The sequence below is a fragment of the Urocitellus parryii genome, chromosome 3 (genome assembly GCF_045843805.1).
Source record: "Urocitellus parryii isolate mUroPar1 chromosome 3, mUroPar1.hap1, whole genome shotgun sequence".
NCBI classification, from domain to species: Eukaryota; Metazoa; Chordata; class Mammalia; order Rodentia; family Sciuridae; genus Urocitellus; species Urocitellus parryii.
The window spans coordinates 181190310-181334488 of NC_135533.1; positions in this window are offsets into that span (position 1 = coordinate 181190310).

A 144179-nucleotide genomic window follows, 5' to 3' on the forward strand; every position below is an offset into this window, starting at 1 on the left:
GTAAACACACTGAACAAAACAGACAGAGAAAAAGATAAATGTAGTAACAGCAAAGAAGATAAAGCTTTACGTTTTTCTCCCTAAATATGTCTTTGTTTCTAGGAATCTAAAAATAGAGTCGTTGCCACTTAAAATTACAATAACAATACTCTCATCACAGACAGGTGAAAACTCAGGATTCTAAGAAGTCTAACTTAAAAAAAAAATTTTTTTTAACTGGGATCCTCTGTTTTCAACAGGGAAACTTTCTAAAGCAAGGTTGAGCATCAAGTGGCAACTACCAGGAGTAATTCCTCGACATGTTGGAAATTACTAAAAGAGAAAGAAATTACTCAAATCACTTAACGACTTTCAAAAGTTATTAGGAGACATAAATTGGATAAGGCCTTATCTAGGCATACCAACAGGAGAGTTGGGACCTTTATTTGATATCCTAAAATGTCCAACAGATCCAAATTCACCCCGAATTTTAACGCCTGAAGCAAGAAAGGCATTAAAAATCATTAAAACATATATGGAAAATATGCATTTGGATAGAATTGATATAAGTTTGCCTTTATTATTTCTTGTACTACCAACAAAAATATTCCTACAGGAGTATTTTGGCAAGAAGTTCCATTATTATGGATAAATTTATCTTATTCTCCTAACACTATTCTTACTAGGTATCCTGAGGCTGTAGGACAATTAATACTCAAAGGAATAAAAGCAGCAAAGGGAGTGTTTGGAATTTCTTCCAATAAAATTATTACCCCATATACTATGGATCAAATTGATGAGTTAGCTAATGAGTTAAATACTTGGGCAATAATCATGTGCAAATCTAATGTTTAATTTGATAACCACTTACCATCTAATCCTTTATTGTCTTTTTGGTCATTGCATCCTGTAATTTTTCCAAAAATGACAAGAAAAACACCTATCATGAATGCTCCAAATATATTCACTAATGGATCAAATAATGATACAGCAGCAATAGTTACACCTGATCAATTGTTTGGGTACTAAAAATGTATTTGTCACATTTTTAGTACCCAAACAATCAGCTCAAAAGGCAGAGCTTAATGAAGTATTACAAGCGTTTGTGTTGTTTAAAGATTCTGTATTTAATTTATTTTCCGATAGTCAGTATGTAGTTAATGCTATAGTATCCCTTGAAGATGCTGGTAGGATTTTCCCTTCCTCTACTGTTTTCTCTTTGCTTTCCACTATACAAAGTCTAATCTGGGACAGAAAAGATCCATTCTTTATAGGTCATATCAGGGCACATACAGGATTGCCTGGAGCCCTTAGTTTGGGCAATAATTTAGCAGATAAAACTACACATGACATACATATTTTCTCTACACTAGAAGAAGCTACAAATTTTCATAAAAAGTTCCATGTCAATGCTAATACATTACAAAAGCATTTTAAAATCACAAAGGAACAAGCTAGACAAATAATAAAACAATGTCAAAATTGTATGACCTTTTACCACAAGTTAATCTTGGAATCAATCCTAGAGGACTGATACCTAACCATATTTGGCAGATGGATGTCACACACTTGCCAGAATTTGGAAAATTAAAATATTTGCATGTACAGTTGATACTTCTTCTGGATTTATGATGGGCTCCCTTCATGCTGGAGAAAAACTAAAAATATTACAGCTCATTGCTTACAAAATTTTGCTACTGTGGGCGTTCCAAAACAGTTAAAAACAGATAATGGTCCTAGTTATACTTCTACCCCTTAAAAACAGATAATGCCCCTGGTTATACTTCTACCTCTTTTAAACAATTTTGCTCATCATTTGGCATTACTCATATAACAGGAATCCCATACAATCCACAGGGATAAGGCATAGTTGAAAGAGCTCATCAAACTATTAAAATGAACTTATAAAAGCAAAAAGAGGGAATTGGGAAGGGGTATATATTCCCCAAAGATAAACTTAGAATAACCCTTTTTACTCTAAACTTTTAAAATTTCGATTTATCAGGACTTAGTGCTACGGAAAGGCATATGTGTCCAAAAAATTTACATAAGCCCAAGGTACTTTGGAAGGATATTCTAACAGGACAATGGAAAGGTCCTGACCCAGTAATTGTCTGGAGTCGGGGGTCTGTTTTGTGTTTCCACAGGGAGAACAGCAGACTATTTGGATTCCAGAGAGTTTAACTAAAGCGATTTCTACAGACCAAAAAGAAGATGATTTGTCTCAAATCCATAACAGCTGATATCCAAAACTCCAGTTTGGCTATCCTTACATCTGCAACAGAACCAGGATGCTTTTCTCAATATCTATTTTATTATTACCCTTTCCCACATCATGAAGTTCTATTTTGTTTTTTGAGCTCATACAGACCGAGGTTCACATTTTGCTGATCAGTTCTATTTTTTGACTATAGAATTTTTAAACATTGCAATGGAGATTTCACCTGTAAAAAGTTATAAGGCCTTTACTATTATGTTATGTGTTGTATGTATTATATTATGTGTGTACACTTGTGTTTTATGTTGTATGTTTGTATATACGTATGTCCATATATCATATGTGATGAGCGCTCATGAAAAAATGGATCCCAATATTTTTTTTTCAAGTGATTTCAATGGTTTAATTTAAATTGGGTAAATAGCTGTTGAGGATTGTTTTAATATGTGAACAAAAAAGGAGGTTAACAGATCTGTTTGTTTACTTTCACCTTTCCTTTACATTATATTTAATAATTCTGTTCAAGATAATGTAAATTGTTCAGAAAATTGTTTATTTTTTTATTTTTTATTTTTTTATTGGTTGTTCAAAACATTACAAAGCTCATGATATATCATCTTTCATACATTTGATTCAAGTGGGTTATGAACTCCCATTTTTACCCCAAATACAGATTGCAGAATCACGTCGGTTACACATCCACATTTTTACATAATGCCATATTAGTAACTGTTGTATTCTGCTACCTTTCCTATCCTCTACTATCCCTCCTCCCCTTCCCTCACATCTTCTCTCTCTACCCCATCTACTGTAATTCATTTCTCTCCTTGTTTATTTTCCCATTCCCCTCTCAACCTCTTATATGTAATTTTGTATAACAATGAGGGTCTCCTTCCATTTCCATGCAATTTCCCTTTTCTCTCCCTTTCCCTCCCACCTCATGTATTTGTTTAATGTTAATCTTTTCCTCCTGCTCTTCCTCCCTGCTCTGTTCTTAGATGCTCTCCTTATATCAAAGAAGACATTTGGCATTTGTGTTTTAGGGATTGGCTAGCTTCACTAAGCATAATCTGCTCTAATGCCATCCATTTCCCTGCAAATGCCATGATTTTGTCATTTTTTACTGCTGAGTAATACTCCATTGTGTATAAATGCCACATATTTTTATCCATTCATCTATTGAAGGGCATCTGGGTTGGTTCCACAATCTAGCTATTGTGAATTGTGCTGCTAAGAACATCAATGTGGCAGTATCCCTGTAGTACGCTCTTATAGGTCTTTAGGGAATAGTCTGAGAAGGGCAATAGTTGGGTCAAATGGTGGTTCCATTCCCAGCTTTCCCAGGAATCTCCATACTGCTTTCCAAATTGGTCGCACCAATTTGCAGTCCCACCAGCAATGTACAAGTGTACCCTTTTCCCCACATCCTTGCCAGCACTTGTTGTTGTTTGACTTCATAATGGATGCCAATCTTACTGGAGTGAGATGGTATCTTAGGGTGGTTTTGATTTGCATTTCTCTGACTGCTAGAGATGGTGAGCATTTTTTCATGTACTTGTTGATTGATTGTATGTCCTCCTCTGAGAAGTGTCTGTTCAGGTCTTTGGCCCATTTGTTGATTGGGTTATTTGTTATCTTATTTTTTAATTTTTTTACTTCTTTGTATACTCTGGATATTAGGGCTCTATCTGAAGTGTGAGGAGTAAAAATTTGTTCCCAGGATATAGGCTCCCTATTTACCTCTCTTATTGTTTCTCTTGCTGAGAAAAAACTTTTTAGTTTGAGTAAGTCCCATTTGTTGATTCTAGTTATTAACTCTTGTGCTATGGGCATCCTATTAAGGAATTTGGAGCCCGACCCCACAATATGTAGATCGGAGTCAACTTTTTCTTCTATCAGGCGCACAGTCTCTGATTTGATATCAAGCTCTTTAATCCATTTTGAGTTAACTTTTGTGCATGGCAAGAGAAAGGGATTCAGTTTCATTTTGTTGCATATGGATTTCCAGTTTTCCCAGCACCATTTGTTGAAGATAATATCCTCCCTCCATTGCATGCTTTTAGCCCCTTTATCAAATATAAGAAAGTTGTAATTTTGTGGATTGGTCTCTGTGTCCTCTATTCAGTACCATTGGTCCACCTGCCTGTTTTGGTACCAGTACCATGCTGTTTTTGTTACTATTGCTCTGTAGTATAGTTCAAAATCTGGTATTGCTATACTGCCTGACTCACACTTCCTGCTTAGAATTGCTTTTGCTATTCTGGTTCTTTTGTTTTTCAATATGAATTTAATGATTGCTTTATCTATTTGTACAAGAAATGCCCTTGAGATTTTGATTGGCATTGCATTAAACCTATAGAGAACTTTGGGTAATATAGCCATTTTGATGATGTTAGTTCTTACTATCAATGAACAGGGTATATTTTTCCATCTTCTAAGGTCTTCTTCTATTTCTCTCTTTAGGGTTCTGTAGTTTTCATTGTATAAACCTTTCACCTCTTGTGTTAGGCTGATTCCCAAGTATTTTATTTTTTTAAAGGATATTGTGAATGGGGTGATTTTCCTCATTTCCAGTTCAGAAGATTTGTTGCTGATATACAGGAATGCCTTTGATTTATGCGTGTTGATTTTATATCCTGCCACTTTGCTGAATTCATTTATTAACTCTAGTAGTTTCTTTGTAGACCTTTTTTGGTCTCCTACGTATAGAATCATGTCATCTGCAAATAGTGATAATTTAAGTTCTTCTTTTCCTATTTTTATGCCTTTAATTTCTTTTGTCTGTCTAATTGCTCTGGCTAGTATTTCAAGAACTATATTGAATAGAAGTGGTGAAAGAGGGCATGTCTGTCTTGTTCCAGATTTTAGATGGAATGCCTTCAGTTTTTATCCATTTAGAATGATGCTAGCCTGAGGCTTAGCATATATAGCTTTTAGAATGTTGAGGTAAGTTCCTGTGATCCCTAGTTTTTCTACTGTTTTGAACATAAAGGGATGCTGTACTTTGTCAAATGCTTTTTCTGCATTTATTGAGATGATCATATGATTCTTATCTTTAAGTCTATTGATGTGGTGAATAACATTTATTGATTTCCGTATATTGAACCATCCTTGCATCCCAGGGATGAATCATACTTGAGCATGGTGCACATTTTTTTGATATGCTTTTGTATTCGATTCGCCAGGATTTTATTGAGGATGTTTGCATCTAAGTTCATTAGAGATATTGGTCTGTAGTTTTCTTTCTTTAAAGTGTCTTTGTCTGGTTTCGGAATCAGGGTGATGTTGGCCTCATAGAATGAATTTGAAAGAGCTCCTTCTTTTTCTATTTCTTGAAATAGCTTGAAAAGTATTGGTATTAATTCTTCTTTGAAGCTTTTGTAAAACTCTGCTGTATATCCATCCAGTCCAGGGCTTTTCTTGGTTGGTCGTCTTTTGATGGCTTCTTCTATTTTTTCCTTTCTTATTGGTCTGTTTAAATTGTGTGTGTCTTCCTGACTCCATCTGGGCAGATCATATGACTTAAGAAATTTATCGAAATCTTCACTATCTTCTATTTTATTGGAATATAGGTTTCAAAATACTTTCTAATTATCTTCTGTATTTCTGTAGTGTCCGTTGTGTTATTGCCTTCTTCATCCCGTATGTTAGTAATTTGAATTCTCTCTCTTCTTCTCTTCGTTAGCATGGCTAAGGTTCTGTCGATCTTATTTATTTTTTCGAATAACCAACTTTTAGTTTTATCAATTTTTTCAATGTTTTTTTTTTGTTTCAGTTTCGTTGATTTCTGCTCTAATTTTAATTATTTCTTGTCTTCTACTGCATTTGCTGTTGTTTTGCTCTTCCTTTTCTAGGATTTTGAGATGAAGTGTGAGTTCATTTATTTGTTGTTTTTTTTTTCTTTTTTTGAGGAATGAACTCCAGGCAATGAATTTCCCTCTTAAAACTGCTTTCATTGTGTCTCATAGATTCCGATATGTTGTGTCTGTATTTTCATTTATCTCTAAGAATTTTTTGATTTCCTCCTTGATGTCTTCTGTAACCCATTGATCATTCAGTAACATATTGTTCATTTTCCAGGTGATGCAGGATTTTTCCTTCCTTCTTTTATCATTGATTTCCAGTTTCATTCCATTATGATCAGATAAGAGGCATGGTATTATCTCCACACCTTTATATTTACTAAGAGCTACCCTATGGCATAATATATGGTCTATCTTTGAGAAGGATCTATGTGCTGCTGAGAAGAACGTGTATCCACTTGATGATGGTTGATATATTCTATATATGTCGGTTAAGTCTAGCTTATCGATTGTGTTATTGAGTTCTATAGTTTCTTTATTCAGCTTTTGTCTGGTGGAACTGTCCAATGGAGAGATCAGTGTGTTGAAGTCACCCATAATTATTGTGTTGTGGTCTATTTGACTCTTGAACTTGAGGAGAGTTTGTTTTATGAACATTGCAGCACCATTGTTTGCTGCATACATATTGATAATTGTTATGTCTTGTTGGTGGATGGTTCCTTTTAACAGTATATAGTGTCCTTCTTTATCCCTTTTGATTAACTTAGGTTTGAAGTTGATTTTATTCGATATGAGTATGGCCACTCCTGCTTGCTTCTGAGGGCCATGTGAGTGGTATGATTTTTCCCAACCTTTCACCTTCAACCTGTGTATGTCTTTTCCTATCATAGGAGTCTCCGGAAGGCAGCATATTGTTGGATTTGTGTTTTTAATCCAGGTTACTAGCCATTGTCTCTTGATTGGTGAATTTAAGCCATTAACATTTAGGGTTACTATTGATATATGGTTTGTATTTCCAGTCATGCTTATTTATTTATTTATTTATTTATTTATTTATTTATTTATTTTAATATGGCTCCTTTTTCCTTTTTGGTTATTTTTTTTCTTCCCTTTACTGAGTTACCTCCCACTGTTAGTTTTGGCTGTTTTTCAGTTCCTCTTCTTGTAGTGTTTTTCTCAAAATGGCTTGCAGTGCTGGTTTTCTGGCTGCAAATTCTTTTTAACTTTTGTTTATCATGAAATATTTTAATTTCATTGTCAAATCTGAAGCTTAATTTTGCTGGATACAGTATTCTTGCTTGGAATCCATTATTTTTCAGTTGTTTGAAATACGTTGTTACAGGATCTTCTTGCTTTCAATGTCTGTGATGAAAACTCAGCCTTTAACCTAATTGGTTTACCCCTGAATATAATCTGCCTCCGTTCTCTCGTAGCTTTTAATATTCTCTCCTTGTTCTGTATGTTGGATATCTTCATAATTATGTGTCTTGTAGTTGGTCTATTATGGTTTTGTATGTTTGGGATCCTGTAGGCTTCCAGGATTTGGCAATCCATTCCATCTTTCATATCTGGGAAGTTTTCTAGGATTATTTCATTCAATAGATTGTTCATTCCTTTGGTTTGAACCTCTATACCTTCTTCTATCCCGATGACTCTCAAGTTTGGTTTTTTTTTTTATGACATCCCATATCTCTTGGATAGATTGCTGGTGATTTCTTAGCATCCTTTCTGTGTTGACTATATTCTTTTCATGTTGATAAACTTTGTCTTCATTATCTGATGTTCTGACTTCTATTTGATCTAGTTTATTTGTAATATTCTCTTTTTAGCTTTTAATTTGGTTTATGGTTTCCTGCATTTCTAGGATTACGGTTTGATTTTTTTAAAATCTCTATCTCCTGGTAGAGCTTGTTCTTTGCCATTTGAATTTGCCTATGTAATTCGTTTTCAAAGTATACTTTCATTGTTTGGCCTTGCTGTCTAATGTCTTCTCTAAGATTCCTTTCCATCTGATTTAGGTATGCCTTCAGTTCCTTCTCTGTCCATTTTTCTGATGCCTCTAGGTTCTCCTGTGAATTTAAGTTGTCCTGCATTATTTGTAATCCTTTTTTCCCTTGTTTTTTCATGGTGCTCACATTACTTTCCAACTCTGTTTGACTGCTGTGTTTCTGTTTTCTTCTTTAAATTTGTTTATAGTTCCAATATCTCTTCTTTGTGTTGGGAGACAATGTTTAGAGATGTTGGATTTAATTGTCATTTAAGGTAAATTGATTAGTTTCATTAAAGGCCTACAGATTTTGATGGCATGTATAGAATTGAGGTTTGAACTTAGGATTTTATGTTGAAGTCAGGTGATTTGATGGTATGGAAGTTAGTATATGTTAGCTTCTTTGGGGGTTGCTCAAATGCAGGTGGATATTAACCAGAGAATAGACAGGAGTACTTGGGGGTAGTTAAGGGCTTACGCGGACTATGGACCAATTCGTAGTATACATCTATTTGCATTTAATAAGTTGTACGTATTCTGGGTGGCCATGCTTAAGAGGAAAGATGGGGAAAAGGTAAGGAAGCAACCCAAGAAAGAGAGAGGGAGAGAGGAAAGAAAGAGAAAAGAATAGAAAAGAAAAAGAAATAATAATTAAAAATCCTAATAAAATGCAGTAAAATAAAAATTACACTTAAAAATAATAATATAATTATAAAAAAGAAAAAAATTAAAATTGAAAAATTTTTTAAAAGTGGGGGGGCACTGTTAGGCTTCTATTTTCTTCACTCCCAGTAGGTGGTTCTGTGCCTTCCAGGCCAAGATTTTGCCCTCCGGCTGTAGGAAACAATCTGTGTGAGGCCGCTCCCTCCCCCCCCCCCCCCCCCCCCCCGTGTCTCTCAAAACCTGTTAGCTTAGGTTTATTCCTGGTTTCTAGTCCCCTGGATTCTCCTGCCAGCCAGGCCTTTCCCAGTGTGATACCTCTCAGCAGTTCAAGCTACACTCTGGGCCTGCAGTTTCCTGGACGTGGAGTGCGGCTTTTGGGAATCAGCACCTTATTGTTTTGATTCCCTCTGCTAGCCCCTCCTCCGAGAGCTGGTGAGACAGGTTTCGTTTTCACCACTGGTGGGAGGGGGGAGTTGGAGGTCAGGTGCCTTTCCCTTTCCCCACGCCTCTATTCACGCTCACTCTGTTAATCACGCCCCTGGAAAGCCAGGGAGAGATTTTATGCAATTTCCCCGCTGTATGGGAGATGGTCTAAATGACACAGACCTGTTCTATCACCAAATGAGCTGTAATCTGTGGAAAACTGGCGATGGTGACATCAGCTCTCCAAGATGGTGGCCGCTGGTTTCCTCGGTGGGTTGACTGTTGTGGAGGACAGAACTGGACCACTTCCTTCCCCCATCTCAAACCCAGAACTCAGCCCGGAGCACAGTGAGGGCACAGCCGGCAGGAGCCCACAGAATCTGCAGCACCATTTCTCTGCCTTGCTAGCACACCGTTTCCCAGTGCGCCACAGTCTCTAGCAGCGGGCCACTGCACAAACAGCTTGAATCTCTAGGCGGACAGTTCACTCGCGGTTGAGCCCCAGTAACCGATCCTCAGGCGATGAAAATCCTTCCTCTAGGTTTTGGTGCACCCTAATTTTGCTGGAAATTCCTAACAAGATAGCTTTTGGCCTTTCTAACTAGTCATTTACCCTCGCAGTGACGAGGTACATGGGGGTGATGCACTCCATTCACTGCCATCTTCCTAACCAAAATTGTTTTCTTTTAGTGCCTTCTGGAATGTTACATAATTTTTTCTTTAGCCATTATTGCCAGAATTCCTATCTTCATCCCAATGCTGGTAAAGACAAAGATAAAACCAATCTACAGCTTCTGCAATAGCTATCACTGAACTGCTTGCAGAACTTGCCTGGACTATGTATCACTTGTATGCATTGTGAACTCACTTGTATGCATAGTGAACTATCTGTTGGTGCAGCGACTTGTGGTAGTGTTGGGGTATTTTTGCTGATGCTGTCATCCATGGTACAATTTTTCCAAAAGGAGCCGTCAATTGGCCTGGTGTATCTTCCTCCCTTCTGCTTGTGATGGTCGTTCAGCTAAAATTTGGGGGCCAACAGAGGTGAGGCAAAGAACCTCACCATCCCCCCCCCCGCTGGTACAAAGACCTATCTATAGGTGTGGCAGTATGCTGAACCGGTAGTCAATGAGGGGTAAGATCCAATTGCAATGGTACCAACCTAAGACAGGAGGCTGACACCTTGAGGTCAGCTCATCCGATGAGGGGTAAGAACCATATGTAGTATTGGACAACCTAAGGCAGGCACGGTCCCTAAGCCACATGCGTGTTGTTTAAACAGAGAGGGGAAGATGTTGAGAGCCACAGCCAAAGGGGCCCCAGCAAACTTCCAGCTACCAGCAAACTTCCAGCTGCCAGCAAACTTCCAGCTGCCAGCTGATTATTGGCTCACAGCAGCCCCAGCAAACTTCTAGCTGCCAACTGATTGGCTCCTCTGCGGTGATGCTCACTGGGATGTTTCCCCGCCCTTTCAGACTACGGAGCTGCTCATTGGGGGACTTTTTTTTGGCTCTGCCCATGCGACCCAGCCAATCAGCCTCAAGAGCAGGAGGAGTGGGGGAGGTTGAGAGGCTTGTGGGAAGCTGGTAGTGGCAGTTGGGCTCTGAGGGTTTTCCAGAGGAGCTGTGTGGTGTGGTGTGTGTGTTCTAAAAATAAAGTTCGTTTCTTTTGACAAGTGGCTCCTGAATTGTGCCCAGCCAGACTGTGGCAGGCTCCCACCCCAGACTTAGTGAATTAGAAACTATCAGGTTAGGAGAAGAGGGCCAGGGAGGAGGGAGAAGAGAGGGCAGAGGGAAAGAGGATAAAATGTATGCATAGATGGAAATATCACAGTAAAACCCACCAATTCATACAATTAGTGTGCATTAATCATTATAATTTCTAAATGTTTGAAAAAAAGAAACTATTCCATAATCAATTGAGAACTCCTGGTGTGGAAGAATCAGATAAGGCTTCAGGTGTGGATATCATTTAAAAATAAGCTGAACAACTATGACTAAAATATGACAAGAAGGAGAGATTCATGCACGTGAAAGCCCTTTTTTGCCTCTATGTGTATTCCGAGCTTTTATATCTCCCATCTGATTGCTTATAAAGATGATTTTATTATAATTCTTAAATTTACAGTGATGTTTAATAACTCTCTAATCTGGGATAACATGTTTCTGATAAGGGTTCTTATTCTTTCATTTGTTTTCCTCTTTCTGTCTTGAAGAATCTCTGCATAGACTCTGCACTAATTATTTTTGTTATTATTCACCTCTGATGAAGTGACTCCCTTCTGCATCACTGAACGGAGGTTCTGCTCATGGTGGACCCATGGTCAAAATTCCCTCCTTTCAACCATTTTTCTTATGACAAAAGTCTAGCTGTGAGGCTCTTATGATTTGCTTCTTGCAGCCAATAGAAATGAAGACTGCAGAACTGACCACAGGGTTGACCCTCCTTCCCTCCACCTCACTGATGGTTTGCTGCAAAATGACTTGTTATTTGTATTCTTTGTTAACCCTGCCTTTCCTGCCTCTTCCACTTCAAAACTGAATCCAGCAAAGGTCTTGGATTATCCCTCCCCCTTACCTTCCACTTAATAAACTTGGAATTACTTATTTTTAAAAAATTTTATTTTGTTTTAATTAGTTATACATGACAGTAGAATGGATTTATGCACTTTGATATGTCATACATATATGGGATATAATTTCTCACTTTTCTGAGTGTACATGTTGCAGAATCATATTGGTCATGTAGATACATATATATGTGTGTGTGTGTGTGTGTGTGTGTGTGTGTATATATATATATATATATATATATATATATATATTCCTTTGGATATTAACCAAGGAGTGAGATAGTAGCTGGGTCAAATGGTGATTCTGACAAAACCCACATAACTCTGTTTATCTCATACTAGACAAGGGTGCCAAAAAACATTCGCTGGTGTAAAGATAGCCTATTCAACAAATGGTGCTGGCAAAACTGGAAATCCATATGTAGCAAAATAAAATTAAACCTCCATCTCTCACCCTGCACAAAAATTAACTCAAAGTGTATCAAAGACTTAGGCACTAGAATAGAGACCCTGCACCTAATAGAAGAAAAAATATGCCCAAATATTCACCACGTCAGCCTAGGATCTAACGTCCTTAACAAGGCTCTGAAAGCGCAAGAAGTAAAATCAAGAATCAATGAATGGGATGGAATTTCTGATTTTGAAGCTCATATTGTGCCACTACTTAGAAGAACAGATATATGCCAGTGTTATCTAAGGCCTACATCCATTCCTTCTAGAACATTCTGTAATCTTCTTTCTCCTTTTATTTTATACCACTTGGCAGTCCTTGTTCCTATGTTATGGTTTGGGGTTACCAACACTCTTAGTTTCATCAGATATGTATTGCCATGTTCATCCTTCACCTCTTTGTTGCTTTATAATGATTTCTGAAAAGAGGTGAGGAATCTAGACCACCACACAAACAGGAAAGCAGAGTGTGAATTTTATCTCTTCTCTGTGTCATCTCCTCCCTATTCCCACATCCATAATCCAAATTTATCCCTTCTTACCTGGAATTTATAGTAGCCACCTAACCCATCTCCCCAAATACATTTAGGTCTTTTACCAACCATTCCTTCAATAATGTCAAACCAAGCTGGACATAGTGGCACATACCAGAATTCTCAGCTACTTAAGAGGTGGAGGCAGGAGGATTGCAAATTCAAGGCCAGTCTGGGCAACTTAGTGAGATCCTATCTCAAAATTAAAAAAAAAAAATACAGGGGCATATAGTGCCACTGGGTTCAATCCCCAGTAACCCCCATACCCAGATCCAAAGTCATCTTAGGAAAGTTCTGAATTACCACATTAACTTATCGTTTAAAAATCCTCCAAAGATCCACCTCAGATTCCAAGACAAAGTTCAAATTATACTCATCAGCTCCAGAAACCTCTCATAATAAATTGTTTAAGACTGGGCTGCATGGGACCCAGGCTCACAGTAGGATCAGGTCCATCCTGCTACCAGCAGATACCCACTAGAGCCCAGCCTCTGGCACAGGACTGCCCCTTCTGACCAGCAGACTACAGTGGGAGGTCAGGCCCAGACCAGATCTACCCTCAAAGACTTGTGTAGGACCCAGGTCCAGGGTAGGTACAAGTTCCTCCCCCTGGCCCCCACTAGAGAGCACAAGCCTAACCCACTTTCATCTTAGGACACTGCAGTCATCGCCATAGCATTCCCCAACACTAGCCCCTAACTTTTTGACAACAGACAGGGCCTAGAAGCAGCTGCATCTCAGAGTAGGTATCCCAAATAGAGCATAAGCCCCATCTCTATAAGACATTGCATCCATCTTGGGGCACCTCCACTATTATCTCAAGTTACCTCAGCTATTGTCGTCACTGCCTTTAGTTGCAGTAGCATACATTAAGGGACACCAGCAGGGACTGGAAGCCCAACATCAAGGTGAGATATATACAATCTGCATGGGTACTACAAGAATATGGGGAAGAAACTATAATATCTCAGATCCACACTGTAAGAAAGGAAGAAACACAGACAACATGAAAAAACAAGGGAGGAAAGTGCCCCAAACAAACCAGGACACTACAATAACAGAACCCATGGACAGCAAACTTGATGAAATGTCAGAGAAGGAGTTTAGAAGGTTCATAATTAAAATAACCTGTGAATTAAAGAATGACCTAAATGAGCAAATACAGGCAAAAAATTGAACACTCAAATAAAGTGATAAGAAGCAAATACAGGTAGGGAAAAATTACTTCAAGAAAGAGATGGAGACTGAAAAAAAAAACAGTCAGAAATCCTTGAAATGAAGGATACAATAAACCAAATAAAAAATTCAATAGAAAGCATCACCCACAGACTAGATCACTTGCAAGAAAGAATGTCAGATAATGAAGACAAAGTATATAATCTGGAAAATAAAGTTGATCACACAGTGAAGATAGTAAGAAACCATAAACAGAACATGCAAGAATTATGGGACAGCATGAAAAGACCAAATCTAAGAGTTATTGGGATGGAGGAAGGCACAGTTTCAATCCAAAAGAATGCACAATCTCTTCAATGAGATAATAGCAGAAAATTTCCCAAGCATGAAGAATTAATTGGAAAACCAAATACAAGAGGCTTACAGGACAGCATATGTACAAAAGTACAACAGATCCACACCAAGGTAATTATAATGAAAATGCCCAGCATACAGAATAAGGATAGAATCTTAAAAGCCGCAAGAGAGAGGAATCAGATCACATATGGGGGAGACCCATTCGTATCTCAGCAGATTTTTCCACCCAGACCCTCAAAGCCAGGAGATCATGGAACAACATATACCAAGCTCTGAAAGAAATGGATTCCAACCAAGAATCTTATATCCAGCAAAATTAAGCTTTAGATTTGATGATGAAATAAAAAACTTCCATGATAAACAAAAGTTAAAAGATTTACAACTAGAATGCCTATACTACAGAACATCCTCAGCAAAATATTCCATGAAGAGGAAATGAAAAACAATGATGAAAATCAGCAGAGGGAGGTATTATACTAAAGGAAAATCTAATCAGAGGAGAAACCAAGTCATGCCAAATACCAAAATAAACAAAAATGGCTGTGAATACAAATCATGTCTTAATAATAACCCTAAATGTTAATGGCCTAAACTCACCAAGACATAGACTAGCAGATTGGATTTTAAAAATCCAGCAATATGCATTGGAGAAATGATAGCCTCTTCAACAAATGGTTCTGGGAAAACTGGAAATTCATATGCAAAAATATGAAATCAAAGCCCTATCTCTCACCATACACAAAACTGAACTCAAAATGGATCAAAGACCTAGGAATGAAACCAGAGACTCTGAGTCTAATAGAAGAAAAAGTAGGCCCAAATCTCTATCATGTGGGATTAGGCCCCAACTTCTTTAATAAGTCTCCTGTGGAGCAAGAATTAAAATCAAGAATCAATAAATGAGATGGACTCAAACTAAAAAATTTCTTCTCAGCAAAAGAAACAATCTGTGAGGTGAATAGAGAGTCTACTTCTTGGGAGCAAATTTTCACCCCTCACACATCAGATAGAGCACAAATCTCTAGGGTATATAAAGAACTCAAAATGCTAAACACCAAAAAAAAAAAAAACCCAAATAACCCAATCAACAAATGGGCCAAGGACCTGAACAGACACTTCTCAGAAGAGGATATACAATCAATCAACAAATATATGAAAAAGTGTTCAATATCTCTAGCAATTAGAGAAATGCAAGTCAAAACTACTCTAAGATTTCATCTCACTCCAGTCAGAATGGCAGCTATTAAGAATACAAATAATAATAAGTGTTGGCGAGGATGTGGGGAAAAAGGTACACTCATACACTGCTGGTGGGACTGCAAATTGGTGTGGCCAATATGGAAAGCAATATGGAGATTTCTTGGAAAATTGGGAATGGAACCACTATTTGACCCAGCTATCCCTCTCCTTGGACTATACCCAAAGGACTTAAAAACGGCATACTACAGGGACACAGCCACATCAATGTTTATAGCAGCACAATTCACAATAGCTAAACCGTGGAATCAAACTAGATGCCCTTCAATAGATGAATAATTTTTTTTAAAAAAATGTGGCATATATACACAATGGAATATTACTCAGCAATAAAAAGAATAAAATCATGCCATTTGCAGGTAAATGGATGAAGCTGGAGACTATAATGCTAAGAGAAGTTAGCCAATCCCCGAAAAAACCAATGCCAAATGTTTTCTCTGATATAAGAAGGCTATTCATGGTGGGGTAGGGAGGGGGAGCATGGGAGGAATAGACGAGCTTTAGGTAGGGCAGGGTGGTGGGAGGGTAAGGGAGGAGGCATGGGGTTAGAAATGATGGTGGAATATGATGGACACCATTATCCAAAGTACATGTATTAAGACACAAATTAGTGTGAATATACTTTGTATACAACCAGAGATATAAAAAGTTTGTGCTCTATATGTGTGATATGATTTGTAATGTATTCTGCTGTCATCTATAAATTTTAAAAATTAATTAAAAAATAAATTGTTTTATACTGTACATGCATTCATTATTAAATATCTAATATATATCAAAACAAACACACACACACACACACAAACACAGTAGTAAACAAAGAATATGTGGCCTGATAGAGTTTATTATCTGGTGGAGAAGAGACATATGGAATAGATGCCTATATTTCTATGATTATAAATTATGATAAAAAGCATTAAATGGTTAAGTCTGGGTGCCATGAGCTAAAATACCCAAGTTGGGGATAAACATGGAACTTGAGGAGCGATCAGAGTTTGTCAGTCTTCAGAAGTGACATTTGAGCTAAGGCCTAAAGGATGACTGGGAGTTAACTAAGGCGAAGAGCTCCACTAGGGTCCTCCAAGAGGAGTTCCCCAATAAAAGCAGCACCCAGAAGGGACTGGCAGGGGAAGGATCTTGGCACCCCCCAAAATATCATTCCCACAGCCATGACCTCCTCCAATCAGACCGACCTCTTTGAAACTCCCTAAGCTAGAAATCGTTAAGGATTTACTATCTACATGTGTAGCATTTAGTATCTCCTTGAAATGTTCACAGGATTCCTGCTTATTTTTCAAATCTCAGTTGAGTTGCTATAGGTAATAGGTTGACAAGGTTGATGGCCCCCAATTCTTCACTCTTTTCAGAGTGGACAGCATGTTCAACTCAGACTGAAATTGATCCGAGATTTATCTAGGTGAGTTCATTTGGCTGACGGAATGTCAGCTAATATGAAGTAAACAATAACGCGAAGCACTCACTTGCACATTGGGTCCTGGTCTCCTGCTTATTCTTTTTGTTGTTGTTACTGGGGCTTGAACCCAGGGACACTTAACCACAACTTCCTCAGCCCTTTTCACATTTTATTTTAAGAGAGGGTCTTGCTAAGTTGCACAGACTGACCTCAGATTTGTGATCCTGCTGCCTCAGCTTCCAAGGAGTTGGGATAGAGGCATGTACCACCGTGCCCAGTTGTATTTTTCTCTTAATAATGTATTGATTAATTTTTAATGTACAACAATTAATAAGTGTTTATTAAATGCCAGGATAAATACTCTGCTGATTCTTAATGGGACAAAGGTAAATTAGATACCAGCTCTTACAAGGTAACCTCAAACGAGGAAAGCAATTATTTTAACACAATGAGGAAAGTGCAATAGCAGATCGATTCCAAGTGCTATCAGACTGAAGGCTAAGACAATTACTTCTGCTTGAGTAGATCGAAAAGTTTTTTAGAAGAGAGGAACAGTTCCCCATTATCAATCACAACTGATGCTCTGTAAGAAACGGCCCCCAGACTCAGGGTTTAAACAACTACCATTAATTATTACTCATGAATGTCAGGGTTGGCTGGGGCGTTATGCTGATTTTGGCTTACCTTACTCCTGTGTCGGCCATACATGAGGGTCATATACTTGGCTTGGCTGGGGTTGGCTGTGGGGTCTCACATATTTAGGGGTCACTTGGCTGTTAGCTGTTCTAGGGTGATCTTGATTTTCTGTTACCTTGTTTCTGTCCCATCCCTCCATCAAGTTGCCTGAACATGACCTAAATAGAATCAAATTTTGCGTATTAACTTTTTTTCCAAAGAGGCAGTTTAGGAGGATAAAGTACACTTGGCTAAATAAATGTGAAATTTGTCTTGTGAGTCAGAAAAATCAAGTGCAGAAGAAATTCTATTTTGTGACTTTCCTTGGAGACAAAAATCCCTACTCTTTGTTGATGGGTCTCTTAATAGTAGGAATATATCTTAATGTTTAATTGTATCTACACTTCTTTATTTATGGTGGTTGCTATAATGAGAAGAAGAAAATGGCCAGGACCATTATTTTCCTGCTACTCGGTGTGTTTAATTTTGGTGTCTTCTTTGGAGGTAAAGGTAATAAAAAGAAGTGGATGTTGCTAATTAAACAATGTCCCCTCCTTTAAATGAGTATATATATATCTCTCTTTCAGGAATAGTAAATGCAGTTAGACAATTTGTTTCTGATGAAATGAGGGTAAACACAGTCTTTTTAAAAAGGCAATTAGTGCTTCTTTTATTTAAGGAATATGGGGCTTTTGGTAAATCCAAACTCAGAAGATCAGGAATAGTCCTAGAATTTTGTCATAAATGCATGTATTCGTATATTCATAAGCAGCAAGAGACTTTAATTCATCTGTAATTGTAAGTAAAAATGAAAATATATATATATATTCAAAATAAAATATACATATATATATATATATGTATATATATATAACTTATTTTATTGGATTGAATGTAGGTCTGGAACCTAGGGAACATTGATTTTTTTAAAGGCTTACTTTAATTTCTCCTCCCCTGAAACATTGCCTTTATCATCATAAAAAATCAATAAATACGGCAAATGTGTATTTTTCTATTTATTTATTTATATTTATTTCTATTTGTTTCTTCCATTTATCATAAACTTATATCTCAGAGGTACTCACGTTAGTATACTGTAAATGGCCTTTTGTTGTTTTTCATCATGTCTCACTTCTATCATGACCAAGAAAGTGGCCCCTATTTCCTTGTCTGACAGTGAAGCCTCTGTGACCTCCAGAAAGAAGGGGATTGGATATAGGGAAATAAAATGTGAGACAGTGAGCACACACCTGTGGCTGTTCAGCTAACTCCGTGGGACTTTGTAGATGAGTGGCGGTAGAGTCGGGTAAGCTCATATCAAGAGTCATCTCTTTATTCCTTCTTTTATCTATTGATGCATTTCAGCAAATACTTGAGTATTGCAATGTACCTGGCTCTATGCTAGGTGCTAAGTTTATGGTGCTCATCAAGATAGATACCATTTCTGTCTCTCTGCCATCCATGAGTTTACATTTCACTAGATTCTTGTGGGAAATCTTCCTGATCACTTTGGATTTTATTAAATTTTCTTTTTTTCTTCCCCTTCTCTTTGTACAGGGGATCGAACTCAAAGGTGTTCTACCACTGAGCTGCACAGCCTTACTTTTGAAGTGCTGGGATTCCCAACTACAATTTTTAAGAGGTCAAATCCAGAGATATCTGCTACAAGAAGTAACAACCACAAAGACAGTAAGTGCCGCCATCACGCAGATTGACTCTTACCACCAAACACTGTGCTAAGTACTTTACATGCATAAGCTTTGTTACTCCTTAAAGCAATCCAATGAGTTTAGTGCTATGGACCACAAATTATGCAGATAGGTTTTCTAGAATTCAATTTCAGATACCTAAAAATGTGCTAAAAACATAAAACTTAGGAGCTAAGGTTGTAGCTCAGTGGTAACACACTTGCCTAGCATGTGTGAAGCACTAGGTTTGATTCTCTATACCACATATAAATAAATAAAAGAAAGGTCCATCAACAACTAAAAAAAAAATACTTAAAAAAACCCATAAAGCTTCTACAAGTGCTATTTTGTAATTGTATAATTATTTTTCAATAATATTTATTTGTTTATTTAGGTACTGAGAACCAAATCCAGGAGTACTTTTACCACCGAGCCACATTCCCAGCCCATTTCATTTTTTATTTTGGAGACATGGTCTCACTGTGTTGCGCAGGTTAACCTGGAACTTGCAAACCTCTTGTCTCAGCCTCTCAAGTCTCTGAGATTGCAGGTATGAACCAGCATGCCGAGCCTGTTTTTCAGTAACATTAAAGGTATAATAATGCCACATATTTTTTATCCATTCATCCACTGAAGGACATCTAGGTTGGCTCCAAAGTTTAGCTATTGTGAAAAAAATGTGGCATTTATACACAATGGACTATTACTCCGCAATAAAAGAGAATAAAATCATGGCATTTGCAGGTAAATGGATGGCATTGGAGAAGATAATGCTAAGTCAGCCAATCCCAAAAAAACAAATGCCAAATGTTTTCTCTGATATAAGGGGGGTGACTCATAGTGGGGTAAGGAGAAAGAGCATGGGAGGATTAGATTAATTCTAGATAGGGAAGAGGGGTGGGAGGGAAAGGGGGTGGGAAGGGGATTAGCAAGGATGGTGGAATATGATGGCCATCATTATACAAAATACCTGTATGAAGACTTGAATTGGGTGTCAAAATACCTTATATACAAACAGAGATATGAAAAATTGTGGTATATATGTGTATTAAGAATTGTAATGCAAAAAAAAGAGTACATGTATAATGGCATAAATTGACGTGAACATATTTTATATACAGAGATACGAAAAATTATGCTCTATATTTGTAATAAAGATTGTAATGCATTCCACTGTTGTTGTGTATATAAAAACAATAAAATCAACAAAAAAGGTATAATAATGCAATAGTTCAGTGCAGATGGCTCTGAGAAAAATTGATATAACATGCTCCAAATAAGAAGGCTTCTAGTGGCCTAAAATTCTTAGGAATCGGGTTTAGAATATCCACAATAGCCCTTTCCTGCTTCCTATACGTAACTCAAGTGGTAACTTCACCTCAACATTTTCTACCTAATCCCTAGTGAGCATTAAAACACATCTCACACTGAAAAGGAAAAAGCCTTAAATATCAATAGTAGGGCATTTCCACTATGTCAGACTATACCACCCAAGCCAAAAAGGGGAGCCTAAAGCAAGCAAGGAAATACTGATACTTGCAAACACTGGCCATCAGTGAGGTCCACTCATTTGGCATTTGACAAGCTGTGCCCACTAACCAACAACTATCCATCATGTCAGCTCACTGAGTTATTCAGTCTTTATTTGTTCTTATTAGTTATACATGACAGTAGAATATATTTTTACATATTATACATATATCGATTATATCTTCTCATTCTTTTGGTTATACATGATGAAGAATTACATTGATTCTGTAACCATATATGAACATAGGAAAGTAATGTCCAATTCATTCTACTATCTTTCCTATTCTCATTCCCCGCTTCCCTTCTTTCCCCTCTGTCTAATCCAAAGTGCTTCTATTCTTCCCTACCCCCTTCCCCTTATTGTGAGTTAGCATCCACATCTCAGAGAGAACATATAGCCTTTGGTGTTTTAGGACTGACTTATTTCACTTAGCATGATAGTCTCTAGTTCTATCTATTTACTGGCAAATGCCATAATTTCATTTCTCTTTATGGCCAAGTAACATGCCATTGTGTATATATACCCCATTTTCCTTATCTCTTCATCTATTGAAGGGCACTCAGGCTGGTTGCAGAGTTTCGCTATTGTGAACTGAACTGCCATAAACATTGATGTGGCCAAGTCACTGTACTATGCTGATTTTAAGTCCTTTGGGTATAAACTGAGGAGTGGGATAACTGGGTCAAATGATGGTTCCAAATTATATGAGCAATCTCTATGATGCTTTCCATAGGGGCTGTACCAATTTGTAGTCCCACCAGCAACATATGAGTGTACCTATTTCCCCACATCCTCACCACATAACATCTACTGTTACTTGTGTTCATAATAGATTTCCAGCCCTCCCCTGTTTTACTGCCCTTCTTATGTTTCCTGGTTTCATATCCCAAATAAATGTCTTGCACTGGAATCCTTGTTTGGGGATGTACTTCCAAGAGAGACAAGGTCATTGTGGAAACTAAATGTGTAATGAAGTCAAAAATTCACTCCCAGTAAACTGAGGTTGGCCAAAAGCAAAATGAAACAAAATATGTAGTTGCTTTACATTTTGTAACTATTCTAATCTCACAAGCCTCTAGCTTGCTTGATACCGGTGGTGGAAAAATTAAAAAAATAAAAATCAGTCTTAATTAGAAAAATCAAGAGTCAGTCTGTATTGGCTGCTGAAAGAAATAGATTCCTTCCTTTGTGTCCCATTCCTCCAGTTTTGACTCACCAAGATGTCGTCAGGGTAGAGTGTGCTTACTGTGACTCTGTATCACATCTGGAGGATGACTTCTAAAAATTAGCAGATCCTTCTGTAAGGTGGCTGAATAGTTTTGCTTCTTGAATTGACGACACTGGGTGCACTAGCTGTATTTAAATCTTCGGGTTGCCTGATTACCTTCAGCTCAAATCCTTGTCCCAGCAATTTTCTTCTGCTCAGGAGGTTCCAACTCCCGCAGCCTCTCTAGACCTGATCCCTTTCAGGGCATGCACTGTACCTATGAATGTCTGTGTACCCTCCATAGCTCAGAGGAAGTCAGAAGGACCCCCTTATCTCTGTCAATGCCATTTCATCTAGCCTGTGCCACACTGGACATAAAGAAAGTGGGTCCCCTCTTTGGGCCTTACTGAGAAAACACACTATTGGACTCTTCTCCCAATTGTTTCCAAGTTCTCTACAGTTACCTGGCTATTCCTACCACCCGAGTTCTACTCTGAAAGGGATCCTATTTCTTGTATCTCCTCTATACCTCTCTGACTTTATATCCCTATGCCTCCCCAGCCATACAGGATGGGTTTTTCCTCTCTATATATCATTATTAAGGGGTCCCTCAAACCCTAGGACATAAATATGCTCTATGATTTAAAGATTGAGACAGAGCACTTGATTAGGTAAATGAGAACATTTGTAATGGAAAAATCCTCACAAACTTTGAATTAAATGACCACTGTCCTAGAACCCAGGTCAAGTGATACCTTTGAAGCTGACCAATACCTCTGTTCCTCAGCCCCAGGACCATAAACCTGATGGCTCAGCCTTGAAATAGAAAGCTACAAACCAACATGACTGGAGAAGGAAAATGAAAATTCACCCATCTAAAGTACTATCTTTGTCACATAAATAAAGTGACCAGAACACTATGCAGCTCATAGCAAGTGGACTCCTGAATCAGTGCTGAGGATGAAAGGAACCATGAGAGAAAGTCTGGCTTTTAAACTGATTCTAGAAGAGATAGATAAAATCTGGGCATGAAGAGACCGGCAAGAGCATTCCACACAGAGGGAACAGTCGCAGCAGAAACAGGGCATCAATTAGGAACCAAACCATTAAAGCATTTTAAATGTCAGGGTAAGGGTTTTGAACTTTATAGGCAATGAGGGATACTGAAAACAGATCTTTGAGCAAGGAAAGGACATGTTCAGAGTTTTAAAAGAAAAAATGGTAGGGCAACAACGATGAAATTAAATTATACCATTGCTGCATAATATATAGAAATATTAAGATTTCAACACCAAGATCCCAGAATAGAATGATGCCTAAGGAAGATATTTTTCCCCTTCCTCATTAATGCTTTGTACCAAACTGGTCAAAATGCCAGACTCAAGAATGACAGTCATCATAAAAAATGGTTATATACATAAGATGATAATTTATTAAAGAAAAATACATTATTCTCCATGCATTCACTTTTCAAAGTGAACAGCTCTCATGTTTTATAGTATTTTTCAATTATTTTAAATTATAACACTTTTATTAAGAAAACTTTTAGAAGCAACTAACAATAAGCTGAATGATTTCAAACATGTAGTCTATCATTTGCCTAAATTATTTCTAGTGCATGAATCTAGAAACCCTAATAATTACAATAAAAGCAGATATTTTCATGCCACTTGTAAGCAGACTTAAGTATGACTAACTAAATGAAGAGTTCACAGTACTGAAATGTCCTAACACGTGTACATAAGATACCCACTAGAGTGTACAGAGAAGTATTAGCATGAATATTTTACACGTAAGTGTCATTTGTTTAAAAAAAGAAAGCACACAAGTATCTTGGATGTCTGCGAGAGCTTTGCATAATTTCTTATTCCCAACTCTGATAATTGCCAGAATGTTTCCCAGTCAGTAGTGTAGAATAGCCAAGAACCCATAAAACATGTTCCAAGGAGGCTTTCAACTGCAGTGGCCACAGAGGTCAAACTTCTTTTGTTTTAGACTCATGCCAGCTCATTCTGAGCATCAAGCAAAAAGATTTCAATTGTTTTATTTTGGATCTGCTAAAAAGGAAATGATAATAACCAAAAAAACATCTTTCAGGGCACTAAATACCTCTATTATGCAGAATAGAACTAAACTTAGCTTTTAAAAGTTTTTGTTTTGCTTTGTTTTTTTAGCTTTCAAAGTGATTCTTAAAATGGAACAAACCAAACTCAAGTATATTATGAAAAAACTAGTGACTTCAATATGGAAATTTTTTTTTGTAATCTGTAAATAGGTTTAAAAGAACAGTGAATTTGGTCTTTGGGCTCATCCATGTTAGCTCTCTGGATGAAATCTGAGCTCTATCAACCATTATCAAAAAAAGTGGGGGGAGGACCATCTCAACTAGCTAACAACAAGAAATTTACCCAAACTTTATATTACCATGTTTAAAAATAACTGATATGTAAATTATAAATCAAATAATTATACATTTATGTGAAATATTTATGGACACTAAAAGCACACACACAATATGAACAGACACTCTGTATTTTAAAAGATTTTAACCATCCAACTCTATTGGCTCTGGAATAATGTGACAGTAAATGTCTTTTTTGCTGGCTCAAAAGAACATTGTATCAGAGGGACTAACAATATACAGTACTTACTCTACCAATATTATTATTTATTTTCCCTTTATAAGCCATACCTTAAATATTTGTGCTTCTTTAAATATAACACAGAAGTGTATATGTAATGATAAGATATAGCACAACTACCAAAACCAATGAATATTTCAAAGATACATTACCATCACTTTTCCCATAAAATACTTTTGAAGGAAAAAAAAGACACTCTTTATGATTAAAGAAAATACCAGTTGAAGAAATGTCTTAGAAGATCCAAATCATATTTCTAAGGGCATACAAATATGCTAAACAATTCCAGAAAGGAAATCAGGTGGAAATCTGGGAAGAGATATCAATTCAGCACCACAGAGAAGATCCTCAGAAAACAGAGGCATTGTTTTCAAAGGAAATTGGTTTCTGAAACTTGAAAGAGACAACTCTGGGAGTCAAAGTGGCCACAATGATACAGATCACACAAAAAAGCACTGAAGTAAAGCATCTCTACTCAACAGCAGACATGACCCCGACACCCGGGAAAAAGATGACAGGTCTCAAGTACACTGAGCAGAAGGCACACCTCTCCCCCGCTCCACCCCCTCCATCCCTGTCTGCCCCTCTCCTCTTTATCAAGAAGAATAAAAGTGGTGCATTAAAGGGGAAAAAATGTTAACTGATGATACTCACTTTGCTCAATTTGGATAAAAGGAGGAGGGAAGAGAAGGGCATGCTGGGAGCAAAATCTGGATGAAAGAGTCATTTAATCTATGAAGGCATTACATTCAAGCTTAGTTTCATTGAACTCAAAATATTTGGGAAAACATTTACAAGACATTATACTGGTTTGATCCAAAAATCTCACTGGTACAATTTGAAATAAGGTACACGGAGTCATGTGAGATCTGTGACTAGGAGAACCCACAGGAGGGAGGGTATTTAACATAGATCACATAATTTCTATCACTGACATGCAAGGGTATTCAGTGACAAATCTAATGCTAGGAACAGAAGACCATTTGGGATAATACTGATAAGAATAAAAGTTAGGGGATGTCAGACTTGAAAGAAAACCTAGGAACGATCAAATCTGACATAGGCAATTTGAGGAGATGGAACCCTCAGGAGACTTATCAAAAATCAGACATGGGGAGAAGCAGACTCCGCCCTCCTCTGCCCCTCAAAATGCTCCTCATCTTCAAGACTCCATTCAAAACAAATTCCTTCCACCCCTTCTCATCTTGGCCTGGCATTTTCTGAACCATGTGTCAATTAATTGCCCTGCCCAGTTTCATGTCTTCCTTTTCTCTTCTTTGAACTCTGGGAACACTTTGTAGTTGTTTTTGAATTGCTCCAACTAAAATATGATACTTCTGGGAAGCTGAAGCAAGGTTCTGGGTTCTCAGGATATTTAGGAGCTAGGAAAAAAAAAAAACACTCAAGAACTCTTATAAATACATTTAATGGGAACCTTATAGCCTTAATGGCAAGATCAGCCCTAACGTAATTACCCAGTAAGGCAATGAATTCTGATGACCAGGAGCCACTTACACAACTGTTTCCACATCTTCTCTGGCTATCCTTCTGATTACTCACTGGTGCCTGCCCTAAGCTGGCTGCCTCAAGGCCATTTGGTTTGCCCACTCGTCTATGATTTATCTTCATTCTTCTGCTCCTGCGTATCCACTTCCTGTCCATCCTCGTCATCCTGTGTATCCACTTCCTGTCCACCCTAGTCATCAGGTTATACAGATGTACGGGCAGAGTCTGACCATACAGAAACCTCCTAGTATCACCTCAAGGGTCTCATATCCTTCTCTCATCTGGCGATTGTTAACTCTCTTGAGGGTACAGGAAACAACTGTACCCTCATTTTTCAGCATCTAGTTGCTTAAACACATTTGAAGTTTAATGATCCAACCCCGTTTTAGACAGCTTTTCCACGACTGTGACCAAATGACCTGACAAGAATAATTTTAGAGGAGGAAAAGTTTGTTTGAGGCCCCACAGTTTCCAAGGTCTCAGTTCAGAAGTCAGTCAGTACCATTGCTTGGGAAGCAAGTAAGGCAGACCCTCCTAGTGGAAATATGGGATGCAGAAAGCAGCTAGGAACATGGCACTCAGGACACAGAGAGAGAGGACAAAATATAAACCCCTAAAAGCAAAAGAGATCCACCTTCTCCAGCCACACCCTACCTACCTACCGTTACTACCAACTTAATCCCTATCAGGGGATTAAGGTACTGATGAGGTTAAACCTCTTGTAACCCAGGAATTTCACCTCTAAACTTTCTTGCATTATCTCACACATGAGCTTTCAGGGGACACCTCATATGTAAACCATCATAAACCCCTAAATTGCACTGCAGTACACACACCCATTAGTTTTACTCCCACCCTCCCCTCAAAAAACAGTTCCCCAGCATGTTGCCTCGTCAACATTCTGCACCCAGAGCCCGTTCCTAGGGACCAGTCAGGATATAGTGCTGCACCACCCACCACCCTCTTCAGAACTGAAAGAATATTTTCAGCTGATGAAAGCACTGCAGACAAAAAGCCCTGTCTGGGAAATGCCCTTGGCAGAAGACAATGACCTTGTCCAATATCAAACTCCTTTGCTGGGGGCAGCTTGCACTCAGAATCAAAAATAGGAAGGCCTGCAACCTTCACTTAAACACAGTGCAATCCTGAAGGGCCAGCCTAGCAGCAGCACTGCCCCATGGGAATGCAGGAGGCTTTCACTGTAACTGGTGGCTGCATTCCAATGTCTCCCTCCACCCCGTCTTGCTTTCTCACCTCTGCACAGAGCCCCACCCAAAACCCAGCCTTAACATCAATTCCTTTTTAATTTTTCATACTAGACACCTGCTTTTTGTCCTCGGGTTCATTCACCATGAGCATCCACCAATGCACCAGGCATCATTTTTCTGGTGCTGGTTATTCAGCAATGGGAAGAATCTGACAAAAAGGAGCCGTGATTTCAGTTAGGAAAGAAGACAATAAATAAACAAACAAACATGTAATTGAGTGCCATCTAGGAGTACTGCTTAAAGGACAATTAACTGAATCAGAGGAACATACAGTTTCTAGGAGGAGGTATGTTATTTAAATACGCAAGACCCAGAGTGAGACCGAACTGATTCCCTATGAATTTTGGCAGAATGAATCTCTCAACCATCAAGAGCAATAGTTTTGAAGCCAGAAGAAAGAGCAAGTATAAAGTTTCCAGGATAAGAATAATAATCTTTGAAGAATGGTAAAGAAAGTGTGGCCAGAGTGAAAAAGAGAGGAACAGATAGGAGATAAACTCAAAGAAGCGGCAGGTAGGCAGCCACCCTCCAAGAAGGAGGGCAGATTTTAAGCTGAATGTGGTAAGAACCCACTGCAGGATCTTGAACAGGGGAGGACACAGTGCAATTGATGTTTTAAAAGAACACTCTGGCTGCTGTGTGGAAGAGAGACGGCGGGGTGTGAAGCAGAAGCTGAGAGACCCCTTCAGAGAATGATGAATGTTGCTAGGGAAACAGCCTCATTTGGGTTTCATATGGCATCAAAAATGAAACCAAAATATAAAGAAAACACATAATATGTTGAGTGTGTGGACTAAAATTATGTTGCTTTATGCTCTTTCTCTTTCTCCTCCTCCTTCCCTCTTCTCTTTCTCCATTTTTGATACAAAAGGCGGTATTTGAATGACCCAGTGAATGCTACCAGGGCAGGAAAGAAAAATTAATACCTAATTTCTAGAAGACCCCAGGAGGAAAGAAAAGTACCTGATAACTGTGGTTTCCAACACAGTCCCAAATAAATAGTTAAGAAACCAGTAAAAAGGAATAGCCAAAATCATTTATCAAGAAAAAAAGAAAATATGTCCTCAGACTTGAACGTGGGTCATAGAAAAAGTCTCAAGGAAAATTTTTAAATATTTTGACTCCATAAAATGGTGATTTATCAAAATTTTTGGCAACCAACGGACGCAATGGTTGGGGACGGCGCGGGGTGGCACTCTATGAGTTTATGAGAAAAGAAGAAAGACCTAAATTCAACCACTTGAGTTTTCTCCTAGAGAAACTAAAGAAAGAAAACTAAACCTAAAGGAAGAAGGAGGAATTAGTGAAAACTGAGCAGAAATTTAAAAAAAGAAAAATAGAAAAAAACGGTGAAAAAAATTGGTTTTATACATGATTAATAAAATTGGTAAGCCTCTAGCCAGGCTGAACAAGAAGAAAAAAAAAATATACAAATGTCTATCCCCATGAATAAAAGTGCAGACATTATTCCTGATATCAAGGACAGAAGAGGGATAAAGGGAATACTTGTGAGCCACTCTAGTCCACTCAATAACTTAAACAGACCCATTCCTTGAAGGACACAGACTATAAAAATTATCTAAAGAAGGAGAAAGAGACAATCTTAGGAGCTGTAAGTTTATTATAAATATTGAATCAATAGATAAAAATCTTCAAAACAAAAAGGTCCAGAGGATTTCACTTGTAAATTCTACCAAACACTTAAGGGAAGAAGGGGGCAATTCTGTATAATCCTGTCTTGAAAAGTGAATGTAGAATACTTCCTAACTAATTTTATAAGACTCACATTACTCTAACACTCAAACCAGATAAAGGCATTAAAAGAAGAAGAAAAAAAAAAACTACAGATGAAGAGCTCTTGTAAAGCACAGATGCAAATTCCTCAACAAAATATTAGCATATCTGATACAGCTATCTATGAAAAGGCATGGGTAAACACAATTAAATGCAGTTCAAATCAGGAATGCAAGTCTGATACAATATTCATAAATTAATCAATGTAACCTATTAGTAGACTAAGAAATTTATCATTACACTAATGGATGCCAAAAAGCACTCATAATAAAGGCTCACAAAACTAGAAATAGAAGGAACTTTTTAGCCTAATAAAGGTTATTTGTGGAAAAACCTATATAATATCATACTTCATAGTGAGAAGATGGATGCTTTCCCCTAATATAAAGAATGATGCAAAGATGTCCTTTCTCACTACTCTAGGTATGGAAAACAGATCACTGATTAACAGAAGCTTGGAAAGTACAGGGAATATTTTAGCATGGAAGAATTTATCTGTATGATAGGTAATACTATTGATTTGTCAAAACCCATAGAACTGTACAGCACCAAAAGCCAATAGTGCAAGCCATTTAAAAAAAAATAAAATAAAGTCAACCAGAAAATTGAACCATCTCAATTCACCTGTTCAAAATTTATGTTAAGTACTCATTGAAGCGGGTGAAGAAAAAAGGGTTGACTCAAATAATTTTGGAAGAATGGTTCTTTGACTAGACTCTATAAGACTAAAAAACAAAAGGGATTGCACATAAATGCTGCCTTTAATAAAATTGTTTCTCACAAAGTAGGAGTAAATGATTCTGATATAAATAAACAAGTAAAAAGATTGCAGAGAGTGGAAACCAAGTTTCTCACTAATTTTAAAAGACTGGTATGACTCTAACACTCAAACCAGACAAAGGCAATAAAAGAAGAAGAAAAAAAAATACAGATGAAGAGCTCTTGTAAAGCACAGATGCAAATTCCTCAACAAAATATTAGCATATCTGATACAGCTATTGTAAGGGTCCGGCGGAACGTCGGAGTAAGAGACCACAAGAGACTGTCTTATGCAAAAGCAGAAGGGTGGGTTTATTTGGAGATCAGCATGCTGGGGCCCGAGCTCTCTATAGCAAAGAGAGATAGAGCCCTGAGAACTGCTTGAGCAGAGCTTATATACTTTTCTTGGAGAGGGCAGGGAGGGAAGTTCATTGATGGGTCAGGGCTAGTGAGCAGTTTGCCTGCAACGGAGTGAGGGAGTGCATCCTGCAGTTTGGCAGTTGGGGACAGCACATCCTGGGAACAAGATTAGCAAACAGTTCACAGTTGGGGACAACACATCCTGGGAACAAGATTTCAACAGTGTTCTGTTAAACATATAGAAAAACAGAGTGACAAGTACCTATTTTATTAACCTTTCACTATCATGAGGAAAGAGGGAAGGGCAGAGAGAACCACGTGGGACTTACATTAGGGTTGGAAAAATCAGTACGTAGTCACATTTAGCTTAATGCTGTTGTGAGTGATATATATGCATACGTAATGATAAATAGATATCATAGATACCAAAGGGTAGAGATGGAAATAATTACATGTGAATGTGTCCATGGATTGGTATGCATATATATTCCCCAGTTGTCCACTGAGAACCTGGAAGCAATGATGTCATAATATCTCTGAGCAATCCAGGGCTCTGATCTTTGTTTTCAGTATTCTGATGAATATGTACGATCAAAGGAATCAGGGCTTTTTGGAGAAATGACTGATTCTAGAGCTGGAGCATGGGATATGGCAGATGAGCCTAGAGCATCTTGGAGTTCTAGAATGTAAGAATATGCTTTTTAAAAATAAGTTAAAAATTGATAGACATCAAAAGGTTGCCATAGCTCCCAAGGTCCAAACCCAGAACAATTTGATCAACAAAATAAATATCACAGTACTGGATTATAACCCCAGGTATTAAATAAATACTCATAATTCCATACTGATTAAACAAGTGATTGAATAAAAATGGAGAAGAGAAAAATCTCTTGAGATAAAGAATTCCAAATAATTTATATAGATACTCTGTCCTCAAGGGTGTGGAGCAGAATTTCTCACCCCTTACAGGCGTTCAACTTAGGGACTTACTTCCAATGTGTAGAGTATGGAAAAGAGAAGGGAACTTCACAGTGGAGACAAGCAAGGAACACTACCTCAGCTAGGTAGGTGATAGAGGTCAACACCATCCTTGGTGAGTCAGGTTCAACCCTTGATATGGTGTGATGTGAAGGGCATTGCACATCATGGTCCTCCTACTCAAAACCTAGAACCTCAACTTAAGCTTGAAAAAAAAAAAGACAAATGCCAACCTCAAAACTATAAATGTCGTCAAAACCTAAAAAAACAAAAAACTCAGATATTATCACAGAGTAGAGGAACCTAAGGGGACAGGAGAACTAAATACAATGTGACAGTGGGGTGTATGGGATCCTGGAGCAGAAAGAGTACATTAGGGGAAAACTAGTGATATCTGTAAATAAGGGAAGGCAGATAGCGGTGACATATTCGTTTCTTAGCTATAACAAATACTGCACAGCAGTGTACATTGGGGACAAGAGGAGACATGGATGAGGATTACATGAGAACCCTCTGCCTCATTTATACCTCTAAAAACACTCTAAAATAAAAGATTTATTTAAATTAAAAGGAAAAGATAAGGAGCTGACCTTGAAAGACTCTATAAAGAAAAAAAAAATTCTCTCAGGCTAGAACAGAACATAAAATCAACTTCTTTGGTCTAAGTCCCATTATTTTATGTCCTTGTCTTTTATCTTGTCCTCATTTGGATTATGGCCTTTCCTTATCAGGTCTCCTGCTGCAGATCAGGTTTCTCTTTTTCCCCTCTCCTTACACCTAAGGTACAGCAGTCTTTGAAGTTTTGTTCAAGACTTGTATTTAAAGCTGCAATAGACAGTCCCCAAGTACCCCTCTCAGTTTTCCTTCTGTCAAGTCTTCTTCTTCTCTTGGGATCCTGATCCCCAGTAGCAATGAAATGGCCAAAGAGGAAATACCCAGGTCACAGAAGCAGGGAAACGACTTATGCCTCAGGAAGTCTTTAGTACAAGATAACAAGCAACAGGCAGTGAAATTCATTAATAACCTAAAGCCCCACAGGACTGGCACTCCAAGTATAATATTGCTTATAAAACAATCTTGTAGAACAGAAAGAAGTTAATAATAACTTCCTAACCTGACAAGTTCAAAAATGGCTCCTTAGATACTACTAACTCTCGTTTCAATTGACGATTTTCTTCCGACTTTTTCCAGTTTTCCCATTTGCCTAGTGATTATCATGTGTTCTGTGCTTCAAATTATTTTATTTAATTCTCACGACAAAGAGTTTGCTCTTATCATCCCAAATTACAAACGACAAAACTAAATTCCAAGAGGCTAAATAAATTTGTAAATGGTGGAGTCAGGACTTGTTTTATTTTTGTATGTTCTTTTGTTTGAGACAGGGTCTCACTAAGTTGCCCAGGCTGGCCTCAAACTCACACTCCCCAAGTGGCTGGGATTAGAGGCGTGCACCACCCGGCTGGAGTACGACTGTACATAAAGCTCCAGAGTCCGTGATCTTACCCTCTAACATCTGCTTCTAATCTTTATGCTCTCTTTTGCCTAAATTACTTCTGTATGAGCTTCCACATGTGCTGTGGACACTCTGTCCATGGGGTTACGGTAACTAATTTTGTGAGTCCATGTTTTCTCAGGATGTCACTGAGGGATCCAAGCATCTTTGATCAGAGAGATAAAAAAAGACCTTAAACCAAACAAAATCTTACAGTTATGCTTCATTTCTTTCCACTCTGAATTTAATACTTACTTCCCTGGTTAAAAGACCCACTTACAATACTCATTGATATTAAAATCAGATCTAGCTTGAAATATGAATACTGGAAAATAGTAAAACAGTTTTTAAAAGACGAATGAAGCACAAAATTATAGAATAGTCATTCTTGAGCACACCTTAGCAAGTCACACTGTTGTGTGTACAAATACCTGAAACTACACATCAATCGGCTGGAGTCACTATTGTACACAATCACCACAGTATTCAAGATAGACACTCGACAATTTTAATCCCACAAAGCTAACTACCTTCCCCAAAAGTTCTTTCTTATTTAAAAGAAAATCAAGAAAATTAATCTGTTCAATTAAGAAAACATCTAACTAGAATAGTATTGATAAAAAATTATGTTCCCCATTTATTAATTAAATTTCCAAGTTATAAATTGATTATAATCTTAAGCACATCTATTTAAAAGGCATCCCCACTGAACACAATAACTTCCTAGAGAATAGTCTCTTCATTCTTTGGATTCCCCCTAGATCACAAAGTGCCTTGCTCATAGAAAAGCTCAAAGAATGTTTCATCAGTCAAAACATTCTTCTTTTTTTTTTCAGTGTGTACAGATAACTGTAAAGAAAAGCTCTGAGCTCAAATGTGAAGTGTTTAGAGCTTTTTCTAGTCACTAAACAATTTTAGAAGGGAAATAAATAATATCAATTAAAATGCATTGATTCCTCTTTTCTACATCTTCATAAACCACTCTTCAAGGATTTTAAACAAATGTGAGGCACACTTCATCAGAAATGCCAAAACATTCGGCACTATTCAAACATTAAAATGAAAAACATTGAATAATGTCTTAGCAATCGAGGGCAGAAAGCAAATCTTTAATATACCCATTCAGATATATCAATACCCACCACGTAGAAGGTATCTCCCAGTGGAATACACCAACTACAGAGAATGGAAGTCTCCCATGAATATAGATCTTCAAGACATGAACACCTGGTACATAATTTGCCTCCTCCCAGGCCTCATGATCAGGCACTTCTGACTTGAAATGAATGAGAGTACTGGGCACAGTGGCGCACACCTGTATTCCCAGCGGCTCAGGAGGCTGTCTCAGCACTTTAGCAAGACTTTAAGCAACTTAGCAAGACCCTGTCTCAAATTAAAAAAAAAAAAATAAAAAGGGCTAGGGATGTTGCTCAGTGGGTAAGCACCCCTGGGTTTAATCCAAAATAAAACAAAAATAAAATGAATGAGAGTATTTATGTACTCAAATGAAAAATCCATTCAAATATGCTTTAATAACCCAACACTAAATGGCCTAGCAAGTATTAAAACAAATTAGATGGCCAAAATTAACAGCCTACATCTCAGATATATTTTCTTTTAGATAAAATATAGGAGCATAGGTTAAATCATGTATCAAGCAGCTTTTTTATATCAAAGTTAATTTATTTTATGGAGATTAACATTATCCTCAATTGATTTGAAATACAAATGTTTTCCAAAATTTTGTTGATAGCCTATTCACTGATATTCAGAAAAGTAATATGAAACATACTACTTTCTAATACTCAGAAATCCAGCTGTTTTCTTTGACCTAAGCAACCAATCATGGAATAGAAGACCCTTAACAACTGCATCAGATAAAACCACTCAGAGAGAAAACTATCAGTGGGGAAGATGCCAGTATGATTATACACACACACACACACACACACACACACACACACACACACACACACACACCAATCTATCTATATATCTCTTGGGTATTATCTTATTTGTGAAGTAGTTTTGAAATCATTTTTCTTTTATTACAGGCTACACATGAGTATATATGTTATTTTTTATTTATATATGACAGCCGATTGCATTAAAATTCTTCTTACACCTATAGAGCACAATTTTTCATATCTCTGGTTGTATACACAGTATATTCACACCAATTCATGTCTTTAGACATGTACTTTGGATAATAATGATCATCACATTCCACCATCATTAATAACCCCATGCTCCCTCCCTTCCCTTCCAACCCCTCTGCCCTATCTAGAGTTTGTCTATTTCTCCCATGCTCCTTCTCCCTGTCCCACTATGAATCAGCCTCCTTCTATCAAAGAAAGCATTCAGCATTTGGGTTTTGGGGATTGGCTAACTTCACTTAGCATTATCTTCTCTAACTCTATCAATTTATATATCACATACACACACCTATACACATATTATTTTCTTTTTTCAATACCATGATTTTATTCTCTTTAAATGCTAATATCCCATTGTGTATATATGCCACATTTATTTTTTGTCCATTCATCTAATGAAGGGCATCTAGGTTGGTTCCATAGTTTAGCTATTGTGAATTGTGCTGCTACAAACATCATCGGTGTGACTGTGTCCCACTGTTTTTAAGACCTTTGGGTATAAAGTGAGAAGAGGGATAGCTGGGTCAAATGCTGGTTCCATTCCCAATTTTCCAAGAAATCTCCCTACTGTTTTCCATATTGGCTGCACCAATTTGCAGTCCCACCAGCAGTGTATAAGTGTGCCTTTTCACCCACATCCTCGCCAACACTCATTGTTGTTTGCATAATAGCTGCCATTCTGACTGGAGTGAGATGAAATCTTAGAGTGGTTTTGATTTGCATTTCTCTGATTGCTAGTGATGATGAACATTTTTTTCAAGTATTTGTTGATTGATTGTACATCATCTTCTGAGAAGTGTCTGTTCAGGTCCGTGGCCCATTTATTGATTGTGTTATTGGGTTTTTTGCTGTTTAGCTTTTTGAGTTCTTTATATACTCTAGATTAGTGCTGTATCTGATGTGTGAGGGGTAAAGATTTGCTCCCAAGATGTTGGCTCTCTATTCACCTCACAGATGGTTTCTTTTTCTGAGAAGAAACTTTTTAGTTTGAATCCATCCCATTTATTAATTCTTGATTTTAAGTCTTGCATCACAGGAGTCTTATTAAGGAAGTTGGGCCCTAATCCCACATGACGGAGATTCCAATTCCTTCAGCAAAGGAAATTTTTAGTTTCAGGGCATATTACTGCACAACATGCATACCAACTCACATACACACACCTATACACATATTATTTTCTTTTTTCAATTTGGAATTCATATATGATTACTGAATAAATAGTCCAATACTTTAATATAATTTCCTCCCAAATTTCCATTTGGTTTACTCTTTAATAAGTTAACTCAGAGATGGTGGTAGCTATTGCTGTACTGTCATAGTATTATTAAACACTGTCATTAAGTATTATTAAAAAGCTAGCTCTTGTTATTTAATACCCATCCCCATAAGCCTGGCCTTAGGCAGCAGGTAAAGGATTCTCATCATGTAAGTGAAGGGATTTCCATGTGGGCTCTGTGAACATTTACCACAGAGATTTTCAAAGATCAAGTATAGTATTAGTGCACTTGGGTTTTGTAGCTAAAGGAAGCCAAACACCACATGTAATTTGTTCACTGTCTCTTGGCATTTATTTTAAAGTGGTTCGAATGTTTACATATGTGAAGTCCCATATTTGGAAAGTCCCAGTCTCATTCCCACTACACATAACCCCTGCTTTCATATCACTTTATTTTTCTGTCCTGTCTTTATAAGTTGCATCTTGATGAGAAACCAAAAAAGACTCCCAAATAAGCCTCACGGTTCTGCACAGTGTAGGCCATGGTGTGAGAACTGCAGAACACACATAGGACTCATCACATTTATAGATCTCCATTCAGAAAAAGGCAGAGCTCCTCAAAACTCCAGGTAGGAGCATTTCTTGCTGAGGAATTTTAGAAGATCTAAATGAAGACAGTCTCTACTGTAAGAGGGACTTGTATATCAAAGGCTGGACTAAGCAAGGTGCCCAAAATACTCAAATCAGCTTTCCAAATGAACCTGAGTAAAAGTAAACCAAAGGCACATATGTTTTCCATAATGAAAAACAATAACAATCTTGTTGTTCCCTGAATGCAAATACAACAGAAAATGTCCATAGATCTCTCTGATCTTCAATGTCTTCAACCAGTCAAATGAGAGCAACAAAGATATGTAGTGGATAAATTCATCATGAAAATTAAATCATCTACATAAAATGTTTAGCATAGAGTCTTCAAAACAATAGCTAAAATGTATACTTATGACTGTTGTTATGATCACCTTGATTTTTCAGGAAGTCAATTGTTAAAGCATATATTAGAATGAGCCCAAATGCTAGAATAATGAATCTTTTTTCCTTCCTGACACTTAAATCTTTCAATATGTTCTCTGCCATCTGCCCAGCACTTGGAACAGCAACTGGCAAAAGGAATAATCAAATGAATATGTTTCAGAACCAATGCAGTTTACATTATTTCCCATCCTATAAATTTCACAGTCTTGCATCCTTTGTTGTAAATCAATGATCTGTTCTCCATTTCTTCCCAGCCTAGACCAGAACACTCTGGTAATCACATACAGTGATAGCTTTAACAACATTTGCAATTTTAAGTGAGCTATTTTCCCTGTACTTCCTCTTCCTATTAAGACCATTTATCAGCCCTATGATGAATGCAAAGACTACTGGGGAAAAGAGCAATAAAAGCTGATCTATCTCAAATTCTCTAAAATTACTTCTTGCACTGTGCTTTGCTTCCACATGGGAGATTATGGGGTAACGGAACCAGTTCAAAAAATCTGGGAAAGCCTTTTGCTTTCACAAGTGTAGCCAACTGAGTCTGCAGTGCAACTTTGCATAAGCCTACTCTAATCAATTACGTATTTGCTTCAGGTCCACATCCTTGAAAATAGAGTTGTTTGTTAATCTGATTAGGTTATGATCATTATTTCTATCCATCTAACACTTTAAATTAAGAAAAAAATTTTTATATAAGCAAACAGCATCGCTCTTAAAGTAGACCCCCCCACACAAAGAAAAGAAATCCTACCACTCTCTTTTAATTTCAAGCTCTTTTGCTTAGAATGAATTAGAATCAAATTGAAAAAGGTTGTAATTCAAGGACACAGCATTCTGAATTCTCGCCTCTCTTCCAAAATAACTCAAAAGAAAACAATGTATCAAGCCAGGGCCACAAAGCATTTTCACATGTGCTATTAAAAAGAACTCTTTGCCCCAAAAGAGCTTAATCTCCCATGCCCTCTAATTATTTCTGTTAAGAAACTTTTTTATATTTAAGAATGTTTGCCACTGCCAGGATCCTGTTGTGATGAAACATGAACAACAAAAAATATACAAGAGACAGGGAAAGAGAAGGTTGAAGACTTCTCTGAGAAATGGTGCTTTTCCTACCTAGCAGGATAATGGTGTTGAAAGCAGTTAAGAGAATAGAAAGGGGCAGCTGACTCCTCCGGGGATGTGAATTTATACTGTGCTTTTCCCTTATTACTTGTGAAGCAAGGCAAACATCAGGCAATGTCATATGGCTCTGACAGTCTAGGAGCAAGTTTCTAGGCCAAAAAATTAATCACTGCCAACTAGGTTTTTTTTTTCAGACTGTTGCTCTGATACAGAGTCCAAAGAGATAAGGAGTAAATGAACATAAATGTCTTTGGTAATGACAGCTAAATAGTTATTTTTATACCACTCTAATTTCTTATAGTGCCACAGGAACAATGGCATACTATGGCAACCATGAAAATGCACCTCTCTAATCTCCCTGTTAGCAGTGTAATTGGACAGTGGCCCTCACTGCTGCACCCTGAAATCACTTACTGTTTGTGATGGGGTCATGCTTCCCAGGCCGCTCCTGGCCAAAGACAGAGCCCATTCCTGCAAGAGCCATGAAAGAGTTCCAGAGGCACAATTCCAGCTGGAGGACTCCCTCCGAGCCTGAGCCTCATCAAGTTTGCCAGGCATGGTGGCACGCTCCTGAAATCCCAGGTGCTCAGGAGGCTGAGACAGGAGGATCACGAGTTCAAAGCCAGCCTCAACAAAGGTGAGGCACTATGCAATTCAGTGAGACCCTGTCTCTAAATAAAATACAAAATAGAGCTCAATGGCTCAGTGGTTGAGTGCCCATGAGTTCAATCCCTGGTACCCCACCCCTCCCTCGCAAAAAAACCTGTTTTGCAGCCCAAGGTCTCCCTTCCACACTCTTCTACCCTCTCTCCTTCTTGCCCACCTTCCTTCCCTTGTTCCTTCACAGGGGCAGGTCCCCAGGGAAAAGTTATTCCCATCTCTCTGGCTCCAACTTCATTTTCCTTTACTGGATTTCCCTCGATAAACCTCTTCACTTGCAAACTTACTTTAGCACCTGCTGCTCAGACAACATTGACCTACACCTAGGCTTCATATAAAAGAAAATTCAAGCAGTTATATTTTTTATAAACAATCATACTATAAAGTCATGATAAATATATAAAGCAAGTAATAAATCCCCCTCTTTGCCTATTATTGTGACCTCATTTATGTTTAGGAAATTCTAATTTCTGTTAACTGGCTTTCAAAGTTCAATCCTATTCATCCACTATCTCCAAACTCTCTTGCACAAATAACTTGCCTTATGAAATTTATATCTATTCAATTTAGTTTGAAATTCCAGTTGAAAAAGCAAGTTTTTCAGATAGAGCTGAGTAACCCAAGGGCAGCAACCTATATCACTGATATCAAACGGAAGTTATTTCCCTTTCAATCTTTTTATTTTCCCCCATGGAGTGAGGTGGTGGTGGGGGGGGATGGGTAGCAGATTGTGGAAGAAAATGCTGCTAATCACCAAACTCCTTTTCTCTTCTTCTGGATCCACAATCAGCAGACTACATTTCCCAGTCTCCCTTGCAGCCAGATGTGGCCATGTGAGTGAGCTCCTCCATTCCCAGACCTGACCCTTAAAAATCTCCACGTGATAGTCTCTGTGCTCTTCCCTCTGCATATATCACCACCTTCAAGTACAGCAAAGTTGTAGCTGTACAAAATATCTAGCTGACAAGGAGGTTGGATCTATGGATTAGCCATAGAATAAGAACTGCCTGACCTGGAACTGTTACATAAGCAGAAAATCAACTTACTTGTTCATTACTTTCTTGTGAACAAACTGTGGGAAGCCTCTGAAATTCTGGCTCTCAGCTTATGACAACAACCAGTGACTAACATACAGGTTTACAGGATGCAGAATTACAGGATGCAGAATAAAGATTATCCCTGCAAGGCAGTAATGATATGGAGCCTGTGACAGAGGGTTCCAAAAACAGCCTTCAGTAATTTCTCTTGCTGCTCAAACAAGCCACTCCTACCCTTCACAAGTGGCTTGTCTCCCCTGCTCTTTGAATCTTCATGGTTCTATGACTTGTTTTGGCCAATAGAATACAATGGGAGAAACTAGTGCCAGTTCTAAGTCTAACCCTTCCAAATCCACACAGCTTTTGGTTTCAGGTTCACAAAACCCAGTGCCTGGGTTGTCAGGAAGCCCTGGATAGCCCGATAGAGACAGGGACCACCTGAAGAGGACCTAGAGGATGAGATGACACATGCAGGAAGAAGCCACAGGAAAAGGTGAAGACACGAGAGCCAGATGCCAGTTTCAATGCCAGTGTCAGGACTCATGCCAGCTGATGCCAGGTGAAGCAGAATCATGCGGTCTACTTAGAGAACAATGATGAATCATCCCTTTTTAAGCTCTTAAGTTATTATTGTTGGTAAATGTCAACAATAAAAGATAACTGAAACATCAGGGTTTTAAATAAAGTAGTAAATAGTTTCAGGTTAGAGATAACCCGAGACGTAGTAACTCTCCTGTTGTATTTTCAGCTTCGTAAGTTCAAAACGTTTTCTTTTCCCTTGATTTTATTTTTAATTTTATACATTTATTTGTCTTTAAGAGATGGAGTCTGGTTTATGTTGCCCAGGGTAGCCTTGAACTCCAGAACTCAAGCAATTCTCCAGCCTCTCTCTCTCTCCTGAGTGCTGGGACTATAAACAGGCACCACCATGCCCGATATTGCCTGAATTTTTTTCCCACGTTTTTATTGGTGCATTATACTGGTACATAATGGTGGAATTTATTGTTACGTATTCATACACGCATACAACAACATAATTTGGCCAGTATCACTCCCCCAGCACTCCCTCTCCCTCCCCTCCTCCAATCCCACATCCCTTTCCTCTATTCCACAGATCTTCCTTCCATTCTCATGAAATCATCCCTCTACCTTTCTTTTCCTTTTTCCTCTCTAGCTTCCACATGACAAAACATACAACCCTTGACCTTATGAGTTTGGCTTATTTCACTCAACATAATGTTCTCAAGTTCCATCTGTTTTCCTGCAAATGAATGACAACTTCATTTTTCTTTCTGGTTGAATAAAACTCCATTGTGAATATAGACCATATTTTCTTTATCCATTCATCCACTGATGGATACCTAGGCTGGCTCCATAGTTTGGCTATTGTGAATTATACTCCTATAAACATGGGTATGCATGCATCGCTATAGTATGGCTTTAATTCTTTAAGATAAATGCCCAGGAATAGTATAGCTGGGTCATAGGGCAATTCTATTCCTAGTCTTTTAAGGAACCTCTATACTGATTTCCATAATAGCTGTGCTAATTTACATTTCCACCAACATCATAAGACTATTTCTTTCTCCACATCCTCTCCAGCATGTTATTATTTGTATTCTTTTTAACTGCCATTCTGACTAGTATGAGCTAAAATCTCAGTGTATTTTTTATTTGCTTTTCCCTAATTGCTAGAGATGTTGAATATTTTTTCATATATTTGTGTCTATTTGTATTTCTTTTTTTGAGAAGTGTCTAATTCATTTACCCATTTATTAATAAGGCTATATTTGGGTTTTTTTGGTGTTGTTATTTTGGTTCTTTATATATTCTAGATATTCTCTGTCAGAAGAGTAGCTAGCAAAGATTTTCTCCCACTCTGTAGGTCCTCTCTTCACATTATTTGTTTCCTTCTTTTGTGCAAAAGTTTTTAATTTGATACCATTCCATTCATTAAGACTTGGCATTGAGAAAGTTGTTGCCTGTGCCTATATAATGGAGGATCAACCTAAATTCTTCTAGGAGTTGCATCCTTTCTCATCTAATGCCTAGGTCTTTGATTCATTTGGAGTTTGTTTTTGTGCAGGGTGAGAGATAAGGGTCTGGTCTCATTCTTCTACATATGGATAACCACTTTTCCATCACCATTTGTTAAAAAAGGATGTCTTTTCTCCAATGTATGTTTTTGTCAACTTTGCAAAGATCAGATGACTGTAAATACGTGGGTTTGTCTCTGTCTTCTGTTCCACTGGTCTATGCATCTATTTTCATGTAGGTACCATGTGTTTTTTGTTATTTTAATTCTGTAGTATAATTCAAAGTTGGGTATTATGATGCTTCCAGCATCTTTTTTGGCTTAGAATTGTTTTGGCGATTCCAGGTCTTTTATTCTTCCAAATTAATTTTAGAAATGACTTTTTTTTTAGTTCTGTGAAGAATGTCATTGGTATTTTGACGGGGATTGAATCTCTATAGTGTATTTGGTAGTATGGCCATTTCAACAATATTAATGTACCTATCCATAAACATGGAAGATAATCTTCTTGTGCCTTCTTCAATTTTTTTTTCCTTCAGTATTGTATAGTTTTCATTTTAGAGGCTTTTCACCTCCTTAGTTAGATTTATTCCTAGGCATTTGTTTGAGGCCATTGTGAATGGAATTATTTTCCTGACTTCTTTATCAGCAGATTTATTGTTGATATATAGGAAAGCTGTTGCATTTTGTGTGTTGATTTTATAACATGCCACTCTGCTGAATATGTTTATTAGCTCTCGAAGTCTTTTGGTGGAGCTTTGTCTTTTAAATATAGGATCCTATTATCTGCAACCAGTAATAATTTGACTTTTCTTGTTTTTATCACTTCATTTCCTTCTCTTGCTTAATTGCTCTGGCTAGAGTTTTTAGCACTGTGTTAAATTGGAGTGGTGAAAGTGGACATCCTTGTCTTGTTCCAGATTTTAAAGGAAATACTTTCAGTTTTTCCCCAACTTATTATGAGGTTGGCTTCAGGTTTTTCATATATAGTCTTATGATGCTGTTGTAGCAGGTTCTTTCTTATTTCTACTTTATTCAGTGTTCTTATCATTAATGCATGTTGAATATTGTCAAAGACTTTCTCTACATCAATTGAGATGATTAAGTGATTTTTGTCCTTAATTCTTATTTATGTGATAAGTAACATTTATTGTTACTTGCATCCCTAACCAACTTGGTTGTGATGTACAATCTTAAAATGTTGTTTAATACAATTTTATTAAGGATTTTTGTATCTAAATACACTAGATATATTGCTCTGTAGTTGGCAAGAATGGATGGTCACTGTCTATACCAACTGTCCCCCTATCAATTTCTTCTTGGGATAAGTACTGAGAGAGCAAGGGCTGGGGCTGTTAACCCCTTCCCCTTTTTTGTGTTGCTCACTGAGCTGCCAGCTGGAGTGGCCTTAGATTGAAGCTGGTGGATATAGCCCTCAGCTTCTTCTCAATAGTTTAAAAGGTAGGGCGGAGTGGGAAGCACTATCAATTGGAGTTTTGTCTGCACAGACCATGTAGATGCACTCCCAGGGTGGAGCTGTGGCAGAGTTATATGAGGAGATTTCCAAGGGCTGGGGTTTAGGTCTAATCAGGCCTCAGGAGCTTTGTTGGGTACTATGTGCTCTGCAGAGATTAGATCAACACATCCCTAGGGCCTGGGAGTTGCAGATCTCTGCTGAGAGTCAGAATCTCAGGAGCTTTCCAACAAATTCGCACGTGGGGCTGAGGAGCCAATCCTCCCCAAACAGTGCTGCCCAGAAACACAGATTTCCAAAATTTAGTCCCTGAGTGTATTCACTCCTTCCTATCCAGATTCCAAACCTGCTTCAGCTGCAAGCCATCAGAATCAAAAGAGAGGCAAGTTGTACTCCCATTTTTCTGATTTGAATCCAAGGATTCAAATTGGTGCCTGTTTCCCTCATGATCTGCTCATGCACCCTATGCCATGCAGTAGGTGCTTGCTGGGGCAGTATGGCAGTGTGGCAGTGTAGCAGTGTTTGCTCTGATCTCCCAGCTCCAAGGCAGCTGTAGCATGGGAGGGTGTAGATGGCTCCCACCTCAGCGCTTTGCGGCCAGTTGAGAAATACACAGCACATTTAAACACCAGTTTGTGATGGAGCCTCTGGATCAGCTGAGTTTAGGCTGCTTTTCTGAGCTACTGGTTTTTCTATACCAAAGCTGTCCATTGTGTTTCTCTCTGTGGCAAACCAATCATTGCCACTGCCACCAATCGGCTGGGCTCCAAAGTACTCTTTCTTCTTTGCTCAATGCACTTCAATTTCTAAGTCTCTAAAACACTCCTGACTGTTCAGTACTGAATTTTGGTGAAATTCCTCTTTCACCCACCACCCTGAGAAGCAGTACTCCGATGCTTGAATCCTGAGCCACAGAGCTACTAGAAAAGAGCAGCCTCCTTCTACTCTGCCATCTTGAATCTTGTACTTTAAAAAAAAAAAAAAGTTGTATAAAATATATAACTGTAAGGTCAAGCAGTGGAGACCAAAAGGAGGCAGATTTAAAAAGGCTGCTGAGTGAGGCTTTATTGAGATTTTGCTCCTGGGCAGAAACCTCAGACCAGCAGAGTGGGTCCACGAAGAAGCAGGGGGGCTTGATGAGACTGGAATTTTTATTGGGCTTAGGGCAGGAAAGGAGGGCTTGGGACAGGAAAAGGAGGGTTTTAGAGTCCCTTGTCCTACTGGGGTTGGTTGGAGGAAGCTGGCTAAGATCCAGGATTGGCCAAGAGACCCCGCTGATTGACAGGCAGTTCCGTTGGCGCCAGATTGGTGGTTCTTTCCCATGTGCGGGTTTCTTAATCTCCTAACATCAACATCCAAAAAATATATAAATTTTTTTAAAAATTTCTCCTGTAAAATATGTCAAATAAGCATCCTTGCCTAGTAACAAATGCCCTGATTTTCCACACCAACAAAAGTAGCAAGACACAAAATATTCCATTTTTTAAGTAAAAACACAAATAATATATATTCCATTTTAAGAAGCCAAATCATAAAGAAGTGGAATGAAAAGTGAAAATTTCCTTTCATACTTCTTTCAGGGCTTCAATTCCACTCCGATGCCCAGAGGTAACTACAGAGAACATTTTTGTTTTGGTGTGATTCACTCATCTGGGTTTTTTCTATGCAACAAATGTAGGTTTCTGCATTTAAATATGATTGGACTCAGACTACATGTTATTTTACAACCTACAGAATTTCATTTTGAGGGGACAAATATGCTATCACAGACTACATCAAGGTGCATAATTTGTCCATACACCTGCTTTCTTCTTGCCCAGTCTACATTTAGAAGTTCTTCTCCACTAGAACCAAGATTATGCCACCACCGACTGCTCTCCTTTGATTTAAGCAATATTACAGCAGAGCAAGAATTCCTGAAAGGCATACTATCTTTCCTACAAAGCAGTTTCTTGTCTCCTTGAACCTGAGGTGTGTGTAACACATGAATACTTATTTTTCGTATTTACATTTCAACTATTTTCTGACAGTCTTCAGTTAAGAAGAACAAAAGTAACCAGTGGTATCAGAAGGATTTCTGAGACCCAAAGTGGTAAGTTTCTTGCATACCAGTCACGCATACATATCAAAATAAACATCAAATATAGTTATATTATTAGATAGAATAAAAACATTCAATTTTGGAAGACAGTACACAAGACTTTGGAGAAATATCTGCTTGATTTTCATCTAGACTATAGAAATCATGATTCTTATCAAAGCTTTTCTTGAGAAAATGTTTTTGTTTTGTTCTGCTTTATTATCATGAGCTTAGCTTTTTAAGGTGGATCACTACCAACAAACCTGTGATGTGAACAATGTTTCTACATGATTAGCAAGAAGCTATGTAAACCTCTAACAGCAGGAGAAAAATACCTGCCAGAATCTATGTAAGGTACAGAGTATCTAGACATGGAAAAATTGCTTTCCTTTTTAAACCACTTTTCTGGAATACATTTTCAGTCTGGTTTCTCCTACTTCTGGCATTAAAACATCAACTGTAAGAGTCAAGTGGGATTCAAAAGTATCAAAGTTAACAATATCTGGAAGAAATATTTATCTTGGGAACTATATAAAAAAGCATTAATTGAGAAATTTACTTCATATTGAGGACAACAGAGTTTAATGTACCAATTATTTGTAACAAAAATTTTAAGGAATATGCAGCAGGACCCAAATCTTTAGGTCACCTTTACTAATGGGATGATAATTTTTAATTTCTATGGCTATTGAAATGACCTCCAACGTGGACCCATTTGAATCTTTGCCAGTGGGCATTTGTTCTAAAACAGGACTTCATCCAACCTTTGTGGAGCCCAAGGCACAAGCACAAATAGAGGCCTGTATATCATGTTTCTAAATACTTAAAAATTATAACATAGGCTGCACTCACAGACCAGCCTGCATTTCCACACAGAGGCCACATGACCACTTTTAAGAAGTCAAGATAGGACCCAGGGATAAAAGTAAGTGCTACCCCTGGTCTAACTCCGATGCCTGTAGGCTGAGATAACACAGCTGCTGAGGCAGGGGAGGTTGGATATTTGCCTATGGTGAACATCTGCTCACCAAAGAAATTGGCTGATGTTGGGCAAATTATGGTGGCTTTACACATTTGAAACTTTTCTGATATTCCTCCCATCAAAAGATGGAGAGTAAATATTCTCCTGAATATGGTTCAAGCATAGTGCCTCGGTTCTAATCAAAACTATGTCAGGCAATGACTCTGACTTCTAGGACTAGTTTAGAAGAGATAGTGATGTTACCCATAGCTAGCACACTCTAGGTGTGTTGAGGGAGTATACTTATATATATATATGTGTGTGTGTGTATGTGTGTTTGTGTGGCTCCTGTGACTCTGTGAATTTATAGCCTCTTGTTACAGGTGTCAGACCAAAAGTTCCTCAATTTTTGTCAGAATAGGGTGTTAAATACTGCTTTTTCTAATAGCCATGTTATAATGTAAAATGCCCCAGATTTCTACATCATATCTAAGAATTTGACTCAAAGCTCCTGCATCTCCTTCTACCCTGTACTGTGTAGATACAAGTCACTGTAATCAGCTTCTGTTTTCTCGTTTGTAATGCCAGGATAATAACCCTCCCTCAGAGATATCAATCAAGAGTATCAAAAGGAAAAATGTATGTGGAAGCCTATGATATAGGACATGTTGCCCTTATAAATGTTTCTTGCATCCAAATCTGATAATTCCAGGTATTTGCCCTTTCTTCCTCCATCCTGATAACTTTTCCACAAGAATAAAGGATTGTGAAAGCTATGCCTGCCATATTTGCACCTAAAAGTGGGAAGAATCTGTATTTTATTTTTATATTGAGTCCATCAAACCATTGGGGGTGGGGAACAACTCATAAAACTGGAAGATTTTCCCTTTGAAAGTCACTGAAGACCCTAGGAAGAATGATGTTTTGTGTTCCACTGAGACTTGACACACTGATTTATCCTTTGTATACACCTTTTCCCAGACCTTCATGCCTGAGGGAGCACAATGTTCCCATTAATGCCTGATATGACTGGACTCTGGGATCTACTTCTACTAGGACAGCATGCTCCGCAGCCTGAGGGATTATTCAAAAACAGAATCTGACTGGAACGGTTAACTTTTCTAGAACCTAAAGACTTAAGACACTAAGTCGTCTTCGTCTTCTTTTTTTTTTTTTAATTTTCTCTAAATGGCAGCAGAAGATGAATTTCCAAGAAGTATAATTTATTTAAGATTTCACTTACCAAACAAACACAGTAAAAGATGATATCAAACATCTGCAATTTCCAATCACATAGCTCACAAAAAAAGCACAAAACGATTTCAGTGAAGTGCATAATTTGGCATCCTTGCCATCAAAGGCAATTTCAAACACATAATTCAAAATACCCATTGACAGCTGGTCTCTCTTACTGGGTATTAATCTGTCGGGATAATCTGGAAACATCAATGTCTCTCAATTAGAAGCATAAACTTTAAAATTGAGAAATAAAATCATGGTGGCATGAACAGGGCACAGGTGGGTAATTGACAAGCCTATGTAATGTGGAAAAATCACAGGTTAGAGGAAAAGGCATAACAATAATATAAAGCTTTGGATTTACACAGCCATTTCCCCCAAAGAGATCAAAGCCCATTACATACATTATCTCATTAATCCACCTGCTACCTGCTATGGTGACAATGTCAGGGCAGACACCCATGGGGTGATCTGTGGCCATCAACATGCTGTGGTAGCCCAGGGTGAGCCCTATTACCTCCATTCTCTTCAGTAATAAAGTGTGAGATTAGTGTTCAAGTCACAGCTGGAGATGAAACGCAGCATCAGTTCTTAAACCAATTTATCCCTTTTCCCCACTGTTTCACACTACGCAGATAACTATCTAAAACATTTCCATCTACAGGTACATTATTAATGGGCTGTAACCGTGTCTCTGAAAGAGAGTTCAAAGGCACCCAAAACATCTTTAACTACTAATTAGAGACTTGCTTAACTACGTGAGATTATTTCAGAAAGCAGGTTGACTGCGGGACTCGTTTGTTGTTCAACACCCTGGACATCTCAGGTTTTCATTTGATTTTTTTTTCAATCCCTCTTCCACTTCCTGTTAGAGAGATTATATTTATATGACAGTGTGTGTTGGTGTAGAGTCATGAAAAACAGGAAATGAAAAATGCTATTTTACTATCATGCATGCTAACTTTTCTGAAAGAGTACCAAAATCCTATTTCATATGCTTTTACTCATGACATTTCAGAAAAAAAAATAAGTCTCTGAAATAGCTACATCCAAAAGTTACTTATTCATATAATATCAATCTAAATTGTTACACTACAACTCCATTTTTTTTTGTTATTATCGGTTGGTTGGTTGGTAGATTGGTTGAGACAGGATCTCATTAAAATTGCCCAGGCTGGCCTGCTACTTGCAATCCTCCCAACTCAGCCTTCCAAGTAGCGGGCATTATAGGTGCACACTGCCATGTCTGAGTTCTCAACTTTATTAAGGAAGAGAAATATATACTGGTTCCTATTTCTATGACCTACAGATGTTTATATGTTAATAATTTTATTGTACTAGAACAGTCTATTGAGTAAATATTTGCTTGATAATCAATCCAAAGATCATATCTGCCACTTCGAATTGTCTTTAAACATACGATTCTAAATCTACATGTGCCCTGAAATTTTAAATTGATGACTTCCCTTCCAAAATCCAAGCTACAAGAAAACAAAACCAATTTTTAAATTACCAGCAAAGAAAATACATAACTAAAGAGAAGGGTCATATGAAAATTTCAGATTATTTCTGCATGGAGCTACTACCTTGAATTTTATATGACATAAAATATCTGGTATCCGCCTGGTTTAAATCAACACCTACATTTTTAGGAAAAAATGTCATTTTTCATAAGTAGATCCCTCATGAGAAATCTGGAGTTATCACTTAGGGTTAGTGATAACTAAGTTTCAGGACTTGTTGATTTAATAAATGTAAGCATTCTTAAGTTATTGTATTTATGCAGAAAAACTATAGTGCTTTTGCAAAAGGCTAAATTAAGACTAGGATGCCACTCCTGACTATCAGTTCCAGCTAGAAGTTATTGAGACACTCTAAGTGTGATCCTGGGCATCACCAGAATCTAAGGCCCTATTGAATCTACATCCCCAACTCACTGTTCAGAATCTACACTTTAACATGGTTCCAAAGTGGTTGTTGTGTACATAAAATTGAAGGGAGCACTAAGATAAAATACTCTTAAAGACCTCAAACAGAAAATTGAAGAGTATGTGTTAACATAAATGAAGTTTCTGTGGCAAGGTAACATTCTTTTTTTAAATTAATTTATTTTAATTAGGTATATATGACAGCAGAATACATTTTGATTCATTGTACACAACTGCAGCACAACTTTTCACTTCTCTGGTTGTACATGATGTACCATGGCACCCTATGCGCAGTCATACATGTACCTAGGATGATGATGTCCATCTCATTCCACCATCATTCCTGCCCCATGCCTCCTCCTCTCCCATACCTCCTCTTTGCCTATCTTATGTTTCTTTCCTCCAGTTTCAAAGTATGCCTTGGTCTGTTAGTAAATGTAACATTAATATAGCCAAGAGGTCCATCATTTGTCCCCTTCTGAATTTTCATCCAATGACATTTTCTGTCACAATTATTAAAAAGGCAGACTTTATGCTGAAAGGAAAGCAAGCAAAGTTCTAAGTTCCAGTTTTGCCTTGCTTCAGACACTGTGGCTTTTGCTCTTTTTCATTAATTAATTGGCTTACTATCCTCCTGTGTGAGGTGCTAGTGTCATAAACAGAAATGAAATGCATTTGCTTCTATATTTTATTGTCCTCATGTCATTTTACCAAGAAAATGTCACTGAACTCTTCGAAATATTTAAAATCTAAGCAGAAGCTATAAATAAGACAGTATCTTTTTTTCTAGATATGAATGAATTAATAGAGAAATTTGACAGAAGACTCCTAGTGACATTGAAACATGGAATTGATAACAAATCAAAAAATTCCAATAGAGTCAAAGGGGACCTCAAAGATACCCCAACATCTCTCCACATAATTGTGTCCAACATAAACTCAGACTTGTTTACCCTCTTCAGCTCACAGCCCCAAGAGCATATATTCCAGAGATGAAGGCAAAGCCACATGGCCTTTTAGGACTCAGCTTCAGTCATACTCTCTCTATAGGTTGAACTGGTCACAAATCTTCTAAACTTCAAGGACAAGGAACATAGACACTAGCCTCAATTAAAATACTGTAAAAGAGTTTGGGGCAATATTGTTAAATTGTTCCATACCTATTACATTCAAGGGTAACAGTTATATTTCAGAAATGGCTCCAAAGTTTTTTTATTCAGTTTTAAAAGGCCTTGATCAATTCCACAGAAGAAGAAAGGGGCTTGATTGAAGGAAAATCTTTTGCTGTATATTTGTTTTGTACTTGTAATTTGACCCAGGTTGTATTCAATTCTCTCAAATCTAATCCCAATATACTTTTAATATATTGAAGATGTCTTGCTTTGTTCGTGATAAGAATAACCTATGCTGTGTCCCACCTGAAAGCTCTACAAGTGCTTCAAAGATACTTTCTTTCTTTCTTTTTTTTTTTTTTTTGGTGGTGCTGGGGATTGAACCCAGGACCTTGTGCATGCAAGGCAAGCACTCTACCAACTGAACTATATTCCCAGTTCCCCAAGACACATCTTCTTTAAGAGAATATTTATCTACCCATCACTATGGACACTGAAAGATAAATCTTCTGAATAATTTATTTACAAACATTTAAAATGTTTATTTACCAGGCATCTATTTATTGCTATGTATTCAAGTGTGTATACATATATTTTTACACACACACACACATAAGGAGTAAATTCTATCACTCTTATAGAATAAAACACAATGACAAATGAATTAAATCAGATCAAGAAAATATGGAACCTTAAGAGAGTACTCCTCAAATACAGCAAAACATATAGGAGGTCTAGGAGGTAACGTTTCTCAAGGTCAAAATGAGGAATAGAGAAATTTCCTTGACAAGGAAAGAGAAGAAAATATAATGGAAACAATACAGAGAAGCAGGAATGCTGAATACCAGTACAAGATGGATAGACTACTGTATAAAGCTTTAAAATAAAAAGTTTATGTATTATTTGAAAAAAAAAAAACTTAAAGAGCAACTGAGGGAAGATGCAAGCAAGGGCTAGATAAGAATACTTTCCCCAGTCCTAGAGCCAGTGATATGTAAGGCAACTAAGAAGATCCATTGCCCAGGAGATTCTTGAATAAGGATCACAGAGGATGGTTCAAGGGGCTGCCAGCATCAGGCCAGGGGACTTATGAACTAGAGAGTTACTTATCACAATCACAGAAAGTTGAACCGCTTTTATTTGTGTGTTCAAATTTCTAAAATAGGAAAAAATGCTATCCTTGAATTTGGGATTATATACATAAAAGGATGGCACCAGAATTGCATATGATGATGAACTAAGAAATGCTGTTTCTTAGTTGAAGCTGATAAGGAAATCTAGTTTGGTATGGAAGGATATGGTTATGCCTAAAGCTTGCCAATTAAAGTTTTGATTTGTGTTTAATGTACACATTCCAATATCCATATTCAATGCAGTATTAAAGTGTATGCTTTAATATAATCTAAAAAAGTTTTAATTTTTCTTTTATGAAAAGCCCATTTCCTTCATGTTGTAACTCACATTTATATATATATATATATATATATATATATATATATATATATATATAGCATAATAGCATAAATAGATCTATGGCACATGTATACATAAGGCATGTCACATATATGAATACCTTGTCTAATTTCTAACAAGATCTTTTCATGCTCCAAATCTTACACAGGTCTGTCATATGAAGGGTGCCTATGACACTAAAAGCCATTGGGCTCATGAACACAAATTAGAGTCCAAGGAAAGGATGAGGCTTTAGAGCCCTATGTGATAGCTCAAAGAGGAAGGCCATACTGTGAACTCCACAAGGCCTGAAAATAAACTAAAATAAAATGCTTTTTGCTTTTGCTTTTGTTTTAAACAATTTGTGGAGGGAAAAGCTGGAAATAAATCCTAAGTAATTAAATGCTGGTAGTTTATTCAACTCCTTGTTTATGATTCTTTTTCAATCATAAGGATATTAAAACTTTCCCAACAGTCCACAGGATGTTCCGCACCATCCACAGGACCTTCCTCACCATCCCACATCTGAAGGTATTAAGAAGGGGAGTTGGAAGCTTCAGGTCTGCAACTATTTCAACTCAACCTATCACCACAAATCACTAATGACTTCCAAATCGCTCATGACCTTGTCTCTTAAATGCCCAATGTTTCCGGCAGTTTGACTGCTTCAAGTTCTTCCAAGGCTATCAGTTCTGTTGTACCTTCACTTCATTTACCAGTCAACTTCCCCCTTGCCAGACTCCTTGGTTCTCTCCTGTACCATTACCTTTGGCAAACTGGCCAGATAAAAATCCAACACCAGCACGTTAGAATTTGGGTGCTGGACTCCAATTCTAATCTGAGTAGACAATCTGGAAGGTTCCAATACTGTGTCAAATGACACCTTAACAGAATTCTCTAACTTTAACTAAAATGTAAGAACCATTGACCGATACTTTCACGTATCCTTGGTCAGTTTTCTTTCATATCCCTTTCAAGTACCACTGTAGATCCAATCAGTTCTAAAGTCCCCTATGCTGTCTCAGCAAACAATTTGCATTAAAATTTTTGAAACAATATGTATAACCAAGAATGACGGAGTGAGGAGCTTAGGAAATCATACCTGAAAAAGCATTGAAACAATGATGAATGTATCAAAAACAAAGATTTTAAGACACCCATAACAGAACAAAGGCATAAAACAAATTAAGGAGAACTTGTCTATGGCATTTTAGCCTGGGATAGACAAAAATCTTTTTTTCTCCATATCTACCTACCCATCTCTAATTATGTATGAGGATGTGGCAAGCCATGAAAGCTAGCATCTTCTCAGATAGGAATGGTAAGAGCTGACTTCATACTTAGCAGAGCACAGAAAAATGCCCACAGCCCCAGGTATCATAGGAAGCAGTAGTTATTTTGGTTATAAATACGGAAAGAGGCCATTAGCCTGAGGTTGTGATCGGAGTTGAGGCAAGTAACAGAATGGGCATAATCATAAAAGGAACATCTGGGGAATAAGTTAACCAGAGACCTTGACATATGTCCAAATATTCCTGGAGGTATTGAAGGCAGTGAGCTTCTGCAAGACAGCACACATTCAGGGAAGATTGCAGGAGGCATCTGCCTCCTTGCCACTAGATAAACGTGAGACCTATGCAAGCAGAAAGTAAGTCAGGAACAGCTAGTAAATGTCCCAAAATATGAACATTTTCCCCTACTCACATGGATCCATGAACAAGGTCAGTAAGTCTTCATTATTCCATATGGGAAACAACTGTTAAATGATTTACTGAGGTACCACTAAGAAATTCTAACATGAGATTCAACCCTTATGAGGCTTAAAAACAAAAGGAAAAAAGAAAAAAATCCTAAGCAGAATCATCACAGGTCACACACTATGGGGAAGAGAGACTCCACCAAATTAGGCTGAACAAGCTAAAAACAATAAAAAAATGGAAATAACATTCAGCAAAAATTAAACTAAGGATTTCTACATGTTATGTGGAAGCATGTTGTATAGATAATGTTATCTAAAATGTCCAGTTTTCAACAAAAATCTATAAGACATGCAAAGAAACACAAAAAGGTATAGCCCACACAAAGTAGTTTAAAAAAGTAGATAAGAGCAACTATCTACTAAGATGTTGGACTTCACAGATAAAGATGTCAAGCAATCTATTATAAATAAGGTTCAAAGAACTAAAAAAAAACCTTGCATTTATAAATTAAAGGAAAGCATGATAAGAGTGACTCATCAAATGGAGAATATCAATAAAGAGATAAAGGAAGGAATTCTGCAGTGGAAAGTTATAAAAATTGATATTTCCAGTTTTTATTCTAACATATGAAGAGCTTAAAAATCTCTACTCTCACTGTCATTTTGTCCTTTGTGCAGAGGACAAAATGAAAAATTAAAAATTAATAACCATTAGCTTCATCAGAGAATTGACGTTGCAGGGCAAACACCTGCACCAAACTCTGAACAGACAGAAAAACAGAGAGAATCAAATTGTCAGGAGCAAAAACCACTGGAACCAGGAACTGATAGAAACATTAAAAACTGCAATCAAAAAATTGCTGGATTCTGAGTGTAGACTAGTATGAAAATTAAAATTCCTGAGGAAAGCCTAACAGATTCTTACCATGAAGATTGGGAATAAACTCCCACATTCTATAGGAAAGGAAAGGAAAAATAATCACTCTAAAAGAAACAGAGTGTACTGTTTCCTGAAACAAAGGCCTACTGTCACATAAAACTATAGCAGTCCCTCCTTACCCACAGATGATACATCCCAAGATCTCAGTAGATGCCTGAAAACTGCAGGTAGCACCAAACTCTATACAGAAGCCATGCAACAGTCCATCATATAACTGAGATGGGTATTAAGTAATTAATGGGTGGGTAGCATATACAGTGTAGAAACACTGACCAAAGGGATGATTCATGTCATTGATAGGATGGCACCTTGAAAGCACGAGATTTTTATAATGCTTCTAAGAATTATACACAACTTAAAACTTATGACTTGATTATTTCTGGAATTTTTCCATTTAATATCTTCAGACCACAGTTGACCATGGGTAAACAAAAATGCAGAAAGTGAAGTTGTGAATAAGAGAGAATGATACTTAACTAGAACCTTACCTGACCCAGAGAAAAGCAATGAGACAGGTCCAGTGTCACCAGCTTTCTAGAGACACATATAAGGATTTTTTTTTTTAAAGTGGGGAAGGGAGGCTGTGGAGAATGATTTAAAAAAAAAATTCCTCTGAAGGTCACAGTCCATAAACCCTGACCTAATTTTTAAAATGGAGATTCAATCATAAGACGACCAAATGCTTCTGTTCCCCAATGCCTCATACAGTATTAATAGAGCCCCAGTAAAATAACAACAGATCACAACTGAGACAGCTGACAGACACTGACTCTGAGAGAGAGATTCTACACAAATTCAGAGACAATAGAAAAGCCAAGATGCAAGGGTTTGAGAGTATATTGAAATTCGTGACACTTATAGCAATAGGAAACAATAAATACAAACTAATTAATGGTGGGTATCATATACAGAGTAGACATACTAGACAAAGATAAGTGTAGATATACTATGTGTAGATACTCTTAGCCTGCAAACATAAAATCTCACACTAAAGGCCTATTTACCTTGGTTCCTAACATATGATACATCTTGTGTAGCCTGTAGCAAAAAATTTACAGGTCACACTAAAAAGAAAGAAAGCAATTCAGAGACATAAAGCAAGCATCAGAAAACATCTTAGATAGGGTAGAGATTTTTTCTTAATTATCAGGTAAAGAATTTAAATTGCTATGATTAATATGCTAAAGAGCACAAAAGTGGATAGCATGCAAGAACAGATGGATATGAAAACTCTAAGAAAGAATCAAGAGAAAATGCTAGAAATAAAAAGCGACTTAAGAAAATGAAGGATGCCTTTGATAGGTTGAACATAGCTGAGGAAATATTCAGTGAGTTTAAAAAGATTTCACTAGGAACTTCCCAAAACGAAATTGCAAAAGAGAAGGGAAATAATGAAACAGAATGTTGAAGGACTATGGGAAATTTCTACAATGTATAATACAATATGAGAAGAAGAAACATTCGAAGTACTCATGACTCAGAATATTTCAGAATTAGTGTCATAAATTAATTCTTCCAAACTGTAGATGCAGGGAATTCAGAGAAGAGCCAAAGGATAAAGAGGAAACAAAACAAAAAAACGATACACAGGCATATCAGATTCAAAGAGCAGAAAACAAAAGACAAAAGAAAAACATCTTGAAGGAACCCAGAGGGTGAATCAATAGAGAAAAAAAGATGAGGATTTTTCATTGGACATGTCTTGAGAAACCATGCTAGCAAAGAGAAAGTGAAGTGAAATATTTGAAGTTGTGAAAGGACAAAAAAATCACCAAACTTCAATTTTGTCTTCAATCAAATTATCCTTCAAAAGCGAAAAAAAACACAAAAATTTGAGACCAAGCGTCTCCAGGGATCTTCACTGCAAGATCTGTTGAAAAGAACTCTTCAGAGAGAAGGAAGAAGACAGAGATCAGAAACTAGAATCTACATAGAGAAGAGGGCATTGGAGAAGGAACAAATAACATTTTACTTCCCTTTCTGGTATTCATCTAACAGAGATGTGTTTGCTCAAAATAACAGCAACAATGAATTGGGTGATATTAATTTGTGATTTATTGGAGTGAATGACTAACATATTATAGAAGAGGGAGGGAAGAATTGGAATACTTTGCTATAAAATGACTACACTACTCACACAATGGATTACTGGAATGTAAACTTGTGTTAGTTGAGAACGTGTATTTCAAACTCTAAAGCACCTACTACATTTTTTAAAAGAAATATAATTGGTACGCTAGGAGAGAAGACAAAGTCAAACAAAATTCTCAATTAAAACTAGAGAAGGCAGAAAAACAAGGGAAGATGACAAAGAAACAGAACAAATGCAATAAATAGAAAATTGTTACAGAGACAGTAGGTAGTAATCTAACTACTCCAATAATCATTTTAGGTGTGAATAGTTTAAATACATCAATTAGAAGACAAAAACTTAAAGAATAGATTTTTAAATCAAAATTATATTTTTATATAAGAAACAAGTATTTATACAAGTATTATAAAATACTTCATCCAAAAATAGAAAAATACATATTCTTCTAAGCCCATATGGCATGCTCATTGAGAGATCATATTCCAGATCATAAAACACACTTTAAACTTTTTAAGAGAAAGCACACAAAATATATTCTTAAATATAATGAAATCAGCTAGGAATCAGCAATGAAAATATAGGTGTAAAATCCCCCAAATTCTTAGACATAGAGAAAACAAAAATACAGATAAAGTGTAAATAGGGGGATAAAGAAAGATAAATAATAACCCTTATCCAAACAAAGCTTGAATAACCGTAAAAAAAAAAACTTGAAAAAGAAGAGAAATTATCAGTGATAAAGATGGGTATTAAATAATGATAAAGGAGTTAATCCTAGAAGAATACACAGTAATCTAATGTGTATATACCAAGAAGAGAAAGCCAAATAGATGAAATCAGGAGGAATTGGAAAGAGAAAGAGGTAAGTTCACCACCATAGCTGAAACTCAAACCATCTCCATCTGCAATTGACAGAAGTATCAGCCAGAAAACCAGCAAATATATAGTAGAACTGAACAGCACCATCAATCAACTTGATTTAACTGACGTTTATAAAACACTTCATCCAAAAAAAGCAAAATACTTATTCTTCTCAAACCCACATGACACACTCATTGAGAGATCATATTCCAGATCATAAAACACACCTTAAACTTTTTAAAAGAGAAAGCATACAAAATATATCCTTAAAATATAATGAACTAAGCTAGAAATCAGCAATGAAAATATAGGTGTAAAATCCCCAACTACTTAGAGATAGAGATTTAATATGTAAATAATATGCTCTTCACAAACACATGGGTCATATAAAAAGCCTCAAGACAAATTTCAGAACGGTTGAACTTAAATGAAATTGAAGATGCAACTTACCAAAACACATGGGCTGCGGCAAAGGCAAAAGCAGGCTTAGAGAGAAAATGTAGCTTTGAACGCATATCTTAGAAAAGAAGAAAGGCATAAAATCAATAACCTAAGCTGCCACTTTAGGAAAGTAGAGAAATTAGAGCAATTAAACCCAGAGCAAACAGAAGAGGAGAAATAACACAAGGCAGCACAGAAGAAAGGAAATTGAAAGTGTGTGGGGGGGAAACAGAGAAATCAATAATACCAAAAACCTCATTTCTGCAGGGGGGAAAGACAATATAATTGATACCTTTAGTCGGGATAACAAAGAAATAAAAAAAAGAAGACACAAAGTACTAATTTGGAAATAAAAGAGCATCACTACTGATAGCATGAATGTTAGAAGGACAATAAGGAAATAATAATAACAACTCAATGCACACAAATTTAATAACTTAAAGCAATTCCTTGAAAAACAATCAACTGAAACTTGCACAGACAGAAATAGATAATTTGAGGAGACTGGTATGTCCTGGATCTTTTAAAGAAATAGATGTAGGGCTGGGGTTGTGGCTCAGTGGGAGAGCGCCCGCCTAGCATGCGTGAGGCACTGGGTTCAATCCTCAGCACCGCATAAAAACAAAATAAAGATATTGTGTGCACCTACAACTAAAAAACAAATATTAAAAAAAGAAATAGGTGCAATAACCTTCCATAAACAAAGCAGTGGGCCCAAATGGTTTCACTAGTGAATTCTTCGAAACATTTGAGGAAGGAATGACACCAACTATCCAAAATATCTTCAAAAAATTTATCAGCTGATTAAACACTTCCTAACTTATATCAGAGGCCAGTATTACTGTAATACCAAAACCAGATAAAGACATTACAAGAAAGGAAAACGATTGGCCAATATGTCTCATGACTACAGATGTAAAAATTCTTCACAAGAAACAGGATAGCAAAGGATAGCAGATGTAGGCAGTAAACCTTGATTTGTCCACAGCCCGGACATGAAGCAGTAAAGACATCTGACCAGAGAGGTGGGTGAGAGAGCAAACACTCTCAAACTCAATACTGGGCAGCTTGAGATAGGCAGGGACTTGGAGACTTGGTTACTAGAGCCGAAAATAAGAACAGAATTCCTTGACCCCCAACTCTGACGAGGGTGAGGGATGATGGGAAAGAAGAAAGAAGGAGAGGAGAAAGCCCATAGGGTTACTTCTTTAACAACAGCTGGAAAGAAAAGCAGAGCAAGTTAAAACAGAATTAAAAAAAAAAAAAAAAAAAAAAAACAGGAAAGGAGTAGTGACCAGTTCCCACACTGTGGACAGAAAGCTGTGTTAGGCAGGGTGGCCATTCTGTAGAGTCCACAGTTAGCCAGCCTCACTAGAAGGGATTAAGTCAGTGCAAATTTCTCCTCACCTACAGATTCAACAAATAAATCCAGAGACAAAGTCTCTGAAATGGGGTGTCTTAGTATTTTTTCTAGAAGGAACTCACAGAGAGATGGCAGCTAGCTGAAGGTTACTGAAACTTCTCCTCACCCTCACTGCATAGGAGAGGAGTAGGGTGAAGCTGACCTCAGAGCAAATCACTCCCAGGGAGCTCTAATGCCATCCCAGGACATTCAGGGTGGAGGGCTCAGTGCCACAGACCTCCCACAGAGAGCCTGAACTCCCAAGCCCCACAGTTGCAGACAGCCACCAAACACTCAGGGACACTTCAAAAAAGCCCCTGCAGAGGGATTATTGCCAGATGAAGGAGCTCAAATGAAGACAGGCCAACTGACACCCATCATGGGAACAGCACCCTGTGGATATACATCAGCCAGGCTGGGAGCATCTGTGTCAAAGACCACCCACAGAGAGTCTGCATTCACAGGCCTCACAGTTGGAGATAGACATCAAGCTCTATGCCACAATAAGGAAGCCCCTGTAGAGGGGAGCAGGGGCTCAGAATTCCAAGACAGTCAGCAACAGCCATGAACCCTGCATCTGGCACCCCCACAACCAACGGAAATGCAGCACCCTCAAAACATGCAGACTTGGGCCCCCAGGCTGACTAACAAGCACTCTGGCAAGAAAACTATCAACCAAGGAAGACACTCCTGTGTCCCAGCACCTCTGGAAGAGTCCACCGCAGTGAGTTCCAGAGTTTCCAGTTAACTCAATTCTCATTCAGTTGCATGGACCTACAGAAAAAAATTTCTGAGGGTAAGCCCAAGTATGCAGCCAAGAAGCTCATGGATGTACACCATGAGCTTGTACACCCCACAAAGGGGCTAACAGAGGAGCACCCTATGGACACCAGCCACCACCCGTGTGCCCAGATACAAACCCAAAGATCTGAACCTGTGCACCCCAGAGGGTGCAGCAGCCCTACACCCACTCAGAGATCACACAGCAATCAAACAGACCACAGTCTTCAACCTTAGACCACCATGCCATGCATACTCCGAAATGTACATGGGAGAACCCATATTGGATTTGACAGTGCTGGATTTGTAGAGTTTTTCTTCAGGAGAATATACAAGACTGCTCACACTACCAGGAAATAAGCTGGCAGTTAAGTCACAGTCAACTAGGGACCAACTGTCCCCCTGACCCAACAGAAATTTAGTAGATACTTAAACACATCAAAAATGGAGGGGGAGGTCCTCCTAGAAATTGTATTAGAGGGGATTTGGTGTGATCACAGTTAGGTAGCACTTAGAAATGAGCAACGCAATTCAAGCCGAAAATAGGGCAGGATTTCAGGTTTTCTTTAAATTACTTTTAAGGCAAATGAATAATCAAGTAACTTATTTAAAAAAACAGTTACATAAATCTTGAAAATAAACATGTGGAAATAAATATGTCAAGAAGGAAAGATCAATGGGACTAAATCTTGACAGGGTCTACTGGAGTCATTGTAAACTTAGGATTTATGTTCATGGGTTTCTCAATGTATTTCAGAAAAGAATCGTTTTTGTTTTTTTTTTTTCAAACTGGGGATTGAAGCTGGGGTACTTAGCCACTGAGCCACATCCTCAGATCTTTTTATTTATTATTTTGAGACAGGGTCTTGCTAAGTTGCTTAGGGCCTTGCTATGTTGCGGGACCTGGTTTTGAACTTGTGATTCTCTTGCCTCAGCCTCCTGAGCCATTTAGATTACAGGCATGTGCCACTGCACCCAGCCAAAAAGGAAATTTTTTTAGTAGTACAGGGCCATAAGGCAAAATCTGTCTGACCACTGACCCTAATATCAACATTAACATAGGACTGACTTGTAGATAAAGCTCCCTCAATAGGAGGGCTACTATGACAGTTCTAGACAGAACAAATTAGGATCAAAAACTCCATCACCTGATGTGAAGAAGGAGTAGAACATCTGATTGGCAAAAAGTGCAGAAGATGGACCTCAGTTCATAAAACAGCAATAAATTTGGAAATAATACTCTTTTCTTGGAGGTTCTCTGCTCTGAAACAATCCACAAACGAGAGGGAGTAGGGGGCTTTTTGCTTGAGCCTTACTTTACTTTCACTAATAATAAAGTTTTCCTGCTTGATTTTTTTGGCACCTGATTTAAAATTTTCTTTCATTGGGACACAAGAACCAAGGTTTTCAGCTTCAGGTTGCCACTCTCCTGTGGTCATCACTATTGGATATGGAAAATGAAAAACCCCAAGATAGTGTGACCTGGAAAAAAGGGAATGAAAAAGAAAGCCATACACTGACAGCTTTCATCTCTCCCAAGATAAATTCTTCCCAGATACTGGCAACAGGCAGGGAGAAAGTGTTTCATCCAACCTAGAATGACAGTCTCCAGGAAACACTAATCTCTTCCAAGATAACTCCTCTCCAGGTGCTGGCCACCAACTCTCAACCCAACAACTAAAACTCCTGAGTGCTCAGACTGACACGCTCACTAAATCACCCACAACCTATATAAGTCCAGTCCCCTCCTTGGTTCAGTGGCTAATTTTCTACCAGGAAAGTGGGTCCATTCCTGTAGAGATAGTCCCGTTACTGAATAAAAGGCTGAAATGATCCATGAAGTTTGTGTCAGATCTGGTCTCTTGGTTCTAACAATCACCACCTCTAAACACCAGAAAGTTTACAAGTAAAACTGAGGAATAGTAGGCATCTTATAAAGGTCCCAAATCCTGATGCAATCCAAACCTGGAAGACTCACTAAGAAATACGGGGAGCCATATCAGAAAGGATTATCAGAAGTAACGCTGTCAATTTTGATCTTATAAATATTGATTTTTGTATGAAATCCATAGATATTCTCCTACTACTTGAGGTTACACCCCTCAATTCATTTGAATTTCTGCTAATGCTCTAAAGAAGTAACTGGAATCTGCTGTCATATATAACAAATTAGGATAAATAAATAAATAAATAAATTGAAAAACAAATTCTTTGTTTTCCTAGCTCAGGATTACATCTATTCCTCTTAGTCCCTCCTTGCCCTCTTGCATTACCCACTCCTGCTTCTAACCACCCCCCATTTATTTCATCTTTTTATTTTGGTTTTTATTATTTTTCTGTATCATCTTTCTTTTTTTTTCTTTGCCCATTTTTATTTTGTCCCCTTCACAACCTCTATGTAGTACAATAATACTTTCACTATCTTAAATAACTAATTTCTCAACTTGTTCAAGAACATTAATATGATTTTACACCTGGATCAGAGGAACTGTGAGGAATATTTACAATTTTCTTTCCATAAGGGTGATTAGCTTATGACTTTGCTCTGAAGTGACTGCAGCTAATAGGGTTTAGAATCTTAAAGTCATGTTTATATTGGATATAAGAGGATACATGTTGAGTGGAAATATCGTACTTGGATATTTGCCCAGTTTCAGGTACTTAGAGGATGAAGCTCACTAAACAGTCCCTTACATAAAAGTAGAGTGTACAATCATCACCAGAAAATATGTAGATGTACAAACAAATCAAAAAGCAAGAAAACAAACCACTCAAACCGGCCAGCCGGACTTCAATTACTGATCCCATTGATACCACTGTGGAAAAACTGTCAGAGAAAGAATTTTAAAAGTTTATAGTTAAAATATTCGATGAACTAAAAGAAGATGTAAAGAATGAGCTAGGAGAGAAAATACAGGAAGTGAAAGATCATATCAATAACATATACTTTATATACAACCAGAGATATGAAAAATGTGCTCTATATGTATAATATGAATTGTAATGCATTCTACTGTCATATATAACAAATTAGAATAAAAAATAAATAAATTGAAAAACAAATCTAACCAGATAAGAGTATTTCTACATTGGATTAGACATTTAGGGAATGAAGGAAAGGGAGGAGGGATGGGAATAGAAAAGACAGTAGAATAAATCAGACAGAACTTTCCTATGTTCATATATGAATACACAACCTGTAAAACTCCAATCACATCATGTACAATCACAAGAATTGGATCCTAATTAGAATAAGTTATATTCCATGTATGTATAATATGTCAAAAATACATTCTACTGTCATGCATATCTAAAACATAACAAATAAAAAAGAAAAAATAAATAAAGAGACATTTTGAGAAAGAAACAAATAGAAATCCTGGAAATGAAAGACTCAATAAATAAACTAAAAATTCAGATGAAAGCATTACCAATAGATTAGACCATATAAAAAACAGATTCTCATGCCCCAAAGATGAAGTATACAATTTTTAAAATAAAGTTGATAATAAAGAAAAGATGCTAAGAATCTTCAAGAAATCTGAAATAACAGATAAGTGACCAAATAAAAGAATAATTAGTATAGAAGAAGACACTAAAATACAAACTAAAGGAATGCACAAAATTTTCAGTGAAATAATATCAGAAAATTTTCTAAGCATTAAGGAATGAGATGGAAATCCAAATACAAGACACATTTAGAACCTCAAATAGGCAAGATCAAAAAAATTCTTTCCAAAACATATTATAGGTAATATGTTTTATTTATAATGTCTATTATACAGAATAAAGATAGAATTTTAGAAGCTACACGATAAAAAATAAGGCAGGTCACATCTAGAAGTAAATCAGTTAGAATTTGTATTAATTTTTCAATCCAGACATTAAAATCCAGAAGGACTTAGAATAATATATACCATACCCTGTAAGACAACTGATGCCAACCAAGATTACTATATCCAGAAACTATCCCTTAGAATTAAAGAAGTAAAATCCTTTCATGATAAAAACTAACAGAATTCATAACCACTAAGCCAACATTACGAAACATACTCAATGAAGTATTTCACACAGAAGAAATGAAAAAATAAGTACTAGAGCCAACATATGCAAAATACACTAAATGAACAGTCAGTTAAAGGAGAATCGTCTGAATTAATTATAATAAAAATATATCAAAATGGGAGGAAATAAAAGTTATCTCTTTATAACACTGAAAAAATGGTCTAATCTCTCCAGTGAAAAGACATAGATTGGCAGAAAGGATTAAAAAATAAGAATTAATTGTATATTGTTTACAAGAGACATGACACACCTTATAGTCAAAGATCCCCACAGGCTAACGGTGAAAGAATGGAGATGGAAAGAAAGCAGGAATAACTATTCTCATATTTGATAAAGTGGACTTCAAGCTAAAATTAATCAAAAAGACAAAATTCTCTTCTTACTAGTTGCAGAAATCATCCAATAAAAGATAATATGGTTGTAAATATTTACATCCCAAACATTGGTACATCTGCATACAAAAACCAAACCCTACTCAATCTAAAAAAAAAATCAAAGATGAAACCCAAATACAAGACACAATTAGAACCCCACATAGGCAAGAGTAAAATAAAATCCTCTCCAATACACATTATAATTAAAATGCCTACTATACAGAATAATGATAAAATTTTAAAAGCCATGAGAAAAATAAAGATATAAGGGATGACCTTTTGTTTCATGATAACCTTGTATATCATACCAAAAGTATGATTCCTGAAAAAAAACCTGATAAGCTGGATTTTATTAAAGTTAAAATTTCTTCTCCATAAAAGACATTGTTAAGAGAATGAAAAGACAATGAACAGACTGACTAGAAGACCTCATTTGAAGAAGACACATCTAATAAAGGACGATTATTCAAATATACAAAGAACTCTAAAAAATTAACAATGAGAAAAGTAAGTGTTTTGGGCTTCTATTCTTTTAATATGGTATATTTAAATGTTCAACATCATTAGTGACTCTAGAAATGCAAATTAAAACCTCAGTGAGCTATCACTTCACATCCACTAAAAGGACCATAATCAAAAAGCTAACAAAGGCAAGTCTTAACAAGGCTCTGAATAAACTAAAACCCTCAGACATTGCAGATGGGAACATAAAATTATATAGTCCCTTTGGAGAGCAGTTCAAAAGTTTCTCAAAAAGTTATCTATTACCCAGAAATTATACCCAGGTTTCAAGAAAAATGGGATTATCTTATATATGTTCACAGAAGGATTCACATTCAAATGTTCAGAGACATTATTCAGAGTCCCCCAAAATTGCAAATGTTCTAAGTATCTACAAACTGGAAAATGTTTAAATACAGTATGATACATCCATTCAATGGAATATCATTCAGCAATAAAATTGAACAAAGGACTGTTATATGCTACAATATAACTTTGAAAACATTATGATAAGTGAAAAAAGCCAGACACACTACATATGCAAATGGATTGAATAGGTGGAAAGAAGACACCTAGATATGGATGGGGAGATAATCATAAATGGGAAGATAGAATTAACCCCTGAGTAGATGACTGTTAGAGGTAGCAGTTCATGGAATTATCTAAAGAGAATGTATATAATTAGCATGAAAGTAACTAAGAATAAAACTCTAAAGGAAACCAATAATTAAACTGTAAGTATAGAAGAATGTAATTAAAGATGAATGGTCAGACAGGCTGAAAAAGGGATTTAAAACATGTAGGTAAATTTAAAGCAAATTAACAGTTACTTGGGGCCAGGAATGAGAATGTGGATTAACTACAAATGGCATGAGGGGTATTGCTGGAGTAACAGAATGTTTTACAGCTGGATTCTGGTAATGTTTGTGCCACCCTACAGACATACTAAAAATTATTCATTTGTAGTATGTAAATTATTACCTTTAAAGAAAAAGAATGCAAAAAAAAATAATAATGATGATGATGTAACAGAATATGGACTCATCACCCAAACACAAAATTTATCAACAATCATTCAAACTTTCCTCTAAAGGGGGGAGGTTTTTCTACCTCGTCTTTGATTTTCTCCCCACCTGAATCTAGGTGACATATTCTGCCCCCCATTTGAGTTTTTTCCACTACATTTCATTCCCTACTTTGGCATCTTTTCCATGACCTTATATCAAGCCTGTTTCTCCCATGATTAAGGAAATTTTTAAAATTCCTTTTTCCTGAATTTAATTCTAGTCTGTCCCTTCCCTACCTTCTAAAATAAATTGTAAGGTAGTTTTTCAGTTGCTGCCTCTAACCCCCCAGCTCTCTACTCCTTCAAGTCACTGAATCTGAGTTTGTTTCTCTAATAGCAGTTTTTCAAGGGAATCTTCTTTCACAAAGTTCACAGTTCACCTCAAACTTCATAGTACCCTTAATCTTGTTGAACTTCTCTCACACGCTTGACCTTATTTATCATTACCCACTTGAATTTTCCTAGCTTTTTAGATTCTAGATAATATAAGTCCCTTTTGAACCATTCATCTTTGATGATACTTTTCTATGCAGTATAATTTAGTTTTGATAGTTTTGTCCTCAGTCACTTTCACACTACTTATATAGACTCTCCTTAGTCAATTCCATCAACTCTTATTTCTAACCATCCCTTTATGGTAGATTGACCACATGTGAGAGTCCCAATTCTATATTTTTCCCTACTTCACAACCTTTGTCATGTATGTAACCTTGTGAAACTCTGCCACTCTGATTCAGGCCTGGCCTTGTGACCTGCTTTAGCCAATGGGATGTGATCTGCTTTAGCCCAATTGTGATGGGTGCAGGAACTTGAAAGCATTTGCATGAGCATTTGCAGTAAGCTCTGGCTTCTCTCCAACTGCCCTGAGAGTAAGCAGAGTAGCTCCTAGAAAAGGAGAGCAGGCCCTGCAGAGCTAAGATTCCCAAGCTGTCTCAGTCAAAAACATTCTAAATGAGCTACAAGACAGAGAATCCCAGACAGAGAGTGAGGCCAACAGAGACAAGACACACAGGTATCAATAAATAAATACTCACTAATGTCCACTGAAGTTGTGTTATTGTTTGTTTTGCAGCATTGTAAGAGCAATGAATAACTGATACATACCTCTGTTGGAGAAACAAGAAAATCTGTTTGCTTACAGTCTCTCTTTGAGCTTTGCACTGGGGAATAGCACTAGACGAATGTCCCATAAGCATCTACAACAAACATTAGTGAAACCGAATTCATAATCTTTTCCATCTAACCAAGCTAAAATCCAGGAGTCATCCATTCTTGTTCACCTTCCTTTATCCTGCCTCTTAAATGGTGCAAAATGTGATCCTGGCAAGTGTAAGCCTCCTCACTTTAAGGAAGGGCAGGAGGGGAGGAATGTGATTAACAAAATCTCCATAGACTCAATCCTAGCATTTTTGCTTTTCCCAAAATGGCATCATTTCTAAAACCTCAAAGACATATTCTGTATTTCCTCAGATTGATTAATTGGGGGATTATACACCCACACACATATTAGAAGAATTTTGTGAAAATTCTCCCCATATTAAAAAAGTTGAAATAAATGATTCTTAGCACTGATACCTTTTCTATAATTTAAAAGGAAAAGACAAATGTCAAGTTTCATGATGCTATGTTTCCAAAAACTAAGGTCGGGGCAAATATTTTGATGGTTTTAAAAATTGTTTTTTTACCTCTGGACACGCTTGGAAAAAAATTAATTTTGAAAAAGATTAATGAAATAGCTGCCCAGGTTACATACTGGCCAAAGGTGACAATGACCAAATAATGTGTTTTTCAAGCAATATAAAACATGTATAGAAAAGCAATAAAGCAGAGTAAAATGAATTAAAATGTGTTATACCCCATTTAAAAATGTTCCGAGAGTGACAGCAGGAAAATTTAAGCCTTCTCATATAACCTAACAGAAGGTATCAACAGTTCAGAAGATGATGAAAAACAAGTCAAAGAAAAAGTTATTTGGGTCAGAAAAAGAAAAACTATGAAATCCTTCTGGAAAAAAAAGTTAAATGTTGGCATTTTGAAAAAGGCAAAGTCATGTAATTTAAAACTTTGAGACAAATACAAAAATGGCATAAAAACTATTAGGACATGTCTTCCAGCAAAGTCTTAAAGAGCCAAATGACTTGGTCTAATAAACCATATGTTTTATTGAAGTTCTTATTTTTTAAAGAAACTCTCAAGCAATGCTAATACACATAAAAATATTGCTGTCAAAGAAAGTTGAATCTGGCTTTGAAGCCTGTTCTACCTTGACCTTGACAAATTTCTTAATGAGTTTTGGTTCTCTACTCTTTAAAATAAAATTTTAAACATTAACTTTCGGTATTATGAGTATAAAATTAGATAATATATATAAACTACTAACCACAGTGCTAGCACATCACACTGCTTAAGAAAACTTAACTTCTACTATTAATAGAATTATTAATCTGTATTAATACATATTAATGTAATTATTAATCAAACTCCCCAAAACAATATAAAATTTCTTGGGATGTATCATGGCCATCTTTTATCTATGATCACCCAATATCATTTGAACTCTCTCTCTCTAAACTATAACAGTGTCCATATCACACATCCTGCCTTCTTTACTTTGGTATCCAAAGCATCACATTTTCCAAGACTCTCTGCTTATAGTACAGATGCACAGCCTGTGTTGTGCCAATCAGAGAGCCCATGCAAACCCAAGATTCAAGTGAGCTAAGATGATAGGGAACAAGCTGTGGGCAAGATGTGTATTTTGATGGTGCAGAACAAGACTTTAACATCAGCAGGAAGAGCCAAATATCCTGGCGTTGACAGTTGCAGCGAGAGAGTTTCCAACTCATAGTAGGCAGTGTGTCTCTAGGTAGGGCAGATATAGCAGCTCCCTTGCCTCAATGGTGTTGCTCTGGACTGTTCCTAGAAGCTTACCTGATAGTATTGAAGAGCTGAAGAAGCAGACCACTGGCCACCTGAAATCTCTTTATAAATCCCTTTCTGGTTAAACTAGATAGAATGGGTTCTGTTTTCTGTAACAAAAAACCTGAACCATCCAGGTCCCCACTTGCAGCTCAAAGAAAATTGTCTTGTTTTGGCATCTATGCGTGGCAGTAATGAAGTCTCCATAGTCTTCATTGGCATGAAGATGCTATTCTGGGATAGAATACAATTTCAGGAAATAAAAAGAATCCAGAAGGACAGGTACACCACCAAAGAAACCCCTTGATATTACAAGAGATGGAAATTTATGAATCATCACCAAGCAAAGGATGCCAATCAGTTGGAAGATCCCCTAACCCAGCCTCTGTTTTAATGTTTGAGTCCTACAAAAGGAGTTTCAAGGAAATACTAAAAATGCTCTTTCACAGATTCTATTTGAGATACAGGAGACAAACACAGCATAACTTTGTGTCTTATATGACAAGAGTTCTACATTAATGGAAAATGAGGCATTCCTTCTCACTTGGAGACTTTTCTGTAAAATCAAAGAGCTAGAGCAGATTTAATCCTCCTGGACCAGCAAAGGAAAAGACAAGGATAGTGGATCAGTGGGTGTCTCCTGATCATCAGGAGACAGTGGTGTACAGTTTCAACTATAGCTTCACACCAATTTTCGGTGGCCTGCAGACAACTGAAAACTTTCTAAAATTTATTTTTCCCAGGAGACCCAAGCATTTAAAAAAAATAAAAATAAAAAATAAACTAGATGCCCTCATTGTAATCAATGGCATTGATCATAAGAACATACCTTTTGGAAAAAAAAAATTCTGAGCACAGGGGAGAAAATGATACACAGAGGTACTAAATCATGTTAGAATATCAATCTCTTCCATTACTATGGCTTAAATTTTGTTCTTTGGCTGATACATTATGAGGAAACATAGATTACATTTGGGGAGTTTGTTTTAATCAAGCAAACAGAAAGAGTTCGCATGACTCTGAGTTCTAGTTTGGGAGGTACAGGCTTCATGTACAAGGAAAAATTACAAGCTCTGTTGCTGGTATACACGAGAAGAATAATGACCCCACCTCTCCTCTATACATCCCCATAGAGGATTTGGACTAGGCAAATTTGCCTGTAGATGGTGACATGATAGAATATTAGTGAGCAAAGTTTGAACCAAGTCAGTTCAGAAGTATTTGGTCTTAGCACATGATGCATCTTTAATTTAGTCTCCAAACCCTTTTGTAATAAATATTGGCCATGCCTAGCTGCATTAATTTCCAACCCATGTGGCATGAGTAATTGCAACATATACAAGAAAAAAAATAGATTTGGGACACAAAGCATTAAGGAGACAGCAATACTGGGAACTACATGGTCTTCTTCATAGTCTTCCAAGTATAATAATATTCATCTAGGAAAATTTAAATTATTGGTGCAGCAACCATCTACTCTGTGGCCTCATTACTACTTTTTGAAATTTTGCCAATGACCCTGGTAGAAATCTGGTGCTCTCTCCACCCCTCAGTATAAATGCAGACTAAGAAAATATTTTCTTTTGAGAAATAGACCCAGGAGGTGTCCTACTTTAATATATATTATTACTACTTCCATATATTATTCTCAAAAAGGGCAACATATTCAACTCATCCCCCATATGAGAGGCTGAAGTCTAAAGAAATTGACCCTCTGTCAGGAAAGAGAAGACATAATCTAATGTGTCCTGATTACTGAAGTATGAGATGACTTCTGGAGACCCACAAGAAAAGATCTGCAGTGTGAGAGGAGAATCATTAAACCAGGACAGAGGGCAGAAATGCATCAAGATTCTCCTGGAAATATAAAACTCTAAATACTATTGTACACTGTACCAACTCCTGCAAAAAAGAAAAAAAAAACACAACAATAAAGCTTTTTAGTTTGGGCTGAAATATACCATGGCGATGCTAAATAAGTTCGTTGTTAAGAGAAAAAAGAATAGAAAGCCAATCAAACACGTATTGTCTGTCATCTCTGTGTGCTCCTGATAGACAATGCTCTATAACTTGGATGGCATACTTAGGGATATTTAAACAGATGGTGCCATGAGTCAATTTTCCTGAGACTCATCAAAAGTAAGGAAATAAACTCATTGCCTATTAGGACAGTGTTAGCTGCTTATAACACAAAATGTATGATGAGTCAAATATAACACTTGTTCATTTTTTGCTTACAAGAGGAAAATGGGAGGGATTGTCACAGGAAGAAACATCTGGTTATTGAAATAGACCCAAACCCAGGTAGGAATACCCAATTTTCAGCAAGTAGGGGATGTCTCATCATACTGACCTTATCCTGCAAAGGGGTTACATCCTGACCAAATTCCTGCCAAGGGGAGAGGTAAAAAGTCCTCTATGTTATTTTATTTTTAGCAAGGCTGCAATATCTATCCCTTCATGATATGATTTCTAGGAGAAAACAAAGACTGGTGAGAGAACATGTCAACAGCCACACCTCAAGCCCAAGTTGTGCTATTCTGCACAAAACCAGTGCTCTACTCTGATCCCTTCAGATCTCTTTTACACCATGTTTGTGCACATTCACCCCCAGACTTGGAATGTTTTCAACAGGAAGGACCCATAGTTAATAGCCTGGAGAAGGAGGAATAATATCAGGAGCCTCTGGACCTGTAGATGCAGAGTTTCAAGTGCTTGGGAATTTATGTTTAACTGGACAGGCTTACTTTTTTCTGTTATATATTAGAATTTTGAAAAAATACATGAATAGCCACAGGATAGTATGTGAATAGCTTGATAACATTCTATCACATGGATGTAATGTCATAATTGTTATTCCCCATTATTTTGGAATATGAATCTTATATCAAGTCATTACAAATAATATTGACAGGATATATTTTGTATTTAACTATGCAACTTTCTACATTTTTCTAATTGTTAAATAAAAGAAGAGGTGTTGGATTAAAAGGCATAAGTATTAGTAATGAAAGGATTGTCTTTTCCAATGTGAAATCGTGAGCAATGCATGAGCATTCAGTTTTAACCCATGCCTAACCCATGTGGGAGTATGAACACCCATATCTTCTGCCTTGGTATGTGACAACTAACTCCAAGGCATACCGCATACCTGGTGTCCCACCAAAGAACCAAGGTGAAATGATCCTTGTGGAATTTTGCCTGAAATCTCACTCTTCTTTAGCTTTGTTCCTCTGACCCCAGCCCCCCCTCCTTTCCTAGTTTCCCCCAAACACATCTATAACAAACAACTTTGCAAACAAAATCTCATCTCAGGATCTAAATCTGGGGAACCTGGTCTAAGACACTGGGATGAAAAAGGTAACTTGGACCACAGTGATGTAACTAACATTCTCAAATTCCACAGAAGACAAAGATTCGTGCAGCTTCGAGAAACTATCAGTAGTTACTCCTATTGCATCCCTTGGAAACGTGTTGAAAACTACTTTTAATTTGTTCCATGAGAAGAAAAGACATGTGTATTTTAAAGTCTAACAAATCATATTACATTTGGCCTAGTTGCCTCTGTCCTTTCTCTCTCTCCCCTAAATTATCCAGTACACAAGAAACCTTCCACTTGAAGATAAAACTAAGATAAATGTGCCTCCTTTATTTTCTAATGAATAGAACTGGGAAGCTGCACAAGATAAATATGAGATCCAAAAGGCCTTCAAGCAAGTACACTTAATTAGCTAGGCTAATAGAGAAAAGAAAGGCCATATATAATCTAAATCATTAGATCATCCAAAAATAATTTATATTTGCTTTATTTAAGGAAGTTCATTTTCCTATTTGTCTTTGCTTTTGGAAAAGATCCAGGTCAGATTTTTTTTTTTTTTTCCTCCTAGCACACATTAGCTGAGGCCAAGAAGTTGACCAAAACACACTAAATCAGGAACGGGTGAGGGTACAATTTGCCACATCAAATGTGTAAAGTGGATCTGCTTCAGGTAGATTATCAAAAATTGAATCCAAGTGATTTAAGCACTAGAAATAAGATTTCTCATTAGGTACAATTTTAGTTAAAAGTATTTCACAACTCCAAGAACACAGAAAGGACTTAATGACTCTAGATATCCAAAAAAAATCCCTTTCTAATCAGGAATTGCTAAGAATAGTAACAGAAATTTCCTGGAAGGAGTTTCATTTTTCACTCCATACCAAAAAAAAAAAAATTAAAGATAGTATTAGAAATGACTACAAATGGAAAATCTGACCTATGTATTATATGAGTGTAAAATTATTAGTAACTATTAAAAGGTTAATGAGAAAATATTTTGCATGCTAACTTGAAGTCCACATGGTAAGAAGGGGTATACAGAGCAGAATGCCTCAAGGATAGAGTGAAACCTAAGTCCTTTCTTGTTGCCTCTGACCTTAGTGACAAGAGAACACTGTAAAAGTCCGGTCCCCTCACAATGAGCCTGGCCCTATCTACTGTTTCACACCAAGCAAGTCAGTAGATCAGCAGCAGCCATGTGTGTGCAGCCTCCCTTTCTCAGCTCTGCAGAGAACATCTCTTTCAGCCCTCCTTAAATGTACAGAGATATGTTAGAAATGGAATTCTGTGAAATGAGCCATGTTGTTCAACCTAGCCAAGTTGCTGCCACAAAAAAGCCATGTGTTCTAAAAGGCGATCGGGAGACAGATCTGCAAAAAGACGATGGTAATTGCCTGATCTGAGAAAATCTAGAATAAAATGAGGAAGACAAAACTGAAGTGATAGCAAGCTGTGATCCATGTCAAAAGAGGACAATAAGATCTGCTGGGGAGATGCTAACTGGAAGAATTAGGATGTCAATGGAGGATTGTCTGAAGAGGTGGCTTTTAAACTCAAGAAATCATTAGAAATTAGTGGTTAGAGGTAGAGGCTGGAGAGAGAGGCATGAAGGCACTTTCTAGGCACAGGAGATGTGCAAAAGTCAAAGAGAAGAATTATAAGGCTAGAAACCAACTGAAAAGAAGAACAGACTTGAAAAGCAGGTAGATGACATTACACCAACATATATTACTTAATCTCCTTTCCAACATTATCATTAGACCTCACCATGAGGTCTTTGAATGTAGCAATTCTGTCACTATCTTTGCATCAGCCGACATTTAATATTATGATATATGATAAGTGTTAATAAATGTTGTCATCAAATGAATGGATCAATTAATTCTTGCCTTCAATCTTACCAGACATATACTGCATGCTCCAAGATAGTTTTGACAGGCTGAAACAATATCAATGTAACTTCTTTTTAATGTAACTCTGCCCAAGGGATTTCTATTATGAGTCTTTAAAAATTAAAAATTATGAAAAAATATTCACAAATCATATATCTGATAAAGAATCTACATCTGGAATACATAAAGAACTACCACAACTCAACAATGACAGCAACCAAAACCAACCTGATCTAAAGAATGGACAAAAGATTTGAGTTGACATTTCTCCAAAGAAAATATACAAGTGGCCAATAAGCACAAAAATGATGTTCAACGTCATTAACAATTAGGGAAATGAAAGTTAAGGCCACAGTGAGACATCACTTCACTCCTACTGAGATGACTATTGAAAAAAATAACACAACAACAAGTAATAGCAAGGATGTGGAGAAATTTGAACCTTTGTGCACTGTTGGTGTAAATAGAAAATGGTACAGCTGCTATGGAAAATAGTATGACAGCTCCTCAAAATATGAATGATAGTATTACCATACAATAATATTACCATAATATAGTAATATTACCGTGTTACCAGCAACTGCACTTCTGTGTACATACCCAACATGTTTATAGCAGCATTACTCATGATAGCCAAATGGAGGCTGACAACCCAAGTGTATCCATCAATGGATGAATGGGTAAATAAAAGGCTCTGTGTGTGTGTGTGTGTGTGTGTGTGCACGTGCGCGTGCGCGAACGCATACACAAACATACATACACAATGGAGTTATTTAATAGGTGCAAAGTTTCAGTTAGGAACAATGGAAAAGTTCCAGAGGTGTATGGTAGGGTTTTTTGTACAACAACGCAAATATACATAATTATACAGAACTGTAATCTTAAAATTGGCTAAAATAATAAGTTTTATAATATATATACATACTATATATATGAATGTGTATATAAATGCATACTTATTTTTTAGGGGGATACCAGGGTTGAATTCAGGGGCACTTGACCACTGAGCCACATCCCCAGCCCAATTTTGTATTTTAATTAGAGACAGAGTCTCACTGAGTTGCTTAGTACCTCACTGTTGCTGAGGCTGGCTTTGAACTCCTGATTCTCCTGTCTCAGCCTCCAGAGTTGCTGGGATTTCAGGCGTACACCACCATGCCCAGCTATATATATTTATTTTAACCACACAAAAAATACTTAAGATATGTGTCCTTGAGGGAATTTATTTTAAAAACAAATTAAAAATCATCATCATGTATTGTTTCATTTAATATCTGTAATGTTCACACATGGAGAGACATCAAAAAAAACCTTGCATCAAATAGAATTAAACAAGTTAAAAAAGAATTTACTCAAAACTATTGCAATACATAAGACTGATCTCAACTCTGCTATAATAAAACGTCAGACTATTTTCTTAAGCACCAGGCTGAGTTTGTGGAAAAACACTAGAGGATCTTAGTGAGGAGGCTGGTCATTTTTATTAGGCTACCTGTGTTTACTAAGTGTCACTTTGGAGTATCAGGCTCTAATATATTTCTATCATGTTTTAGAGCGATGGTGCCTAGATCATTAAAAGAGCTATTCTTGAGTTATAAAACTGGCAAGAGACTGAGAAAAGCTTTGCTTCTCAAAGAGGCAGAAGAAAAATTTGCAATGACACCTTTCCTAAAGCACATGCTCTAAAGTAGTCAGGGACCTAGAGTCAGGAAGAATCTTGTCTACTGTCTAAAGTTTAGTTAAGCTAAGGGAACCCTTACAGCCATCATGGTAGGAAAAGGAAAAACACATTTTCACCCTTCACTCTCAATGAAAATCTACGAGGCATATATTTCAGCACAAAGGTAATTGAATTAGAAAGGAAGGAAAGAGCAAAGTGCAAGAAACAATGCTAATAGAAATTTGGTAAATTTATCGGTAAGTTAAAGAAAGCACTGAGTGTAAAAGGGACATATAACAAAAATTAAGATTAGAGAGAATTTACAAATGAAATGAGATTAAATGCACGATGACAGTAACATGCAAAAAAACTGCAGCTGGGTTATTAAAGTAGAAGCATTCAGCATCTCTAGTATCGGTAAGTTTTAAAATTGGGTATTTAAATACAAAAAGCACAAGAAAAATAAGTGGTTTTCCAATCAGTAGAGAAGAAATGGGACTAAATAAAGCCCAAACAAGCAAAGGCCTACAGCTACAGTGCTAAGAGACACCAAAGGGCTAACTTTGCCAAGCCTCAGAGAAAACTCTACCCTCCCCTGTCAAAGGATCAGGGAGAGCCAGCCTAGCAAAACAGGAAACTTATAAAGGATAACTGCCCAGTACAGGAGACACTAAGGGGTTGTCCACTTCTAATGTGTCAAGGAAAAGGTCTAGTTGGGATCCTCAACTCCTGCTCAGGCTCAGATGTAAGGAGGTTGTTCCTTGCTTGCCCAGGGTGGTACCAGAGAAAAGCAAGTAGTGATCTGAGACTTTCATCCCAGTCTAGGAAATATGCATGAGCACACGGGCACATGCTCATACAGGCCTGGGGAACCATGTGCACAATCTGCACTTCCATATCCATCCTGCATTAATGAGGTGCCTCTCTTCATCCTCACCTGGGAGGCTAAATGGAAGACTCCCAGCAGCAATGAGGTAGCAGTAGCAATATCAAGGTGCCCCTCCCCTCTAGCCAAGGTGATACACCTGGAGAGAAACCTAAACTTCCTCCCACTCAATAAACACATATGGTTTATCTATATCACAAAATATTACCTAGCTATAGAAGGAATGAACTATTGATGCAGGAACAAGCTGGGTGAATCTCAGAGTAGTGTGCTCAGTGGTAAAAGCCCATCTTAAAGGATCATATACTCTGTGATTCCACTTATATAACATTACCTAAATGACAATATTTCAGAGATGGAGAGTGAATTTGTGTCACCAGGGGGCTAGAGACATTGGGGGAAATGGGAGTAGATGTGACTATAATGGGGTAGTGCAAGGGAGATATTTGTGAGGGTGAAATAGTTTTTGAATCTTGATTTAGTGGCAGTTACACAAATCTAAGTATATAATAAAATGGCATAGATGTATACACACATGTTGTACCAACGTCCGTTTCCTGACTTGGTTATTATTGTATAATTGTATGAAATATAGATATAAGTATTAGGGAAAACTAGATGGAGATACACATAGGACTTGTGTACTTTTTTTTCCAACTTCTTGGTCATCTATCACCTGTTCCAAAATTTAAAAAATAAAAAATAAAATAAATCCAGGGAAAGGCAGGAAAATGTGAGAAAAAGAAAAAAAGACAATGCTAAAAGAAAATACAAGTAAGGTGCTGGGAATGTGTAATTATAATGAATTAAAATGAGTCTGTTCCCCTATTAAAAGTCAGATTCTCTAATTAAGTTAAAAAAAAGATTAAAATTGAACCATATGCTATTTACAATTGATATACCTAAAATATGGAGACACAGAAAATTTGAAATTAAATGGACAGAATACTAGTATAAGCAAAATACCACTTAAAGGCAAAAAGCATCATTAAAATAAAGAGAATTCTTACCTAATCATAAAAAGAAACTCACCAGGAGTATTTAATGAGACCTGCCTGCATCCTAATAACAGAGCTTCAAAAATAATGACAAAATTTATACAAGTACAAAAGAAATTTGCAAAACAATCATAATGTGATATTATTTAAAACAGCTCTCTTTGAAATTAATGGATTATTCTAAACACCTCTCAGAGAACATAATAAAACACATGGATAAAAATAGTCCTGAGTATGTAGAAGATTTAACCAACATAATAAAGCACAGAGAAAGTCAAGACGTGTCCGCAGCAACATCATTAAAATGTTAGCTTATCTGTAAATAGGTAAGTGAACATACCTTTTGTGATTTTATTTTGTTTTGTTTTGTGTTTTTGTGAAACCAAACAAGCAGACTTGAAAATTTATATGAAAGTTAAAAAGGCCAAGAACAGCCAACACAGTTTTTAGCAAGTCAAACAAGATGGAAGGACCTGTTCTTCCTGTTACTAAGACCTACTATAAAAAGCTGTAGTTATTAATCCAGTACAAGAGTCAACAGATTAATCGAACATGACAATGCTGAGAAATCGACCTATTTTTATTTGGACAACTGGAATGTGGTCGGGTTGATTCTGCACATTATGTGGAACAAATCACCTTTCAAAAAATATGAAAATCTTAACTGAAACATTTTTAGAAGATATTACTGTATAGGAGAATATCTTCCTGTCCTTGGGATAAGGAATTATTTATTAAACAAGCCTGAAAAAGTACAAACCATAAAGAAAAGGTAAATTTACTTGCACTAAAATAGGTTCCCAAGCTGGAGATGAAGTTCAATGGTATAGCACTTTCCTAGCATGTGCAAGGCCCCAAGTTCAATCCCCACCACAGCAGAAAAATAAAAGTAAAATAAAACATAAGTAAAATAGGTTCAAAAAGATATCATTAAAGAAATAAAAAGTGAAGGCATACAGAGTGAGGATCTTTGTAACACAAAGATGAAATGAAATTTATAAAGAATATATAGGAAAATATATAGGAAAAGACAGGCAACTAAATTTTAAAATGAGCAGAATACTTGAATAGGCATTTCACAAAAATGTAAAAATGGAATATTACTCAGCATTAAAAGAGAATAAAATCATGGCATTTGCAGGCTAGAAATAACCATAAACTTATTTTTTAAAGGTGCTTTACCTCATTAGCAATTAAGAAAATGTAAATTTAAGAATAATAAGATACCATGATTTACATACTATTAAAAGGAGAGACAACTCAAATGGTGGTGAGGATGTGGAATAAAGCAAAGTCCCAGACTGCTGATGAGAGTATAGGCTGGTGACAGCACTCTGGATAACAGTTTGATATTATCTAGAAAAACTGAGGCTACCTATGCTCTGTGACCAGACAATTCCTTTCACCCTACCTGCACGTAGTAGAGTAACTCACACATCTGTACCAGGATGTGTGTCTTCAAAGCACCTAATATAAACACTACTTTTAATAGCCAATGCCATTGCCCAGAAGCAATAGGATGGTAGGATGAATTTAGAAGAGCAGAGCATTTAGAGAGGGGAACATAGATTTGGGAAGCTGGTGGAGGGATGGAACACACTGTCAAACTAGGTGGTGCATTCTTATCAGAAGTGATACTGCCCTCAAGGAGACAAAAATCTGCAAATTGGTACAGCCAATCTGGAAAACAGTATGGAGATTCCTTGGAAAATTTGGAATGGAACCACCATTTGACCCAGCTATCCCACTCCTCAGTTTATACCCAAAGGACTTAAAAACAGCATACTACAGGGACACAGCCAAATCAATGTTTATAGCAGCACAATTCACAATAGCTGAACTGTGAAACCAACCTAGATGCCTTTCAGTAGATGAATGGATAGGGAAACTATGGTATATATACACAATGGAATATTACTCAGCATTAAGAGAGAATAAAATCATGGCATTTGCAGGTAAATGGATGAAGTTGGAGAATATGATGGTAAATGGAGCAAGCCAATCCCCCCACACACAAAAAAAAAAAAAAAAACAACAAAGGCTGAATGTTTTCTTTGATATGAGGATGCTGACTCAGGATGGCAATGGGGGTGGGGGAAGCATGGGAGGAATGGAGGAACTTTAGATAGGGCAAAAGGGAGGGAGAGGAAGGGAGGGCACAAGTGGGTAGGAATGATGGTGGGATGAGTTAGACATCATTACCCTAAGTACATGTATGAAGACACCAATGGTGTGAAAATACTTTGTGTACAATCAGTGACTTGAAAAATTGTGCTCTCTATGTATAATATGAAATGAATTGCATTCTGCCATCATGTATAACAGATTAGAATAAACAATTTAATTAAGAAAACTGGTTTTTGAAGTGAAAAGAAGATCTTACTGTTTTTATGTGTAAAGCACATTTATGCTGTAGCTATAAAACACACTAATGGACAGAGAAAGCATCTGTAATTCTTAAAATTTCATGGTGGAGGGAGAACAGTTAGGAAAAGAAATTCCTACAAAGGCTCCTTAGGGAAGTAATCATGGAAAAGAACTGTGAACCAGTCAATAAATAGGGTTGTGCCCCAGACCAGCTGGGGCAGCCAACTAAGGGTCACTTGAGTGAATTTCCTAAGGTACCAAATAAAACACAGACACACGATTTACCTTTAATTTAAGCCCCAGGATGACTTCTCTGCCCTCGGCCTCAAGCTCCCCAAATGGGAGAGGAAGGAATGTCATGAGAGGCTGGAGAGAGAGAGAGAGAGAGAGAGAGAGAGAGAGAGAGAGAGAGAACATTCAGGAATGGTCTTTTATTGGGGGGGGACTCTCATTCTTTAGAAATTTCCATCCAATAAAGATCAAGAGGGGAGGGGTTACAAGGACAGGTAAGTTAACTCAACCCCTGGGGCTGCAGGAAGGCACACCCATGCATGAAGACACTTTGCAAAATTTTTACAACTTCTAAGATCAGGGCCGCCATCTAGGGCCACTTGATGTAGCCAGATCACGGGAAGTGACCGACAGGGCCTCAACCAATCAGAGAAGGAAAATGCTGGTCACATGGCATGGCAGCCTCCCACAGGGCTGGATGGGGGAAAGGTCTAAAAGGTGTGGGTAACACCGAACACTTTGTCATTGTGACTGAGACAAGAAAGACATGAGGCAGAAGGGTGTTACAGTGGTCCAAGGTACAGTTCCCAGCATTGAACTAGAAGTTTAAGGACCTCCTCAGAAGACAGTTTCTCCAGTGGCTTACTGAGCTGTGTGATGCTCTAGGGATGGGACTAACTCACAGGGGACAGGAGGTTACAGGACCTTCTGATGGCATCTCCAGCATGAAGTTACTTTGACACACACTAATCTGTGCTGGGAGCCCATACTGGATTCAACAGCAAAGGCTCCCTTTACAAAGAATGCTAGAAGTTACCACAAATGCAGGATTGCCTCCTCCAACTGGCATCCTTAACAATGGGGCGCAGACCAACTAAATTTGGTTAATAATCAAACTATTTAGTCAAAATAATGATTGTGTATTGGACATCAGAATAGTCATTAAAATAAAATCCAGTAGAAAGAATAAGGAAAGGTCCAGAGTAAGAAAATGTGAGTAAAACTCACAGTAAACTAAAATAAATGGCAAATAAAAGAACAGACAACAAAAAAAGTCCAGTTGGAAGAACTTTGGGGGATAATGAAGCCCACAGTAGTTATTTGACAGTTGGTCACAAAGCCAGTAGCTGACAGAATCAAATCCTTCCGTGTTTTTTGCTCAATATTTTTCTCAGTAAATCATATGGCCAAGCACATAAATTACCATTTTTTAAACCTCATAGCAATTAGTAGAAAGATCCAGGAGTATTTTTTATTCATTCATTTATTCATTTTTGTGGTACTGAGGATCAAACATAGGGTCTTATGCATGCTAGACAAGCACTCTACCATGAAGCTATATCCCCCAATATTTTTTCAATGTTTTTATTAGTGCATTATAGACATTTGTAGGAAGCTGCTCTGAATGAACACATCTTCCAGTCCTGATGCAGGGGGCTCTGACCAATTACTACATTTCATAGTGACTTGTCTCAGCTCAGATAGCAAGGCATGGCTTCAGGTGTAGGCATACTGCTGAGGTTGAGTTACACTCACCTGCTCCCTTGTAATCCTACCCTGTCTGCCGTTTTTGGATAGAACTTTCTTAGAAACAGTGTCCGCCCCAAATAAAAGCCCACTTCTGAACATGCTTTTCTCTCTCTCTTCCCCTCCCCCTCTTGAGGCCGGGAGCCCCGGAAAGCTGTCCTGAAGCTTGTATAAAGGTATTTCATGTCTGTGTTTTATTTTGCATCATCCCAAATTTACACAACTGATCTTAGTTCAGCTGTCCGCACTGGACAGGGGCAAGCAGACATTCATAATAGTGGGGTTCATGTTGACATATTCATACATGCATGTAATATAATTTGCTCCATTATAATCCCCAGTACTTCCTCTCCTCCTCCATCCCCTACTTCCCTTCCTCTACTCTACTGGTCTTCCTTCTACTTATTGAATTTTTAAATTGGTGCTGCATAGATATACATAAAGGTGGAATTCACTGTGATATATTCATACATGTACATGGCGTTACTTGGTCAATTTCATTCTGCAGGGTTTTGCTAAATTGTCCAGACTGCCTCAGCCTCCCAAGTAGCTGAAATTATAGGCATGAAACCTGTGCCTAGCTATTCCTCAATTTTTTATTTTGAATTTATGTCTACAAGTTATTCAAATAGACCACTTTAAAATAATCTTTCAAAAAATAACAACTGAGACTTATACTTACAAAATAAGCATACTAAGATACTGAGTACTTTGAAACTATTCCAATTCTCACCTTTAAAAAAAAAACCTAGACCAATGATTATTACAAAAACTATTCATGATAAAATGTATTGTATTACATTCTATTTCCTCAAAAATTGAAAAAATTAGAAAAGCACCTTGTTAAAGAGAGTTTAAAATGACTAGAGTCTGCTCTCTGAATAAAACAGAGTGTGATTATTCTTGCAAATAATTTACATAGACTTGGGATGAATATATGAAGTTACGTGTTACACAAAGAGGAAGGCACGTAAGTGGTACTGATCTTTAAGATATAAACCAAGCAAGGCTGCAGTATCTGTGAATTAGAAATCCAAGGAGGAATTGATAAAATGTGATGCTTAAACTTTGATGAGCCTAAGAAGAGTAAATAAAGAACACAGATTTGAAATGCATTATTGAGTGGAAATGGAAAGAGGAAAAGTTTCTTGCGTTGTTCTTTGCTGTTAGCACTGCAGTTACAGCATTTTGTTGATGACAGAATGTAATGTAAAAGTGCTACATAACAGCAGCTGCGACGTTCCTGTTTTTTATGGCCAGACTCATCAACTTATTGTGCTGTGTCATAGGAAAAGAAAGTGTGGGTCAGAGCAGTCAACTGAAAAAATTCAAGACAGAATCATAAGGTCCTCCAGAGATAAACTTAAGCTCCTGCTTGGAGACAGGTGAGGTCTTCATAGTTCCTTTTATAAATGAAATAAATACAACATCAGTGGGTTGTCTAAGATATCACAGGGAATATAAAACCTTGTATCACCAAGAAAAGTGAAGGCTTAGTACCATGTTACCTATTGACTTACTCTTTACAGATTATCAAGCCTCATACAATTTGCTTCATTGAGTACTTTTTTCACCTACAATGAAAAAAAAAATGATCAAGAATTTGCAAAATCAACACTCATCCTTACCATGCTTCTGTTACCTGTGAAGGTGTTACGTGCTGATTACATGGTTCCTCAAGCATCTATCACTGTTAACAGTTCTGCTTGGAGGGGATGTTAAAAGTGAATGAATCCTCAAAGAAGTCAGGATTACTCTACTTGATATGTTAAAAAAGAAAAAAGGAATGCTAATAATAAAATAATTAAATACAAAATTTTTATTGTTTTCTTCTTTGAGGAAATACTCAAGATAATTTTTTTTTAATATTTGCATCCACTAGAATGGGGCAAAAAGGTTTGTGACCAAACTTCACTGTCTTTTGTGATCTCCTCGAAATGAATATATTTCTCTGAATAAAAAAAAAAAATGTACTCACAACCCAAAAGACCTCAATAACTGCAATGTCTAGGTCAGAAAGTGTTCAGCTTTATTAAATTTCTGACGTTCTTAGTTTTGAAATATAAACACCTCCTAGGTCCTGATCTATTATATATATCTCTTCACATGAACACATTAGACATACTATGAATGTCAATTATCCTCATGGTGTTCCTAGGCACCAAAACAACCCCAGTTCTTCTGAAAGCTACTTTATAATAACCACCTCTGGTTTTATTTTTATTTTTCCTCTTCCAGTTAAAGTCAAATGTAGGATCAATAGCCACTGGTAGGATTCCAGTTAGTCAAACTTTTTTTTTTCCTCAATGTTCTGTCTGCTTGAAAATGCTAAAATGCAGCAGAAATCAAAAGACAGTACATATATAAAGAAAAATACTGGAAATTTGATTTTTTTCCAAATGTTTACACATGTATCCTTGTTTGTCATAACAACATTATAAAGAAGGGTGTTACCACACTGGTAAACTCCAAGTCAAATCGGCTAAGTCTTTCCTAACTACATTTTTCTCTCAGGATTCCCCTCCAGGATGTCAATGACTTAGCTTGCTCCGCTCTCAAGATGAGCAAGGGTCTAAACACTTCTTACCACTTCCATAGGCAGCCTCCTCCAGAAAGACACCATCATCCTCACACAGATGACTACACCAACCTCCAAATAATATCCTTGTTTCAAGTCACTTCCCTGATCACTAACTGGAGCAATCATTTTAAAATGTGCCTCAGATTTTGTTACTCTTCTTCTCAGAACCCTGCAATGGATAATGGATGACACTTCACTTAGCAGAAAGACTGACGGAGGCTGAACATGAGGATAGCCCCTCTGGCCCTAATCTCCTAGGTCTCTCCATTGCTCACCCTGCTACAGCTACCCTCATCTGCATCAAGTTCTTCAAACACACAAGGCAAGTCCCGGCTTCATACCTTTCAAACTGGCTTTCATTCTTCCAGAACACTCTTGCCTCAAATATCCATATGGCTTTCTTCTTCATCTTTTTGGAGTCTGTGCTCAGTTCTCCCCTTCTGGAGACTTATCCTGACCATCTGTTTAAAACTGTAATGCCCTATCATGCCAGACCTGCCTTATCTTGATTTCTCTTGTTAAAAAATACTTACAAGTTATGATTTGTTATCTGCTCTTAAATCTCCCACTCTTGACCCTCTAATAGAATGGAAGCTCACAAGGGAGATATTTCTATTGTTGATATAAGCCAAGTACCTAAAATAGTTCCCAAAACATACCAGACTCTCAACAGATAGCTGCCAAATAAATAAATGAATGGAAACATGTGAAGTACTCAATTGCACACTTTTATTGTCTCTTTGTTTTCCTGGCTAACTAGACTAGAATAGTACTCTTAGGATCTAGAAGCATCTTTACTTGGGATTGTTATTATAACCAGTGAACCAAAAAATGACTGAGAAAGGGAAGAACATACAATTCTCTGAAGTGCTCTGTAAACTCCTAGACAGTTTAGGACTTTTTAATGTGTGCAGAAAAATTGAGTCATGACCCCTAGACAAGAGAGCGTCCCCTAGAGTAAGGTGAGAAAGACTGAATGAAATGGAAATTGATGGAAGATGAAGGAATTTCATTAAGTTTAATGTGGGGACATTGGTGGAAGATGTGGAGATTTCATTAAGTTTAGAAGTCAGGTGAGTCAGGAAATTGCCTGATGCCCGGAACATATTGCTTATCACATGCCAAAAGAACATGTAGAGATACTTCTGGTCAAATGGCTTTGCTTTCACTTTTTATTAACACAGAACCCTTGGCATGGCAGCTGTGGGAAGATGGACCCTGGTGGCCATAATAAAAAGTTAGGGATATGGGCCAGTTATACCCATCACCATTAAAAACCAAAAACAATGTACTTCCATTTATTAAAATATCTCAATTTTTTTAAAAAAAAAAGGAGAAGGAGAAGAAATAACAGCATTGTATTCCTATAAAGGACTCAGGAAATCTTTCATTCTAATTAACATGGGACCATATTTTAAGTCTCTCTATCCCTGACCCTTGAAAATTTTTTTAAAGAGAATTTTCTAATGAGTCCCCTTTATTGATTTTTTTTCCTTGAAGCTTAATAAAAAAAAAATGATCATTTGCCTGATGGAAAGATGAGACCATTTCATATCAACTTTCTGACTGAAATAATGCTTATAATCAAAAGGACGCCTTTAAACACTTAAAAGATACAATAAAATGGATTTTCAGGCTGTCATTGGGCAATGCAGATAGTCACTTAAAGACATAATGGTCCTGATAGTTCTATTTTAGTACCAGCATCTTAAGTAGATACAGTATATTAGAAACTTTTATTTGTAAGGAATTTGTAGGAATAACATCATTTAAACATGTCATATGATTTTAGCCAATTACCTAAAAATTTACCCTAGAACTTGAGCATGCCATGAAAAAGGTACACCATTTGAAATTCCATTGGTCCAAAATACTGTCCAGTCTTAAAATGTGGCAAATATAAAAATGCATAATTATAAAAATGTTCTGAACTTCTATAAAAACAAAACTCATCTTCCTCTACTTAGTTTGTTTACTTCATATTATTCAAAGAATATTTTCAAACACTTTAAATGCAAAATCATGTCTTTAAAGAAAGCTATAATATAATCTGTTCTCAAAATGTAAATTTTCTATAGTAGGAAAACATGAATTTTGATGTTAGACCCAGGTTCAAATTCCAGCTTTAACATTTATGTAACATGCAATATTTGGTGTGTTGCCTAAGTTAGTCTCAGTTTTCTGATCTGTAATGTGGAAATAATAAGGACTCAGCTCAATGAGTTGTTTGCAGTGATTATAAAAGAAAATATTTAAAGTCACTTACACACAGGAAATGCTAAAAATAAATGGGAGTTATTGTTCATGTTCTAAAAGCAATAATACAGAGGGCTGGGGTTGTGGCTCAGTGGTAGAGTGATCACCTAGCAAGTGCAAGGCTCTGGGTTCAATCCTCAGCACCACATAAAAATAAATAAATAAAGGTATTGTGTCCAATTACAACTAAAAACTAAATATTTTTTTTAAAAAAAAGAAAAGAAATCAAACAGATATGCTAAAATACTCTGGTAGCCTAGGAAAGAGAAAGAGGATATTCACATTAAAAGATTATAATTTCTATGAATCTTATTTGTATTTGATTTTTCCTTTCCTGTATTCCAGTTATCAGCCTTTTGGAGACTGCTCTCAGGACATCACAATACCTCTCTAAGGATTCTCCTCATTCCCACCTTCCTATCTCCACATACCTAATAAATGAGCATTCGGAGCAATCTCCCTAGCAGTACGTCCTATTGATACTATAATTTCCCTGTCAACAATTTTGGGTAATTTCCCATTCAATAACAAATAAAATCTGTTATTGAAGGCTTTCCACAATTTCACATAATTTTTTTTCTTCCTCCCTCATGAATCCACATACACCCTGCACTCTAATCAATCTGGTCTCACACTGCCAATCATGTTGGGTGGAGGGAGCATAGAGGGTAAAAAGGAAATGAAACAGGGTGAGGCACTCTGGATACCCATTTTAAGACACAGATGGTCTGAGTTTGACAGCTATTAACAACTCACTTTCCTTCCACTGTTTCCCCTAGAAAGTAATTCCATTTTGCTTTAAGATCAACATCCCTTTTTGTCTCAGAAAATTGTGTAGTGTCCATTAGTGATTGTGGTGGGATTAGGTGATCTAAGTTGGGATGCCTGGATCTTGGCTTCACTGGAAACAGGACACACAGAAACCTAACTGGGCCTTTGGCCCAGAGTGAAAAAAAAAAAAAAAAGCAACTCAATCTACCTATAGGAATGTCTCAGGGTTCACAGAAAATGCATCAGAAAATGCCAAACTCCCATCAGGGGAGGATTAAGTCCCTCATGAGAGCTCAAAGAGCAAATACTTCCAGATTGTGACCAAGGGGACAGCAGTAGCCTTTCTCCTATCTTTCACAATGAATGCGATTCTTGATTATCCTTATTATGAAACATGAGTTTTGCACAATTTTAGACTGAAATCTATTGCAGAGAATCCTGCGTGCTCACTCATCAAAACCTGGGTCGATGCTCACAGCAGCATCACTGGCTGCCATGGAGATGGCAGCTCCAATAGTCTCCAAAATCTAAAAAAACTGATCAGCCTCTTGATTATTTGTGTTCCCTGGGAAACCAGGGAAAGTTTCAGCTGCTGAGAGGCTTAGTATTATGCTAATAGCGCTCAGGCTGAAGCCTTCTGGGCTCCATGGGCATGTCATGTCCTGTCTTCTGTCTGTAACTTGCCCTGATAAAACCCTTCCCAGCCCTTCTGATCCAGCTCCATGGTATCTCTTTCTTAGAGTTCCCCTTCATTCTCTTATCCTTTACCCTGACATGCTGGGTTTCTGTTCCCGTGACTAAAAGGCTCAGGGGTCACTCCAGTCAAACTGGGCTAACTGGGCTGCACGAAATAACCTCACAAGAGATACAAATACCTTTTTCTTTGGGGTTGCTGTGATGGCTCCTCTGACCTTAAGGGTCTGCAGAAAGAGAGAGAGCGAGAGCATGTGCTGACCCCTTTTATTGAGGAGAAGCTATTCAAATGAGGCAAGGGGTCAGGTTTCAGGGGGCTGAGTCTATCTTCATGATGTCCACTATCAGCAAGTTGACTGACACCTGGGTAGGCCACACCCAAGGGCACAGTAAGAGAAGGGGACACACACAAGGCACTTCCATGGAAGATTCTATCCTAAACAGGGCAAGGGGTTACACTACAAAGGAACAAGTGAGCATAGCTTCACCCATGGGGCTGCAGCAAGACACACCCATTTCTGTGACTGAGCACCTCAGCACCCAGCTGGGGAGTGTAACTCAGTCACCTGTAAGGTTGGCCTCCCACACTGACAGAAAATGGGTTTTTCTTTCAACTCCTGCAGTAGGTTATAGCCCAATCTCAACAGCTTTTTGTTCTTATGACACGGTCCATTTTATAGTTGAGACAATCAAAGAGGGGACAGTTTGCCTTTGTCATTTATGATTCCCCTACAGCTCCTGGGACAGATGCTTATATTCAGGAAGCATTCGGTAAACACTGGCTACAGAAATGACTCGAAACAAAGCGTGCATCTGCTTCCCAAGTCACTTCTTAGAATTAGGGCAGATAACATTTGAAGTCAGACCTGAAGTCTGAGTAAAGGAAATGGACAAATTAAAGGAGGAAATAAAGTAGTAAAGCATTCTCTAGGCAGAGAAAATAAAATATGGGAACTAGAGCAAGGAAATCAAAAACAGCATGGCACAGTTTGGAGACTGTAATAAATTTAGCATAGCTACAGGGCAGCAATATTCACTTGTACTTCAGCAAAGAGCAAGTCCAATGGGCTAAGAGAAGTTATGGAGAACATTTCTCATGTAAGAAAATGCTAGGGCTGAGATCTGTCTCAGAGGCCTTCCTTGGGTTAAAATTATCTCAATAAAGCAGTTTACTCAAAAGAGCTTCCACTGTGGCTACAGACACTGTGTTCTTACTTCTTCTTCCTCTCCTCCTCCAAACAGAAAAGCATTGATAAGATTTCTAAATCTCCAGTCAGAAATCTGAAAGTTCTCTAAAATAGTTGGATTACTCTCAAACCTATCCTAAGTCTCATACCAGCCTTTTCCAATATGCACATAGGTTTTGACTTCTAAATATACGTCAGTTGTCCAGAACTCAGAACACAAACACCATGGGAAAGATGGCTAATTTCCCTACTTCATACATGATCTCTGGGTTTGGACTCAGGGATTTTTCTCTGGTCCTCTGTGTAGCCTCCCATTTTTCTCTCCTTTTAAATTTTAAGCTTTACACTCTTGTTGAATGTCACACTCAGATGTACAATTTTGCAAAGCATCATTTTCTACAAATGCTATTTGGACACACTGAATTCCTAAACATAGTATCTTCAATATATATAAAAATATTGCCACACAAATTATTGTAAATATTTAGTGTCAGGAAGCTACTACTGGCCTTTCCCACTTTAACAAATTATTGGCAAATAAAAGCCAAAGGTTTGGAGGCCTGACACCTGTGTGAATGTTACTGAAATTTGGTCATTAGTGCTGTTTTAGTCAACTTTATGTCACTGGAAACAAAATATCCAACAAAAACAAAATAGGGGAGGAAATGTTTATTTTCACAGGATCAGAGGTTTAATCCACAGTCAAGTCAGCTCCCTAGCTCTGGGACCAAGATGAGGCAGAACATCAGGGCAGAAAGTGTGGTGGAGGAAAGCTGCTTAGGACCTGGCAATCAGGAAGAAGAGAAAGACCTGCTTGCTAGGAACAAAATATAAACCCTGAGGTTACACTCCCAGTGACCCACCTCCTCCAGCCCCACTCCACCTGCCCAGTTAATCCACATCAGTGAATTAATCCACTGATTAGATTAAAACTCACACAATCCAACCATTGCACCCCTGAACATTTTTCCCATTGTTTGACACATGAGCTTTGGGGGGGATACCTCATATCCAAACCATAACATTCTACTCCTTCCCTACCAAATCTCATGCCCATCCCCCAGTGCAAAATACATTTAGTCTATTTTCAAAAGTCTCCACAATCTGAATAGTTCTGGCATTCCCAAAAGTCAAAGTCCAAACTCTCATCTGAGACTCAAGGCAAATTCAGTGTTTTCCCCTGTAAATATCAAAAGCAAGTCACATGTGTATCCAATATACAATGGCAAAGAATAAACATTTCCATTCCACAAAGAAGAAATAGGGGCATTGAAAAAATGAACAAGGCCAAAGCAAACCCAAAACACCAGCTAGGCAAACATGTTTTGGGTCACATGACGCCATAATGTTCTCTCTAAAGGGCTTTGGTAGCTCTGCCCCTATGGCCTTGCTGATTGCAGTGGGCATGGCCTCTCCATTGACCTGTCTCTGCTCGATTCCAGGAGCTTTCCTTGGCATATATTCTATATTACTGGCACTTCTTAAACTTAGGGCTCTCTACAGCAGCTTCAGTTTCCTTGACATATCGACATGCATCACCCTCTTAGGGACAGCCTGCAAGAACTCCAACTCTGCTGTACTTTGCTTGGTTTCCCAGGTATTCCTTTGAAATCTTGATGGAAGTGCCCATGGCCCCATAACTCCAGCATCCTGTATTCCTGAAAAGCTAGCACCATGTAGTTGATGCCGAGTTCTGCTGCCATTTTAAACAGTAGCTACTTACCCTGGGACCATGTCTGCAATAGCCTCTGAGTACCTAGGAAGCTGAGAATAGTGAAACAACTAAGCCGCCCTGTGCAAGCAGGGTGTTCCCTTGGTATCTTCTTAAAGGAATTTTTGCTTTTACACCCTTGAGCCTGAGGTAGGTGTGGTTGCCGCAGTCTGGCTGGGCACAATTCACGAGCCACTTGTCAAGCAGGAATGATTTTTCAAACAGGAACAAACTTTATTTTTAGCACGCACCACCCGAGCTCTCTAGGAATTCCCCAAGAGCCCAACCACCACCTCTGGCACTTCTGGTGAGCACTCTCAACCGGAACACTTAGGTCATTTTTAAATTTTCCTGCTCTTGAGGCAGATTGGCTGGGTCACATGGGCAGAGCCAAAAGAGTCCCCCAATGAGCAGCTCCGTGGTCTGGAAGGGCGGGGACACTGCAGAGGAGCCAATGAGCTGAGCGGGTGGAGCCCTGCCCCTCTATCTTGCCTCCTCGGAATGGTTCTTTGCTCCACAGCTTGTGAACCAGGCCCCCTCTCGCCTCAGCCAGTGCCCAGAGGAGGCATCGTGGGCAGCATGGATCCCCAGGCCCCGCTCACGCGCACCCAGGAAGGGGCGGGCCACCATGAGGGAAGGCAGGGACACAGAGGAGGACACGAGAGCCAAGAGCCGAGGAGCAGCCGCCAGGGTGTGCAGCCCTCAACATCTCCTCCTCTGTGTTTAATTAAACAACAAGCATGTGGCTTAGGGACAGTGCCTGTCTTAGGTTGTCCAATACTACATATGGTCCTTACCCGTCATCAGATGAGCTGACCTCAAGGCTTTCAGCCTCCTGTCTTAGGTTGGTACCATTGCAATTGGATCTTACCCGTCATTGACTACTGGTCCAGCATACAGCCACACCTGTGGATAGGCCTTTGTACCAATGTGGGGGTGAGGTTCTTTGCCTCATCTCTCATCTTGCCAATTCCTGAGATGCCTCAAGCCCTCTTTCCTATTGTTTCTATGCAAAGTGCTTAACATCTCTTTAGTGACTGTTATATCTTTAACAACCACAACTTCCTTCACCCTCAATTTACTTGCAATTTTTTGGCCAAATTGGAAGGGTTTTTTTTTTTTCAAATTTTTCTACTTTGATTTCTGCTTCTAATTATCACAGTAAACTTGGAGAAAAGCCATAGCAATATCCATGCCACTGCCTGAAATCTGTGCTACTATGGAATTTGTTCCACAAGATTAATTAGGCCATCACCTTTAAATTGAGCCTCACAGAAAGCCTCAAGACATCAAGAAAATGTAGAAACCTTCTTTGCCAAAACATAATATAAATGGCCTCTAGTCCAATTTCCCGTGGAGCCCTTCTCCTCTGAAACCTCATGAGGCCCAGTCTTTACCATTCACAGTCCTCTTGGTTTCCTAGTCTTCTGAGCTCCCACCAGAATCACCCATTAAGTTCTACTTTCTTTTCAAAATTTCTTCCCCTACAAACCAGCTCCAAAGACTTTGAACCACCTCATCAGCTCAGTCACAGAAACAACCCTACTTCTGATACCAATTTCTGCTTTAGTTAGCTTTATGGCACTATGACAAAAAGACCCCTCCAAAATTATAAGTTTACCTTAAAGATCTAACTAACTTTTACAGGTAATTCTGGAATCAGATAACCCTGGTTCTATAAGGTAGAATAAGTGCTCTAAGAAGCTAAGCAGATAAAGTTGGCTTCATAGGCAGAAAAGGAGTGAAGAAAGCAGAAACAGCAAACAAAAATTAGACTGGGTATTTCAAAAACATTTTTCTTATAGATAAAAACAGAAGAGACATTCTTATTACATTGACTCAGGTTGACTAGAATCTCCTGTTTCTTGGGAAAACTGAACTTTTTCAAAGTTCAATTTAATTACACTTAGCTCAAATGACTCTACTCTCTGGTTTTCTGGGGCTCCATACAGGAAGCTAGTCCCAAACAATGGTTTCCCATAAACTTGGTTTAGCACATAACACTACTCACCTGTTTTAATGACCTGAATGATCAGTGATTTTTTTTTTGAATAAAGGAATTATAGCTGATATATACTAGACATAACTCTTTATTTCATGTTTCAAAATAAGATTTTGAAAAGCCTAAAACCATCATTCTGCCACAAGGCAACCATATTTCATTCCTACTCTACCTGCAACTTTGTGGATTAAAGATTGACTTTTACTTCATGTTGTTATTTCACTCTCAGTAATTTTCAAGATTAAAAAAAACTATGTTTAATTAAATTTTAGAACTAGTTTTTATGATAAGATCTTTCTATTGCTTCCTTCTTTGAGGTTTTTAAATGAACTTCCCAACCCTTCATTCTAATATCATTTTTTGCTCAAAAAAAGTCTACTTTCAAAATTATATAAAATTATTTTCTTAAAAAATGTTTAACTTTCCACCTGGTAAGGCAATTCATTTTCATTCAAGGAAGAAATAGCCTTTTATATATTTGATTTGTAAGCCAATCCCAAATCATTTTTAAAAATCAATTTTACTTGAGGTAAATAGACCTTATTTAACAGGCTTAGCATTTGCAAACAATTAATTTTACAGATAGAAATAATACCTCAGTACTAGCTATATGCACACTTTACAATGCAAACAGATCTATTTGCACATTTACGCTCAGATTTTCAAACACATCCTTATTAGAAGCAGTTTTAGTAAAAACATAGCCTCTCTGGGATTTATTTTACTCTACGTTAAATCTATTCAATAATGATTCTTTATTAGTCTTTATACAAATTTAGCCTAAACTAAAAGATGCAAAATTATTGATGAAATTTTATATAGAGCATTCGGTTGAATATTACACAATCTTTGGATCTCAACCCTTCTACTTAATTACCAAGAGCTTAGATAAAATGTCCTATCCAAACTCATTTTTACTATTTTTATTCCCAATCTTTCAGACTTTGCCTCCACACACATCTTTAAGAGAAAATTTGAGACTAATTTGCATAATCTCACTTATTATTTTTCAAGGTGTATAATAGTATAATTTCTGACAAAATTTCAGATATATATAAAAGGGATTCATATTTTGATTTATTTCAGGATGGGCATGAGTCTGTCAGTCAAATCACTGGTATAAGATAAAATGCAAGTACAAGTAGCAACTCATGTTTTCTTTTTCTGTTCTGACCTAACTGCATACTTCTTTTCCTTCCTTGTCTGTATACTCAATCTAGGCATCAATAACTACTGGTGGTCTTCCAAGGCAGCTTCACCAGTCAAATGGAAAAGTTACATCTACCTAATAAACATGTATAAAGACTTCTAAATTTCAAGTATAAAAATGTAAATCCAAGAAATAATTAGCAAATCAAATATATCTTCAACACTTTACTTTGATATGTAAATCTTGATATATATAATAGTTGAAAAAAAGCAATTATGATTATTTCAATTTCATGCAATAAGAATATTGATAAAATTCAGTTTCTCAAGAAATTCCATTCCTGAATTTCGTCATTTTTTTAAAAAATTAATATGGAGGGCTGGGGTTGTGGCTCAGTGGTGGAGTGCTCACGTCGCATGTGTGAGACCCAGGGTTCGATCCTCAGTACCACATAAAAATAAATCAACAAAATATATTGTGCCCATGTATAACTAAAAAATATTTTTAAAATGGAGTTACTTATTGCAGATGATTTTATAAAATGAAATTTTTAAATTAAGAAGTAATGCTGTGCTTAATGAAGAATGACTGGAATTGAAATCATGAGAAACATAAGTGTGCTCACTATCATCACAGGCAGCAAACATTTTTTGTAAGTGCTAGCCAAAACAATTAGATAAGAAATTGAAATGAAGAATATAAATGTTGAAATTAAAGAATGAAAACTTTTAATTATTTACATATGATTTGTAGTCTCTCTGAAAATTCCAAGACAATTTATTTTCAAAAACATTTAAATAATAATACAAAACTATTATGAAAAGTCTATGCTCTCCCTTCACAGACATATCTGTAACTTCTACACATAATGTGTTTCAAAAAACACTACCAAAGTCAAATGATGAATTCGTACCATGAAGAGAAGAGGGTCGTCATACAATAAAGAGAAAAATGTATAAAATAAAAAGCCTTATGAACATATTAAGAAAATAGAGATTTTTTATTAAGTTGTTTAGGGAGAAATTGAAGCATTTATGTGCACTTTCACAATAACCCCTAAAAGCTAACCAGCTCCTTTCCTCTTGTTCCTGAATTCCTTTTCCCAAATAGGAACTAATGAGGAGATCCTGGCTCTTGTATGATATCTCAGGGTCAGAACTCCTAAGTCCCTTTGGTACATCAGTTTCTCTCCTTATTGTCATTATCTCAAATAAGATCTTCTTCCCATAGGGATGCAAGCACATATTTATTTGATAAAATCTTCACAAAAACTTCACCTAGTATTGAAGCTAATTAGACTGAATAGAGTAATAACTTTACTGAGCCCAGAGTCATAATTATCAAATCCCCAACTGCAACTCACTTTTTAGACAAAATTTTTACTGCTATATTTCCACTATTTCATATAAGTGCTTTAGTTTGTTTATTTCCTCACAAATGAACATAATAGCAGATGGACAATGAGTATTCAGTCAAGGCTGGTTTTGAGCTTATCGTGAATCTGAATATTTCCATTATTGCCTCTGTGGTAAGTAATTTAAGGAGAGCTGAGCTTCTTATCTCTAATATTGGCATTTTAGCATTTTCATTTGTCCCATTCATCTTTACAATATATATATATATATATATATATATATATATATATATATATGAGATTAACATTCAAGTAATTCTATAAATATAAACCCAAATATATCCAAACTAAACATTTCAACTAGTGTCAATCAAGGAAACACATCAGCATTTAAAATAGTTTGAGTTCTATGTTCACTAGCTGAGAAATGAAAACCCAAATTCAGCAACTGAAAAGCACCTCAGAGATATTATTACATTGTATAATGTACAAATGTGCAAGTTACATGAGACCTAAAATTATAAAAGACAAAAATCATTAAAGAGACAAAAGTAAAAAAAAATTAATTTAAAAATTTGAAAATTTCACGACCTGTGGAGGGGTAGAGCCGCCAACCGTGCCTGCAAAGTAGGCGGACCTGCCACCCACCGGCAGAAGAGGAGCAGCAACCCACGGAGGGGCAGAGCCGCCGCCGGCGCCTGCAAGGTAGGTGGACCTTCGACCCACCAGCAGAAGAGGCCCAGCAGCCTGCCAGCATGGTAGGCACATTGCCCGAATTGGAGGAGGGGCAGAGCCACCGCCCACGCCTGAGAGGGAAACTTCACAACTATACAAGAGCAATATGAATATAGAGAGGGAAAATTCAATAACACAACAGTTTCACCAAGCAGAAAGAAACTCGAACAGTATGAAAAGACAAAGAAAGAAAGGACCACAAGCAATGCAGGTCAACTCAACGTTAGAAGAGGTAATATCTGCAGCAGATGGAATGTCAGATAAAAAATTCAGGATATACATGCTTCAGATGATCTGGAGTCTCAAGGAAGACATTAGACAGCAAAATCAGACAATGAAAGATCACTTCGACAATGAATTACATAAACAAATCCAAGAAGCAAAAGATTAACTATACAGGGAGATAGAGGTTATAAAAAACAAACAAACAGAAACAAACAGGAAGCAATAAACCAACTTAAAAACTCAATTGAGAATACTACCAGCAGAGTAGAACACTTAGAAGATAGAACATCAGACAATGAAGACAAAGTATTTCAACTTGAAAAGAACACAGACACCTCAGCAAGACTGTTAAGAAACCATGAGCAGAACATCCAAGAAATATGGGATAACATAAAGAGACCAAACGTAAGAGTCATTGGGATACAGGAAGGTATAGAGGTCCAAACCAAAGGAATGAGCAATCTATTCAATGAAAACTTCCCAGACTTGAAGAATGAGACAGAATCCCAAATCCTAGAAGCCTACAGGACGCCGAATGTGCAAAATCATAAGAGATCCACACCTAGACACATTATAATGAAGATGTCCAACATACAGAATAAGGAGAGAATTTTAAAAGCTACAAGAGAAGGGAAGCAGATTACATTTAGGGGTAAACCAATCAGGATAACACCTGATCTTTCAACACAGACTCTGAAAGTTAGAGGATCCTGGAATAACATATTTCAAGCACTGAAAGAAAATGGGTTCCAACCAAGAATTGTGTATCCAGCGAAATTAAGCTTCAGGATGGAAGATGAAATTAAAACCTTCCACGATAAACAAAAGTTAAAAGATTTTGCAGCTAGAAAACCATCTCTCCAAAAAATCCTTGGCAAAACATTACAGGAAGAGGAAATGGAAAATAACAATCAAAACCAACAGTGGGAGGTAGTACAGTAAAGGGGGGGAAAATAATCAAAGAGGAAAACAAACCATGTTTAGTAACATAAATAAACAAATATGGCTGGAAGAACAACACATATCTCAATAATAACTCTAAATGTTAATGGCTTAAACTCACCAATTAAGAGACACAGGCTAGTAGAATGTATCACAAAACAAGACCCAACAATATGCTGCCTACAGGAGACGCATTTGATAGGAAAAGACATACATAGACTGAAGTGAAAGGCTGGGAAAAATCATATCACTCATATGAACTTCGGAAACAAGCAGGAGTGTCCATACTCATTTCAAATAAATGATCTTATACTTCATCTCAAAATTCTAGAAAAAGAAGAGCAAAACAACAAAAGAAGTAGAAGGCAAGAAATAATTAAAATCAGAGCTGAAATTAATGAAATCGAAACAAAAGAAACAATTGAAAAAATTGACAAAACTAAAAGTTGGTTCTTTGAAAAAATAAATAAAATCAACAGAACCTTAGCCATGCTAATGAAGAGAAGAAGAGAGAGAACTCAAATTACTAGCATACGGAATGAAAAAGGCAATATCACAACAGACACTTCAGAAATACAGAAGATGATCAGAAATTATTTTGAATCCTTATACTCCAATAAAATAGAAGATAGTGAAGGCATCATAAATTTCTTAAGTCATATGGTCTGCCCAGATTGAGTCAGGAGGATATAGACAACCAAAACAGACCAATATCAATTGAGGAAATAGAAGAATCCATCAAAAGACTACCTACTAAGAAAAGCCCAGGACCGGATGGGTATACAGCAGAGTTTTACAAAACCTTCAAAGAAGAATTAATACCAATACTTTTCAAGCTATTTCAGGAAATAGAAAAAGAGGGAGAACTTCCAAATTCATTCTACGAGGCCAACAATACCCTGATTCTGAAAACAGACAAAGACACTACAAAGAAAGAAAACTACAGACCAATATCTCTAATGAACCTAGAAGCAAAAATGCTCAATAAAACTCTGGCAAATCGGATACAAAAACATATCAAAAAAATTGTGCACCATGATCAAGTAGGATTCATCCCTGGGATGCAAGGTTGGTTCAATATACGGAAATCAATAAATAGACTTAAAAATAAGAACAACATCAATAGACTTAAAAATAAGAACCATATGATCATCTCGATAGATGCAGAAAAAGCATTTGACAAAGTACAGCATCCCTTTATGTTCAAAACTCTAGAAAAACTAGGGATAACAGGAACATACCTCAATATTGTAAAAGCAATCTATGCTAAGACTCGGGCTAGCATCATTCTGAATGGAGAAAAATTGAAGGCATTCCCTCTAAAATCTGGAACAAGACAGGGATGCCCTCTTCACCACTTCTGTTCAACATAGTTCTCGAAACACTGGCCAGAGCAATTAGACAGACGAAAGAAATTAAAGGCATAAAAATAGGAAAAGAAGAACTTAAATTATCACTATTTGCGGCGACATGATTCTATACCTAGAAGACCAAAAAGGGTCTACAAAGAAACTACTAGAACTAGTAAATGAATTCAGCAAAGTGGCAGGATATAAAATCAACACGCATAAATCAAAGGCATTCCTTTATATCAGCAACAAATCCTCTGAAATGGAAATGAGGACAACCACCCCATTCACAATATCCTCAAAAAAAATAAAATACTTGGGAATCAACCTAACAAAAGAGGTGAAAGACTTATACAATGAAAACTACAGAACCCTAAAGAGAGAAATAGAAGAAGATCTTAGAAGATGGAAAAATATACCCTGTTCATGGATAGGCAGAACTAACATCATCAAAATGGCGATATTACCCAAAATTCTCTACAGGTTTAATGCAATGCCAATCAAAATCCCAATGGCATTTCTTGTAGAAATACATAAAGCAATTATGAAATTCATATGGAAAAATAAAAGACCCAGAATAGCAAAAACAATGCTAAGCAAGAAGTGTGAATCAGGCGGTGTAGCCATACCAGACCTCAAACTATACTACAGAGCAATAGTAACAAAAACAGCATGGTACTGGTACCAAAACAGGTGGGTGGACCAATGGTACACAATAGAGGACACAGAAACCAATCCACAAAACTAGAACTATCTTATATTTGATAAAGGGGCTAAAAGCATGAAATGGAGGAAGGATAGTATCTTCAACAAATGGTGCTGGGAAAACTGGAAATCCATATGCAACAAAATAAAACTGAATCCCTTTCTCTCGCTATGCACAAAAGTTAACTCAAAATGGATCAAGGAACTTGATATCAAATCAGAGACACGGCGTCTGATACAAGAAAAAGTTGGCTACGACCTACATACTGTGGGGTCGGGCTCCAAATTCCTCAATAGGACACCCATAGCACTAGAGTTAACAACTAGAATCAACAAATGGACTTACTCAAACTAAAAAGTTTTTTCTCAGCAAAAGAAACAATAAGAGAGGTAAATAGGGAGCCTACATCCTGGGAACAAATCTTTACTCCTCACACTTCAGATAGAGCCCTAATATCCAGAGTATACAAAGAACTCAAAAAATTAAACAATAAGAAAACAAATAACCCAATCAACAAATGGGCCAAGGACCTGAACAGACACTTCTCAGAGGAGGACATACAATCAATCAATAAGTACATGAAAAAATGCTCACCAACTCTAGCAGTCAGAGAAATGCAAATCAAAACCATCCTAAGATACCATCTCACTCCAATAAGATTGGCAGTCATTATGAAGTCAAACAACAAGTGCTGGCGAGGATGTGGGGAAAAGGGTACACTTGTACATTGCTGGTGGGACTGCAAATTGGTGCAGCCAATTTGGAAAGCAGTATGGAGATTTCTTGGAAAGCTGGGAATGGAACCACCATTTGACCCAGCTATTCCCCTTCTCGGTCTATTCCCTAAAGACCTAAAAAGAGCATGCTACAGGGACACTGCTACATCGATGTTCATAGCAGCACAATTCACAATAGCAAGACTGTGGAACCAACCTAGATGCCCTTCAATAGACGAATGGATAAAAAAAATGTGGCATTTATACACAATTGAGTATTACTCTGCATTAAAAAATGACAAAATCATAGAATTTGCAGGGAAATGAATGGCACTAGAACATATTATGCTAAGTGGAGCTAGCCAATCCCTAAAAAAACAAATGCCAAATGTTTTCTTTGATATAAGGAGAGTAACTAAGAATAGAGTTGGGAGGAAGAGCATGAGAAGAAGATTAACATTAAACAGGGGTGAGAGGTGGGAGGAAAAGGAAAGAGAAGGGAAATTGCATGGAAATGGAAGGAGACCCTTATGGTTATACAAAATTACATATAAGAGGAAGTGAAGGGAAGGGGGAAAAACAAGGGGTAGAAATGAATTACACTAGATGGGGTAGAGAGAGAAGATGGGAGGGGAGGGGAGGTGGGATAGTAGAGGATAGGAAAGGCAGCAGAATACAACAGATACTAGTATAGCAATATGTAAAACAGTGGATGTGTAACTGATGTGATGCTGCAATCTGTATACGGGGTAAAAATGGGAGTTCATAACCCACTTGAATCAAAGTGTGAAATATGATATGTCAAGAACTATGTAATGTTTTGAACAACCAACAATGAAAATTAAAGAAAAAAAAGAAGAGTAAAAGGAGCTGTTTGCCTCTCAGGAGTAGTGCTGAATGGGAAATCAAATGTCCTCAAGAAGCGGTGATGAATGTCATCAATTCTGAAACAGATTCTCCAAGGGATGGATGAAAAGGAAGAGTGATCCACCCTGGTCCAGAGAAAAGACCTAGTCTCACTCTGTTGGAATAATTAATTATCAAGATTTAACTTTTTTCCTGGGGAGTAGAGTGGGTGTTTAAGTGATCCGTAAAAGAACTTTTGAAGTGCTTATGGCAGCAATTACCATTAGTTGATATTTATAAGACATATAAAGTATATCAGGCATGGAAAATAAATAGCTCGAAAAGTTCCTCCAAGTGGTAGCTTGTATAAAAAGACCTTCCACTAAGCAAGATCACATACCATGCAATAAAATTAATTTTATTTACTGAACAACTATGTGTTGGAGGTAGGCTCCACACCAGGCTCATAATGGTGATTCAGCTACTGGATATATGCAGACCTTTATATTTTCTTCTATTTTCCTTCCTGTGAACATACTTTCCGACTAAGGAAAAAGTCCCTTAATGTTCTGTGATTTCCCCTTTGGAAGAATGTGTCATATTATGTAGGGAGGACATTTTCCACTCTCTTTGTCCCTTCTGTTACACTGCTGGGTAATCTTCACTGAGTAGTTGACTTGCCTCCTGTTCTTCTGGGCTTTGTCAGCTAGTAAGTTCTGGGAGCAAAAACTGCAGAGCAATGAACAGTTTGGACTCTGGAGACTGCCTGCCGGGGTTCAAGTCTATTTCCATAACTTAAACCCTCTGCTTCTCAGATTTTTTCAACTGTGAAACTAGGATTTTAACATTATCTGTCAAATATGGGTTGTTGGAAGGGTTAAGTGACTTTTTACATTGGAGATGCTTAGAACAGGACTTGGCGTATAGTATATATATATATTGTTTATAAAAGAATGTAATCTCATGTACTTCCTATTTAGTTTCAATTATTGTTAATATTTTATATCATCTGCTTTACATTTGCTTTCTCTTTTTCTCTCACATTCATATCTATACATATGCACACATATATACACACAAACATGCATACACACACACACACACACACACACACACACATATATATATATACATACATAAACACATATGTACTTGGTGAGCTATTTGAGGATAAATTACATGCATCATGATCCTTTGCCTTTAAATACTTAAATGTCTATCTCTTCTACATATATTCTTTTATATAACCACAGTAAAGCTTTCAGACTTTAATAAATTTTTCATTGATAAAACAAAAAAAAAAGAAAATTTCAGAATTTAGGAATAAATTTTTTTTCTAGTTATCTATTGCTATGCACAACATGAACCAAAATTTAGTGTCTTTCATAAGCAACAATCATATTATTGTCTCATGAAATCTTAGGGTCAGACATTGAGAATAGGCCTCAGCTGAAAGATTCTGGTTTAGAATTTCTTTAAGGTTGTAGTCAGCAGCTGAAGCTGAAACAACAGGGTGTGCAAGCTACTGAGAGTTGGCATTTCCCTCTCTTAAGGCTTCAGAAAGTGGTTTCTCCTCATGCTAGCTTGAGCTTCCTCAAAAAATGGCAGTCTTAAGGTAGCCATGTACATGGCAGCTGAAGGTCTTCTAAGTAAGCATTTCAACTGGGGTGGGGGGCACAGTAGAGGAAAGAATGAATGAACATCATGGCCTCACCTTGTATAAAGGAAAGGAAAAGTCTTTTATGTCATGAAAAGCTAATCTCAGGATATCATCATTTCCACTACATTCTATGATTAAAAGTGAGTCACAGGAGGGCACAGTGGCACATGCCTGTAATCCCACTGGCTTGGAAGACTGAGGCAGGTGGATTGAGAGTTCAAAGCCAGCCTCAGCAAAAGTGAGGTGATATGCAACTGTCTCTAAATAAAATATGAAATAGAGCTGGGGACGTGGCTCAGTGGTCCCATGCCTCTGAGTTCAATTCCCTGTAACACCCCCCCCAACCTCCCCTCCAAAAAAAAATTCATCCATATAGAAAGTGAGGGTGAGGAGAGTTAGGCTTTACCAGTTGATGGGGACATGTCAAGATTCTACACAAGCACATGGTGTGGTAAACAATATTTTAATTAACTTTAGAAAACACAATCAACCACCAAATGTACTGTGACACATGCAGAAACCACATGGAAAGCATTATAATACCTTATCAAAAGTAATTGTAAAAAGAGATGATCATAAGAAAAGATGCTCAACATCAGATGTCAGTAAGAAATTTCAAAGTAAAACAGCAATGAGAAACTACTACATGCCTGTTAGAAAGACCAAAATACAAAACTCTGACACTACTAAATCCTGACTAAGATGTAGAATAACAAGGTAGTTGTGGTAGGAAAGGAAAATGGTATTCTTACTGTAAGATCCAGCAATTGCTGGGAGTATGTGGAAACAATTTTAAATTTTTAGTCCAATTTTGCTGTCAACCTAAAACTGCTCTAAAAACATAAAGCCTGAGAGAGAGGGGTGGGGGAGGAGAAGATAGAGGTTTAATAGGTTTAACAGCTGTTAAGTGGTAAGAACATACATCATCAAGATGCCATTATCCCCAAGATAAATTTATGAATTTAACACAATCTCCATCTACAAACTCCAATAGGATATTTTATTTTGAAACCTGACAAAATTATTTTGAAGTTAATCTTGAAGAGTAATGTTAAACCTGAGAACTTGATCAAAGTATCAAAGGCCAAAGGAAATTACCAACTTCCTAGGTTTGAAGGAATTAACAGGGGTAAAGAACTCAGGAACATCCGTTCTATAACAAGAACTCAGTAAATGTCAGCTATTCTTTCCCTTATTTGACCAAAATAATATATAATTTCTCTTAACACAAATCTCCTCAAGGTGCCAAAGAGAATGAAAATGTACTCTGTTCCTGTAGTAAAGGAAAGAAAATTAACAGTTTAGTAAGTAGAGGCAAAAGGAAAATCCAGGATACAGACTTAAAATAAAAGAAATAAGGCCATATCTGTGTACTGGATATATGAGTCTGTGGAGACAGGGAAATGATGGTATCTGAGAGTTAGAAGATGTTTTTGGATCCCTTCCCTCAATTGGAAATAGGAAATGAAATATGTGAGCCTCATGCACAGGAGAGGGTTGGCCCTGGACTAGCAGTTTATCCCTGCTCAAGAGAAGGGACAGCCCAGATGAACTTACATGCTAAGACAGGGATCAAGCCTAGAAAATCAGAATCCTGGGAAACTGCACTCTGGCAGACTCCCTAAATGACTGTTCATCTCTAGAGAGTCTGGAAATCAGAGCTGTATATAAACACATGCATTTCACATGTGACAAAAACTGAGGTTCAAAAAAAGAAAAAAGAAAAAGAAAAAAACTCCCCAAGATTAAACAGCATTTTCTTGCATCATCAAAACTAACTTCTTTTTTGTTCTCACTATACCAAATAAATCAATAAATTAAAAGTGAGTTTTATAGAGTTATTAAAGGTTATCAAATAAATACTTAGTCATTTGGATTTAATAGGGACAATCTCAATAAAAATTTCCAGCTTTTATAATTCACTGTGAAATATGATACTAAGTTTATAGTACTAAAACTTAAAATTGAAAAACAGTTACTTGGTTTAGAAACTCTCTCAAACTCCAGAAACAAATATGAAGTTTCCTACACTATGTACAAGTAATTCAACTTAAGATTTCTGTTGAGCATGACTTGGTCCTATTTAAAAACAAATTTTTAAAAAGCCTAACTTCTGCTATGCCTTTACTTAACGATGCTGAGTGATTTAGAACACAATTTCCTAGTTACTTATTCTTTGTTCCTGAAATTTGGATCAAATTAGTGACCTCATCTCTCCAATTCCATGCTAAATTCACTCCAAAGAATTACCTTCCAGGTCAATTACACACATGCATTCTCAGAAACATCATCATCATCATTATTATTATTATTAATAGTAGATAGTAGGTGGGTTCATCCCAACAACTCATACATACATGGAAATTGGTTTCAGTTCATGATCCCCCCTTTTCATTCCCCCTCCCATTCTCCTTCCCTACTCTAGACTTCTTTTTGCTGTCTATTAATTTGTATTTGATTGGTTCTTTAGTTATCTTATTCTTCCCTCATGCTTTATTTTACTTTTCTCTAGTTTCCACATATGAGAAAAAACTTTGAGTTGACTAATTTCACTTAGCATGATATTCTTCCATTTCCATCCATTTATTGGCAAATGTCATAATTTCATTCTTTTTAATAACTGAGAGAAACTCCATTGTGTGTGTGTGTGTATGTATTTATATGATCACAATTTCTTAATCCATTTATATATTGATGGGCATCTGGGTTGATTCCACAATCTAGCTATTGTGAATTGTACTGCTAAAAACAGTGTGGCTGTGTCTCAGCAATATCTCTTTAATGGAGTCTGATATGTGTGGAAATGTAAAGCTCCCTCATACTAATATTTCTCTAGTTAGAAATTTGTAACACATTCTTCCATGTACCACCAACATCCTCTCAAAAGAATGTGTAAAGAAAGGTTGAAATGTTCACTTTATAAAAGAAAATATAAAAATTTTCATTTTCTAGAAAGAAAGTATTTTACATAAAGGCAGGTAACTGAAGACTTTTAGTACAAGCTACCTGAGAACTAAGCTATCCATGCACCAACCATAAAAGTCAATTTCTATAAGTGAGTATGTATGTGTGTGTGTGTTGGAAGTGTTGGTTAGTAATAACATTATCAAAATTTGCATCAACAGAGACTCATGTGCCCTGTCATTAAATAAACAAATCATGCAGAGCTTCTGGAATCCACTGATAACATAATTCACACTCCACCCCACTGTCAGCATACAGTGATCTTTTAACAACACATTTCTTGATTTCCACTTTGTGATATGTGGGTAACCCTAGTTTTGACTCCCTGAGCTATGCAAACTAAGTTTATTCCTTTAGTGACTAAAAGTGTACTTAAAATCAATACTGATGGTCTTGTTTACAGTTCTTCATAGATTACCCATGTTTGTGACACAACAGCTGCAATTGTCACACTCAAAGCGTCTATTTTTTGTAAAGAAGATGTGGAAGGTGTGAGCATGGGACTTGAGGGAAGGGGTGAGGCAAATATAAAAATCAAAACCCAATATCTACTATCAGCCCATTCTAGAAAGACCATGCAAGGTATCTGCTGGGGCCTGGGACATTGGTCTTTCTGAGCCAGGTCCTCAGCCCTCTTGTAAGCATAGACCCTGGCATTAGAATTCTGTCCACCTAACTGTACATATTGCATACATATTGTATATTCACACATATTTGGTTTTGTTCATCTTTGTAGTTCTAGCACTCGGTATAGTGACTAATTCACCGCAGGTATTCAATAAGCCTGTATTAAATTAGCAAAAACGAATAAATGAATGAATGAACAGTAACCCTTTCCCTTGGGTGGCAACTTGTCAACTCAATTTGTATCTCTCTTGAAGAATTTAAATGTGTGCTGTTAGGAAGATTATGAGGATCATAGCAGGAAGTAATAGAGTGAAACTTGTGATTTAAGGAAGTAATGAAGTTAAGCTGAGTCAAGGTGGTCGGTAGTGTTGAATAAACAAGAACAGAAACCAAAAAGAATTCAGGGGGCAAGAGGCAGCAGGAGCCGTTAACAAGAAGAAGGCAGCCAGTAGTGTAGTGGAAAGATAAAGCATAAGTGTCCAGCACAGTCACTGTCAAAGTATTAAAGAACTGCCTACAGCAGAAGATGCAACTGCCTTGCCCAGAAGGTTATTACAAACCTCATCCCTGAGGCAGTAAGGGAGGCCCAGGGCTAGAGAATAGCCTGAAGACAGAGAAGACTAGCTCCCTAGACCTCAAGGTGGGACAGGCTCCTTGTGGGATCAGGCTGAAGGCTGTCTCCTGCTGAGTCCTCATGTCACTAATTCCCCTTCTCCAGACAGTGTCTCCTCAAAATTCACATGCACAAGAGTCTGCATCTCAGACTCTGCTCCTGAGGAATCCAATCTCAGGTGCCTTCAAGTGCTAGATCCAAGGCCGGGCACCAGAGCATAGTGGTAAGCAGTAAATCTAGTAGAGGGCAAGAGAAAGACATTAAACAAGAACCTAATGACAAAAAAAGTATCTAATTGTAATTTCTACTTTCTTGGTGAAGGAAAATGACTATCAATAAGGAGTAGCAGCTGGAAAATGACAAAATTCAGAGTGAGCTACAAGGTTCCATATGGATGATTAAGTATTAGATGTTTGCCACCTGAAGATGCTAGATAACTACAATTGAGGAAGAAAGTGTATTTTGTTCTTTCTTTATGCACCATGTATTAAGGACTGAAAGTACCATTTCCCTTCCTTCATAATATAGGCTTTCTTCCTTTCCTGTATCAAAAAAAAAATTAATGAGAGATTCAAAGTAGTTCTACCCATAGAATTATTTATGTGTAAAAATATAGTAAATAAATACATGGGAAAGGGGCTAAGAAGGTAGCTCAGCAGGAGAGTGCTTGCCTAGCATGCACAAAAAAAAAAAAAAAATAGAAAGGAAGAGCTTATACATGAACCTCAGGAAAACGTGATGCTAAAGCCACTTATTTTCAGAACCTCCCACAATTTCAGTGACTCTTGTATAACTTTAGTATACATAAAAAGAAAAGTTTAAGGAATTAAGAACATCCCTGCAGAGACCGGCCGGGAATTAGTAAGATTTTTGGAGGTGACAGTTTGCCCCAGACAAGGGAATCTCCGCCACTAGGTGCAGAGGTCCAGACCCGCCAGCCACCGCCCGGTGACCGGCGGAGGCGGCCCCAGCCCACGAGACCCAGTGACCAGCCTCAGATGCGCAGCTCAGCAGGAGTGGCGCAGGGACTCTAGGAAGAGGTCTCTAGCCAAGCCTTCATGAAATAGCATACTGGGAACTGAAACCAACCGAGATTGGGTCAGGGCAGAGAGAGACCAGTCCCACCCCTCCCTTTCGGACACTCCGGCAAGGATCCTGGGGCCCGCCATAGCAAAGAGGTGACGTCACCAGAGTTTGGCTGACGGAATTCCTTCCCAGCGGAATCCACTTTAGCATGTGTGTGGCTCCCACCCCCACCGGATACAAGCAGCCGGGAAACCTCAGGAATCTCTCAGGGAGCGTGACTGTAGGGGCTGAGGTACTCCCGACCCCCAACTCCCCCTACCACCAGCAGTGTGGGCGTGACTGTAGGGGTGGAGGGAAGCAGAGAAGACTCCCCACCCCCAACTCCCCCAGTGGCCAACAGAGTGGGCGTGACTGTAGGGGCAAAAGGAAGCAGAGGGCAATCCCAACCCCCAACTCCTCCTACTGCCAGCGGAGTGTACGTGAAGGTAGGGGCCAAGGGAAGCAGAGGGGATTCCCGATCCCCAACTCCCCTTACCACCAGCGGCGACACCCAAGGTCTTAGCCACCAGTTTCCAGGGGCGTGCCCACCAAAGGGGTCCGGAAAAATTAAACTGTTGGCTCCCAGATCACAGCTCCAGAGCACTGGGGCTTAAATGAATGACAGAGAGAGTGCTCAGTGGTTCGGGAAATGGGGCACGCAGTGGGACTGCAAGTGTAACCAGATCCTTGGGGAACCGCCTCCAGTGAACAGGACCTGGCTGGCTGGCAGGAGGAAGGGGGCGAAGGGCTGGAGAAGTGAAACAGCACTGGACTAACAGGATTGAGAGACACCCAGGAGCCGCCTTACAGGGATTGCTGTTGGCACTTAGAGGGCAGAAGCTCAGCTCAGAGGGCACAGCTCCGCCTACTGGAAGAGAAGAAAATGGATCTCTAAGACTTCAATTTCTTTTTTTTTTCTTTTTTCTCTTTTTTCTTTTCTCCCTTTTTCCTTCTTTCTTTCTTTCCCGTTTCAAGTTTTATTGTTCTTTCCATTCTCCTCTAATCTATCTATCCCTCTCTCCTTCTTTCTTTTTAAGAGCACCTTCCTTCCCTTACCCCCCAACTTTCATCCCAAGCATTACGTCTTTCATTACATGTAATTGTCTAAATGCAAATAGGTGAATGTTTCGAGGCTGTCTATAGGGCTCCTAAATACCTAGCTACTACTAAACACCCTGATCCAATCGCCTGTTAATATCCCTCTTCAGTAGAGCAATCTTCTAAAGTAGCCAAGACATACTAACCCTCATACCATCATAGCACCTAATCTAAACATAAAGTCCTAAGAACAAACAACAAATCACTATATGTAAACAGAATCCAGAAGCCTTTTATGAATTGAATGAATCAGCTTTAAAGTACAATAAAGCCCAACATTTCTAGGCATAGTCTCCCACCACAAAGGAGAGACCTCAGAGATATACAAAACCAAAACAAATTTATAGGAGGAAACAGAAACACAGCAGTTAAACAGAGTTAGAAAGTAACGTGAACAACATGAAAAAACAAGGGAAAAAAGGATTACAAACAATATAGGACAACTTAAATCTACAGGAGAACCTATAGGCATCAGAAAAATAGACACAGAAAGAACTCAAGGCATACCTGACTCAGATAGAATGGAATCTTAGAGAAGTCATGAGACAGCAAGTCAAAACAATGAAAGAATACTTTGAAAACGAATTGCATAAGCAAATTCAAATTGCAAAGAAGGAACTCTATCAGGAGATAGAGATCCTAAAAAAATATCAAACAGTAATCCTAGAAATGAAGGAAACCATAAACCAAATTAAAAACTAAAAAGAGAATATTACAAATAGACTAGATCAAATAGAAGTCAGAACATCAGATAATGAAGACAAAGTTTATCAACTCGAAAAGAATATAGTCAACGCAGAAAAGATGTTAAAAAATCACGAGCAATCCATGCAAGAGACATGGGATGTCATAAAAAAACCAAACTTGAGAGTCATTGGGATAGAAGATGGTATAGAGGTTCAAACAAAAGGAATGAACAATCTGTTGAATTAAATAATCTTAGAAAACTTCCCAGATATGAAAGATGGAATGGATTGCCAAATCCTGGAAGCCTACAGGACCCCAAACATACAAAACCGTAATAGACCAACTCCAAGACACATAATTATGAAGATAGCCAACATACAGAACAAGGAGAGAATATTAAAAGCTACGAGAGAAAGGAGGCAGATTACATTCAGGGGTAAACCAATCAGGTTAACGGCTGATTTTTAATCACAGACTTTGAAAGCGAGAAGATCCTGGAACAACGTATTTCAAACGCTGAAAAATAATGGATTTCAAGCAAGAATACTGTATCCAGCAAAATTAAGCTTCAGATTTGACAATGAAATTAAAATATTTCATGATAAACAAAAGTTAAAAGAATTCACAGCCAGAAAACCAGCACTGCAAAGCATTTTGAGCAAAATACTATAAGAAGAGGAATTGAAAAATAGCACCCAAAACTAACAGTGGAAGGTATCTCAGTAAAGGGGGAGAAAAATAACCAAAGAGGAAAAACGAGCCAAACTAAAATAAATAAATAAATAAACATGACTAGAAGTACAAACCATATTTCAATAGTAACCTTAAATGTTAATGGCTTAAATTCACCAATCAAGAGATATAGGCTAGTAACCTGGATTAAAAAAAAACAGATCCAACTATATGCTGCCCTCAGGAGACTCATATGATAGGAAAAGACATACACAGGCTGAAGGTGAAAGGTGGGAAAAATCATACCACTCACATGGCCCTCGGAAGCAAGCAGGAGTGGCCATACTCACATTGAATAAAATCAACTTCAAACCTAAGTTAATCAAAAGGGATAAAGAAGGCCACTATATACTGTTAAAAGGAACCATCCACCAACAAGACATAACAATTATCAGTATATATGCACCAAACAATGGAGCTGCAACGTTCATAAAACAAACTCTCCTCAAGTTCAAGAATCAAATAGGCCACAACAAAATAATTATGGGTGACTTCAACACACCTCTCTCACCATTGGACAGATCCTCCAAGCAAAAGTTGAATAAAGAAACTATAGAACTCAATACCACAATCAATAACCTAGACTTAACTGACATATATAGAATATACCAACCATCATCAAGTGGATACACGTTCTTCTCAACAGCACATGGACCTTACTCAAAGTTAGACCATATATTATGCCATAGGGCAACTCTTAGTAAATATAAAGGTGTGGAGATAATACCATGCACCTTATCTGATCATAATGGAATGAAACTGGAAATCAATGATAAAAGAAGGAAGGAAAAATTCTGCATCACCTGGAAAATGAACAATATGTTACTGAATGATCAATGGGTTACAGAAGACATAAAGGAGGAAATCAAAAACTTCTTGGAGATAAACGACAATATAGACACAACATATCGGAATCTATGGGACACAGTGAAAGCAGTTTTAAGAGGGAAATTCATTTCCTGGAGTTCATTCCTCAAAAAAAGAAAAAAAACAACAAATAAATGAACTCACACTTCATCTCAAAATCCTAGAAAAGGAAGAGCAAAACAACAGCAAATGCAGTAGAAGACAAGAAATAAGTAAAATTAGAGCAGAAATCAACGAAACTGAAACAAAAAAAAAACATTGAAAAAATTGATAAAACTAAAAGTTGGTTATTCGAAAAAATAAATAAGATCGACAGAACCTTAGCCATGCCAACGAAGAGAAGAAGAGAGAGAATTCAAATTACTAACATACGGGATGAAGAAGGCAATAACACAACGGACACTACAGAAATACAGAAGATAATTAGAAAGTATTTTGAAACCTATATTCCAATCAAATAGAAGATAGTGAAGATTTCGATAAATTTCTTAAGTCATATGATCTGCCCAGATGGAGTCAGGAAGACACACACAATTTAAACAGACCAATAAGAAAGGAAAAAATAGAAGAAGCCATCAAAAGACGACCAACCAAGAAAAGCCCTGGACTGGATGGATATACAGCAGAGTTTTACAAAACCTTCAAAGAAGAATTAATACCAATACTTTTCAAGCTATTTCAAGAAATAGAAAAAGAAGGAGCTCTTTCAAATTCATTCTATGAGGCCAACATCACCCTGATTCCGAAACCAGACAAAGACACTTTAAAGAAAGAAAACTACAGACCAATATCTCTAATGAACTTAGATGCAAACATCCTCAATAAAATCCTGGCGAATCGAATACAAAAGCATATCAAAAAAATGTGCACCATGATCAAGTATGATTCATCCCTGGGATGCAAGGATGGTTCAATATACGGAAATCAATAAATGTTATTCACCACATCAATAGACTTAAAGATAAGAATCATATGATCATCTCAATAAATGCAGAAAAAGCATTTGACAAAGTACAGCATCCCTTTATGTTCAAAACAGTAGAAAAACTAGGGATCACAGGAACTTACCTCAACATTCTAAAAGCTATATATGCTAAGCCTCAGGCTAGCATCATTCTAAATGGATAAAAACTGAAGGCATTCCGTCTAAAATCTGGAACAAGACAGACATGCCCTCTTTCACCACTTCTATTCAATATAGTTCTTGAAATACTAGCCAGAGCAATTAGACAGACAAAAGAAATTAAAGGCATAAAAATAGGAAAATTATCACTATTTGCAGATGACATGATTCTATATGTAGGAGACCAAAAAGGGTCTACAAAGAAACTACTAGAGTTAATAAATGAATTCAGGAAAGTGGCAGGATATAAAATCAACATGCATAAATCAAAGGCATTCCTGAATATGAGCAACAAAACTTCTGAAATGGAAATGAGGAAAACCACTCCATTTACAATATCCTCAAAAAAAAATAAAATACTTGGGGATCAACCTAACAAAAGAGGTGAAAGATTTATACAATGAAAACTACAGAACCCTAAAGAGAGAAATAGAAGAAGATCTTAGAAGATGGAAAAATATACTCTGTTCATGGATAGGAAGAACTAAAATCATCAAAATGGCGATATTACCCAAAATTCTCTACAGGTTTAATGCAATGCCAATCAAAATCCCAATGGCATTTCTTGTAGAAATAGATAAAGCAATCATTAAATTCATAGGGAAAAACAAAAGACCCAGAATAGCAAAAGCAATTCTAAGCAGGAAGAGTGAAACAGGCGGTATAACGATACCAGATTTCAAACTATACTACAGAGCAATAGTAACAAAAACAGCATGGTACTGGTACCAAAACAGGCAGGTGGACCAATGGTACAGAATAGAGGACACAGAGACCAATCCACAAAATTACAACTTTCTTTTATTTGATAAAGGGGCTAAAAGCATGCAATAGAGGAAGGATAGCATCTTCAACAAATGATGTTGGGAAAACTGGAAATCCATATGCAACATAATGAAACTGAATCCCTTTCTCTCGCCATGCACAAAAGTTAACTCAAAATGGATCAAGGAGCTTGATATCAAATCAGAGACTCTGCATCTGATAGAAGAAAAAGTTGGCTCCGATCTACATATTGTGGAATCGGGCTCCAAATTCCTTAATAAGATGCCCATAGCCCAAGAGTTAATAACAAGAATAAACAAATGGGACTTACTTAAACTAAAAAGTTTTTTCTCAGCAAGAGAAACAATAAGAGAGGTAAATAGGGAGCCTACATTCTGGGAACAAATTTTTACTCCTCACACTACAGATAGAGCCCTAATATCCAGAATATACAAAGAACTCAAAAAATTAAACAATAAGAAAACAAATAACCCAATCAACAAATGGGCCAAGGACCTGAACAGACACTTTTCAGAGGAGGACATACAATCAATCAACAAGTACATGAAAAAATGCTCACCATCTCTAGCAGTCAGAGAAATGCAAATCAAAACCACCCTAAGATACCATCTCACTCCAGTAAGATTGGCAGCCATTATGAAGTCCAACAACAACAAGTGCTGGCGAGGATGTGGGGAAAAGGGTACACTTGTACATTTTTGGTGGGACTGCAAATTGGTACGGCCAATTTGGAAAGCAGTATGGAGATTCCTGGGAAAGCTGGGAATGGAACCACCATTTGACCCAGCAATCACCCTTCTTGGACTATTCCCTGAGGACCTTAAAAGAGCGTACTATAGGGATACTGCCACACCAATGATCATAGCAGCACAATTCACAATAGCTAGACTGTGGAACCAACCCAGATGCCCTTCAATAGATGAATGGATAAAAAAAAATGTGGCATTTATACACAATGGAGTATTAGGAAGTACTAAAAAATGACAAAATCATGGAATTTGCAGGGAAATGGATGGCATTAGAGCAGATTATGCTAAGTGAAGCTAGCCAATCCTTAAAAAATAAATGCCAAATGTCTTCTTTGATATAAGGAGAGCAACTAAGAACAGAGCAGGGAGGAAGAGCAAGAGGAAAAGATTAACATTAAACAGAGATATGAGGTGGGAGGGAAAGGGAGAGAGAAGGGAAATTGTATGGAAATGGAAGGAGACCCTCATTGTTACACAAAATTACATATGAGAGGTTGTTAGGGGAAAGGGGGGGGGGAAACAAGGGAGAGAATTGAACAACAGTAGATGGGGTAGAGAGGGAAGATGGGAAGGGAGGGGAGGGGGGATAGTAGAAGATAGGTAAGGTAGTAGAATACAACAGTTACTAATATGGCATTATGTAAAAATGTGGATGTGTAACCGATGTGATTCAGCAATTTGTATTTGGGATAAAAATGGGAGTTCATAACCCACTTGAATCAAATGTATGAAAGATGATATGTCAAGATCTTTGTAATGTTTCGAACAACCAATAAAAAAAAAAGAACTTCCCTGCAAAACCTGGATGCAAAGCTGTGGCAATGTGCCTAGGATGAGCTTTTGAGCTAACTGGATAAGCAAATGTGACCACTAAGTAAAAGCATGTCCAAATCACCTACAAATTCTTTCTGGTTAAGTGAGAAAAAGCAGCTTGCCTGCCTTTCCAGAATCAGAACCTAGATATATGTGAGACCAAAGAGTTTAATTTTAAAGGAGCAAACTAAATGCAAATGCATAGGAACATGGCCACAGTGAATGGGTCACCATAAAAGCAATGGCAAAAGAGGGGCATTTTTTTTTAGGACACATAGTTTACTGTCTACATCTTTGGAACTTCCTATTCTGAAAATGTTCTGCATTGGAAATCTTCCCAGAGGAGTCACCAATACTGATTTCCTTTAGCAAGAAAATTTCTCAGAAACAGCATTGGAACGATGCCCAAGAGGAAGATTTTAAGTGACTGGTAGTACTTGTCACAGCACATCACCCTCTGCATAGAAACTTTAAAAGATTTTAAAAGCACAGAGGTAAGCACCGATTTCACCCAGTTCTGGAAACTAATACTACTGGGCCTCTATTTATCTTTGTGACACCAAATGGACCAAGCACCATCTCCTCTTTCTAGAAGAGCTACAAGGAAAGAAAAAATGACCTGTGTAGGGATAATACTAGGTAGTATAACATTGTGGGCTCTGGGACTAAATCCCAATTCTCCCACTCACCAGCTAAGTGAACTTGGACAATTTGCTTCATTTACAGCTCAGTTCCATCATTTGTAAAATGGGGATCACAGGACTTAACTCACAGGGTGGTGTCCATATTTCAATGTGATCTTCAATGCACAACACTTGGCACATAAGAGGTGCTCAAGCTCCTCCTCCTCCTCCTCCATTTAGTTTGCACTTATTCGATGAATCCTTATTAAGCATCTGCTTTGTGCCATACATTGCAGCATTCCTGAGCTTATGAAGCCAACTTTCTGCTAGACATGAAACAGAGATGATGGTGGTGATGATGAACATACTAAAGATGCTGATGAGACCTCGATAGAAGTGACAATGTTGAAAACAGCACAAACAGGAGATGACTGTGATTTGCTCTTGAGAATTTCACCTCCAATGTTTTAAAAAGTCAGGTAGTGTTATAGTTGATATCTAACTGACTCTCTTTTGGGGATGAGATTGAACTGAATATTATCCCCTGTTCTGTAGCCTCAAAGGGCTTCCTAAGCTAATTAATGCTATAAACAAGATGGGAGGGAAATTTTCCCTGCATCAGAGAACAGTTATTTCCTAACACTTTTTGTCTATAATTTTCAAGCAAGCATTATAATTGCAAAGTAAGCAGAAGCCAGCATCGCTAAGCCTAGCTTTGTGCTCATTACCAATCACCATTACCCACTCACTAATGCTGGCCCTAGAGCTGGCAGAAGCCCACTCAGCCTCCTCCTAGTTACAATGCTCGAGTGCAATGGAGTAAGAGGACATTAAAAATTATACACTGCAGGGATTCAAATCTTCGGAAGAGTGCAGTAGTTAAGACCACTGCATATAGAGCAGTCCACCTACGTGAATTCAAGTCCAACTCCAGGCCACCTGTGCTATAAATAACCTCAGTCAGCTTCTGTTACTTCTTTGCATCTGGTCTTCCTTGCCTGTTAATTATGAATAATATTTTTTCTGTCTTTCCTTTTTTTTTTGGTAGTGGGGGTTGAATTCAGGGGTGCTCAACCAGTGAGCCACATCCCCAGCCCTTTTTTATATTTTATTTAGAGACAGGGTCTCACTGAGTGGCTTGGGCCCTCACTAAGTTGCTGAGGCTGACTTTGAACTTTCGACCCTCCTGCCTCAGCCTCCTGAGTCCCTAGGATTACAGGGGTTCACCACTGTGCCCAGCATGACAGTATCTTTCTACTAGAGACTGTCAGGCTCAGAGAGATGATCTATGTGAATCCCAACACAGCTTGGCCCATAGGAAGAACCTAGTGGAACTTAGTTGCTTCTATTTTATATGATAAAAATCATCATTCTAACCAACAAATAAAATCAGTGAGAACACAGTGGATAAGGAAAGAGCCACAACTTGTCAGAGGGAAGAAAGGAGTCTCCAGATTTAGGGGGAAAGTAGGGAAAATTAAAAATATACATGAAATATTCATCTCACTTTTAAATATTTTACTAACATACTCAAAAGAAAGTCTCACATTTTCCTTACAAATGTGAAAGGAATTCTAGAGGAGACTCATACCGTCACCTTATGTCAGCATTCTACCTTTTAAAATAAATTAATGAAACACCAAAAAGAATTACTTGCATCTAGGTTGCCAAAAGACCAATTTTTATTTTACTTATTTATTTTGGCCAAGGAAGGCAGGGGGTAGGGAAAGACCTGTATTTCTCAAAGTCAGGTTTATTGATCCCCTCTAAGTGCATTATCAAGCTAAGAAGTGTAGTCACCAACAGCTTTATACCAGCTGACTCGGCAGGCCGTTGAAGACCCAAGGGAAACCATTTTCACCTTAAAAAGTCAACTTTCAAAATCAAGGTAATTCTATTAGGTTTCCATACTGTGTTTCTCCTTCAACTAAATCCAAAATATCATAGCATGAACTTACCTGTGGGAAAAAAAAATGGGTGTATATTTTCTCATTTTTTTAATTAGTATTTTTCTCTATCTGCTAAAGCATGTGCTATGTTTTGGCTGTGTTTGTCCCCAAAAGGTTCATGTGCTGGAAGTTTGGCCCCCAGAACAATGCTACTGAAAAGCAGAGGGACCTTTAATAGATGGGACTTAGTGGGCAATGATTAGGTTATGGGATACTACCCTCATGAATGGAGTAATATCTTCTCACAAGGAACCAAGTTAGGGCCTCTAGAGACCTATCTCATAGGAGTGAGTTCTAGATTCATTCTTGCAAGACTGGATTGTCACAAAGCCAACCTGGTACCTCCCCTCTGTCTCTCAGACCATGTGACCTCCCTTCCACACATACCTGCTTCTGTGTTGCTTTTTTTGCCATGCAAGGAGCAGAATGTGGTTCTCACCAACTTATCCCAGCACCATGCTCTTAAACCTACAGAAATGTGAACTAAATAAGCCTTTTCTCTTTATCAATACCCATCCTCTTGATTGCTACAACAAAAATAAATGGGCAAATATAGCATGTTTCTTAGCTTTAATATTTTTCTTCTAACCATTCCAGATAAGGAAAACTTTCGAATTCATTTTGAGATGAAAAACAAAATTCCTGCAGTTCATATAGATGATTCTAATGTAGTCATCTCCTTAAGACAAACATAGTTGGGCATTTCTAAACTGCATGTCGAGAGGAGCCACAGCACAACTTTTTGTTTTGTTTCATCTTGCTCGAAGCTATAGTTCAATTTAGAAAGTTCCTCAGTTACAAAAAGAGTCATTTTTCCCCCTCCAGGAAAATATTCCATTTGCTCTTCTCCCACCATCTTTACCCAAGTGAAGTTGCCCTTCTCCTTTGAGCACATCCAACACTTGAAAACTGTCACTTCATGTTGTTCTTCCTAAAGTGATTGGGGACCTGGGCAGCTTCACGCTGTACTTGACAAATAATCATCCTTGATGGAGAACCAGAAACTGCAAGTGCTTCTGATAAAACAGCCTTAAAATGTGGAGCTGAGCCACTGTGATACACAGCTGCAGAAACACGGCCCTTCCATGAAGAGGTTCTTCGACATAAACCTGTTCAGGTAAGCGGTACTTGGCCCTCACTTAGCTCCCCTTGGCCCAAACCAGTGGAGAAGGAATGTTTCAAGGAAAAATGAAACCAACCTGGTCTCTAGGTGTCACAGCAGGTAGAAATGGACACCTAATTAACTAGTGGTCTGTTTCTTGAAGAAAGAGACAAATCACACAGCCATGGCTGAACCAGACTCATGTTAGCCTAAGGAAAACTTTAGAAACTCCATGACCTGTTCAACATTTCAGAGGACAGGACCAAAGATGGTTAGCATCAGGGATTTCATATCAGCCGGAAGAAACCCGGGGGAAATAAGAAGCCCTTCTCTAGACCCACTTACAAAAAAAAAATATTCAGACATCTATAATTTTTTTAAAAAGAGAACTTCACTCCTTGCACAATGCAGATTCTATAAATAATCAAAAAAATGTGTTCGGCATTCAAAACAGAATGGCGAAGTGTTACTTTAATGTCTATCAATGTAGTAAGAATGCTTTATATTTTTTAAAGATATGCAAAAAATGCTTTATTTTTGTCATAATACTGAAATGCCTGTAGTTAATTAGAATCACACAGGGTACGGGTGTGTGTGTGTGTGTGTGTGTGTGTGTGTTCTCTCAGGCTGCATCTACACTCATCATGGGTCCCTCCAATATGGAGGAAATGTGGTTTTAGGATATCATTAAATTTTACTGAATCTTTCAGACTGTCCTATTATGACACTATATTCCTTCATGCATCACAGATCTAGAAACATCGCCTCACCCCATTAGTGGAACCACTGAGTACAGCACACTGAATCAATCTTGGCCAGAAGAATCCCTTGGTGCTGTGTAATTATACCACCTTCAGAGACCAGAGTGACCTTAAATAGGAATATTTTTCCAGCAAGAAAATACTGACAGTTTGCTACTTAAGACTATCCTTCTTCATCATAATTTACTGATACCAAGTTATACGTTCATCATTCCAATAGGGTTTGTGAAGCTAGCAGGGGCAATACAGTAACACGTGAAGGCCAAAATAGCTTTAAAATAGTAAGAACCACATTCTATGTTGAAAAAAGAAACACAGATTTTTGTGTCACAGTAAATGGGCTCTATATAGTTTTTAACCCCAACAAGTGGAGAAAAAGGGAACATTAAAGCTAGCATTTATTACCATTTATTATGTACCAGACCCTAATTTCATGACCACATGTGCATATCATTTACTCTAGCCCAATACCATAAACTCCATCTTTCCCCTGTGTGTGAGGGATTTGCGTAAGATGCTCCAAAAATATCAGCTGCTAGTGTCGTAAGCAATCTCAGACCACTGTCTACGAAACCAGCTCCTGAGACAGTCTTGGTTTTGCTGACCCCCTCCAGGGAAAGTAGGTGCAAGAGCTAGTTGTACTCTTCCCAGGGCTACTTTCTATATCCACAAAATGATTCAAGAATTTGGGTTTTTACTTCCATCATTCAGACAATCCCTTGTGACCTTGGGGGATAGCTTCTGGGGACAGAGGGTTGGCAGGAAAGGAGACTTTTCAAAAGAAAATAACCTACCAAAGTACCTTAGAGAATACTAAAGAGAAAACCAGAGAAGCAGTTTGTCCATTGTTGATGAGAGTGACTTTTCATCCAAATCCTCTGCAGGAAGGGTGGAATGGAGAAAACTTTCAAGCTAACTTGATCCGAAATATCTTTTAATATATTTCTTACTTAACTCAGGTTATCCCTAAACATCTGTTTTCCAATTCTCAAAACAGACATTTATAATTTCCTCTTGTGAATTTTATTAATTTAGATTTTTTTTCTCTTCAGCAGAAAAAAATATCCCAGACTAAACACTTTAAGGAATTAGAAAAAGTCAATAGCTTCAAGGAATCCATACCCACGGAAAACTCATATAGCAGAAAAGCAATATTTTGATGTCTGTATTTACCATACCTGTCAACACATCTTAATGGCTTCCTAACATAATACATCAGGTACTTAAATGAGATGTAAAAAGAAAAATAGTTCCATTATTAGTTTCTGAATAAAATGCAAGTGCAGATGTCAACTGGAGTGTTAGCACATTTTTATCTCAGAAGCAGTAACAATGATTCAGGCTATAAACTAAAGCAGTGTGAGACCCTCCCTGTGCATGGGCACACTGAATGGCCCTGTGAATGTCACATAATCTGGGAGCTCAGTCACCACTTGACACTAAAAAACCATGATGCAGGAACATGTATGCCAAAACATCTTGAACAAGGACAAATATAAGTCCACATTTCCAAGAGTACTCTTTCTACTTTGAGTCTCAAAAGTCTCCGGGTTGTTCTACCATTGGCATTTGTTTGTGAGGGGTTTAGAAGAGGAGAAGAGAACAAAGGAGAAGATCAATGTCAACGTCATCTAGGGAGGTACTGTCCAGTAGATATATAACACAAGCCCTAGCCACGTAAGCTATTTAAAGTTTCTTAGTAGCCACGTTTGAAAAAAAATAGGAACAAATGAAATTAATCTCAATATGCTCTACCTAATCCAATGTATCCAATAGATTATTTTAACATATAATTGCACAGAAATAATTAACAGGATACTTTACATGTTTATACTAAGTTACTGAAGTCCAGTGAACTTCTCCATTTGTACTAGCCAAATTTCAAGTGCCACATGGCTTATGTGGTTATTTGCTAGCGTGGTGAATGGACAGCATGGATACAGAACATTTCCAACATTTCAGAAAATTCTATTGAACAGTGTCGATCTAGGAATTGGGGAACTTAAAAAAGGGAAAATATAGTCATTATACCTCCTGCAGCTGATGGCTCTAAGGTATTCTTAGCTCTTTCTATATGCCCAGCTTCTGGAGCTAATGATTCCATCAACTTAGGGAAATTTAGATTTTCTGATTTAAAACGTACACATCAAATAGATAAAAGGGTTTGCAACTGTAATCCCCATGGCGGGTTCCTTTCGGTTCTTAACAGCATCTTTGACAACTCCTACAGAAACCTGCACAAGCAATATTGACCAACTTTAAAAGAAAGAGCCTAAAGGAGCACATACAGAGAATTTTGTGCTTCGATGTTTTCTCCACTGTACCTTATGAGGTACACTTGGTTTGAACTTAACTTTTCCTTTCCCCTTCTGTTTACCAGTGTTTTTCCTTGCAGGCACGGGCACAAGTCCAGAAGAAGTTCTTGCCTGGAGATCATCCATTCGTTCTCCCAAAACACCCTGTTCTTGCTCAGAAGTTCAAGGTCAAACACAGCAGCCTCTTTCCTCTCTATCCTTAAGTGAGGTTGCCAAAAGAAATGACACTTTCCCAAAATGTCTATTACAGTGAGGAAATGTATGTTGGAATCGTTTCGTTAAATCACAAATATACTGAAGTCATGCCACTGTGAAAGTCTAGATTTGGTGAATTCAAATGTATATATTCGGCAAGAAACAGCAACTCCTATGTAAAGAGTGACAGCAACCCCTACCTTCTGTCCCACTCAATGAGCATATGTGCCTCAGGATGCAATTGGTCTCATTATCCTCCACATTTGAGCATCTCTTTGTCATAAATATCACCTGGTCTTTTAAATAAAGTATTTTTCAAGCACATGGTCCCTAAACTCAGCTGTGCACTTCATTCTCTTAGTTAAGGGATTATTACAGGTATTTTGACTAAACATAATTTCAGTCTTAAAACTTGATTATACAACCCATTCCCTGAGTGAGATGTACTTGTAAGTGCCAGGTTTTATCTAGTGGGTTTATTCAAGATGATCTCTTGAAGCTGAAGTTACAGTGAGAGGGAGAAAGCAGGTACACAAACAACTGTACAAATGAGAAGAAAATTGTGTTTGCTAGACACTTAGAAGGAAATATGAATGCCAAAGAAAGAAACAAACAAACAAAAAAATAAAAATTCTGCTGGTTTTAGGAAAGAGATCATCAAATACTTCTTGAAGGGTGTAGCATTTGAATCAAGACCTCAAGGAGAAGGATTTCATCATCAACAACAGGGATGCAGCAACTTTATACCCAAAAGGAAATCACATAAATCAATGTGTAAAAATGAGAAATTAAAGTATGTGCTGAAGAAATCGCATTCCAGTTCCATCAGCATTGTTTGGTTGTTTATTGCAAAGTGGGGAGATGGGTGTTGAAATATAGGCCTGGGCACAATTCCTAAAAAAGCCTCAGTTGTGATAGAAGAAGCATGATGATAAGCCCTGCTGGATATAAAGCCTCAAACATAACAAAGATTTTCTTTCCATTCTTATAACTGACTACAGCAGAAGTTCCCAGTTCGTTGGGTACCTCTCCTCCACATGGTGATTCAAGAACCCAGGCTTCCTCCACCCTGTGGCTCTACCATCCCTAGAGGCAGCAGTGAGCAAATAGGCCTAGCCTGATTTTGTTCCTTGACAAACTAAAAATGGCTATTATGTTTTCAACAAATGATAAATTCCATATTCTTAAAAAATGAATAAAATTTGCATTGCCACAGACCATACCACTAAGCCTAAAATATTCACCCTCTGGCCCTTTCCAGAAAGCTTGCCAAAGAGAACATGGAGTGTGGAGCTAGGGCCCCTGTGTATCAGCCTAGACCCCAAATGACACATCACTGGTGCTCTCCTCCTATTGCTAACACTTCGTCACATGGTCACAGTTAACTTGAGAAGGCAGGAAAATGTAGTCCAGCTGTGCATTGAAGAAGGAAAAAAAGTCCACTTTTGGTGAATAGCTATCAAGCTCTGAACACCCTGTTCAGGGTTTCAGATTTTCTTTAAAAGACAGCGAGGAACAAGCCATGAAAGCCTTCTGAAAAAGAATGAACCAGATAGAATTGTTTCAGAGCACCTTCTCCCTGACATAGAAATAAGCAGCCACCTGCAGGGAGCAGCTTTTTCAGGTGTTCTCAAGCCAGGGAGGCACTAACACAGACCAAAGTGCACCCGGCAAACAGCCCAGGTCAATTTTTTAACTTCACTTACTTGTCAATTAACCTTCATCACAAGTCAATTAGCACAGTGTTATGGCTCTCTCCAGAGAGTACAGGCTATGGAGAACCAACAGAAGTTGTGAGGATTTACAGTACCAATGGATTCTTTATGGGATAGTACATGAAAAAATATCAAAGGCACAGTATAGACTCAAAACCAAATCTCTTGCAGTATACAAGGGGTAAAGCAGATGCAAATGGAAATAAGAAACCTACAGGGAGTGGACAGTTCAGAACCTATATCTTCAACGTGTTTTGAAATAAACACAGACTTTGGAATCAGGATAATGACCTGGGTTCTATTTTGACACTAGCTGTATGACTTTAGGGAAATAATTGAGTGCCTCTGTTTTCAGGTTTATCATCTATAAAGAAAAACAAAAAACTTTTGAGCTAGGCATGTGGTAGTGCACACCTATAATCCTAGCAATCCTAAAGGCTGAAGCAGAAGGATTAAGTTTGAGGCCAGCCTAGGCAACTTAGAGAAATTTGTCACACACACACACATACACGGGCGGGGGGGGGGGGAGAGATAGAGAGAGAGAAAGAGAGAGAGAGAAAGAGAGAGAGAGAAATGCTTTCTTACCAATTGTTATAAAGATTAATAACAAGTAGCAGATCCAGTGGTGCCTGGCACAAAAAAAAAATTTTTTAAAGTTCCTCAAAAATGTTTCACTGCTATCATTACCATTGTCTTTATCATACACATTTAAGACGTTTTCTAAAACGAAATCATTTGTATCCTAAAATAGCTTACCAATAAAACATAATTTACAATTACAAATACACTCAAATATCTGGTTACAATTTGCTCTTTTATATCAAATTTGTAAGAAGCAGAAGTTTTAAAAGCAATTTCCTTAATTATAAAGCATCTGATGTTCTATTCATAAACAAGCTTTTAGGGCTACTAAGTGAGACCCAGTTCCTCACTTATCCACCTTGGTGGTTTTTCATACTTTATCTTTAAACATTAAGGACATACTAGTTCCCCGCTGAGAGTTGCAGATAGAGTAGGTTCCTACAATGAGATAAATTCCTGCATTAGACACATGACTCATTACTTCATAAATAAATAAATAAAAGAATATGCACACAAAACAAAAGTATTCTGTGTCCATCTTCTGAGGCATTTTGCTGCATGAGAAAATCAAATGATCAACCTATTTTGAAAATATGTATTACTTACTTCATAATTGAGGCAGGCAGCAGGCATTTGGTGGAGACTTGTTGCTGTTTAAAAAGAAGGGACATGGTCTTGTGCTTTGTAAGTTACCTTATAGACTTAAAGTCACAGCAGGCAGGCCCAAGACAAGAATCTGAATGCAAATGCTTGATTTCAGAGGCTATCCCAGGAAGAAACAGGAGGAAAACCAGGAAGACAGGCAAAGGAGAAAGCAAATTCACAAGTTTTGGGGTTTGTTTTTGTTTTTGTTTGGTTTTTCATACCGGGAATTGAACCTAGGAGTGCTCTATCACTGAGGTACATCCCCAGCTCTTTTAATTTTTTTTATTTTGAAACAGGGTCTTGCTAAGTTTTTGAGGTTGGCCTTGAACTTATAGTCTTCCTACCTCAGCCTCCCGAGTTGCTGGGATCACAGGTGTGCACCACTGTGTTCAGCTCACCAGGTTGCAAAAAGCAGGTCACCACTATAGAGAACTAAGTCTCAGTCTTGCTGGGAATCTCTGGGGAAGAGAGTTTTTTTTTTTTTTTTTTTTTTTGTGTGTGTGTGTGTAGATTTATTATAGAGAAGTGGATAATGCAATTATGGAGGCTGACAAGTCCCCAGACCTACAGATGTATTGTGAGACTGGAGACCAGGAGAGCCCTGGGCTGCAGTCAAAAGTCTAGTAGGCCCAACACCCAGGAAGAAGTAATATTTCAGTTGGTGTCTAAAGGCAGGGAAAAGGTTGCTGTTTCAGTTTAAGAAGCATCAGGTAGGATGGTTTTCTTACTTGGGGGAAGGTCAGCCTTATTGTTTCAGTTTAGGTCTTGGATTGATTAGGTGAGTCTCACCCATAATAGGGACGACAATCTGCTCAATCCTCTGACTTAAATACCAATCTCATCCCCCAAACACTCTCATGAAAACACACAGAATAATGGTGGACTAAATATTAAAAATGGACACATCACATCACAGCCAGGTAGTGAATGCTGCTCTCAGTGTTTTTCAAATGGAAAACTCAAAATATTTAAATTGCATCAGACCTTCATACCAAGCAAATACCAAACAAGAGGAAACAAAGAAGAGAATTAAAAACTAGTACCCACTAAGGAGACACTTCATAACAAGAGTGATTTGTTTTTTTGTTTGTGTTTGTGTGTGTGTGTGTGTGTGTGCTTATTTTGTGGTCAAATCTCTCTGTCAGTAATACAGGTCACATTTTCAGCCCAACTGGTGTCTGGGTCAGGTGTCACCGCTATGCAGTAAAGAATGCTTATTTCAAGGAGCTTTAAGTGGACCACTGTGGAAAAGAAGGTCAAGGTCACTTCCTCTTCTTATGGTATGAAAGGGAACTTTCCATAATGAACCAAGAAATGCAGAGACCAGCTACTTTGCAGATAACCTGCTTTACAATCAGTGACCTAAACAGCCCTGAAATTCCAGTTGCCAAAAATATATTTTTTAAAAAAATACTTTCATACCTTGTTAATGACCCATATTCTTCTTATTTGTAATCAATAAGATTTTATCTTTCTAAACATGAACTGTTCCACCACGGTTATCCCTGATACTTCTTATTAAACCCAAAAGGTCAAAGGAATCATGGCTCCTCACTTTTAAGGCTCATGATCTCACTGAAAATCTAAGAGTGAGAGGTTGTTTCTCTGCTCCGAACAGATGTGTATCAGCAATCGCACCACCTCACGAAAAGCTTCATCAGCCCAACATTATATATATATATATATATATATATAGTATCATTTGTGGTTGTGCATGTATTTTAATAATGACAATAATATTTTTGCCCCAAAAAGAGTTGTGGTATTTTGGTTTTAGGGAGAGAGGCTACAGTTTTGGGGGTTCTTTAAATTATTATTATTACTTAAATGTCAGATAACAACAAGAAATTAGCCACTTTCAGGTCGCAGGGATGCCCTCATGGAATTTCCACTTAGGGTAGAGGAGAAAAGATTAAAAAAAAAATCACAACAATATAAGTGCTTGGGGAAAGATAAAGTGTGAGGGGAACAGGAGGCGAGGACATAGCCGTTGTAAATACAGTAGCCAAGTGAGGCTCACAAGGGTAAGTTCAGCAGACCTGGAGTGAGCCCTTTCCAGGCTGAGGGAACAACCTCAAAGCCCCAGAGAGGGAATCTGCCCAGCCATTCTGAAACCAGCAAAGGGGCTGTAGTGACCCAGTCAGAGTCAAGAAAGGGGAGAGTAACAGAAGGCAAGGTCAAAGTTGGGAGGGGTGCAGTGACCACTCTCCATGTAGGGATAGGAGGTCATCAGATGGACCTTGGCTTTTACTCTAGGTAAAACTGAGCAGGAATTCAAGCAGAGATCTGTCTTATGTTGTAACAGAATCACTTTGGTGACTGCATTGAGAGCAAACTAACGAGGAACAAAGGCAGAAGCCAGAGACAATAAAAACTATATTGTTCTATTGTGTGCATGTAACAAGAAATCCCATCAATATGTACAACTATAATGCACCAATAAAAAATGAGGAAGCGGGGAAGGGAAAGGAGATAGGAAAGCCATCCTGCTGAGAGAAGACAGCATTTTATTCCAGGGTGATAACAGTAAACCTTGTGGAAAAGGTCTTCAAAACCCATGTGATAAGTGAAAGAAATGGAGGCGCCATAGGCCATCCAAAATTATAGGCTGAGCACCTAGACAACCAGAAGTGCTATCTATTGATGTGGGATGAACCAGGAAAGGAGGAGCTTCCAACTCAGCCAGGAATGTGGTGGTTGTGAGAGGCCTACTGAATGTTCAAGTGAAAAGTCAAAGCAGATACTCAGACACACTGGTCTGTAGATCAGAGGAGAGGGTCGTGTGCAGAAATGATCTGGGGAAATGATCTGTAGGGACGGCATCCAAAGGTGAGCATCCAGGGGAGAGCATTCACAGAGAGGAAAGTAGTTCCCATAGAAATAAGTCACCAAAATGCAAGAGGTTGAAAAAAAATATCATCTTTCCACTTTAAATTCATTTTTAAATATTAGAAACTGGCGTTAGAATAAAATATAAATAGAAAAATGAAGAAAATTCAAATCACCTGTAATCCTCTAGGCAAAGATACATACTATCCATATGTGGTATATTTGCATAATTTGGATAACAGCACACACCTATATTGCAAAATGTTTTTCACTTAACACATCAGAAATGTAGAGGAAAAATGAAATACATCAGGAATATCTCCCAAAATAAACTACATATAAATAGACCATCATTCATTTAACCATTCTTGACATTGTTGGACATTTACATTTTTTTCTAATTCTTCATAATTATGCATAATGCTGCAATTTTATTTATGCAAATAAATCTGTTTATAAATCTCTGGTGGTTTCCTTAGGACACACACCTCTAAGGGGTAGTAAGCTTATGTGCTGAAGTTTATGGGAGTGGTTCTGTTTTGCATGAGTTCCTAGAAAGTAGAGCATGAAACAAGGACTTGTGGAGGTTGCTTATTTGGTAATTTGAGCATGGATCTTGAACAAGTGAAACAGAGAAGGAAAAGTCAAACCAGGGATGGTTGATTAAGTTGAATATTTCTAGGGGCAACCCAGATTCAACTCTATTGGGACTTCATAGGAAGAACAGAATGTGCCTCAGGATTGTTCACCAAGACGTAGAGGATGAAAGTTGCCTCGGGGATTTTGACTTAGCAGGTATGGGGTGAGGTTGGAGAATCTGTGTTTCCAGGTGATACTGATATTGCCGGTCTGAGGACCATGCTGAGAAAATATAGAGAAACCACTGACTAAAGGGAAATTAGCACTGGGAAGACAGGTGGGTAAATGCTTTCATCCTCAGATATCAACCATTCCGATGATGCGCACTAGCCCTGTGTGCAGCTCACTCCCCTCTTAGCTCAGGAAATGCTCATCATATTCCTTTTCTTTGGATTTCCCAATACTTCCTTATTCCAACTTCTGCCACCCTACCCTTAAGTATGCTTCATAAGTATTAATACAAAGGTTTTGTAACCTAAATATTCCTCCATGTTAATATCCATGTAACTGCCACCAATATAAAGTCCCATGATGACATGTCATGGCCATTACATGTCTTCTACAGTAGACTATTCCTTTTGCCCTGCAAGGGTGCTGACCAAAAGGCTGCAGTGATGTATTCCTTCTCCCTAGATATCATTGCCCAGAAAGAGACCTCCTATGACATGTTTCTAAAGGACTTAGTTACATTAACATCTTCTATAGCAAAGAAGAGATGCAAAAAAGTCCTGTCTAGAAGAAAACCAATAGAATTGATACCACAGCTGAGAAGCAGAAAGGAGGGAAAACCAAGAAGTGTTTCCCCTACTAGGCACGCAGAGAACTTCTACAGCCTGCTTTAAACTGAGATGAAAGAGAAGGATCAGAAGGATCTCTCCAAGTATGTTTCGCTTTGCCTCCTCTAGCCAAGATATTTTTTAAACAGTATTGGGCAGGGGGGATAAAATTAATTAAAGCATGCAAGAAATAAAAATCTTGTTATTTAGTAAGAAGCAAGAAGAGATTGTGTTTTAGAGCAAATAACTGGTTGCCAGGGCAGGAGAGAGTGGAGCAGCAGTCCAGGAAGTCTAAGAACAACAGGGGGGGGTGCACAGCCTGGGAGGAAAATTTTGAATCCCATGTACTTAGTAATTTATAGCATCCCAACATGAGATAAGTCATCTTAGATTTGATTGAGGTTTTTGCCTAATTCATTTATTACAACAAATAACTGGAAGCCCAAAGCATTTGATTTATTTATCTATCAACTTGCTCAAGCCCAAACTAAGCCAGAGAGAAAACAGCAATGAGAAAATCATCTATCGTTTTGAATTAAACACATGTTACCAAATCATGAAAATCTGTCTTTTATTCACTCTATGTCTAAGATCAATAATAAAAGATCACACCTTGGTAAAAAGGTGACTTGAAGGCTTCAACAAATCTCTAACCTTCCATGAACATGAGCACCAACCTTCAAAGATAACAGGTCATGGAGTTTGTCAGCAAATGCTCTAATAATCTTAGTGCTGATGTGAAAATTGTGACCGGTTGAATTTAAAGCACAGCTTCACTGTGAATATTTCAAATTTTGTTTTGTTTCTGGGTTTCTGGTTTTTAATACTTACCAATAAATATGCAGAAACAGATACTTTGGGGCTGTTTATTACCATATTGCCTATTACTGCTTCTGTGTTTAAAAAATCTGCTTATTGCTTGCAGGGTACAGTCAATTTGTGCATATTGGATTTAATTTTCTACTAAGCAAATAAAAATGCCTAAATGCAATTTACAGATCTTCTTTTTTTCAAATAGTGTGTATGTACTTTGATTTCTGGTGCCATCTGAATGACCCCATGCTGAAAGGATTTCATTTTGCATTTCCAAAATATATACAGAACCCATTAAGGGAAAGAAATGTAAGTCATCATTTACATAGAAAAGAAAATTCTCCAATCATAACCCAATGATTTTATATAACCAATCTGTTCCTGGCTTTATCAGCCTATGACTACAAAATGAGGTCACATTTTCTTTTGCATACCCAAACTACTATACTCAAGTTCTTTCCTAATTACAGAAATAGGGTGCCACTCATAACCCTCTCTTTCAAATGCCCTTCAACTCTAAGACTGCCCAGTCTTAGACTAAGACTGCCAGTCACCTGTGCATTCTGGAACAAGTCCCTCACTTGCACTCTTCTCTGCTGGTGTCTCTGTCATTTAGGCTCTATTGCCTATGACCTGGCAGATACCAACAAGCTGCATGACATGGTGTCCTCTGCACTAACTGCTGCTGCTGCCAGCCCTCTGGCCTTATCTGTGGGGATTGAGTCTTCCTGTCCTGCTTGCTCCACAGCAAGTACAGGCAAAGGCCTCTGTTGAACTCCCTCAAATGTCAACAGAAATCTGTTAATAAAACAAAGCTATGTTGATTCTAGCTCACCACAGTAAGGAAGACTACCCTCTGAACATTACCAGCGTCATCAAAGGAAGAAATCAAAGCAGGGTATTTGTAGGCCCACAAGTCCTTGGCTTAAATGGTTTAAGGCCTGTCCTTCGAGGTGGGGAACTGACTGGGGATTAGGCAAAGTCTGTGACCTAATGGTTGAGGACTGGTGGATACAGAAGTGAGAGTCTGGAAGTGAATCTTGATTAGTAAATTGTTTGAGAAGCAAGTTGTTTGCCCTGGTCAGCAGACTGCTGGCTCTTATAAACTGATCTGTGGAATTTCCTAAAGTAAATAATCAGGTTATTTATTGGTACAGTCTTATCTTTCCCACACAAAGGTTTCCTGGAACAAATAACTGAATCATGCAAACATAGGTAGGCTGTACCTTTACTTCTTGTTGACACCATAGATCTCTGTGACCTCCCCTAACTCCTTGGCAGGCACAGACCCTACCTACATTCTCAAAAACCAGCCTCCTGCCCACTAGAGATCTGTCTCACCTGACCAGGGCAGGTGGTTCCCTTCTACCAAAGCCTTTCACAACCTCAGAATCAGCCGAACTGACTCTCACCCTTGTTGAGAAATCAGGTAAAGGAGAGAGGGGGAGGACTTTTTTTTTTTATACTTCCTCTTTAGACTAGGGCCAGCCTCCCCTGTGACATTCTTTCTTGCCCAAACTCAACCTAGTCTTGCCATGAGAATCCCAATTCCTGGTATGACATGGCACCCTATTAACATGTACAACTTTTATGTTTCCATGTATCAATTTTTTAAGTTTTTTTTAAGCAGCAGGTAAAATTGCATGGCATTTAATTTTTCAGTTTAGACTTTTATACATTCTTTTGTTCTATGTTTTCTTTATTTTAAACTTTTAAGATAAGAATTTTTTAAAAAATTAGCATGCTGTCTAGAATCAAACTTTAAGGGACTATTTCTCATTGTCTTCCACAGTCAATCTCTTTCTTGCTGATTTGAAGGAAAATCATTGTTGGGTTAGAAATGTACCTGGCTCCAGACATACGGCCCTCTCAGAGGATCACATTGGTGTATTTTTCAATTCCTGGGTCACTTGATCTATTTTCTTATAACCTACAGTTTCTAGAAACTAGATCTAGAATATATCTTATGCTTCTATGTTATATTCCTATCCAGCAAGTATTTTCTTCGAACCATCAAGAAAGAGATTTATTCTGTAGAAAACAGAAAGGGTCCCTTCCACCTCTACAATTTAAAATTTAATTCTAGACAGCATGATAATGTTTTAAAACTCTCATTTTAAAAGTTTAACACAAAGGAAACCTACAACAAATAAATACATAAAAACCTAAAGTCAAAAAACAAATGCTAAGCAATTTTACCTCCTGCTGTTTATAATTTTTTAAGATTTATAACCGTTACACAAAAATATCAAAGTTGTACATTTTAATGGGATACCATGTAACATTTGATACATATGTATATTGTGCAGTGTTTAAATCAATTTAAACATGTTTGCCTCCTCAAACATTTATAATTTCTTTATGGTGAGAACTTTCAAACTGCTTCTAACTTTTTGAAGTATACAAAAAAAAAATGTTAAATGTTTCTAAGGTGCAATCAGAATTGAAAACCAGTACCCTGGTCCTGTATTCTCTCCCTTAATGCACACATAGGCTGAAATAAAAATTCAAAAGAAATGACCCACCTAATAAGACAGAAGCCTGGTGTTAACAGCCAGAGCCAGCTTTTCTCCTTATAGAGAAGGAAGACTGTAGATGCACAAAGAGAGTAAACTAAGAATTTACTATTGAATTGGTGGCTGCAAGATAACAATGAAGGTCTGGACATCATAGCACACTCTCTAAGTGTGAAGCGGGAGGGGAGCTTCTGTTGCAGAGGACCAAGGAAAGGGAGGAGACCCAAGCAGGGACACTCCCCTCCTAGAATTCCCAGCTCATTCTCTGGCCCAAACAGAGAAGCCCACCAGATGGAAGTAAGGAACTATGATGCTCTGTGTTAAGATATGAGCACTTTAATTGAGCAAATGGGAGAGAGAGAAGGGGAAGAGACATGGGGGCAGAAAAGATGGTGGAATGAGATGAACATCATTACCCTCGGTACATCTATGACTGCACACATGGTGTGACTCTACATCATGTACAACCAGAGAAATGAGAAGTTGTGCTCCACTTGTGTACAGTGAATTGAAATGTGTTCTGCTGCCATGTATAACTAATTAGAACAAATAAATTAAATAAATAATACAAATTAAGGGGAAAAAAGATGTGAGCAAGAAAGGACGACCCCACTTCTCACTCAGGTGGAACTTGAGAAAGTGCTGGGGAGTTTTCCTTCAGGTTCACCTGACCTGTCCACATCTCTCACTGAATCAATTGCCCAACTCCCTTCACTGCTCCAATTTTAAAGTGAGCTTCACAGGGAGGACAAATCATTTTCAAAATCCACAATCACAGCCATACCATGCTATACCATACCACATACCATTTTGGGCAGTGACACCATACATTCTCCCTGCCTCACACGGAAATACACTATCCTGTGATTGAGTCTGTCTGCTCAAAGAAAAATCAGATGCACTGCAGGATGTGATATTGTATGTTGCCTACTAATGTCAACTCAGAATTTCAGATTACCACGGACCACTTGGTTATGATACGCATTGCAACTGGGTTATTTTTGCAACATGGTCTATTCAAATCTAATCCATTCCTAAAAATGTGTTGGGTAGTAAATTTTCTAGTCAGTGGGAGAGTCTATTCCATTACTTCAAATGGGAAAAGTAAGGATGTGTTCTCAGTCCGTTCAAAATTCCTCACACATTTCCCTAAATATCACTGAAAACCTTTAAATAACTAAAGAGTTCACCAAGGATCTCAACAGAATGCAAACATTGAAAACACCAATTACTGAATTATTCAGTAATTAATTCATTAGTGAGTATGTCTATATGCAGTGCTCAATGCCACCAAATAGTATTAGATGTAAAATGTATTTTTCTTCATGTTCTGGCATGAACATATATTTACTATATATAAATAAGCAATATGATTAAAGATTCTAATGAATACATTGGTTACTATCTAAACTGGACAAGGGTTGGTGGAGACAGGGGACAGACAGGAGGCATGAGAGGTGGCACTGGAATGAAAGGTGGTAAAGTAAACAACATCAGGGCAAAGCTCCACAAAGCTCCACTGTGGGGTTGTGACTAGGGCACAACCCCACAGGGGCATTGGGACTGTGCTGAGGGCCATTACCAAGTAGGTATGACGCATCGTAATCCTTGCCAGTGTACCCCATGTTAAATGGACTTGCCTTGGAAATTTGCTGCGACCTTGCTTGTGTGCTTTAGTAAGATGACCCTGCTCAAGGTGATCAAGGGTGGATCCAGGTTTGAGGAAGTATCCTGCAGGTTTGAGGAAGTATCCCGGTCCTTGGGTTTAGGGTGTTCCCGGTTTAAGGCGTTTCCGGGTTTAAGAATATGGGTTTTAGGGAAGTTGAGGTTGAAGATGATTGCTGCTGGGATTAGGGTGTTCCTGCTGCTTGTTCCTGTTGAGTTCTCGTGAGATTAAAATGGGATTTGGAAAAAGCCTCGTGGAGTAGGTGAATTGTGTGGGCAGATTTTAGACTGCCCCTGAACGTGTGTGGAGGCTGGTGTGAGATCCGGAATAAAGAATTGCTGTTTGAACCTACAAAGCTGTGTGGTGGCTTGTGATTCTGTGCCAAGCCGAGACATTGGCACTTGGCTTTTGGCAGGACTGTGTGGATCATGCTTCAGATCTGCTCCTACAGGAGCTGAAGGAACTAGAATATTTTAACCCCCATATATCAGTCCTTTGCTAAAGGATGTCTTTGGAGCAAGGGATGATTAAATTCCTAAGAGCTTCTCATTTTCCCCATGCATTCAGGCAAAGCAGATTCTGAAAGTCTAAAGGTAGCCCTGCAACAAAGAAGCACCAGTCATTGGTAGTGCACACACCCAGACTGAGTAACGCTGCACGCAATCTCCACTTGGGTTCCTTGAATGCAGATGCAGAACTGAGGCCTTGAGAGATGAAGCAACTTGTCACATGGTGACTGACAGGCTTAGCCAGAACCAGCAGGGCTTCTGACTTTCTTATATTAATTTTAATTATGTATGTCCTCTCGGCTTTTATTTTCACCAAATGGAAATCCTAATTGCTTTAGTTTTCACTCATACAAAAGCAATCCACTGGCTCATCAATTTGAGTGTCTCAGGTATCGCTTCTTTTTAAAACAGGGCTGGTTGTGTCTTGTCTTGCTAATCTTAGAAGTGACCAGAAATGATCATAACATTTCAGGGAAGCAAATGATGCAGTTTTTACCTAAGGAAGAAGACTTTCTCATTCTGCCTCCATGCTTTTGTGATAGCCCCAGCTTTGGGTTTGCTGTTCTGGTGAGAAGAATCCACCCAGATGATGTCTCTGGTACCAACTGACAGTGACCTTTATAACCTCATGCAGCCTGAGGTCTTTTCCAGGCTTTCCTCATGGAAAGCTGTCCTTAGAGTGACCTTCCCTACCAGATAACTAATACTGACACATTTTTACAAACTGCTTCCTTAGGGAAGATTTCCCTGCCTACCCCCAAGACCAGGTTGGATGGGTCCAGGCAATAGCATTCAGTAAGGAAAGACCCTTCTCATGTGATTCCTATACTGTCCTCTAATCTTCTAGGCTATCCTTCAATTATTTCATCAGTAATCAAGAACTGTATCTTCTTACCACATCCCCATGGCACATGAAAGTTGATCTGTAAGTCATTACTAAATAAATAATAATTTGTGGGGGAAAAAAATCTATTCAGTTACCAAAAATACCTTTGATTCGCCTGGAAGAACACTGGATACACGTCCTCTCAGATACAGAGGCAATAGCCTTTCCTACAACCACAGATAACCTGTTAGCTACTGTAAAAGAGCTAAACCTTTGTCCCTCATGTTTCCAAATATCCTAGAAAAAGTGAATTGAACCAGTACAACAGAAGACAATATTCTTGTCTTATTCTAATATCTGTGACCATAGGTTCTGTTATACTTATGCACACAGATTATCCACAACATGACTTTTTTTAATACAACTATGACTTTTTTATTTCATTTTTGTATGAGAATTACCTCTGTTAAATCCTGTACAATAGTTTATTCAAGGCTAACGGAACCATTCGATGAGGGAATTAAGAAAAAGACAGACAGACACAAAAGTAGAGAAAAAGCCAGGGCTTGTTGGTCCACCCTGCCTCTAGTGGAGGAACACTGACTATGAGCAAGCTCAGCACATTTATTATATAGGTTTATTATATTCTTTTAATTATTTTTTATTAGTTGCTCATGACTGTGAGAAAGCTTCTAGATAAACAAAACCGAAGGTTTTGAGGGTTTTTTGAGGGTAAAAGCAGCCCAATTATAACTTATCAGCTTTGTGCCCATAATTTTCTACCTGCAGACAGCAGATATTTGAACCCAAGAATTTGAACTATTAAAATTCCTTGTCTAGCAAGGAATTTCCATTTGAACAGGGCATCACCAAACAATGAGGCAATTTTTAATCAGGGCCTTTGTACCAAGAAATTCCCAAGGGAGGTGTCATCTCTGTCTCTGGGTAGTTCAAAGACCCATAATTCATTTGTCATTCCTGACATTTTTCCAAGTCAGAACTGCCTTTAAATGTATTAGATCAAACCCAAAGGTTTGCTATTCTCTAGCTCTATCATTCCCATGAGATGCTCTTGAACAGAGGTCCTCCACTATGGAACATCAGTAAGTACCACATGGAATGTACTAAAGATATCAACCCACTAGATTAAAAGCCAATGTTAGGTACCCTGACAGTCACCTCCCCTTTCTTTTTGAAAATAAAAGGTCCACGGTGACACTCTGAATTCTAGTTCAACTCATAAAATAACCCAGAAAGTCAAACAAAATCTCTTTATAAAATGCATCACAACTGAATTATTCCTATAGTGATGAATTTTATTTTTACAACCAATACAGTCTTTGAAAGAACATCATTTTAATTACATATACTCTCTTGACCTTCTTCTTTCTCTCCCAACTGGAAATCCTCTGCTCTGCTAATCTCAGCTGGGTTTCCCTGGGCTTGGAACCAGGCCACAGGCTCCAGTCAGGACTGATCCATGATGCTCTCAATCTTCTGGGATCAGTGGTGATGGCAGAAACTCAAAGACATAGCCTGACTATCAGCCTGTGTATGTATACACCACATATGTGAATAACCCATTCACCAAATCAAGTCACATGGCCATACAAAGGGCCAGGAGGTATATATCTCTCTCACAGAGGTAGAAAGAAGAGAGTAGATTTTTGCTAAACAATGATCGGATCTATCACAAATAATCTGAATAAAATCTTTATTGTTTTAATACATGATAGGCTTGATATCTCGGGAGTTCACATGAGAATGGAAGCCCATGTTAGTAATAATCACAGTGGTAATAATGTTAATCGACAGGAAACAGTGGCCTTTTGTAATAATAATAATTGTTTAGTTCCTACTTACATAAAACCTTTCCATCTCCTTTAGTGTCTTAGTTCTATGGATTTGAAAGTGGATTCTGTTTCTCTTCTGTCTTTCTCATTTTACTGTGTCTTATTTGCCCATTCTCAAATAGGTTACAAAAATGGATTCCATGCAATGATTTCTTTGAGAACAGAAACACAATGGCTTTTAGATCTTTACCACTAGAAAAGAGATGCACATAGAAGGAAAACAGAATAGTGGAGTGAATATCGTTATAATGTACATGACAGCTCAGAGTCCAGAGCTCAGTGTTTAACCTTCAGACAGTGAAGCTCTAAGAAGGCAAGTGCCCAAGGCTACATCATGCTCTTCCAGCCAAAACTAGGGCAAGGGTCACCAGAATTTAATATGACTATAAGAGGAAATATCCAAATCTGTGATCAGATAAATTCCTTCTCCCAACACAACTCCTACAAAACGTACTACATTTTGTACTTTACTACCCTTAATGAACTGCCTTTCATATAGAAAGAAGATGCGGTGTGAGATAGTAGAACAAGAACTGGAAAAGGAACTACAAGTCCTGTGTCCTACTCCAATGAATTCTTCTACCTGCTGACCAGAAGACCTGTGGTAAGCTGATTTACCTTGTTTGACCTCAGTTTTCCCTCTATGGGGTCATCAACACTGGCTCTGACTTTAGTGCTTACAATTAAAGACAAAATTAGAAGTGAAAGGGCAATATAAATTGTTAGCCCAAGACTTGCTATTAGGGATATTTTTATTTAAAGCAGGAGGTGATAATCATTTATCTTGTGCCTAAATATAACGACACTATCCTCTGTTTTCAATTTAGAAATCATCTGCTGTGAGAGAAGTAGGCAGGCTCCTTCCTCCATCTCCAGATCTTAGTGAGTGTGCCCCCATGCACACTCACACCCACAACACTCAAGCTGCCTCTGAGGACACCAACCTCACAAGATCACAATTCTCCCTTTGGGCACCCCAGAGGACGCCATCCTCATAGGCTCCTAATATCAATCATGAGATAATACTTATTCCTTCCTTGAATGATTCCTGAATAAAATCAAGCATAAACAGGATTGCCAGTGTCTGTATCCACTTTGTCCCTAATAAATCATTAAGGTATTGAAGAATCTTCTGGTTATAAATACTGGGTTTTTCTATGCTCTCTTTCTAATGCAGCCTAATTTCTGATAATTCAACTGACGGCACTCTAGAATGGGAAATAATCTCATTGTTTAGGATTTCCTAAAGAACCAGGTTACTGACTCCCTCCCCACCCCACCCCACCCCACCCCAAAAAAATGGTTGAGATAAATTTTTATTATTTCTTTTCATTTATGCTTTGTTTTATGGAGACCTCCTTTTCTTTATGTAAGTCAAAGTACAAGATAAAGTGAGTCACTAGAAAATCCAACCTAATAGAGAAGACAGAACAAGCCCATGACAAGCATCTAGCTGTTTCTGACATATTTAAAATGAGAGTCAAGATGGAAATTGAAAGCTTTTTTCTTCATTCTCAGTAAGTGCAGATTTCAGATTTCCTTCCAAGCCTTATTTTAGTATCTTCCAATATGCCAATCATATATTTGAGAAAAGGTTAATAAATGAGTTTGTTGAGAAGAAATTTCTTTTTATGGATGCTGTGGTTTTCTATACCCTGGATTTTTATCCAACAAAAAGCCTTATGAACCACCATTGATACTTAAATCATTGGGCCTGACATAAAAGGTGGGGGATGGATTTAATATTCAGTAAGCCACACTGGCTGATTAAAATGATCTCTGGCCTTAAGTTTTCCATTGTAGTGGACAAAAACATTGCTCCTTCCTGATAACTCTGATACCCAGATGATCTATCTCCTTGCTGTCTCTTTGTGCAAGACCCCAAACCTTAAACCTCTTTCCTTCTCTTTGTATGGATTTGCTTCCAATAGCCAATACCTACAGCCATTCTCAAGACACTGCCCTCACGCTACTGGATCTTGCTTTGGCCACCATCCAGGACTTGAAGAGCCTCAGTCTCCTGGTGAAGGGAGAAGAAACATACCAATGCCTGAATGAAGGGTAACCATGAAAGCCCAACTCTCTCCTCTCAAGTAAGAAACACTGTGACTTATTCTCAAGAACTCCCCTGTGGAACCAGGCTGAAGCTAGGACTTCACCTGAGACTGCATACTCTACCTTGCTTTTTCCCCTTCCCTACCCTATTGATCCAACATCATTAGTGGTTTCTTGGAGGAGCATTTCATTATTGAATCATTTATTCACGAATCCCCCTATCAAAGATTGCCTCAGAGGAAACTTTCCTAACATAGCTGGTAAAACACGATTATATTGTCAATGCCATAAATTATCCAGTATTCATAAGCAGTGGGTTTTTGTTAAAATAATTGTTGTTGATCAGATTTAAAAGAAAGACTCCAACTATTCTAAAGAATGATGGACATTACTAAATAATACTCTAGAGTAATCAACAAGATATATTGTCAAGCTGCAAAAGGAAGATAGTTAGCATGCTTTTTATCTAAAAAGTCATAGAAATAAAATGTATATATATATATATATATATATATATATATGCCTTATTATGATCAAATGCTGATGCCGCCTCCCAAAATTCATATTATAAATCCCAAATTCCCTGATGAGGCTATATTTGGAGACAGGGCCTATGAGGCAGGAATAAAAATTAAATGAGGTCATAAAGGTATGTATCTAATTCAGTAGGGATGATGCCTTTATTAAAAAAAAAAAAGGAAGAGATGCCAGAGATCTCTTTGTATGGAAGGACCCAGCAAGGAAGTGGCAGTCTGCAAACCATAAGAGCCACGACCAGAAACCAAATTGGCTGGCACCTTGATTATGGACTTCCGAACTTCCAGAACTGCTTGTTGTTTAAGCGACCCAGTCTATGGTATTTGTTTTGATAACCCAAGTCTACTTATATAATACTTATTTGCTTATACTGGACAAATAATGGCATAATGAACCATGAAACTGAAAAAATTAGGTACCAGAATGGTAGACTGATGACAGTCCTGACAAACTATTACAAAGTCACCTGATCAAAGTGGAATGAAATTAGAAATGAGTAACATAAAGAAATTCGGGGAACCCACCAATTTGTGGAAACTAAACCATATACTCCTGAATAACTGGTAAAATGAATGTGAATTAAAAATGAAAAAATTTTTAATGGATCCATTTTACAATCTGCCTCTCAAACATATTCAGTTAAAGAATTTGACCCTGGACAGTTGTACTTACACACACCAAAAGGAAAAATAAAAACATTATATTAATTAATGGGAAATTTTTCTGATATATGCAGAAAAAGGAAGTATCGTAATTGTTAACAGAATGTAGTTCTGGCATATGTGGTAAAAATGAATTGAAGGCGTTATTTTCAAATCAGTCACATCATATAAATTTATGAGTTGAACATACCATGACAAACTCTTCTAATCTTGTGCTTGCTTTACATTTGTTCCATTAGGACTTAATGCCAAGTGGTGACATGAAATGGGAGTTGAGGTCATAATGTTGACATAGCATGTTGGAAAACTAGGAGAAGCTGGATGTTAAATCATATGCAACCCAGGAATAGGAATGAATGGTAGAAAAGGCTGAACAGAGCATTGTAAAATAGGTAGTGAATTTGGAGCAAAATGCTCACCAGCAACTTCTCAGTAACTAAGAGCTGGTTGATGGATAGTAACTGTGAAACCAAAAACCCATATTTCCCTACATGGGAATTTTACACTGTTTCAAGAAGTAAAGGGATGCTATGTTTTGAAGTGTTGATTAAAATAGGTTGTAATATATCTTGAAATAAACACCTTGCCAGTTGGGAGAAGGGAACTTCATATTTCTCAAAAATAAGACCATTTAAAAAATAAGACCATTTAAAAAAATTAAAATTTGAATTTGATCCACATGGACAAATTATTCAATTGATCCAAAATTTTTTGATGAATGAAAACTAAAACACAGCATACCAAATATTATGGGATGCACTTAAAGCAGTATATATACAGAGCAAAATTTATACCTGTAAATGCCTATATTAAAGATGATGAAAGATCTCAAATCAATAAGCTAACTTTTCATCTTATAATCAAAAAAGATAAGAAAACTAAAAACAAGCAGTAGGAAAGAAATTATAAGGATTAGAGCAAAAATAAACAGAGAAGAGAAAAACAATGGGGAAAATTAGCAAAATCAATGTTGATACTCTGAAAAAATAAACAAAACTGACCACCTTTTTGCTAGACCAACCAAACATTAAAAAAGAAGATCCAATGGTATTAGAGCAGATTATGCTAAGTGAAGTTAGCCAATCCCAAAAAAAAAACAAATGCCGAATGGCTTTTCTGATATAAGGGGGGTGATTCAAAATGGGGTTGGGAGGGAGAGCAAGGAAGGAAGATTGATTACCTCTAGATAGGAAATAGGGGTGGGAGGGAAAGGGAGGAAGAAAGGGAATAGCATGGATGGTGAAAGGAGACCCTCATCATTATACAAAATACATGTGTGAAGATGTGAATTTGGTGTCAACATACCTTATATATAATCAGAGATATGATAAATTATGGTATAATGGTATATTAAGATTTGTAATGCAAAAATAAATAAATAAATTTTTAAAAAAAGAAGATCCAAATTACTAAAATCAGGAATAAATAAGATAATATCACTATCCACAATCAGAATCACAGAATTCCATGAACAGTTGTTTGCCAACAAATTAGAAAACCTATATGAAATATGATACTGCCTTGAAAAACACCAACTACCAAAATGTGTCCAAGAATATAACAAAATATATAAATAGACACAAAACAGATAAACAAACTGACTTAGGAATGATAACACTTCCCACAGCCCTGTCCCATATTTTACCAAAAATTTTAAAAATTAGCTACAATGATTCACCAATTTTTCCAAAATATAGATAAGGAGGAAAACATTCTAAGTCCTGCTGTGAAATCTAGACTGACTCCAATACCAATTTCAGACAAAGACATTACCCAAAGGAAAACAATAGAACAATCTGTCTATGAATACAAAGGCAGAAATTTCAAAAAAATAATAACATATTGAATCTAACAACATATCAAAAAAGGCTTATCACCATGATCAAGTGGTATTTATTCCTGGAGTCAGTTTAGCAAGTGAAAATTAATCAATACAATAAACAGTAAGAAAGATACAATTAACTCAATAGATGAAGAAAAAGTATGTGACAAAATCTAATACTCAAAAAACTAGGAATAGAACTTCCTCAATCTAATAGAAAATACCTATGAAAAAAATCTACAACTGACATCAAACTGTGTCTAAGAATCATATTGGAAATAATAACATTTAGTATCTGACTTCAAACATTCCTGAAAGCCAGAATGTTTCTCTAAAATCCATTTTCACCAAAAAGAATCATGGTTTCTTAGAGAAAGAATTGATTCTAGATCTGTGATAGGAAGCATACAAGACAAGTTTTGAAGCTCATAAAACAAGAAATCTTGAAGATCAGTGGGTTCACACGTAAAAAACCTTGAAGTTAACAGAAGTTTGAAAAAATAGAAATATGGATAAAGCATCAATTATGTTTCTTTAATCCCTGAACTCATAATGATACAAAAATTAAAAACCTATGACTTATTTTTGGAGAAAGCTAAAAATGAAACATATTGAAAACTGGAAAATAAAGGGAAAGCACCATATATTTTAGCTGCACTTCTGTATAAACTGTATTACAAGGTAATCAACTAGATAATGAGGGGAAATCTGGCTGTACAGAAATTCTCCAGCTCATAAATGGAGAGGGTATGATAGAATTAAAATGTCCCTTTAAAAGCCTTTAATGAAATAATGAACAAGCAGTAATAATTAATGACTATTCACATAATAAAAAAGAAATCATTGGACTTTATATGCCTCCTGTTGGATGTATATGTCATAAAAAATCATAGCTAATTCTGACCAAGTCTTTGTCTCTAACAATCAATTACTAAAAAAAATACAGAAGATGGGAGAAATATTAACCATTATCATAGGCATGCAGCAAGCAAATCCAGAATGTAGAAAATTCTACAGAAGTTTCCTCAGGCCAAATGATCCGATTTCTTCAACAAATAAATCACAGAGTAGCACTAAGGATTAGAGGGAGAATCAGAAAACATACTAAAGGTTTTTATACTACACATAAAGTGGCATAATATTCCTGAAAGCCATACTATGACAAATCACTAACAACATTAGAAAAGCAGGAAAAATAAATTAGCCAACTAGAGATCCAATGGAATCATAAAAATATATTCATCTAGCCCAAAAATAGGTCCAAAAAATGGAGAAAAGGAACAAAAAAATAGAATTAAAAAGCAACTAAGTCAATAGATTTAAACAACTCAATCATATCAACAATTACATTAGACCCAATGGTATAAATAACCCCCAAATAAAGGTAAAGATTTTTAGATTGGATACAAAAGCAAAATCCAACCATAAGTTGTCTAAAAGAAAATCAGAGGGGATCAAATAAAGTTATAATGATAAAAAGTGATATATCATGCAAACACTAGCCAAAAGGAACTTCAC